Here is a 144,179-nt window from a genome sequence, read left to right on the forward strand (position 1 = left end):
TTTTGCATCATCTAATGTGCATGTGTGGCCATCACATCACATCAGGCACATGAGAATGCACAGAAGTATGCCCCCTCTTGGTCACCTGTGGTACTGGTGTCCAGCTCCTGCATGGGAAGCTGTTAGCGTATGCAGTGCAGGAATAGTACATGTGAGAGAAATTCCTGCCCTCACTCTTCCAGTGTTGATATGAACATCACCTGGTTAGATGCCTGTGAACCTTCTCACGAATCGTATTAGTCATTAAAACTACAAACTGAAGTCCTTCGAAAACAAAATTTAAAAATCCTAAATTCCTTTTTTTATGGTTGTTGATGTCACACAGCCTTCAGTCCCCTCACTAACCTCATACAGAGGAATAGCCTGAACCAACCCAGGTGCCACCTAGAAGGACAAATTTTTGTTGATTTGTGGAGACGAGCCGATTCTCATGTGCACGTCTGCATGGGCGTCTCCAGCCAACTCACTCCACATAGCTGGTAATTCTTGGCAAAATATCTGAAGATGAAGTTGTTCCATTTGCTGCTCAGCCATGCTTCCAGGGGGCAACGATACACAGATGTCTTCCAGTCTGGATCCCACACTATATGAAGGAGGTTTCCCTGCTCCCAACACACCTGCTTTAAGTACATGAAGTACTTGCTAATTAGCTGATGAGTTGTTCCAGGTGTGCTGGAAAAAGCATCAAATGTGTAGTACAGGGGTACTCCAGGGAGGGGGAACACCCCCAGAAACACCCTCAGCAAAATGCCTGTTGAAGCTACAAACTTAGGTGTGGCAAATATGTCAAATGTGATTGGGTCCCTCACGCAGTAGTAGCAGTGTGATTCTAATTTTTAAACATCACTGATGTATTACACATTCTCACTCTTTCAGTGATGCCAAATCTTTCTGATAAGAGCTTACATAAACGCATAACCCCCCCCCCCCCGTTTGTTTGCATTATGTTGTTTTAAGATCAGAAAAGGAGATTTGATGGAAGTGTGCAACAAAATCTGCTTCCTGTACGATCTCCTCCTTTAAGTCTTTAACTAAGTGTCAGGTGGAATGACACAGGAGCAATATAGCTCAATTAATAAGCAACTCAGTGATTACAAAAAACAAGTCACAGTTTTGGATTCAAGGGTCTTGGAACGCTGAATCAGGAATGCAGTATCAGACTTGGGCTCCCTAATGCCTCAAAGTTAATCGAACAGTTAATGTAAGTAGTTTATGCCATCACGCCTGATACTGTCCTAGGTGAGATACAGTAGGACTAGAGGAGCCAGACCTCAGGGAAAGTGATGTGAATACCTATGACACGACCTACCAGGGAGTGCATAATCCAAGACTGAATTTGCGTTTGCAGTCCAGAGTGGTTTCTGCCGTGGTTGGGAAATGCTTTGTGTGGATGACACAGACGTCGGAACAGAACTGGTTGCAGAGGTGAAGCAGGTGTGTGCGACGGAAGCTTCTACCCCCTCAGTCAGCAAGCGCAAGTCTAAAACCAGCCACTGATATGGTGTTCCAGCACGATGACAGACTTACCCAAACAATGAGCCACATAAAAGTGTTGTTTTTTTTTTCAGAATTAAATAAGAAACATTACAGTCTTTATGTTGTTCACAGGGAGACCATCAGCGTACGATGTCTGCCAATTGCAAGACACATAGGTGAGTGTTAAGATGAGCCCTATTTTTTAGCCAAGGGTCCTCCTATAGCCAAGGGAATATGAGACAGGAAATAACCTACCGCATACAACACAAGCTCAGGACATGTGTCATCGATTTAAACCTTAGCAGTGCACCTAACTCAAAAACATAACAAAATATGGGCTCCACCCACAACACATCTTGTCCCCCATCCATCTGACAGAAATCCAGCCATCAGAGAAAACTGCTAACTAACCAGATTTTAAAGTATCATTCCACATTTTTAATTAACAATTACCCTCACCCACCCCTATTGTACTGATAGCATTAATGAAAGAAATCTAAGCCACCATGTTGTCTGAGAGCTGGTGATGGTTTGCCCAGTCTTTAAAATTAAGAAATAGATTTAGTAGTTTTACAATTAATGAAACTTTATTTTTTTTGGGAAATTCACAGATCATTTGCTTGATATAATGGCATATAACATTTTAGCCTATTTGGACATCAATCAATGATAGAAAATTATAGACATTATAGGTGGTTAAATGGAGGGCAGTAGCTCAGGTTACCCCACAGCCACCGTGTTGTCTTGCAGTGCAGAGCTACACCTCTGCTAATTCAGTCATGTGTTTTAATACAGTGGTAGTTTATCAACACGTAGGATGTAACTGAGAGGAACTATGTTTGATGTGGAGTGTGATTATATCTAATACATATCGTGAAACATATTGCGAAAAATATGCCTTCCCTTTCATCCATATTTCATTCTTCTGCAGAAATACAGAAAGATGGAAATTAAGGATACAAACTAAATTTAGGGCCAAATGACCAAACAAATGTGAATGGATGCCGAGATACAGGTGGTGGCAGGGGCGCAGATGGCACTGGGGACGGGGGGGACATGTCCCCCCCAGATTTATATTGACCCCATCCGAAATCTAGCATCTAGATTTCGTGTCCCCCCCAGATTAATATTGGTCCCCCTCACTTCAGAATTTCCATCTGCGCCCATGGGTGGTGGGTCAGCTTACCCACTGCCTTATCGTACCCGGTGTTCTTTCCTACATCCAGCACTGTGTGCAACTTTAAACGTAGTGAAATTGCATGTCCCAGTTTATCCAAGATTACATCTTTAAAAATTCTATTTTTATAGCTGATAATTATAGTCTACCAGGTGTCTGAAGAATAGTAGTAGTTATCATATTTAAACATACGTTTAGAAGCTTTAATTGTTTGGGTTAATGGGGGTGCAGTGAGGAGCGATCACTTCTAGGGACGGAGGTCTATTTCTCTTTACTATCTCTTCTTGGGTTCCTAGGCTGCGCTATCTTTGTTCTCGGCCCTCTGAAATAAAAGCATTATCCGTTTCTCCCGCAGCAACTAAACTGTAATTAGCGTAATTCTTCTAATTAAAAGGCTTCCAGCATTTTCAGACGGTCTGCGGCGGCACGTGCATGCGTGGACCTAAAATGGTAGAGTCACTGACTTCTAACAAATCGGTGCAAAACATGCGAACTCAGTGTTAAAATGTCATTTTGTAGTATAATATTTGTACGTTTTAAATCGTGAGCTCACAGTGTTAAAATCTCACTGTAGTATGACATTTGTACGGTTTAATTTTCAATAGGTCCATTATACGTACATACTGAAATCCAGTAAAGTTGTAGAATTATGTAAAACCGTTCACATCTTGCTGTTTAATACATGTTAAATATCAGGATTATAATAGACACTGTGTGAACAACCACATAAATGCAATTCAACGTTCAGTTACGCCATTGCTACGTCACATGATGTAACCGTACAGGGTCTAACCGTAACGGCGAAATTGATGTCTACATTTTACATAAAAACGCCTTACAAAATTACGACTGTTTAATGCATCATCTAACCCACATATAGGTCATGGGGCACGCTTACAATCTGGCTAGTGAGAAAATATTACATATTTTATTGTTTTGGTAAAATATTAAACAGACGACGTGATAAGGAAAACTATTAAGTTAACGACACTAATATGCAATCGCGTCCTTTCATTGAAAGAATAACCACGGTACGCGTTCTTGCCGTAAGTCTTCCCTGTCTTTGCCGCGCCAACTTCTGGGTCGTGCGCACGTACGACAGCGCAAAAAGAGCGCGAGAACCAGTCAATCCGCACATCGCCCTGGGCCCGTATGCAGTAAAATCTTAAAATGTGCTATTGGCCTATTAGATGATTGCGGGCATATTTACGGGCATGGCTGTATAAAACGTGTCTAAAGGTAACACCTGACTGAGAGCGCTTGATTTAAATGGAGGTTACATGAGGTATGAAACTATCGTGTTTCTTCCCTGGCCTCATTCGGTGTCTATACTGTAATTACACGCCTCAGATTCCACCTTCCCTTCTATCTCTCAGAGCGTCTCCTCTCCTCTCACTGAATTCATGTATAATTACTTAGACAATTATAGTTCTCTCCATCCCACTATTACAGCGCGTTTGTCTGTGCCTTTCCAAAGATTTCTCTTTCACACACACTGTCGAACTCCATAGAACAGCGTGTGAGTCGACCTTTGACATCACTTATTGAAAGGTTCCCAATATTGTCTCTTTTCTATCGCGTGCAGTACACACGCGCCGGCGGATGAGGGCGAGTAGTGCCTGCTCACCTGCGTTTGTGTTCGCCTGAGACATGCGATGATGCCTTAACTTTTTCGCATGTATTTTTTATGGAGAAATTTGCAAATAACGTCCCAGCAGGTGCAATTAGTATGATCGCTTAGCAACAGAATGTCTCTTTAGCAGGAACAAAGGCGCCTGTAACGCTTAAACCGGAGCGCTGGGAAACATGGAGACTCTTGTGTTTTGCTGTCGCAAATGAATGCAGCATTAGATCCCCAAATCGCTGCACCTTATGTAGCCCTGAAACACACATTCTACTGCTGGTGCAAACGCTTAGCAAAGGCAGAGGATAGCGTTTCAAACACCTGCATTAGAAACGCTATTCACGTTCTGTAGTCGGCCATGTGCATAGGCCTATATGAATAATTTGAAGAATTTGAACTCTTTCGTATTTACGTTATGTCCGCGTCTTCACTTCTTACTTCTAAATGAGACACATATCTGGCCTGTATGTCACGATATGTAGCTAGTCTTCTTTATAAAACACAGCTGGACCTTTTCTAAATTTTCGTTACACACCACCCAGACAGAGTTTCAGACTGATTTCTGCGATTTCTCCTTCTGACCATGAACTCTTCGTTCACTCATAAACACTAGGGATCCAGTTATGCATCTTCATAACCTCTATATTACGACCTTTTATCAGCGTATACCTTATTTTGTTATGAACTTGCTCCCTCGGGTGGTCACTTTACATCACTGCGTGTAAAACTCCAGACAAAACAACATGAACTAGGAAAGAGTGTCAAACACCAATTTGTAATCTTGACAACAGTTTCTTTATAACGGTTAGCCTACATTTTTCGAGCTTTAAATTGGATGGCACATTTAAAAATATCTTTAAAGCCCTTCTTTGTTTATTTTGAGAACAAAGTCCTCGGGTCACTCGGTTTGTTTAGACCCATTCATTGAGACGCACATTCATTTCCACCAACTGAAGACACCGAAGCTCTCGCGCTCACCTGCGCAGGCTGCAGCCACGGAGCGCGCGCTGGTCTGTCCCAGTGGAGTCTATGCTGTGTTTGTTTTCCGGCCCTGCAAATTAGTCGTAATTCGTTTGCTCAGTAATGACGTGGGAGAGGGCTAATTAATACTGTGTTGATAGGTTCAATAATTAGTCTCTAGTGTGTTATGCTAATGAGAACCAGATTTTCTCCCTCACGCAGGCTTTCTCGTGCGTACAACCATCCATATAAGCTGACATATGTGTGTATAATATATTTTTGTTTACCTATCGACTTTTTTTAAACAATGACCTATATTTAGGTGACAAGCTGTACCGCGCATCAGCCAAGTTGAGCAGCGCTCACAACTTCTGCTATATACCCCGAAATAGCCTGAGTGCCAGAAAACTCGATTTTGCGATACGTTCATGAATTCATAGCAACGGCAAAGCTGTCCAACACCGAACACCACATAATAGACCAACAATAATGCACACATGGGTTAGAATTTTATGGATAATTCACACGTTAATTTGAATTTCGAGTGTTCTGACATGCAAGGAGCTCTCACAAAAAATTAAACATAGGCCTAAGCTATAGTAATATTGGAGAAAACTACAGTAATCTTCTGTTTTACTACAATACTCCATTAGTTTGTGTGCTGCAACAAACAACGGTCTCATACAGTGTGGATCACAATGATGGCTTAGAACAAAGTCTAAAATGAAGAAGAAAAACAGGTTTTTATTTCTGTTATTCCATCTGCTTTCTTCCGTCTTACTTCTTCCGCTACTGGTTATTTATTTCTTCCCTTCCCCCTTGTCAGTAAAGACTGAAACAAAGAAGATAAAGGACGGGAGAGTGTAAGAAGAAAAGACATGAAGAAGAAAAACACTGCCTCAAGGATACAGCCTAGCAACCCCTCTCCACTCAGTGCTCTACTATAAACACCTTAGTATGATGATGAGAGGGGTGGTGTGGGGGTGATGGGGATAATGGGAGGGGGTAATTGAAGGGTAATGGAGGGGGTGATGTGGGGTGAAGGGGGTGGTAGAGGGTTGATGGAGGGGATGATGGTGGGGTGATGGGGTTTGTAAGGGACTTTGTTGTCGTTTCTATGAATTGCTTGTTTGTTGGTTCTGCAGGAAGGGGAGCTTTACCTCGGACTTCCAGCTTGCACTCCACCTGGTCCTCCCCCAGGTCGTTGACGGCCTTGCAGGTGTACTTGCCCCCATCGAACAGGCTCGGCTTGCGGATGTTCAGAGTCAGGACCCCCTGGTTGTTCTGCATTATGTACTTGGGGTCTCCACTGATTATCATCTTATTCTTCATCCAGATGATTTTGGGCTGGCGGAGATCATGGGGATGGAGCAGGTGGATGAAGAGGAAAACAGACCATTACCTACTGTTTTGTGTTAGGACACACACGCACGCACACACACACACACACACACACACACACACTTACTTTTGGGAAGCCACGCACAGCACAGCTGAGGGCAGCACTATAGCCTGCTATGACGCATCTGTCCGTCAGGGCCAAGGTGAACTTGGGACAGCTATTCATGTCTTTCTCCTTATACGCCAGGCACTTAGACTGCAGACCTGTTGGGAAAGACGAGCCAGAGCAGCTCAGGAGAACAGCGGGAGGAGCAGAGGCAGACGAGCCAGAGCAGCTCAGGAGAACAGCGGGAGAAGCAGAGGCAGACGAGCCAGAGCAGCTCAGGAGAACAGCAGGAGGAGCAGAGGCAGACGAGCCAGAGCAGCTCATGAGAACAGCGGGAGAAGCAGAGGCAGACGAGCCAGAGCAGCTCAGGAGAACAGCGGGAGAAGCAGAGGCAGACGAGCCAGAGCAGCTCAGGAGAACAGCGGGTGGAGCAGAGGCACAACAACCTTCTTGCCTTTGCTAGCATGACATGCACCGTGCAGCTCACGAGCTGCGATGTCTTCCTCACAGTCCACAGTGTGGTGACATCACCACCATGAAATGGTCTGGTGACATCACCACCATAAAATGGTCTGGTGACATCACCACCATGAAATGGTCTGGTGACATCACCACCATGAAATGGTCTGGTGACATCACTATCATGAAATGGTCTGGTGACATCACCACCATGAAATGGTCTGGTGACATCACCACCATGAAATGGTCTGGTGACATCACCACCACGAAATGGTCTGGTGACATCCGGAGCGCTCGGGCATGTTGCAGACAATGTCGCCTATTTTCACTGCAAAGTGTGCAGTCAGTTGAGATGCATTTCAATAGTCTCTTGTCATGTAAAGATCCTCGCCAGTATCTCACAGAATGTTCGGTGATAGGTCGTTTCTGAGACCTCAGTGTTGTTCCCCTCACTGAAGGCCCATAGAGGGCGCTCACGAGCACCCGTTTGTTCATGAGAAATGGGAAATCCGGCAGCCTGGTCTTACCCGTGCACTGTGTATGCTTGCTGGCTGTGGATTGTGTATGCACGCTATCTGTGCGCTTTGCACAATGCATGCACTACCTGGGCAGGGTGTATGCACGCTACCTGCGTGCATGTGCATGGCCTGTGCACCGTGCATGTGCACTACCTGTCTTGCCGATGACCGCTGTGTTTTTGCTGGGTCCTGCTTCCTCACTCAGACCACATATGTTCTCACTGAACACACGGAACAAGAACTCGTTCCCCATCACAAGGTCGGAGACGGTGCAGTTGGGCCTGCGGTTGTGCTCAAATACTGTGAACCACTCCTACACAAGGGTCAAGGCAAAGGTCAAAGGTCACACAGCTCTGTCACAGGCGAAGAGGCGTGATGCCGGGTTGCAGAAGTTGGCCGTGAGATTTGTGTGTGTGCGCGCGCGTGTGTGTGAAGTCATGGATGTGTATATGTGCAGGCGTGCATGTGTGTGTGTGTTTTCTGTACTAACCTTTGTCTTCATGTCGGCCTTCTGGATGGTGTATCCAATGATGTCAGTGTTGCCATTATCTTTAGGAGGCTTCCACTCCAGGGCAGCATTAAACCCCCAAACATCAGTCACCTTGACAGCAATGGGGGGACCCGGCTTCTCTGTGTGTGTACGAGTGTGTGCATGTAAGTTAGGAAAAAGGGAGAGTTTGCAGGTAAGCATAGCTCATGAAAGTTCAGAACCCCCTCAAAAACATTCAGTTACTCTCCAGGGCAGACGTGCATACGCAGTGCGTGTGTGCATGCATGTATATGCACGTGTGCTTGTGTTTGTGATGCATTAAGGTGTGTGTTAGTGTGTTTGTCAATGCGTGTGTGTGTTAGGGTCTTTGTAGGGTCTTGTCTTTGTTGGTGCATTGAGGTGTTTTTATATGTAGGCATGTGTATGTCAGCGTTAAGATTTTTGTGCCCCTGTTTGAAAGAGTGTTTTCTGTGCACTCTTTAAGGGGTGTTTTATGGATTGTGTGTGTGTGTTAAGGTGGAGTGGGGCATTTGACATTAATTGTGTGCACTGTGGCTGTGTGTTAATCCCAGCCTAGCTGCAGGACACTGGCAGCTCCGTGGGGCTATATGGTTGTGCAGGTGCTAAAACCACCTCCCCCACTCTCATTAACTCTTCTTTCAGCAGCCTTACTGAGCCAGGGGGCCCTAATCCCTTCTAATCCCACCCTTCACTAGCAATAATCCCAGAGGCACCCTGTGGAGTAATCCTGGCAGCTGTGCTGACCTACCACACCCGCTGCTCAAGCTCACATTGGAGTCAATCTTAACCCTTTTCCACCAATGAGAAACCAGAGCCATTCTGGTTCATGCACTGTGCAGGTTGGCACTCCTAAGAACCTTGGAGCTGTCCTGAGAACCGGCCCATGTTGGAACAAAAATGTGGTACAGCGCACAGCAGAATTAAACGGTAGCAGCAAGATGGCGTAGATTAACACAGAGATTAACTGTGAGCATTTGTGCTGTTGTTACAGATGTTTATATCCAGAATGCAAGCGTGGCTCAACTACTGGTTACAAGACAGATAATAATAACAAATAATTGTGTAATAATAGAAAATAATTAATATAAGTTATAAGTTGGCGGCATGGTGGTGTGGTGGTTAGCACTGTCGCCTCGCAGCAAGGCGATCTGGGTTCGATTCTCGGTCTGGGCTGCTCTGTGTGGAGTTTGCATGTTCTCCCTGTGCCTGCGTGGGTTTCCTCCGGGTACTCCGGTTTCCTCCCACAGTCCAAAGACATGCGTGTTAGATTGATTGATCACTCTAAATTGCCCGTAGGTGTGAGTGCGTGCGTGTGTGTTGGCCATGTGGTGGACTGGCGACCTGCCCATGGTGTACCCTGCCTTCACCCGGAGATGCTGGGATTGGCTCCAGCCCCCCCGTGACCCCGACTAGCAGGATTAAGCGGTTCAGATAATGGATGGATGGAAGTTATAAGTTAATATAACTAATATAAAATACTAAAACTACATGTAGACCAAGTTTAACATAATCATCTTAAAAGCATTGACAGCATAGATGGAGTTTCCAGCATTGCTGTGGCTGAACTCGGCATTTGCAAATTAGCAAACTGTTCTGTCCATATTCACCATGTAATAACTCCCCTACAACTTGACACTTTCCTCTACAACAACTATTCTTTGGTTCCAAACTTTGTGTATGCATGAATGTAATCTTTGAGCATGTAAAGGCGTGTGCACATGCATATATGCACATATGTGCATATGCATGTGCGTATGTAAGGAGGCATGCGTGTGTGTGAGTGTGTGTTCATGCTTGTGATTGTGTATGCATGCGGATGTGAGTCTGTATGTGATGTGTTTGAGTATGTGTATCGGTGTGCAAGCTCGTGTGCAGCTGTGTCAAGGAGCAGCTCCACTAACCCACAATCTGGATCTCGATGGTGGCCTTGTCCTCCATATTCTCAATCTGGACAGAGAGGGTGTAGCTTCCCGAGTGCTCTCTGGTCGCCTGCCTGATGAAGAAAATGGTGTCCACCTCAGAAGTGCGAATGTTCACCAGCTTCAGGTCCAGTGGAGCTCCGTCCTTAAACCACGTCACCACGGGGCGAGGCTTGCCCTGGAAGGCGGAGGAAGAATGTGGAGGTGGAGGATGAAGGTGGAGGTGTCTTCAAATTGGACGTGTGTACAAAAGATGTAGGTGGCTGACCTGGAAGGGAATGACGAGATTGACCTTCTCGCCCACTCTCCGAATAAACTTAGTCCTCAGCTGGCGAGGAAGACGGATCCTTGGGTGCTCTGAGAGATGGAGAGAGATGGAGAGAGATGGAGAGAGATGGAGAGAGATGGAGAGATGCAGAGAGATCCCTGTGGGAAAAAATTGCTAAACTAAAAGTCAAGTCCTCTATATAAGTACTTATCAAAAGTAACAATAATAGGAGATATATAAAAAATATATTTTATATATTTTCTGTTAAGAACCAGTGTGGCGTCATACAATTTAAAAAATCTGATTATTTATGCAATCCAAATTTTCCCCTAATTTTGAGAAACTAGAATAGCTAAACATGTTATATTACTAAGAAATGTCACAGTGGATTAAAAAGTAAAAAGTCTCCAAAAAACTGTTTTGTTTGTGTGTGAGCAGTGTGTTGTGAAAGTGTGTGAGCAGTGTGTTGTGTTTGTGTGCGGTGTTTGTGTGTGAGCAGTGTGTTGTGCTTGTGTGTAAGTAGTGTGTTGTGAAAGTGTGCGGTGTTTGTGTGTGAGCAGTGTGTTGTGAAAGTGTGCGGTGTTTGTGTGTGAGCAGTGTGTTGTGAAAGTGTGCGGTGTTTGTGTGCAAGTAGTGTGCTGTGTTTGTGTGTAAGTAGTGTTGTGTTTGTGTGTAAGCTGTGCGGTGTTTGTGTGTAAGTAGAGTGTTGCATTTGTGTGTAAGCTGTGTGTTAGTAGTGTGTCGTGTTTGTGAGTAAGTAGTGTGTGCAGGCTTGTATGCATGTAGGACAGCATAGGGGAGAACTTTGTCCTGAGGGGTGAGAGAGAGAGAGAGAGAGCGAGAGAGAGAGAGAGAGATTCTCTCACCAGTGATCTCCCTGATGGTGACTCCTTGGTTAATCTCTGCTGGGGGACTGTACCCAGCTATGTTGACCGCTTTCACCCGGAACAAGTATTTCTCCCCTACCTGCAGACCACGCACCCGATAGATAGTGTTCTCTGTGGGGGACTCATTGGACTGTACCCAGTCAGTTCCTGACACACACACACACACAAATACACACACACACACACACACACACACACACACACACACACACACACACACACACACACAATTTTCCATGTCATTTTAAGGAAATTCAGTTGCTGCAGTAGTGAGTTAATATGTAGCCAGGTTACATATTAAAGCATACAGCAAACTCGGGAGGCATTTGGTCAGATGATTTAACCATGTCTCCTATTTGTTGAACAAAACTTCCTTATTCACCTCACCTCCTTCAATGCAGTACTCAATGATGTAACCGTCCACACCCCCCGCGCCGACCCGCTCCGGGGGACGCCACTTCAGAGCACAGGTCCCATCGGTGATGTCTTCCACAGTTAGCCTGGTTGGCTCGCTGGTTGGGGCTTTGAGTGACAGTGAGAGGGAGAGAGGGATGGAGAGAGAGAGAAAGAGAATAAGAGTGAGGATGGGACAAAGAGAGTGAGAGAGGAAGGAAGACATGAGATTAGAAATTCCATAGATTATCTTCCCATTACGAGAGGTTCCTGAGTAAATCTGAGAAGATCTAACAGTTAGTATGTCTGTGGGGCTAAATCATCACCTCTAAACGCCCGGAAGATATCTAGGCCACAGCAATAGAACACAGAGGAAGCTGAGGTAGCTCACATGGACACATTTGTTTTCTCCAGCACAGCAGACCCAGACGGGACTCTATGATGGCGTGCTGGGCTGGAGTGTTGGAGCAGGTGTTGGCCACCTGGCTGTCACGCCCACATCTCATCTCCGTACTCACCAATGGGCATGAAGGGTTTAGAGGTGGCGCTGGGCTGGGAGATGCCGATGCCGTTGACGGCGAACACGCGCATCTCGTACAGCACGCCCTCGATCATCTTCTTCGCCTCGTACGTGGTTGTCTCGTAGACGTCGAAGTTCAGCTTCGTCCACCGGGTTGATCCCTTCTTCTTCCTCTCCATCAAGTAACCTTGGAAACAGGATATGTGACCAAATCACCTACAGTTGGTTGTGATGGGCCAAGTTGCTGAATCTGCTGAGATTTAGTTCAGATATTTGCTCTTGAATGTTGACTCCTGAGGGAGTGAGTGGAAAGAGAACTATGTGAGCAAGTCCTACCTTTAACTGGAACCCCACCATCGAATTTGGGTGGGTCCCACAGGATGTTGGCTGTATCTTCTCCAACTCCAGTGCAACGAACATTCTCTGGTGGGTCAGGGACATCTGAGCGCAGGAATAAAGAGAAGAGAAGAGAAGAATTTAGGAAATTATGGATATACGTTTAAAAGACTCATGGGAAATACACACTGTCTGTCCAAAGCTATGTGGACACTCCTCATAATTGTGCTTAAACGTATAGCTACAGGCTCTATGTTCACTATGTTGTCTGGAGTGGTGTAAAGCATGCTGAAGGTCTCTGGAGCAGAGGAAGAGTGGTGTCTGAGATAATGAATCAGGCCCCACTATCTGAAAGTGTGATGGACAAATCTGGATTCAACCCTGGGTTCAGGTGAACCCTATCCAGCACAATGCACAGTGCCAGAAGTGAGGTTTGGTGGAGGAGAGATAAGGATCTGTTATCCAGTATATTCTGTAGTCATTTCAGAGGATTTGTGGGATATTTAACAAGCTCATTTAGGTGTGATTGGCCAAACTGGATATATCAAAACTGACTGGCACAGAGAGAGAGTGAGTGTTTTCTCATACAGTTCTGATGACAAACCAATAAACCAAACTAAGTTGAACCAAACTCAACCAATGAACCAAACTCAAATTTAAAGAGGGAGCAGTTCTCCACCCTCTTCATTAGCCTATCCGAAGTCCTGATCAATGCCACATAAAAAAAACCTGGGTGTCACATTTGTTAGCAATGTCTCAGCATTCATCAGATCAGCATTCTATCATCAGAATTCAGCCAAGGTCAGATGTGTCCTCAGAGGAACTCACAGCAAAAAACGTCTGCAAGCTTATGTATCCTTATGTCTGGACTACTGCGAGCAGGTCTGCCCAAGAAAGCAGAATGCAGCAGCCAGAGTACTATCAAAGATGAGAGATCCCATTACACCCATCTTGAAAGAGTTGCACCAGCTACCAGTGTCACTCAGAATCGACCTTTGAGCCCTGCTACTTACTTTTAAGTGTTTACATGGTCTTGCCCCTCTATATCTCAACAGTGTGATCACAAGGCATGTACCTTCAGATCAGCAGATAAAAGCAGACTGCTTGTGCCCAACACCTCACTAAACAGTTATGAGGCCCAAAGTCTGGAATTCTTCTCTAGACGACCTGACAGCCCTCATCGACAAACACTTTTATGGAGAAAGTTAAGATATGCCTTTTATGGAAGGCCTTTAATTATGCCTTGTATCAACTGTTTTTAACATACGTTTTTCACTTCGATACTATTTGATACACTTTTATTTGATTGTTATTTCCTTGAAATGTGAAAATGCGTTTTTAATATTATTTTATGTTCTCTTTTGTTTGTTGTTTTTTTAAAATAACTTCATTCTTAAATTAATAGTTAATTTTATTTCCTTTCTTTCTTAAGCCTGAGTTCTGTCTGAATTAAATGTGCAAAAGGAACCATGACTCAGCATCTGAGCCCACATCCTGAGAGAGAGAGTGAAACCTCTTTCCCCATACAGACAGTAACCGCTCCAATCACATTTCACGTTTGGCATTGAAAGCTTACAAAGTGTGCTCAGCACTTTTTCGCACTTTACCAAGCATTAAACCTGCATGAATCCACCAAAAATTGTAGGTGGCATTTGCTAATTGGCGATTGCTAATTTCTACACAAATGATGGTAAACCTCTTCTTGCCTTCTCTCTAGTTATCAGCACACATAAGAAACTTAAACAGTCCAATCAACTCTCAAATAAACTATTTTGTCAGACATGTCTAGCAACTGGAGTTGATACAACACATAAAACCATAAACAGTGTAATTGACATTTCCAAATATGACCTGACACGACTTGACACAACCAGATATGACCTGACATGACCTGACAAAACCTGACATGACACAACCTGACACGACACAACCTGACATTACCTGACAAACATAACCTGCCATGACCTACCAGATAGAGGGAGAGCTATGGAGAGAGAGAGGGCAGGGTGGAAGAGAGAGCACTGAATGCCACGACATCCTTACCAACAATCTTGATGTTCAGCTCAGCTTTGTCCTCGCCTGCTGGGTTGGTGACAGTGATGGAGTACGCCCCTTCATCTCCTCTCTCCGCCCCCTCAATCACGAAGCTGCTCAGGTCTTTCCTGCTCTCCACCCGCACACGGCCCTCAGTCCCGGAGATCTCCTACCCATGGAACACCACCATCAACCACACACCATCCACCAACCACGCACCAACCACACACATCACACACCAACCACACACATCACACACCAACCAAATACATTAAACATCAATCACACATCATCCACAAACCATAAACATCATACACCAACCACACACATCACACAATAACCACACACATTACCCACCAACCACACACATGACACACCAACCACATATCACACACCACCCAAATGCATTAAACACTAACCCAACAGGTTACCCAAACTATACAAACCAACACCCCCCTCCTCCGCTCAGGTTACACACAACACAACCAAATGCATTGCAGGCACTGTAATCACATAATGTACACCAAAATCATTTATCATTATATAAAATATAAGACAGTGTTTTAAAAATACTTGTTCAGTGTTGTCCGGTTCTAGGCCCACTCAAACACACCCCATGAGCTTTTCTCTATATTTCTGTGGTAATTTTGCAGGTGGGGTTCTCACATTCTCTCCTCTCTTCCAGGAGACAGTAGGTGCAGGCTCTCCTGAGATCTCCACGTCCAGACGCAGTTTGTTGCCAGCAACAACGATAATGGTGTTTTTGTTGGTTATGCTGCCCGTGGTGTCCAGGTGGATTTTGGGAGGCTCTGGAGAGGATAGTCTTATACACATGAGCAAACTACCATGGGCTCCAGTATATGTGAATATATTATAGTTTTTTTACGACTGCTAACATGCGTTTGTCCAATCTGTAGTCACATTTTCAAAACTCTAAACACAGTGAACACAACATCAGTCTTCAGTGGCAATACAATTATTACAAAATAATTATGCACAAAATGCTGTCATTTTACATGTTTCTATAATGGTTACATTTTCTATGAAAAAGGACAGGCTTGTAGTGTCTTTTGAGATTCTTAAATCATGCTTGCTTAGATTCCAGGAAACTGTTAGATCTGTAAAAGCAAATTATTTTTCAGAAATCATCTCAAAAAATCAGCATAAGCCAAAATTTCTGTTTAGCACAATAAATTCTTTATTAAGTCCAGTTTCATATCATGGTCCTGAGCCATCCCAGGAAAACTGTGAAGTTTTTCAGGATTTCTTTCTGACGAAGCTTGAAAATATTAGAGCTAATAAATCAATTTCCACAACTAGTCCTGTCTATGAGCTGGATATCCCAATATTTGAGAAATTCGAATTAGTTTCTCTATCCCAGCTATCTGGCATTGTTTCCCACATGAAGTGCTCTACCTCTTTGGCTGATATTCTTCCATCTTGGTTATTTAAGGAATCATTTGATACCATTGGCCCTGATGTTTTATCAATCATAAATACAAGCTTGGCCTCTGGCATAGTTCCTGAATATTTTAAGCATGCAGTAGTTCAGCCACTTTTAAAAAAGCATAATCTAGATACTGGGGTTCTAAATAACTATCGGCCCATATCAAAACTGCCCTTCATAGCAAAAGTTCTGGAAAAAGTTGTTTTTGGTCAGTTAGCGTCTTTTCTAGACAGCAACAACATTTATAAGATCTTTCAATCTGGTTTTAGGGCACTACATAGTATTGAGTCTACTCTTTTAAAAGTCACTAATGATCTTTTTATTAATGCCGATTCTGGTGATTGTTCAATCCTGGTCTTATTGGACCTGAGTGCAGCATTCGATACTGTGGATCATGATTTACTCATCGAACATCTGGAACATTGTGTTGGACTTAAAGGTGTAGTTCTTAATTGGTTCACTTCTTATATTAAACAAAGAACTTTTTCTGTTAATATTGGTAATTACTGCTCTGCCGCCACTACTCTGGCCTTCGGGGTTCCGATGCTCCCCCTTGGTCAAATAATTCGGGAACATAACATCTCATTTCACTGTTATGCAGATGATCTACAACTATACCTACCTTTAAGTTTAGGAAATTGTTCCTCCCTGGATAGACTTCATGAGTGTATCACTGACATTACAAATTGGATGACAAATAGCTTTCTCCAACTGAATGTCGCTAAAACAGAGGTCATATTAATTGGTTCCTCTATAGTAACCAAAAATTTAAAAACAAATTTGGGTTCTTTAGTCCCATTTTTAAGAACAAACGTTAAAAACCTTGGAGTAATTTTCGACTCAGAATTAAAATTTGACAAACAAATAAATGCAACGGTCAAGGCTAGTTTCTTCCAGCTTAGAACAATTGCCAAATTGAAATCTTTTCTTAATGTTTTAGATATGGAAAAAGTCATCCATGCTTTTATTACTTCTAGACTGGACTATTGTAATGCACTGTATATTGGAATGCACGAAGCGTCCCTTAAACGCTTACAGTTAGTTCAAAATGCCGCAGCCAGATTATTAACTGGAGCCAAGAAGAGGGATCACATTACTCCTATCTTGGCATCCTTACACTGGCTCCCAGTGCATTACAGAGTCCAGTATAAAGTAGCGCTGATGGTTTTTAAAGCTTTGAATGGACATGCCCCTGTTTATATAGAGAACATGCTTTGTATGTATACACCCTCGAGATCGTTAAGGTCTGTATCACAGTCACTTTTGGTGGATCCGCGAGCTCGCCTCAAGCAGAGTGGGGATCGTGCTTTTTCTGTTGCTGCACCTAAACTCTGGTCGTCCACATGACATTAGACTCACCAAATCTGTGACTGTTTTTAAATCAAAACTAAAAACATATTTTTACAAGCTAGCTTTCTGCAATTGTTAACTGTTTTAACTGCATTTGGAGGGATGTCTTATTCTGTTTTATGTAAGTTATATGTTTTATGTGAGCATATGTTTTTGTGTGTTTTATGTTATTCTGTTTTATGTAAGTTATATGTTTTGAGAGCAGAGGGTATGGTGTTTCTTTGACCTTGTAAAGCACTTTGGTTTTAAATTGTGCTCTATAAATAAAATTTACTTACTTACTTACTTACTATACACACAGGGTTATCCAATAACCAAATTCTGGATCATTTTTGTCTTATTTACAAATGCTTGCACACACAGCATGTCAAAAATGAAAACCTAAGGTTCAAAACCTTAAATATTGTATAAAATGCAAAGTTCTGCAAAAACAAAGGCAGCTGAAAAGCTATTAATGTAATACATAATTTTTGCACATATAGATCAATGAAATAAAATGAAGTACAATAATATACCAGCTCAGAGGGGAGGAAATATCACAATGTGTGCTGCAATGTCAAGTGTTGGTGTGGTCCTTCACAAATTCCAGATTGGTCCCTATAACAGTGACCTCCTTATTTTGTTTTTGAATGAACTCTACCAGCAACTGGTGCCAGAAACAAAGGGGAAATGTGGGAGGAAACATGAGGACATTTGCGATTACATGGGACAACATAGCATTCCAGCGTTCTCATGTCCCTTTTCCTTCCGCCCTACTCGCCTTTCCTCAACCCCATTGAAAAAATGTTTTTAGTCTGGAGGTGGAAGGTATATGATCATCGGCCACATGACCAAATGTACCTCCTGGAAGCAATGGATGCTGGCTGCAGAGACATTTCAGCTGAAGACTGCCAGGGGTGGATAACGCATGCTAAGCGGTTTTATTCCAGGTGCATGGCAAGGGACAACATCAGATGTGATGTAGATGAAAACGTGGCCAAATACTGAAGACTGTTTAGATCAGACGTAATTTTTTCCACCTTCTGCAGTTTTTTTTTGTATATGTGTATATTTACACATATGGGACCATGGGTAATTATGTTTATAAAATTATGGTAATTCTTTTTTTGAGTTAGGCTACAATTTCATGTCACTAATGAAATATAACCTTTACTGCAAAACTGTTACTGACTCCTTTTTTTGTCTAATCTACATTTCATATAGTACCTAACAGTAAATATTACTCATTGTTGCCAAAAATGCACACATTTGAAAAAAAAAAAGTCCAAATGAAGCGGATTACAGTAAAAATGAACTGACTAACAAAACAACAGATGTTACTGTAAAATGTCTGTTGTTTGCTGGGAGAGAGTAAAATATTACATGTAATACTGTTTCTGTATTGCCATCAAATGTTTTTTTTACAGTGGTTGTGCAGTGATTGACTATGTTCATCTCGAATAGAGAATCTGTGCTAGTGTTTGAAAGAATGATTGGATACTGAGCAAGGTTTGCTGTGTTTTAACAAAGTTGGTGTATAAAGAGCAACTTTGCGTTGTGAAATGCAGAGTTGGTATTTACTTAAGAAAATGTGCTTTTGAACAAGATATTACCTATTTGGCTATTTGTATGAGGTAAATGTGTTGCTGTGTTTAGAGTTTTGAAAATGTGACTACAGATTGGACAAGTATTGGGAAACGCAAGTTAGCAGTCATAAAAAACTGTAAATGAACAAGTAATGAAATAACCACAAAGGATAAAAACCTACCCTGCCGTGGAACATATTCAATCTTGATTTCTGTTGGGGGAAGAAATCAACCTCAGACAAAATAATGCAACATGGCAAAAATATATACATTATGGTGTGTGTGCATGAAGTGCATGTTATTGTGCGTGCATGTATGTATGTGTATATTCAAATACATGTGAAAGTGTATTTTTGTGTTTGTATATGTGGGCATGCATGGATGCATAGTTGTGTGTGCATGCGTGCGTGCGTGCGTGCGTGCATGCGCGTGTTGTACCTATGAAGTTCAGCTTGGCTGAGAGGCTGAGGGCGTAGCCATCAGGGACGAATGTGTAGTCTCCCGCATCCTCTGCCTTCACGTCGTCTATCGTCAGTTTGTGAATCCTGAGTGACCGTGACCCAGCGTTACCAAGACAACGATAACCTACATTACTTCATATTTACCCCAGAATACGCCAAAAGTCACTGTCTCCATGGTAACAATGAAGACTATTCTGTGACTTAATAACTTGCATTACATGTAGGAAAACCCCTGCATGTGACTGACTCTGCAGCTCTCTCCTGGAAACACCAACACCCCCACCCACTGCAGCGTAGAGGGCAGAAGGTGGAGGACTCGCTGGGGAGGGTGGATGTGTCTACCTACTGATGTATGACACTTGGATGCAGTCTTTTCCTGCCGATGTGTGTTATATTGATGTGTTTACCTGCCAACGTGTTCTATGGTGGTGCGTTTCCTGCCAGTGTGTTATGGTGATGTGTCTACCTGCTGAAGTGTGTTATGGTGATGTGTTTACCTTCCAGTGTGTTATGGTGATGTGTTTCCTGCTAGACTGTTATGATGATGCGTTTCCTGCCAGTGTGTTATATTGATGCGGTTACCTGCCAACGTGAGTCATTTTCATGCGTGGGTTGGCCACGACCTCCACCCCGTCCTTGTACCATTTGCCAGTAACTTTGTCATCAGAAACCTCACACTTAAAGACTGCCTGCTCCGCAGACCTGACTGTCAGGTCTGCTATGCTCTGGAGAACCTCCAACTCCTTATCTGAGACAGACAGACAGGGCATATATACATCAATGTGAATGTATGTTTGTGTGTGTGTGTATACATGTGCACTCTTGCATGCATATATGTGTGTTAAAGTTTCAGCAATGCAGTGAATTTGTTGTCTTAATTCCATCATTTTAAGTCAGAATGCATAATGTATTAATGTATAAATAAAAATAACTAATATATATATATATATATATATATATATATATATATATATATATATATATATATGTAATAGTATATATATATATATATATAGTATTACCTTCCACTTCCAGCTCTGCCTTTGACTCCCCCCCATTTGTAACCGCTTGGTATATTCCAATATCATCCTTTGTAGCCTCATTGATGATGAGCCAGTGTTTCTTCCCGTCTTTCTTAAAGCGATACTTCCCATCCCTACTCAACTCTACGCCATCCTTCATCCTGAAAAATTACATACTATGTCTTGACATTGTGCAAAAAAAACAACAACAAAACGAACAAAACTACTCGGTGAGCCTTGTTTTAACATAAATCCTCTCCACCTGAAAGGTTTGAAAATCTCTGAGGGTGCCACAGAATGTGGGTGCTTTCTGTGTTTAAATGCTGAGAATAGTTCTTCACTTCCTCTTTGCAGGCTGCTGCGTAGTGTCAAAATATGAGTTTCTTTGTACAGTAGTGGTTGGAGCCACTGCAAGCATTTACATGTAGAACATTTGACAAACCCTTGTCCACAGTGATTAGCAAAAGTGCTACATTCTCATGTAGGTCAGTATTAAGAATACCATCAGACTAAAGCATCAACTAGTAGAGAACCAAGACAGTAAAAAAATTTTAAATTAAAAAAATATTTTTTTTTTATAATTTACTATAGGTGCATCTTTAAGTAGAATCATCATTTGAAGCCAGTGACTGTACAGACAGACAATAAAAGTTCATTCCACCAATCCAAACTGTATTAAACAAGTGTCTGGAGAAGTATCCAAGTACCTGAGTAGCTTCCATGAAGAAGAATTGTCCAATTTTCCTGATATTTGTAACAATTAACCTTTGTGACAAAGTTGAATTAGCAATATGAGAGAATGATGGGTATAAAGTAGCACTCCAAGGTTGTGTGTGTTGGAGTAATCTATGAGTTTTCTAGTCAGACCACAAGGTCTGTGGAGGTATCTCCAGAGACAGTTCCTCAGTCTTTCTGAGCAGTATTTTCAAGGGATGAGCTTCCATCCATGAAGAGATGTCTACTAGGCATGAAGAATAATAAGCTTAATTTATTCAGCACTTTTCATAAACCCAAGGACACTTTATATTGAGGACAAGGTAGTAACCCACTACGAAGGATAAACAATGGTAAAGAGAAGGAAGACAGAGAAGAACAGTTGTAAAGAGATGTTGTAGATGTAAGAATTCTAGGTTCTGTGTTCTGTCAATTTAGCCAGAAGGACTTAAAGGCATGCTGAGATATGAGCAGAAACCAGAGGGTAGAAAGGAGAGAATCAATTGAGTATAATCAGTATTGAACTGGTATTAGGTACCATGTGAGGATACAACTCTCACTAAGAGAGTGGAAATAGAGGGAGAACAGAAGAAGACCATACAGTGAGCCTTGTGGGACACCAATGGGGATCCTGTATGGAGCAAATATGGATCATCTCCATGACACCTGAAATGATCAGCAAACCATATGAAGCAAATCATCACTGTGTTGTTGCCAGTATTCCTAAAACATGTGTGGATGGAGAACCTTCCATGTCAAAGGCTGGCTGGGAGATCAGGAACTCTCAGGACTGATGAAAACTTGGATGCTTGAATCTAACAGCATGCAGCTTCTCACTAACAGCTACATGTTCAATTTCTGAGGAGTGCACTGATTTGTACACTTGACCAGACGACAAGGAATCATTCACAGGAGGAAGGGGAACAGATGGACTAGGGTTAGAGTTACTGGCCAAGATAAGTTGTTGGATTTCTTCTGTGGAAAGTGGGGAGGGGGTGTTAAGACAGCAGAAGGGAATGGCGGACACTGTAATTTAGAAGTAGGAGGGGGAGGAGAGGCTTGGCAGATTTTGTTACCTGCCTTTGATGTTTTCATTCATGTTTTCATCAAAGAAGGTGGCAAAGTCATCATCAGTGAGATAGTACGGTGAAGGCAGTCAGAGAGAGGTTTAAGAAGAGAGGGAAAGACGTTAAGCAGACATTAAGAAGAGAGGGAAAGACGTTATGGAGCTTGCGTGAGTCAGACGCAGACGCTACCAGCTTTTACTTGTTGATCGATGTCATATCAGCAGTCACATAAAAGGAGAACTTTGCTGAAAGAGAATGACAAGAGAGAAGATCGGTGTGAACTGATTTATATCCATTTCTGCTTCTCTTCATTCTCTCCAGTTGGTACACAGGACATCTGATAACGATGGAACTGGGCGATAACTCTTTCTTGATCTGACAGATATATGGCAGAAGAGGTTAATAGATGAAAAAAGTGAACAGAGTAAATTAACAGAGGCAAATGAACCGTACTGGTGACAGACTCCAGGTCAAGAGGGTAAAATGGGAAAATGTCGTGGAGAGGGCGGTGAAAGTAAAGATGGAGAGCAGTACTGGGTGTGAGTGGGAGATGGGTATGAGTGTGGGATTATTGGTAGTGTGGGGAAGACAAGGGTGAAGGACAGTGGTCTGAGACGTGGGGTGTGGTTGTGCTGATGTCTAGACCAAGATCTCTCAAACACCTGGTCCAGGACATTGCCACCTTTGTGAGTGGAATTCCGTCAGAAGGGACGAGACTAATGTCCAGCTATGAAGGTACACAGAGGACCAGATGGGCAGTAGATAACAATATTGAGATCAATGTAAGAGCAGCACGGAATTCAAGTGATGAGAGCGAAAGAGGTGTGAGGTGCCATTTCTGTAACAGAAGTGAACCTGTCCCACTGCCAGGAAGTGGAACGAATGAAGGGAAGCAAACGCCACAATGAAATCAGTTTCCTTGACAGCAGACTGACAGCTCCAGACATTTTCATCCCACTACTGGTTTGGGCTGAGGAAGCAGTGGGGCCAGATAAGGCAGCTGGGAGTATAGTGTCTGTATTGTGGAGGATACCTTCAGGGTTCTGTGAGACGTGAGAACTGGTTTGGAAGGAAGACACATGACAGATGTGGACGGGATATGGAAGAAAAGTACGACTAGCTAGAGGTGGAGCTAGAATCAAGGTAGAGACTGAGAAAAGATGAGAGTAGCTACATGTTTTTAATACATAATATAACTAAGTGATGGTGTTTAGTGAAGAGAAGACTAGTGAATCCTCTTGGGTCAGTTAAGAGTAGTTTGTGCATCTTTATTTCCACTGCACATGTACACCTGTCGAACAGGTTTCACTCTTTATTTATCAGTGTTCTTCCCTCTGCAACAGTTCACACCTAAGGCTAATCCGAGCCGACCCCAGCAAAATGTGTACTAAAAAATAAGTAGAATACAATAAACAGTATTAAGAGCAGTAAACTAAAGACATGATGTGTAAGAGTCCAGGGCTGTCTGTACATCGCCCACCAAAGCCACGCTGGCACGACACTCACGACTAAGTCTGTGTTTCAGACGTCTGTGCTTTTTTTGCTGGTCACATGTACAGCACTGTGCTTTGTGTTTGTGTTTGCTTTTATAGTGGACAATAACAACACTGATTTATCTCACAAATGTCTCGCTCCCTCCCCACCACTGTCACACCTAATAAATATGCCTGTTGGTTTTCTAATGGCAAAAATCCATTTATCATCACTACACTAAAGTGCAGTATGCTAGTACAACAACGATTGATCCTCATTACCGTTAATGACATGAACAATATGAATGTCATCATAGACATCAGGAACGAGTCAGCAAATTAGGACAGAGCAATCTCCAAAAGCGTTAGCTAACATTAGTGAAAATGATTATTGGATGTAATCCAGTACAACTATGCACATAGCTAATTATGTGATTAATGGGAAAACATTGATAATATTTCATGAGAATGAAGATATCAAGGTGTTAATTGTGAACTTTACTGCTAACCACCAACCGCGACTTAGCTGGTGAGAGCCAATTTAGCTAGCGAGGGTTAACTTAGCACACCTCTGCAGTAACTAGCCAAGCTAACTGAGACCACTTGGACATGTATTTTTGAAAACATGGGCAATGAGCAAAAATGCTTCTTCTTGGAGAAGAATGAAGAGTGAAGGATAGAAGAGGGAGGTATGGTATGCCATTGCCCATTGTGACTGTAGAGCACACACCTTTGGAAACCAGCACTTCTAATGAAGCTCTATGTTTTGGAGAAGTCATGGGCTCTCCATCCACTACAGGTGCATGTCTGTCTGCTTGTCTCACACACCAGCATAACAGTTCTTGGAGGTAAAGCGCAAACTAATGTGGAGTCTCACCATTTGACATTGGCTCCTTCCTCAGACACCTCCACCTCAAACTCCACCTTCTCTCCCACCACAGTGTGGATGTCATCAAGCAGCTTAGTGATGGTCACCGGAGGCTCTACATGAACACATCACAACCTGTAGAGGGCGCCGTGCCAGGTAGCAATACTACCACAATCATACAAACAGAAACCTATGGAGTTTGTGTGCATAGACTGATATAGTCGATTAATATAGTATTTTAATCCACACTGACACAGACATGATGGAGTGAGGTGTTAGAAAAAACATTGTATTAAAGTCATACATTCACAGAAATACTTTTTTAAAGTACTTATTACAGGTCATGCAAAGGTCAAAGTGTTTGTTGCAATATATCTCACCAGTAAGTGGTTGCAAATTCCCTAATGTAACAAAATTTGTGACTGTTCTGCCTCAGTGGCAGTGACCTAAAAAGTCTAAAGTCCTAAGAACCTGACTAACACCCTGACTAAGGTCCTGACTAAGAGTCTGACTAACACTATGACTAAGCCATAGAATGAGCACAGGAGAACAGGTAAGAAAATGAGCAGCGAAATGATGAAGAATAGACCCTCAGGGACACAAATAAAAACACAGACACAGAGACACAGCCACAAGGAGAAACAGACCCAGGAGATGATCACTGCTCAGGACGTAAGAGACAGCATATGAAAGAACCAAAGAACATATGATGACGACGACGATGATGACGAAGGCAATGGTGAGGATGGGGATGACTCACCTTGAACAAAGACCTCGGTGAAACATTTTTCCTCTCCAATCACACACTCATACGCAGCGTCATCAGACAGTGTGGACTTGTTGATAGTGAGTTTACGGACATTCCCTATATTCTCAAAGACATATCTGGGAACGCAGAGTAAAAGCAGAACCATGTATGTTTATCACTAGAAACACACACACACACACACACACACACACACACACACACACACACACACACACACACACACACACACAAACAATAAACACACTTACTTTGCAGAGGGTTTGATCTCTTGCCCGTTCTTTAGCCACTTGACCTGGGCATTGGGGTCAGCGACCTCCACACTCATCTGGATCTTCTTGCCTTTCTCCACGGAGTAGGCAGGATCCAGCTTCCGCACAAAGGCTGAAGCAGGGAGAACACCCAGAAAGCTCAGCCACAGGCATGTATGCGTATACACACACACACACACACACACGCACACACACGCGTGTGTGTGAGATGGCGTGTGTTTGCGTGCGTGCTCTACCATCGCTCTTTTTTGGCTCCGCCCTCATCTTCTTGAGTCTCTTCAGCATGCCCCGCAGGTCGGTGATGCCATACTCAAAGGCGATCTTCTCATAGTCGCATGGCTTAGCTTTCTTCAAGATCTCCCACACATCCACATCCTCCTGGGGCTCCTCCTTCTGCTTTCGCTCCCTGATGATTTAACATATATATGATGAAATATTTTATATATATATATATATATATATATATATATATATATATATATATATATATATATATATTAGGGATGCACCGAAATGAAAATTCTTAGCCGAAACCGAAAACCGAAAATGAGGAAACCAAGGCCGAAAGCCGAAAACCGAAACACCGAAATACATTATGCCAATTATTAGTAACATTGGATTTTTGGCTAACCTCACTAAAATCAAGGCATTGCTTTTCAAAGAATAAATCAACTACAAAATTGGATTTGAAAATATTTATTTAGCACTGACATTACAGTAATGCATATTATAAAATAAAATTAGTGGTGGGCCGTTAACGGCGATAACGCTGACAAGGGCCGACCACTAATTAAATTTAACTCGCTTGCAGACCGTTTTTATCTGAGAGGATAAATATATGTATTTTATACGAGTTAAATTTAATTATAACTGACTGGCCTGAAAGATAAATATAAATTCTCTCATAAAAACGTGACGCGAGTTGCAACAACATTAAACAGCTCAGGTAAACACGCTTCTGAGAAATGTCGTCTGCCCTGCAAAACATAACGGGGCTCAATGTGCTCCATTAGCCTACGAAATCCCACATCCTCTACGACAGAGAACGGCTGATCGTCTAAGGCAACGAATTCCATAATTTTTGGTGTAATGTCCTTTGCCTTGGCGCCATCACTGGAAAACTTTTTTGCTAGCCTTTATCCAAATAAGCCATATATATAAGCGCGTGCAGGTGGCGATTTTTGTTTGCGTCATCACAACACATTTTTTCGGCCGTGTTGTTTCGGTGATGAAAGTATTTCGGCCGAAAACCGAAAATGCAAATTTAAGCCATTTCGGCCGAAAATTTTCGGTGGCCGAATTTTCGGTGCATCCCTAATATATATATATATATACATATATATATATATATATATATATATATATATATATATATATATATATATATATATATACAGAATGTGTGTGAGGCTCTCCTGACCTCTTTTTCAGGAGTCCACTGAAGTCCAGGTCACCAGCGTCCTCTCCTGCATCTCCCCTGCAGGTGTGAACGGAGGAGGGGTAGAGGGGTTACCAATCCACAGCAGAACATTTCCATGGTGATATTTACATGCCTCTGAATCAGCTTTGTAAACAAAGCGGTTTTGCAGCAATGTAGATATGGCCTCAACATATTTATATGTGCGTAAGCAATCATGTACATAAACGCATACAACAGCATAAAGTCATAAATGCACAAACACACTGGCACAGGTACACACATGCAGTAGTCTAATACACAACCATATATCCATATATAACTATATATCCATCCACTGTCATATACCCTAACCATTAATAAACAAAAAAATAACAAAAATAATATTCACTGTTCACACTATTTAGAAGCTGTGCATGAGTTACTTGAGACTTTTCTGTTTTCATAAAAATGGCTTCCATCAGTTTTTACTTGTGTACACTGTAAATCAGGCTATTATCTGAAGATGAGACTGCCTTTGACTCAGAGTGTACACACAATCACACAGTACAAGGCTTCAAACACTTCACCCTGATGAAGGAGCAACACGCACACACACACACACACGCACACGCACACAAACACACGTAGACTTACGATCGTTTGAAAGCTTCTAGAATGTTTGTTTGCTGTGCCTCTTCAGTAGCTGAAGGACAGAATGAATATGTGGAGATAAAAATCTGTAATAGACCCCTATCCCTCCATCCAACAATACCCCTCTAACACCTCCCCCTCTCACTAACACCTACATCCCTCAAACACCTCCACCTCTGACTAACACCCCACCCCCTTGAACACCTCTACTTCTGACCCACACTCCAGCCGATCTAATATCTATCAAACTTCACCTGCACACATCATATGCTCCTTTAGAGGAGAGACACTTCACGTTTGGTCAGTTCAGGGCAGCTGGAGATGATCAGACTGCCCCAGTGCTGGGCTGATCAGACTGCCCCAGTTCTGAGCAGATCAGCTGGCCCCTCCTACCTTGCACGGTGATGTCGAAGGTCCAGCTGTCACACTTGTCCTTGGCCGTGACCTCACAACGGTACCCACCAGCATCGCCGTCCACCACTTTCACAATGGTCATTTCATAGGTGTAGATCTGTGAGGGACAAGAGAGACTCTGAAACACACTCACACTCACACAATCATAAATGGTCTCTCTCTCTCACACACCCACACACATTCAAAATGGTCTCTTGCACACACGCACACACAGCACACAGTACACTCAAAAATAACCATATATGCATGGCTTCCACACACATCCTTGCAGACATGCTTGCTTTCACTTTCTCTCTTTCTCTCCCTCTCCCTCTCTCTCTCTCTCTCTCTCTCTCTCTCACACACACACACACACACACACACACACACACACACACACATACATACACACAGACACACACCTTGGTGTTCCTGTCATAGGTCTCTTTAAACTGAATGTGTTTCCCAGCTTTGCTGCTCAAGTCCAACCACTTCCCCTTCAGCCACTTCAGCACTGGTTTCCTCAGCAGGTTCGACGAGTCCACTTTAGCTACGAACGTGACGTCTTTCCCTGTCACCAGCAACAAGGGAGCTTAGACCTTCAAAAACTGATTTGTTCTACTTGAGCAGGTGCAGCACACCTCATCAAGCCCTTTGTGAGCTGCACGAGGACCAATGGTGGAATCTGCCCCACCACGGCACCCTCACTCTGACCTTTTGTTGCCGTGGTGCTCTGGGGCTTCTCCACAAAGAGGCTGCTTACTTCGGACGACTTTTGCTCCTCCCCTGGCACAGGATCTGAAGGGGAAGGTCACAGAGGTCATGTGAGAGTTATCTCAGCCAAAAACAGAGGTAGTTTTATTGGCACGCCAGACTATGGCCAACACTAGACTGAAGTGACAGTGTCCTCTCATCATTGTTTCCTGTACAAATATTTTCAATAGAAAGAAATCAATTAATGAAATGTGATTTCATATTACAGCCAATACTACAGGATCCTCATAAGAGCATGATCTATCATCTATCATCATTTCATTGTTTTCTTTCATTCTGCCCTCAGACGTAAAAGACATTTGGACTCTTTCCCAAGGAACACAATATTTTTCATGTAGGCTACATGTCCTGGAATACATACTAACAGAGTCACATGTGTCCTGGACAAGCATGTGCTAACAGAGTTGTGTGTCCTGAACAGGTACATACTAACAGAGTTGTGCGTCCTGAACAGGTACATACTAACAGAGTTGTGCGTCCTGAACAGGTACATACTAACAGAGTTGTGCGTCCTGAACAGGTACATACTAACAGAGTTGTGCGTCCTGAACAGGTACATACTAACAGAGTTGTGTGTCCTGAACAGGTACATACTAACAGAGTTGTGCATGTTTTGGACATATACATGTTAACAGAGTCATGTGTGTCTTGGACAAATACATTCTAACAGAGTCATGGGTGTCCTGAACAAATACATGGTAACATAGTCATGCGTCTTACCATCCTCAGGTAACTCTGTGGCATAGAGAAAGAGAGAGAGAGTCAGGGAACGCCAAAATAACTACTTAGTCAAAGATACTTGTGAGATACACACACACACACACACACACAGTATTTCTCTCACTCACACAATCTCAACCTCTCTCTCTCTCTCTCTAACACACACACACACACACACACACACACACACACACACACACATTCCCTCTCTCTGACATACACACACTACCACTATCACATTCAAGCACACCCCTTTAAAAGTCTTTGTCATGAATAAAGACCAAAACATATCAATTAATTATTTTTTTACATTCGACACATTGATCTACAAATGGGTCTGCTTGCCTTTCTCCACTGATTCAGTGGAGGCAAAAAAGCTCCATTTGTGATTCTATAATAGTTAATGCATGGTAATGGTAATAGCTTTGATTATGGTTCTGTTGGAGTTATGGGTTTAGATACTATAAGGTTACAGTGATTTTGATTTATGAGACTTTAATTTTGACTTTAATTTTTGCTTTTCTTTCCATACAAATATCAGCTTAAATTGGTATTTAATAAATAAATGCATATAAATATAAATAAATTAACAATTAAAAAATACGTATTAGAAATAAAGGCTCTCTCTTCCCACTTCTATGGGACTTCAATGTGATAAGACAACATGATATGGGACAGGTTAATCTGATATGTTAATATGGTATGGGATAAATTAATGTGATGTGTCAACATGCTATGAGGTAAGTTAATGTGATATGTCAGTATGGTATGGGGTAAGTTAATCTGATATGTCAGTATGGTATGGGGTAAGTTAATCTGATATGTCAGTATGGTATGGGCTAAATTAATCTGATATGTCAGTATGGTGTGGGGTAAATTAATCTGATATGTCAGTATGGTATGGGCTAAGTTAATCTGATATGTCAGTATGGTATTGGGTAAATTAATTTGATATGTCAGTATGGTATGGGCTAAATTAATCTGATATGTCAGTATGGTATGGGGTAAGTTAATCTGATATGTCAGTATGGTATGGGGTAAATTAATCTGATATGTCAGTATGGTATGGGCTAAGTTAATCTGATATGTCAGTATGGTATGGGGTAAGTTAATCTGATATGTCAGTATGGTATGGGGTAAGTTAATCTGATATGTCAGTATGGTATGGGCTAAGTTAATGTGATGTGTCAACATGATATGGGGTAAGTTAATGTCATGTGAGAAACAGAGAGCCTACATGGGCTATCAGCAACAATAAGACCCAACCAACCAAGAGGAACCATTTCACCAATGCTTGGACAGTGAGTTTAAAACATGGGTTCTGAGTGCCTAGTCACGGGGCCCCACTGGCCTGGCACTGCTGACAGTGGGACACGGAGACTGAAGCTGAAACCAACGTTTATACCAGGCCACCGTGAAGTTTACGTGTTTGTGAAAACAACACTCTTAGGGGGAAAACGTGTTTTCTAGAACCCATGGTCCACAGGGAAAAACCCCAAACAATACCTTTAGCACATATTAAAGGGTTGTTGATAGGAATGTTAAGGGGTTCTAGATAGGACCTTTTTCTAAGAGTGAAAGCCTTGAATGAGCCTACGTGACGCTGTTTCCAGTGGTCTCTCTTTCAAATGAGGAATTGTGAGTCCATACATGCTTACATATTCATACATGATTTTTAGACCAGTGGTCATTTGTCCTGGAGTCCCCAGCTCTTGCACATTTAAGTCCACAATGCTCTAACCTTGGTGCAGGAAGGCCTCTGTAATGACCAACTGAGTCCAGAGGTTATAAACCAGTGGCTTTAACATCATTTCAAACATTGATATAAAGCCTGATAAAAACTTAAGAAACATAGTTGGGGGTGGATGATGCTGCTTTACACTGAACACATACAATGTTAAAACATCAAAACATCTGTCCAAATACCGTAAGTTCTTGTGTTTGCTGATGACTAGCCAACTGCATTCAATAACATCCAGACAAATATGCTGAGAAATGAAGCCCTAATTAAATTAGTGGACTTCCCTACAGATACTGGACTTCCTCACATGTAGTGGACTTCCCTACAGATACTGGACTTCCTCACATGTAGTGGACTTCCCTACAGATACTGGACTTCCTCACATGTAGTGAACTTCCATACAGATACTGGACTTCCTCACATGTAGTGGACTTCCATACAGATACTGGACTTCCTCACATGTAGTAGACGTTCATACATAGCTGTTAAAACAGTACATTATAGAAAGACGATATTTCCATTCAGATACTGTAATTGAGGCCACTGACATTTAAACTGTAGATAGTTATAAATCCATGGCCAAGGTACAGCATAAAATATACTTTCTATAGAAAATGGGGGTGGGGGGTCTTGAAAGCAAAGTAATGTACAAAGTGAATGCTGCTTATTATAGAGGATGCACTGAATCAGCTGACTGACATCTTTAAGAAAACTGTGGTGAGGAAGGCAGATGGTTTCTCTACTGTTCTGCTCAGTGTCTGTGCTGGAGATTTGAGTTATTGCCTTCTGGTCAGTAATTAAGGGAAACAAATGAGAGGTTCAAAATATCTTTATCAAAATACTTTGTGGTGGTACAGGGACAGTTGTGTGAAATGTCACCCAAAGGCTGTTTCATTACTGCATATGTGAAACTTATTAATAATCATACATTTACCAAAGCATTGGTGGTAACTGTTTAATGTCATGTGCGCTGTCCTGTGACTTCAAAACATATTATATTACTGTATGAAAATAGCCCTTGAAGGTATTAAATAATTAGATTTGATTTAGATTTGAGCAGATTGCTGTAGAGCTGTTGTGCTGAACTGTTCTTAACTGTGCAGAACCTGGATGTGAAGGACTGGATGCATCCAATTCTATGGTCTTCCATGTGCCCAAGCAGGAACAGGGTCTTAGTTCATGCATAGAAACACGCAGACAGGGATATATACTCACTGGGGAGAGACCAAGTATATATCTATATGTGATAACAAGATGAAGTACGTTTGGGTTTTTGTGTTTGTTTAGACCACCAGCAATGCCTTTCTAGTTGAATGGTTTGGCGAATTCTAATTTGGTGAGTCAAAGAGAATGAAACCACAAAACATCATGGACAATAAAGAAATGAAGACTATATCAATGTCACTGCTGCGGATAAGGGAAATATTTGTTACTGTGGATGTCTGTTGCAATCAAAATCACTTTAAATAAAAACAAAAATTAAAATCCGCTACAAAAAATGTCGCCAGAGCAGTTTTGGATTTCATGAGTACCCGAGTTGTTGGCATAACATTTCGGTCTTGGTTTGGCCAGTCATGCCCACAGGTGCGACCGTGCGAATCCGTCGCCCGAGCGAGTGACTGACAGTGACGTGCACGCACGCACGCACGCGAGCAGCTAATCAGGCACGCGGAAGAAGAGAGCAGCACACGCACGTCGCGCGAGCCGTGCAGCTCTTTCGCTTTCCTTACCTTCTTGGCTCTCATCCCACTCTGCACGAAAAGAAACAGCGGACAAACGGGCATGTTAGTCAGCGGACAGGAAACAGTTAAATCAGCACCTCACATTTAAGGAATCCAGCATCTCCTCGATAACCATGGCTGGAAAGAGAGTATACAAAACACAACTGACCTGTCGGCTAATGTCAATATTGGCCAAAAGTATGGCTAACAACACTAACTTTAAAAATAAGCATATTATTTTAAAACTCACAGTTCCATGTTCACTTTCATAGACAACATGGACAACATGGCATAATCTACTTATTCTTAATTTGTTTTTACATCAATTTCACATAGATAAAAATATAGGTCTACTCTGTAAGACTCAAATGCCTAAAAAGGACCGGTCCCTGAGTGTCACCTGAGTGGTCACGTTAATTACACCCGGAAATCCAGCCCTTAAAATAGTCCACTTCATACTATACTGCATACTACAATCAGCTTACATTGTTTACTGGTCCCTGTAGTAAAATATAGTACACATGTGACAAATGCAAACCATACTATGATGTCAATGTGAATGTATGAAGGTTCTGCTCACTTGTGAATGATATTCCACCACTGTTGCATGATTGGATACAGTACACCATGAAGATGGCTCTGGTCGAGTACTGGAATTTGTGTACATGCAGCTATCTTTTGCATACTGAAATTTTTTTTGATCATATAGTGCATACTGATTTTGGGTCCAATCAGTATGCAGGTAGTATGTAGTAAGCCATTTCACACACAGCCCATAATTTGGATCAGCATTCTGTTGCAGTTCAATTCCGTACAAGTTGTTCCAGGTCCAGTGGAACCACTTCCTGCTTCCATGGTTCTGTAGCGCACATGAACATCCATAAAGGCTTCAGGGTACAAACATGATGGAGGTGTACACGGCGACTTGTGTGGATCTCTCACTCATGCAGATCTACATACATGGAAGCTTCAGTAACACACACATACACACATGTGCACACATACACACAGGGACAGAAACACATAACACATAGTGGAACAAACACACTTAGAGATAGACACACACACACACACACACACACACACACACACATCTTTCTTCACTGCAGGTGTTGGCACTGACTAGAGAAAGAAAAGATCCTGAGGGAATCAAAATAATCTAATGCACTAATAACCTCATTAGTGATTTAATGAGTGTAAGAAGACCCAGAGACTCACATGCAATCTGCATGTTCTTACAATTGACACAAATCACAAACACTACAGCACACTGAACATCACACCATTACACACTGAACATCACACCCGTTTACTTTGTACCATTACAGGCCTTTTATACAGAATATGTCAAACATATACACTCCTGGCCTGACAGACTGACTGTAGTCTCTTTCTCCTGTGCTGTATTCTGATAGCTCCACTGAACTCAGAGGGTAGAAACACAGAGCAAATGAAACACTGAGCACACTTTGCACCACCAACACAGTCATCAGATGCACTACTGTCAGGGCTTCTGTCATCACCAGGAATATGAATGCAAACAGAACAACACAGATAGATTACCTACGTTTTATATGTGAAGTTACCAACACACTGCAAAGTTAATATATGTGATCAGAATGAAACTCCCAAACACTTAATATGCTGTAGATAAAATGCAATTTTGCTTCATATAACAAAACTGCAGAGATAATGCATCCATGTTGAGTTTCACCTTAACATGTAGAAGCAAAGGACAAGATAACACAAACAGGCCAGACCAGGCCATGCGAACAACACAAAGCAATGTCCCTGTCAAGGAATGGTTTCTGTGATAGGGGGTTGCATGTGAGAACTTACCAGCAGGGGGAGCTGCCTCCTCTTTCTTGGAAGCTGAAAAACATAAATACAGTATTGACAATGTAGCCAGGGACATATTGTGTTATGGGCAAAGCATCCGTAAATATAATACACTTTAATAAATAATTAAAATGCATTTTCTACAAAAGAACACAAAACCATAGGCTTTAGGATTCCTCTTTGTCATTTAAAGAAATGAAAATTAAACAATATATACTGTATGTTGTTGAGTACAGTTAAAATAAAATATATACACGAAAGACAAAAGACTTGGAAGCATTATAATGTTTTAAAAAAAGAAAACAAAAAGCAAACAGATCCTTGATAGATCCAAGACAGATCCTTGTAGCTCAGTGCAGGATAGCAGTATTGTGTGTGTGTGTGTGTGTGTGTGTGTGTGTGTGTGTGTGTGTGTGTGTGTGAGAGAGAGAGAGAGAGAGAGAGAGAGAGAGTGTGTGTGTGTGTGTGTGTGTGTGTGTGATAGAGAGAGAGAGAGAGAGAGAATGAGCACCCATCCCTCTCAACAGTCTGCTGTGTTTTATTACTGTTTTATTACACACTATTAGGTGTTAACAGGCCTCTCTCAGCAATCAAACCCCTCCCCCATTCTGACCAGCCCTGCCCACCCCCATAGGTGGGCAGTGGACACATCTACCCAGAGTACCACAGGACTACAAGATGTTGCCCTTGGCCCTGGACCCTTGGGTCGGGTTGCACTGACCCGGCGGGCATAATCGGCACAGACATACTGAAGAGCAGACACCTCTATTTCGGATGGGGTTGTCTTTCAGGCCGCACAGAGCCAGTGGGAACTGAATGCTGCCGGGTCAGGTGTCCGTACGGCTTGTGTCTCGGGGGACGAGGGAGGATCAGAGGCGTAGCAAGCCGTGAATGCCTCATCCTTCCAGAGAACCAGTGCCTGGCATTGTTCCCCAGGCCTTAAAAGGCCTCCAGACTGCACCACGGCCGCGTGCGCGCGCGCGCACACACACACACACACACACACACACACACACACAGACACAGACACACCCACACATCTGCTCATTCATCTCTGTGGTCATTCTGGGACATTCTCAGTCGCTGTGGTTTACTTGCGAGAAGGTAACCATAAAACCATAACTCCATGGTATAGTTAAAATACACAGAATGCAATGAGACACTTGAAGATACCTGATTTGAAGCAGAATTTATGCAATTCAGAATGATGTTGCAAACAGGAACCTCTTGATCTCCTTTCCTCTTCACGCAAGCAGCAAGGACAGACCCTCCATCACATCCTCCATCACACCCTCCATCATACCCACCATCACACCCTCTCCTCCATCACAGCCTCCATCACTCCCTCCATCACACCCACCATCACACCCTCTCCTCTATCACACCCTCTCCTCCATCACACCCTCCATCACTCCCTCCATCACACCCACCATCACACCCTCTCCTCTATCACACCCTCTCCTCCATCACACCCTCCATCACTCCCTCCATCACACCCTCTCCTCTATCACCCCCTCTATCATCCCTCCATCACACTCTCTCCTCCATCACACCCGATCCTCCATCACACCCTCCATCACACCCTATCCTCCATCACACCCTCCATCACACCATCTCCTCCATTACACTCTCCATCGCATTCACTCCTCCATCACACCCTCCATCACACCCTATCCTCCATTACACCCTCCAACACATTCACTCCTCCATAACACCCTCTATCATACACACTCTTGAGGAGACCAGCACCAATCACCTGGGAAGTCATCAGTCCCCTTTATGTATCCTAATCGATCTGTTTTCATTAAAAAGTGGCTCGGGCTACTACGGCCTGTTCAGTACAGCGACGGTGTCACGAGACACATGTCTAAATTGGACTGCAGTACAGACAACACGACTGAGTTCCTGTTGGAAACGTCACTCCTCCACGGCCTGTGGCCTCTCTGGTTACCAGACGTCAGCACTCTCCTGATCAGGCAACTTATGGTCTGTGTCACAGTCTCTCCTCCCTGTCTCCTTTACCACACACACACACACACACAACACACACACCTCCACATATTGTAGGTCCACATATAATAGGGAGGAGAAAGTTAGGAGAAACAATTAAAAAAACATTTGTACAAAATAAATATTCATAAATCCTACCCTACACTATAGTGTAGTGGTGTGCTGTGTACAGTGTAATGGTTTTATATGGTGTGTTGTTTACCTTGTAGTGGTATGTTGTCTTGTGTACAGGGTAGTGGTGTTTATGTACAGGGCTGTAACATACAGTAGGTACTGTAGTAATGAGTTCTTACTGTCTCAAAGTCACATAGAGATCAAAGCACTAATTAACTGAAGACGGAGAGAGAGAGAGAGAGAGAGAGAGAGAGAGGGGGTTGGAGCGAGGGATCATGATGTCATTGAGCGAGACTGCTTTTAGCCCCGATATTTGGATGTCGAAGGTGAGAGAATCAGATACCTGGGGTTCATTTCATTAATATCACTGGAGAAAAGTGCAAACGAGTGGATCAGTTCCAGCAGCTAAATTCCAGTCCTAATAGTCATCTGCATCTATAAATATCCATCTATATCACTCCATCATCACATACCTCTATATATACCTACGTAAAATCATTTTATCCATAGCCTTCTACCACCCAAACATGGTAATGAATACACTGGTGAAAATTCATCACAATGACTGCATCAGGGACGCTATGCTAATGACACTCGGCAAAAAGAGCAGAGAGAAACACACTGCTGACGCGGTTGTACAGCACGATATCAGGAGCGTCCTGAAGCCTGTGGGAGAAACTCCCTCTTTAAAAGGCAAATGCTTTCTTTGGCTTTTTGTGATTATTAAAATAGTAAATAAAGTGTGAAATAAAAGGGGAAAGACATGTGAAATGAGGATGACTGTTGGGCCTCTCAGGTTTGGTGGTTCAGACAGTTCCAGGCCTGCTTCACACCTCAGAAGGGTCCACGAGACCACTCCAGAGCAACGCTAGCCCTCCTGCTAGTGCTAACGTCTGCTAACGTGACATCTCCCTGTTCCTCTCAGATCTGTTCAAGGGGCCTGTACTGGCACGGCTTTAGAGCTGAACTCTCCACGTATCTCTCCATATGTCTTCCTCCATATCACTCTTTCTCGTTCTTCCTCACTATATGCCTTTTTTATCACTCACTTGCTAACATATCGATTTATCTTCTTTTATTTTTCTCTCTCTGTCCATACACACCAAGTCCTCAGTGTCTCTTTCGTTTATGGTCCTAACTTCAAAGTCATCATTCACACACTCAAATCATCTGCATCCATGCATCACTCTGAAACCACAATTATGCAGCTGTTATTTCTAGAAGTTTTACAACACACCTCTGATGAATGAAGAAGGTGCAGTGTGCTAATGCTGTCAAGTGTGTGATAGCTACAGCTGTATAAATCACACACACACACACACACATGGCAAGGTCTGACAGCATGTTAAGAGACTGTGGCCCTTGTGTTGCGTAGAGCAGCACATGCTGTAAACACGAGCGTGTGGCTTTCATCCGTCTGTGAGGGTATTACGGCTCCATCAGCCAGTGCTCCACAGCCCTGAGGTCTGCGTGTGACGAACAGCTGGCTTCTGCTCACCGGTTAACTATTCCAGCCCTTAATTATAGCGCAGCATAAACGGAGAAACGTGCTGAGCTGTGGAGCCACGGGAACAGAAGGCACAGCAGACGTGAGAAATGTGGACAGTCGGTGGTAAAACTGGACCACAGAACTCACAAATGTTTGTGCCCCACTAATCTTAGGGAGTGATATGGGGGGGTTTAAGAGAGAGCTTGGGTTATGGGGGCATGGCGGTGTTCAGATGGAGGTGGGGGTGTTAGAGGGTGTTTGACTAAATCCATCAGTCCTATGCATGAGCGGTATAGTTCAGTTCACAGATTCCACTCTGGGAGACCACATTTCAGCTCAGTCACTGTCTCATTCCACCAAAAACTGCATCCAAACGAAATACAAACATACAAATATTACAAAAACATTTTCACAGAAAGATCCCATAAGGATCTTCCAGGAGTTGCTGGAGCTGCTGGATTAAGTCTTCTTCATTTATCACTAACTGGCTAACAGTTGTGAATTATTTTTAGAGAAGCGTCTCCAGAGAAGATTATGAGTGTCTATTCTGGTTATGCCTAGCAGAGTGGATATGCAAGATCCTTTAGGATTACGTTTGTTTTTATTGGACTTACTCAGCAGACACCTGACCAGTCAAATGAGGTGTTTTACTGCACAGAAACTATAAAAGTGTTTGGTACTATGTTTCACCAAAGCACCTCCGTTTCCCTCCATAGTTAATGAGAAGAGTCTGTAATGAAATCAGACACTGTGGAGAAAAGACATCTGATACCACACACCATGAGCAGGAGAGGTCTGGACACTCAGGAATCACACAGACCCAGCCGCACTAATGTGAACAGATCTGTGCCACCCTGCTCAGCATAAACAGATCAGTAAAGTCAACACAGCATTAAACCATTCACAAATACAGTCAACTGGGCAAAAATCTGCATATTTATAGTCTACTACTAGTATACTGTTACAAACATAGGAAAGAGTCAAAACTCCTCTTTGAAAAGCCCAGGGCCGTGTCAGGGGCCGGAGGGCTGGGGCCGCCCCCCGTAGAGCGAGGGGTCGCAGGGCGGGGGTCACAGGGTGGGGGCCAGCCCAACCTGACCAAGATGCTTTACAGCTTTATGGGAAAGCATGGACACTTAAGCCTGCTGCCTAGCCTTCACACCACCCTTCCCCTCTTCTGTCTATCACGCTATCCTTCCCCTCTTCTGTCTATCATGCTATCCTTCCCCTCTTCTGTCTATCACGCTATCCTTCCCCTCTTCTTCATATCACGCTATCCATCCCCTCTTTTCTCTGTTAGCTCCACTAATGCAGCATTGGTATATGTTTTGACAGGAACGGTAAACACACAAGTTTTACATAAGTACCTACTGGCATTTCTGTGGTTTAACCCTGCAGATATTTGTTGACAGTGTGTCGTTTCTATGGCAGTAGCTAGGGGCAACCTGGTGGATGACCGTATCGGTAGCACGGTTGTGTGTGTAACCAGGAGATCATTCTTTGTTAGTGACAGTGTTACAGGACGTTTGCTGAAACTGCAATGCTGAGGTCTATTTAGATGAAAGACATTATCAGTGAAGCACTTGGAACTTTCAGATTATGATTGAAAATAGTACAAGAAAGTGAAGCAGTTGTTCACCACTCGAATAGCTTAAAGTGGAGTAGTTGCTCACCACTCAAATAGCTTAAATAGGTTAATAGTGGAGCTTAACATTTTGTGCATAAACACCAGGCTACCAAAATTTAACTCACATAAAATCTGAACTTAGCAGGTGTCGTATAGCAGTCACAGGGTCCTGCATGTTTATTCATATGACCTCAGGAGTACATCTCAGTTATGTTAGTTATGTCAGTAATGTCTTTCTAATTCAATCATCTGAAAAGATTCAAAAAGAGAGAGTCAACAGGACAGCATGGAGAGTTTAACAACCCTGAGCACAGAGAACTACAACTACCTGATAAGCTCCACATTATCAGAACACACTGTGATGAATTATGGTAACATTACACACGTTTGATTAAATGTTGCAAGTAATTATGTGCCACTGACTATTCGTAACCTTTGTAAATGAGATTGCAATAATTGTATTATTATAATACTAATAAAAATGTGTTGAAAGAACTGTGAGCATAACCAATCAGAAACACAACCGGGGGAATCCTACAAATGAACGTTTACAGGATAAGCAAAAATGAAATGCTTTCTGAAGAGATATATGATGATGCAGGAGGGTGTGGAGACCCAGCTGGAGCTGGTGGATGGACTCCACTAAATCTAAGAAGCGTTCCATCTGTCCGCAATTCATCATTGGATCCACAGACGCTTGTCAAGCCATGGAGATAGCAGTGACATGAAGTAATGCTGCTCTGGAAAACAGATGACACCGACATACAGACCTAACAGCACGTGTGTGTGTGTGTGTGTGTGTGTGTGTGTGTGTGTGTAAGTGTAAGTGAGTGAGTGAGTGAGTGAGAGAGAGAGACGGGTGGGAAGCACAAAGGCAGAAATGGACAGACCATGAGAGAGTGCAGAAAAGAAGGGATGAAAAGGAAAGAGAACAGAGAAGGTAAAGAGAGAAAGGTCGAATGTGCAGTTTTGAAGGAGATAAAAAGTCAGAGCCTCTCCACTCCCGCTCTCGTCTCCCTCGGGAGGTGCGTGTGAATCCCTGCCTCCATACCAAGTCACATTTGACGTGCAGAGCTCCCAGGGTTAGCCCACCAGACGCAGCAGTTAAAGGGCTGGCCCTCACCTCCACCCTGACACCTCCACCCTGAAGAGGGAGGTCGCCGCCCAGACCCCTGTGTCCTGCACAGTCACAGAGAAGAGCCCTTGGCTGCTTTGGCCTGTCTGAACCCTGATGGTGTGGGAGGAGGGTGTTAGAGAGCTCACGCTGAACCTGTGTACAGGATGGAGGACTGGACCCATGGACGTGGTAGTAGTGGATATAGAAATGTGATTCTCAGGAGCCACCAGTTCATCCCAGTCCTGGCATTCACACACTTCCTAATGGCTGAGTTCAGGTCTGCTGAGTTCAGGTCAGCTGAGTTCAGGTCTGCTGAGTCCCCTGGCAACATTCTGACAAACACTCTTCTGAATGCCAGAGTAATGTTTTCGCAGTAAGATCAATTTACAGCTTGGCTTATTGACTTGAACTTTCTTGTCATTTCAGGAGTCTTGTTTTCAAGTCCTAAAAAGTCTTTAAAATGAAGAACTCTTTTAACTCTTTTAACTTAACATGTGTATATTTAGCAGATTTGTAATGAGTTTTAGTTCAAATTATTACCAAGCTTATTGGTCTTGTCTGACACTCTTGGTTTTCTAAGAAGCCATGTGTCCATGACCAGTCATCAATCATCTTTTCTAACCCATCTCTGAGTTGGTCAAGAAAATGTGTTAATATTCCTGCATTTGGTGAATGTCCTTTAGTAAGATATTTTAAACTTGCAGACAATATGTATCATTTAATGAATATAAAATATAACACGTCTGAAATGAGCTGCCATCTAGGATTATACCATGCAGAATTACCTTCTGCCTTCCAACTTGTCCTTACTGTTGCTTTTGCTATTTACTATTACTAATGTTTTCCAAATGCCCTCGTATGTTTGAAGAACCAAAGCAAAAAATATCTTCCCCCAGGACCACGACACTATTCTGGACGCTGTTCTGGACGCTGTTCTGGAAGCTGTTCTGGACGCTGCTCATTAGTCATGTGTGCTGTTGAGTTTTCCCCTGAGACCCAGGTGGTCTCCATCCATAGACACCACCGGTCTCCACCACTGCTGTGCCTCGTGGGCCGCTGAGCACTACCTGGAGCTCTCTGGACTAAAAGGTCACATAATAAGGTCAAGAGCTACAATGGAGGACCATTGCAATTAGTGAGGGAGAGGCATGGAAAAGAGGGAGGAGATAGAGGTAGAAGGTGGAGGAAGGGAGAGAGGCGGTGGGGTGTAGTTCAAGAGGAAAGGTGAGAGGTAGCAGCATGTGCTTCAAGCAATGCGGTGCGTCCGTGATCTGACACGTGAAGCATGCCATGGTATCAGGCTTGGCACCGTGACACTGTTATGGTTGAGTGCAAGGAAAAAGTGATGAAGACAGGATGAAGGAAATGGAGCCTTAAAAAAAATACGGCAGCTGGTGTCATGAGTGGCAGAAGGGGTTCCTGTCCATGTAAAGACAGCGCTCATGTGTGTTTCTGCAGCTCACGCTCAGGACAGGCCTGCACAAACATCCTGCTGGAGTCAATCTGTGTTAATCTAAACAACCCTTAAATCATGTGTGGCTCTGTCACACTCATGAAGGGTTATGAAGGGTTATGAAGGGTTTATATCTTTTCTAGAGTTGTCCATCCTCCGAGCAGGAGGCGTGTGGAGAAGGTGGGGAGAGGTGAGAAGTGTGCCTGGGGAATGTTTCCCCCGTGGATCCAGCCCGTTGGTCTGGTCCATCGCCTGGCTGATCTCAGCTTTCACGCTGCCGTGAAGCTTACAGAGACGTGCCTTCACCAGCACAGGGTAAGCAGGCCGTATTTCAGAGCCCTGCCTGGCCATAAATTAGTTTGACACTAACGACATAGGTTTGTAAACATTCAGAGTGCTGGTTCAATTACTCTGCAGTAAAGAAGAGGAAAGCGCATTATATCATTACCATATCTTCAGATCTATCCAATATCAATCTATACAAAATCACCATGACTACAGATCTATAAAATATCAATCTATACCAATATCACCATATCTACAGATATATCAAATGTATTGCAATATCTACTCCCAGTCAGTAATTAGCTGGTAATTCAAATCTTTGGTTTGGGAGCAGCTTACGTGTACCACTGAGATCCTATAGACATAAGACAACTGTCAATCATCTTTCCTCAGGATCTTAATGGAAGAACTTCCTGCTCATTGTGCAAAACCTTCTATACAAAACCTCAAACCAATCTAAATCTTTTAATAAGGAATGTATATTCAGTGTAAAAACATTTTTAATTAAGAATCTACAGTATTAAACTAATGGACCACTTCTATAAAAAAAACACACAATATGACTTTCCCCAGTTTGTTAAATACTAGGTGTGTCTTGCGTTCCCTTTGAATTGTTTAGTTCAGGAACAGCTTTCTGTGAGAGATGTAAAATGAATTAGCACTGCAAATAGACCATGGTCCTCCGACTTTCATGAGCAGGCCACAAAATCCATGAGCTCTGATTTAAAAACCTGACACAGCTGATCAGGGAATTAAACCAGTGAATTAGTGTGCCTATGGTGATAGAGACCAGGGACCAGGACCCCTGTGTCTGGGAAAACCTTCTCTAACCAGTACAGTTATGACGACTCATACCTGCCCTGCAATTGTAATGCCTGCTTAAAGGTGTATGGATGTGACATTAAGACAGTTTAGTCATCAATTTTCTGATTTGCCACCGCCTTGTTAGTCTCATGTTAGTGAATAAAACAGAAAGAAAATGATTTACCAAACCGATACTAGCATTGAAGTCTGGGGACTTTTATTTTAGAGTGCAACATCGCACAGTTGTCAGAGAAGGTGCATAAGCATTATTCACTGTATAATATAAAACCTCTAGTTTATATTCACATGTTATTAAGTGTACAAACGCACATAATCAGGGCTGTACGTGACAGCAGAGTGAGCAGCTCACCTGGCTTCGTCGGCTCAGGCATGTTGGCTTCACGCTGATTTCTGTCTTTTCTTTTCCTCTCTCACGTTCTCCTCAGTGGATCTGTCCACTTTTCCTTCCCTATATCCCTTTTTATTCACCCCTGCCCCAACCCTCACAGCCTCCCCCTCCTTAAGAAGGAGAGAAGGGCGAGGAGAGGAAAAATTGACACAGGGAGGGAGAGAGAGTGACAGAATGACTGTCACTTGAGACCTTGATAAAGTCCAAGTTGTCTAAGGAAAGAAGCAGTGAAGTGGGGGGCGTGGGGGGGGGGGGGGGGCAGATGTGAGGGAGGATGCATGACCCTCGAATGAACCTGTTAATTGATCTCATTAGGCCAGGAGCAAAGCCGTTAATTAATTGTCTGACATGTTGACTGATGTTTTGACAGGCTCGTTAAGTTATGTAGACAGCTTAGAACCAATTTCTGTTTGACTACCGACAGTGCCTGTCCATAACTTGGGGGCCATTAGGAACAGGTTTAAACCCAGTAACCCCAGTATAAATATATCCAGCACCCCAGTATAAATACCAGTAACCCCAGAACAAATGTAATCAGGTAAGGACTTTTACCAAATGCACTTGAATGTATATTTAACTTGTTATTTGAGTTAAGTGCAATCCTACTTGGGTCTACTCAAGTTTCTGTGAATAGCATATGGATAATAATAAAAATGCTATTACTGTTGTTGTTGTCATAGAAAATATAACAATTAAAGGACAAGAAATGCCATGGATTATGGTAATGGAGTATTTACAATAAATAAATAATAATAAAAACCACTTCCTGTTCACTCACCTGCTCCATCCTACTACATGAATACGAGAGTTCTTATTTCACAGTATGGAACCAGGGACAAGTTTGGTGTCAGTGTTCAAGATATGGCCACACTTCCTGTATGATGTGCTTACCATTGACTATGCTTGTATTGTTGTTTGTTAGTTTGAGTATTTTTGTTTTCTACATATGGAGAGCGTCCTTGGGCACCTTGAAAGGCACTATACAAATGGAACTTTTATGCTAGTGTTTTATGAGGCAAACATATCCTTTTGGCTATTGGCTAGTTTTGTCAGGCTCATTTGATTTTTTAAATCTTATACTGTGGGAACAGAAGCTTGAAGAACATTTTTAATATCAGTTTTAAAATATTTACTTAAAAAAGATTTTAAGCCATGGTGAACAGTGACAACACCAATGCCTGCTGAAACAAGCATGACTGAAGGACTCGTAGGAATCATAGCAATGATGCTTCTCAACCACTGGTCCCAAAGTTACCAGCAGGAACGTAGGTTCACATTTGGACTGGTGGTTGCACTAGATGGTTTAACATTTGGGCCCAAAATTGGCACAGGTTTTTTTAAGACCATCTTTAAGACTGTGGCGAAGTTTATGGCATGAGTTGCACGTGTAGGGTCAAACATGTATGTGCAGATTGATTTCCCAGTGTCAAAATGGAAAGCATATAAAGAGAGAAAGACAAAGTTTTACAAAGCAAGGAAGAGTCGCACAGGACACTATGTTCTGAGTTCTGAAATCAGAGCATACGTTTACATCATAAGATCCCAGAAATATAGGATGACATACTACATACTGTATAGCCCAAGTACCAGGCAAACGGGATCTCATTCAAAGCTACAGTATAAGCACCAATGGAGACCTGAGTGACATGAGAGAACAGCTGCAGATTCTTTGCACAGAGGTCAGTCATGCAACACATCACAAAGAAATCAATGCTTTCCTGATACAACGTCCTCTTATTTGCTAATTATAGGCATGAAGGAGCAGGAAGCCCATTAGTATCATGTGTTGTCTGTACTATTGCCAGTAGGGGGCGATAGTTGAAGGAGTCAAACACTGTGCTGCAGTATTTCTCAACTGTGGTGCAAAATCAGGTTCTCGGTCAGAAAAAGTGGTGACCTTCTGGCCCCAAAATCGTCTAGAACCAACAAACCAGTAAAGCAAGCAGCAGAATGGCAGGACCTAGCGTCACCTGGTAAAGCTGTTTACCCGCCTTACTGCAATTTACAACAAAAAGCAGGAAAAATGCAGCAAATCCAGCAGAGATGAGTCATCCATGGTCCACAGAAGAAGCAAACGCATTACTTGCGACATGGCCGTGTAGTTTATATGAAGTCTGATAAATTATGATTCCAGATGATGGAACGCCCACAAACGCCCACATCTGAAACCAATGGAAACATAGGTCCTTTCTTAAAAAAGTTCGCTAATTTGCAGTAACCGGCACCAATTCTGACAGGAGGACCAGCACTGTGTTGGGGGAAAGTGGCATAAGAATACCGAGTACCTTGTCCAGCTGGACTGGGAACGGCACAGAGCCAAAATATGGACAATCTCATGTAGTCCAGAGCCTGGCTTGAGAAACACTGACCCCCTGATTTGCCCCCTGTGTACTATGTGCAAGAGAAGAAGGTAAGAAAATTCTCATAAAAAACACAACTTACAAACACTGAATAACCTTATTTAGAGTAAAATATCCTTGAGCCAGTTATGGCCCAATATCCACCATCTGGCAATGGATAATAGAACAGAATTATTTGGAGTGATTATGTTGAATTGCAGTAGCTTACTGGGGCTACATGCATCAAACTATGTGCATGTAAATATTCAGAAGCAACCTGCATATTCTACTACAGTACCATCCTGAATGTCTAAAAGCCTGAGGCCCTGGGTGCTATTTGAGAAGCTTACTTTGGTGAAAACACTGTGATCACCAGCCTGGGACTAGGATGTGCTCCATCCAGCATTGGGAGATCTAATGACACAAAACTCCTGGACAGACTGCTTCAGGCTCCCAGCTGAAGGATCTACAGCACCCTCTCTGCCTCAGCTGGCTCTGTAGCACCCCCTTCAGGCCAACATGATGCATGACCCTGGGCAAAAAAAATCCCCTACATCGCCCTCCACAACACAGCAGTGTTCTTCACGGTTGACAAACCTCAAGCTGGCTACAACACCGACTGTAATTAGATTTTTTGCAGAGACCAAACTGATGTTAGAGGTCATGTTAATGAATTTAGTCTGGAGAAAAACTGTTAACTGTTTTAGCTGGTGAACAAAGACAGCTAAAATATGCATAAAGTATCTTAAAAACAAGTCACAGACATTTCCCAAAATATACTGGGGATGTCAAAACAGTCTCAGAATATAAAACGTTGGCAGAAATTGGACACATCCATCACGTCTTCTAAGATTACCACCAATTCCAACCAGACAAACTAGCTGCACATTATGCTCAACGGCTGACTTGACTTTCTTTCTTTAAAACAGATACAGTGTATTTGGTTTTCATGTCAGGTGTACTTCACAACCTGCCAAATGAGGTTAGCATGTTTGTCTCTCACCACTGGGCTCTTGGGTTTTAACCCCTGTTCTCACTGTTTGTGTGGGTTTCCTTCCACAGTCCAAAACATGGATAAGAAAATTTTACTAGTGTGTATGAATAAACAGTAAAGTAATGAACGATTGTAGCCATGAGTGGGGGATGTTGCTCTATCCTATGTGTTGTCCTCTCTACCCTCCCCCAGGGGCAGATTCAGTCCCCCAGGGGGCTGTGCACAATTCACTGCTGCTTCTCCTTGGCATGTGACCTGATTTAAAAGGTTGCGTTTGAGCTAATTGGGTTGTGTTTGTGTTAATTGAGTAAATTTAAAAGGTGATGTATAAATATAACTTCATTCGTTCATTCATATGTCCTGTTTACAAATGTCCAGACTCAAGGGTTTTCTGGAGATAGAGTGAACTTTGACTCTCCTACTCTAACAACACATTTTCCAAACAGCCACAGGTATTATCAGTGGAGGTGTTGCAGTCTAGAACACCTAAAGAAAGTAACTTTAACCTGTTAATTGAATGTCTATGGTTTTCATTCCAAAAGGCACTTTAGGCCTTTTCATTCATTTTCTGAATTTGTATGGGATTGGGCTTTATACATGCAAGTAATTTCAATGCTATATTATTATTAATACTACCTTTATCAGAGAAATAAAAATGTCTTCCATGGTTATATTTTTTCACAAATGTATTCTATCCCAAGTAGTTATAAAGCAGCATTTTGAACTGAAATGGAATATATGTATATATGTAGGCTACACAGGACACACCGACATGTACAATGGTAGAGAACATCAAGGACTCTAGGATTTATGACTAAATCAAAATCGCTTGCACTGTCAGTGACAACGCGTTTAATATGGCAGGAAGCATACAGAAGCCCAATTAACCTGCTGTGACTTGCTTTGCACACACACACTGAACCTAGTTAAACAGGCCCTCGAAGCAAGCCAGGGGCATGCTGAGATTAATCGAACAAGCAATAAAAATTGTTTCCTTTTTTCAAAAGTAGTTTGAATGCTACTGAAAACCTAAAGATTACACAACAAAGGGTGTGTAGAGAGCCAGTGAAGCTTGTACAGGATGTGGAACCCTGCTGGAATAACACATTTGATATGTTGCCCTAACTGTATAGGTTTTTGATATATCCGTATATTCTCTCCATAGATACAGGCCTATCTGAGAAGAGAAGGGCATGATCTTCAAAGAGAACACCTATAATAAGAATGATCAGGCACAACACTGCAGAGAAGCCTGCTCAGATGACTCACCCAACTAAGCTCTGCATTACATCACCATTTAACGAGGCGTAAAGGAGCAGAGAATGTCCAGGTCCTCACAGTGGCAACATTGCTGCACCCAAGCTGTAAGGTCCTTGAGTCATGCAACATGCAAGAGAGGCAGAGAGAACCGTCTGATTGCTGAATGTGCAGGACTGAACAGAAGCCTCAGTCAGATTAGCCATCCACCTCTAGTGCCTCAATCAGATTAGCCATCCACCTCTAGAGCCTCAGTCAGATTACCCATTCACCTCTAGAGCCTCAGTCAGATTACCCATCCACCTCTAGAGCCTCAGTCAGATTAGCCATCCACCTCTAGAGCCTCAGTCAGATTGGCCATCCACCTTCAGCTCAACCATCTGAACCTTTGTGGGAGCTGTTGACTCACCTGGGTCAGCTAGACCCATAAATTCCAAAGAACAACTGTGGAAATAACCAAATATATGGCTCAGGCCTGCTTTCCAAGAACAGAGGACTTCATTGAGTACTGGGAAGCACAATCTGCATTATTACTCCAAAACATACACTCTGGTGAGTATTACACCAAAACATACACTCTGGTGAGTATTACCCCAAAACATACTCTGGCCTGCAAATATTTTCCCTTTACTGCCTCTGTGAACAGAAGCTGATATCATGAGTTTAAAAGGAGCAGATTCGGTACCAGTATGCCAGAACAACATGATCTTCTTGAACAAAAACATTTAACTCTATTTCTGCTGTTTCTTTGTGTTCAACAGTAGGCTACTTTTCAACGTTACTATTTTCAAATATACTATTTTCATATGCAAATATTTTGAATATGAATATGAGGAAAATAAGCACAGTGCAATACTCTGATGAAACACATACATTCAACTATGAAAGTAAACGCATGCCAACTTCACTGCATCGTGCACTGGTGCAGGGTTGCCAACACACGCATTTGACTGTCTTCACACGCTCTCACACCAGACATCCGATTTCTTACGCCGAAAAAAAAAATCTAGTTTATTTACCTCTGATCCATATCTATGATTCAACAACTTACGTTCGCCACCCCACCCCCGTCAACAATTTACACTCGCCACACCCTCCAGGTTCAAATCTCACTCCAAGTGATCTTGAAAAGTTGGCAACCCTGCTGGTGTTGGGGTAAAGCGTGTTATCGACACAGACGCGAATTAAAATTGCCAGTGTAGTGTTTGCACAATAGATGGCGTAGTAGAGCCGGTTTTCAAATGCTTCGAAGCAGATTGAAATGCTTTACCACTTCAAAAGACTCGTTCTGCTCTTCCTTGGGATACAGGGTTTGAACAGTAGCGTGAACAGTGTAAATTTCCCAAACATTTCCCAAAATTAGTGTACTTTACTGCTTATTTCACAATGTATTCTAACGCTAATTCTATACTAAATCTGTTTTTAAGAGATTTAGTTTTATTTATTAATTTTTATGTTATTAAACAGATAACTAGTGTAATAGATACTTTTATAGTTTATGGGTGTGAATATTGAATAAAAGAAGCTGGTTGTAATCTAGAAGGCCTTGGGCTCGTGTCTCTAACGACGTCTTCTGCCGTGGTCATTACGTACTTCCTGTGCACCACAGCTGCGCCGACAAGATGGCCGCCAGTAGACCTTTATCGTTTATAGGAGTCATTCTAACCATCATTATTGCGTTTTGCACAGAGTTTGGAAACTGTAATAATGGTCGAAGGGTGAGTCATACGTCAGTGTGAGATCCCATGGACTAATCGATAGATTCCGCCCTGCTTAATCCAAAATGTATCCCATGTTTTGCCGGCGACTTTTTCCCCCTGACAGGCTATCAGTGTTCGCTAGCAACGTTACGTAGAACTAGTAGTTAGTCGATGTACATCAGACTGTATCGGGTCATTATTGTAATAATACCAGAATTAATTATTGTACTCAATTCATATTCCATTTGCACTATAGATATTCCTGTGGTTAAAATGGCACTCTTTGGCAGCACAATCCCGCATGAGTAGTGATGGGCCGCTTTGGTGTCTAATCTCTGCAGGTGGGAGACGTGGAGTCGGATCTAAGTGGCGTTTCTGTGCCGCTCGAACACTCTTTTGAAGTGGGTGAGTCTTGTAGGTTATCAGACCAAAGACAAGCAGATAGACACTTAACGAACCTTCAAACTATGGCTGCGTCCGAAATGCGGTACTCCCCTCCTATACAGTACGCCAAAGCAGTACGCGATAAAGGGTGGTGTGTCCGAATACATAGTATGCATTAAACAGGAAGGGGAAAGTACCTTGATTGCTTACTGAATTGTGTGCCATTTTGAAGTATGCAATTGGCATACTTGACGTGGGTGAAATGGCGGACGTAGTATGTCCAAGGTTGCATGCATGCTGCCCAGTCGCCTACTGAAAGAACGTAGCTACTGCTTTAATGGTTGAGCAGAATGTACTGCATTGAAATCTAGTGCGCAATGCTTAAATATGGCATTTCGGACGTGTCATTTTGAGTGACACGAGATGCTTGATGGGGTTTTCTGTCCCTCTTAGATGACGTGCCGAGGTTCCGCTTGCGTGGGACTATACAGGTGAAGGCGGGACGAGACCTCAGTGTGTCCCTCTCACAGCTGTCCCTTTCCGAGGAGGACAGGAATGCACTCAAGGTAACTGTTCTCCCTCAGTGCATGAAAACCTTGTGCACACACTAAATCCTACATCTGTGGTATGATCCCATTTTAGTGCTGTTAGTGCATGAGCAAATATCATATTGTCATATTGTGGATACTATGCCGAATCAATGTCATATGTGAGCTCTAATCTTTGTAAAGATTAATTATTTCCTAATATTTGAATATCAAGTTGCCTTGGCACACTGTGGTATGGTAGTGTGCAGTCTTGACATACTGTGGTATGGTATTATACTTGTATGTGGTTTTGACATACTGTTGTATGGTAGTATAGTTTTATGCAGTTTTCACATTTGTGTGTGGTAGTATGCAGTGTTAACACATTGGTTTGATAGTATGTGGATTTGAAACACCATGTTATGGTGTTATGCAGTTATGAGGATTCGTAGTATGTGGTTTTTACTTCAGACATTTACATTTCCCTCAGTCACAAGGGCATCCTAACTCATGAATGTTAACATTCATGTTAACATCCTTCCCGTGGTTAACTATAACCGACAGGCAGCTGCCACTTTTGAAGATGGTCAAAAACACACCCAACTCAACCTAATGTACCAAACGTTTTAGCATTTCATAGACAGCAGTGTGACTTGAAAGAAGTAAACTACAGAGCTTACATCATCAGTGCTAATGAAGGCCTTTATGTGGCCATGGCATGCTCAGGTTTGGTGCTTTTGTACACAGATGGACTAATGTTGAAGGCCTAGGACTGTAATCATTTGAACATGCTTTTTTGGGAGAACCAGAGTAACTTCAGTAGCTGCTTGAAAGTCTTTGTACTGTTCACATGCATTAGATATTTCAAGTCTAGGTTTGCTTCTTAATGTCTCATACAGCTTTTTACATAACTACAAAATTGGCTGTGATCTCTATCAACTGTTTGAACATAATCTAGTTTAACATTTTGCTTTATAAGGGAAAGGGATCAGAGCATATTTCACGTCTGTGAAAAGTGAACAAAAGCCTGCAATAAAGAAACTAGTAATATCCATTTCATGGTTATATTGAATATCACAGGTTTTTCTGTTTCTATTGAAACGAGGTAGTTCTAATAAATGGAAGAACACTTTTAATAATGCCAAATGGCAGCAGTGGAGGTGCTGCTGTGTTTGGACAGCTTGCTGCATGAGCTCATCACATGTCCTGTGGTCAGGACGTAGCAGCAGTGGACGGCCTGTACCGGGTCCGTGTGCCCCGCCTTTCCCTGCAGACAGACAGGGAGACGGACAGACAGCCGGAGGGTCACCTGTCTGCCTTCGTCAGAGCGGTGGGTCTCCTCTACTCCTGTTACTGTACTGCAATGTGTCTTTCGTAGGGTCACGGCCACTGAACTTTTCCGCGGTTACAGAACCAGTGTTTTCTCTGCAGTGCTCTCTTGTGGAGTCCCGCCTTAGTGATGTCATCACGCTGCACACCGATGTCAGCGGACACATTATAGGGGTCTCCATAGTTACTGTGCCAGGATCATGCCGGGGAGCAGAGGATGAGGAAGAGTTAAACCTGGAAGTGTTTAACACGACGGTCAGCGTCATGGCACCAGTCAGCGCACCATCGTGAGTGACCACACACGCAAAATCTGGACTCTCTTCAGCACACTATTAGGTTTCTCCCTCTCTCACTCTCATTCTCCCTCTCTCCCTCCCTCTCTCTCTTTCTCTTCCTCTCTCTCTTCAAGTTCAAATTGCTTCATTGGCATGAATTGTAATTAACAACTGTGTTGCCAAAATGATGAACAGAATTCTTAACATTAAAAGTCATGAATGAATTAATTAATCTCTGTATCGAATGTGTGTCCCTGCAGAGAGGTGGAGGGACACCAGTATGTGTGTCCCTGCAGAGAGGTGGAGGGACACCAGTATGTGTGTCCCTGCAGAGACACTGTCTGTTGCTCGGGTTGTTCCAACTCTCTTGTGTCATGCTCCTCTAGCCCTGAAACTGCCCTCTTCATCGAGAGAATGGAACAAGAAATGGACAAGAAAGGAAAACCTCAGGAGCAAAAATCCTTCTTTGCCAAATATGTAAGTAAACATATTGACAGTGGAAAACTGGGAAGTGTTATAAGTAATGTGTGTGGCATAAATAACCTCCTATACATCCTGACCCATTCTGAACTCAGAACAGAGTCAGACTTGTTTGTCCATTTTAGATGCTGTTGTCTGACTGTAAGAACCTGGGACTGGCTGTGAGACCTGCTGTTCCCTGTCATTTCACTACTCGTTTCTTCTTTTACCTTTATGTGCACTGTCATTACCTGTGTGTATGTGTGTTCTCATTTTGCCCTCGGTTTTGTTGCTTGGATACGGATGGTCATGTGACCATGGCACTAAGCATGCTCAGAGATCCCTTCCTGTTGCTTTGCTGGCAAATGCCTGATAAAGTCTGGAGCACAACAACCCGATGTTCACCCACACCAGCAAACCCAGCGCTCCTCAACACCAGTGCACCCAGCAAACATAACGGGCAGTCTGGTGTTGGGTCTGGTGTTGGGTCTGGTGTTGGGAGGTCTCTCCAGTGTGTCCTTCATTCAGATCTGCAACATGCAACCTGCCTGTTGGTGCTTGTTGGGGAATGTTTGGTTGGTGTCCACTCCCCAAACGAACTCTCAACGTCCGCGCCATAGTTCTGATAGACATTGTGTCGTGTTATCTTCCTGGCCTTTTTGTGTGTGTGTGTGTGTGTGTGTGTGTGTGTGTGTGTGTGTGTATGTGTGTGAGAAAGAAAGAGAGAATGCAGGCATGTTATGCTGTGTGTTGACTCTGTGCTGGTCTGTGTTCCAGTGGTATTTGATTCTGGGAGGAGCAGTGTTCCTCATGATCAGCAGTTCAGCACAGCCCCCACCAGGGGGTGCCAGAGAGCAGAGCTGATTCCCATGCATTTCAAGTACTGAATTCTTACTTTGCTCACCTGATCATGGTCACACTCCCTCAGTTTTCTTCACTGTGTGTGCGTGCGTGCGCGAGTGTGTAGATGTGTGTGAAGATGTGTGTGCATGTGTAGATGTGTGCGCGTGCGTATGTGTGTGGTGCGTGTAGATGTGTGTATGTGTGTGTATGCGTGTGTTGTGTAGATGTGTGTGCGTGCGTGTTGTGTGGTGTGTGCGTGCGTGTTGTGTGGTGCGTGTCTTCTCACTCCCCATCCACCCATCACACTCTTAGACTTGTTGAGCTTACATCTCACTCTGCTTGCCTGGATTTCTTGCGCTCTCTTTCCTGTCCTGCTGGCTCATGATCAAATGAACAGTGACACCCAAATGAAGGGAATTCGATGTAGAAATCACTGAATTCTGAAATCACGGAAGTCATGTGATCAAACATACTCTGGGACTGTTTCCATGAGGCAAGATGATTCTGGTGGTCTTCTGTCGCTTACAGTAATCCTTCCCAATCAGTCTCATCATTCCTGCTTTCTCTCTTCCAGAGGTGCGACTAGTGCGGCTTTCTGGAGAAGCCAGAGAGGCATAGGAAGGATGAAACTAAGAGGGGGTGAATTCCTCCCTGGGTTAATCAAATCTCTTGCTTAAGCACTGCAACTAATCTGTGATAACCTTGAGGTGCTGTAGGCACCGCCCACCTCCCATGCAGTAAGACGTCAGTTAACAGAACGACCTGCTTTGTTCATTCTCCATCTTTCTCCTTAGTGGATGTACATCGTACCCCTCGTTCTCTTCCTGATGATGTCGGGAGCTCAAGATCAGTCTGGAGGCGGAGCTGGTGGAGGCGCAGCCAATGGCGGTGGGCGATGATTCCTGGGGCAACAGGAAGCCCTTGCTGGCAGTCCAGTTGTACATAATAACTTAACATGCTCATTCATGCGACGACACCTGTGTTGTAAGTAATGATTCAGAGAAAGACTAATGTGATATCACACTGCTAGTTTGTTTTTACTACTGATTTATTGAATAAAATATGTTGTAAATGATTTCTGACTCGACTTATTGATTTTCCAAAAGTCTTGCGCTGTTGTTTGAGTAGGTGAAGGTCAGGACCCTTGGAGAGGACTGATTACATCCTGCATGTTCACCAGTTCTGATCTAGTGCAGAAACGCCAAACTACTTTCTAGCATAAGATTGTACGTGATTGATTTCCAAGAACAAAAGCTTTGATGCATTTCTCTATGTTTAGAAAAGAACAAGAAACCTTGTTTAGCTGTAAGACGTAGAAAGACACCTACTGCTCCATCCCCACCTGCCCTGAAGCGTTTCAACACGAGTGTGATTACATGTTTACTGTTGTCCTTAAGTGCCGAGGACTGTATTGAAACGGCTGTCATATTGGTCACACAGGCTGCGGATACTCCAGGGAGGTCATTTAATAAACTGAGACACTCGGCGTCTTTAGCACGCAGGCTATCCAGGACAACACCTGAAGTGAAGACTTTTCTACAAATGTAACTGGAAATGTTAAACATCCCAACATGACTAGAATCGTAAAACCGTTTGGCTTTGTCTTCTGGATTCATTCTCAGCTGGTACCGAGGAGACGGCTGTCTTACCTGCGGCCCCTATGAAGCTCTGAATCACCATTGCTAACAGGTGCGCCTGATAATTTGTCTTTTACATCACCAACAATCCATAAAGAGTGCGCTCATGCCGTCAGCATCTATACCGCACACGTTTCAGGTCAGTGACGGAATGTTCTAGACCCACTTATTGAACGCCATCCATGCCAGCTCAGGGTGACTGTGGCCTTCAGCTGTCAGTCATGGGGGTCGTCTGGGTGTGTTTGAGGTCGTTGAAGTGGTGGAGGCTTTGGCGATGTGTATAAGCCAGGGTTTTACTGAATACATGCTATGGGTCGGCCTGCTGCTCTAACACCCTCACACACATTTCTCAGAAAGGTCTGTGGGTGGCCGGCAACTGTGGCTTAAATGACTTATTCTCTGTCATTTAATCTGTTGGTTACACATGTCTTTACCTACATCCTACCTTCTTTTCTCTTTATTCTGTTCTATCTTTATATCATGCACAATCAGATTTGCCCCATGCCCCCCCCCCCAAAAAGAAAGAAAGAATGGACAGTGAAAATTAGGTGAAGTGTGTGTGTGTGTGTGTGTGTGTCAGTGTAGGGCCAGCTCGGAGTTGTTGTCTGTAAGCTGGTCTTTAGTGGATTAGCTGCTCCGAGTGCTACTGTTACTCTGATCCCCTGTCATTCATCTCCGCTTCCTGTGCAGGATTAAACTACTGCAGCTAAAGAAGCTAAACTTTTACTAACAAACACAGCGTTTATCCAGCTGTTATCTGTCTGCTCAGCCTCTGGCCGAAAAGGCATTTTTATTATCATCACTGTTATTCTTGTTCTTGTTTTCATGATTAATTATTGTTATGGTTGCTATTTATCATTATCCACAGAGCTGTAGAGTTCCTGTCTCTCACAGATCATGACTGAAACCTTTAAGGGACACAGAGTAAAAGTGTTAAAAGATGAAGGTGTCCGAGATGAGGCAGGCTCATAGCTGGCATAGCGGCTTGGTAAAGGAGCGTCGCAGAGAGAAAGAGGAATGCATGATGGGAATGTTCCGCTGTGACACGATCTCCACCTCCACAATCTCCACCTTCATGCGCCCATTAATCTCCTAGCCTGTCAGTAAGGAACCAGCTGTCGTCATGGCTACAGATTCCACACAGGGGCTTCCTTGCTCTAGATGTGGCAGCCATTTTGGATGACCCAGTGCTTGCCATCTTAGATTAGAAGTTGAGCTTTAGAGAAGAGAATAGTCTTTAAATGTCTGAACACTCTGTAGACCTTGGGTATTTGAAATGACAGTTCTCTGAACTAACAGTCCGTCGATCCCGAGATCTTTAAATAACTGCTCTGACCAGAAAGTAAAACCTTTTATAGGCTATATGAATACTGGAATTTCACAAAGGCAAAAACATGTCATAATGTAATGCTTATCTAGAAAACAATTACAAATTAGTTTACACATGAGATCAGTTCACAATTTTAAATATGTGTAATAAAATGTTTAATTAACATAGAACATTAACATGTGTTGTGATTTGTCAATAGCAAAAGAAGTGTGGCTCACTTTCAGTGTGAATCCACATTAGAATAACCAGATTGAGCAGTTGGAGTCATCAGTGCCAGACTAGCAAGAGGCAGGATTTCTAAGCCTGCTAGTCTTATGGGGTTTTCTCATGCAACGGTGTGGAGAGTTTACTGAGAATGGTGTGACAGAGACAAAACATCCAGTGAAAGGGGATCCTGTGGATGTAAAGAACTCCACGATGGAAGGAGTCGGGGGAGGATGTCCAGAATCGTTCGGGGACAAACAGGTGGTGCCCAGTCACGCAAATGCGGCATGTACAGCAACGCACAGCTCATCAATCGTGAACACGGATGAAGGGCGTCATCAGACCAGCACTCCAAGTGGCACTGCTGACAAACGGGAAGACAACACTTCTGTGGGCAGAAGAGTGCAAACAGATCGCTGAGCAGTGACAAAACTTCGCCTGGTCAGACTAATCCAGAGTTGTGCTTCACTGGGCTGATGGGAGGGACAGAATTTGATGCAGGCAGCATGAATCGATGAACACTCCCTGTCAGGCGTCGTGTTTTCTTGACACACCCTGGGTCCTCAGATACCTGGGGATGGATGTTTGGACATTAGGGCTCACCTAAACATTGTGGTTGACCAAGATCAGTCCCCAGATCTTAATCCTGTAGGGCATCGCAGGGACGAGGTAGAACAGGCTGTTCAGAGCGTGTCAGTACCTCCAACAAAATCAAACGCTTCCTTATCTAGGGCAGAAGTTCCTGCAGGAATGATTTTGACACCTAGTGGAATCTGTGCCAGGACAACCTGCTCAGGTTCTGAAGGCCAGAGGAGGTCCAACGTGCTTGCAGACGAGTGTGTCCTTTTTAAGATGCGTGGGCAGGCTGGCTGTTGGGAAAGTCTTAATACCTCTACCCCGTGCTTGCGCTCCACAAACACACGAACCCTGTGAGAGAGCTGGTGAAAGGAGAGTCCTCCAGGCACGAACGACCAATTCGGTTTCTTTCCCCACAACATCAGGGCTTACCACGGAAGAGGGCTTAACGAGTCACATGACAGAGCAGCTGAAGAGAGCAGAGCAGACATTATTAATGGGTCTCACGGGACACATCTCTTAGTGCCTCCAGTGGGCCAAATCTTTAAAACAGGCAAATAGCTTATCGCAGCACTGCAGATGACACACAGGTACATTGTATTTAAATTGTATTTGTGTATTTGTGCGGGCAGTCATGGCCTGGTGGTTAGGGAACTGGTCTTGTGACCCAAGGGTCGTGGGTTCAATCCCCAGATCTAAGGCCATGACTGAGGTGCCCCTGAGCAAGGCCCTTAACCCTCAATTGCTCACTTGTATAAAAATGTAAGTCGCTCTGGATAAGGGCATCTGCCAAATGCCATAAATGTAAATGTATAAATCACATGTACATCACTCAATGGCCTAGGATCGATATATATATCTGATCTATTTGAAGAGTACCCACCAACAGGCCTCTCACACAGGTAGGAGCTGATCAGTTAGTAGTGAGTTAGAATCACAAAAGGCATCTTGAAGTCATTCTGCTGTCCAGAGCTGGGATGACCTTTCTGAGGATGTTACAAATGTAGCCATTTTATGTCCAAATTTTAAAAATGTCTTGTTGTCTTGTCTTGCATTTCATTTTAGCATCTAATATTGGACTTTTCTTCAGCACAACATACTGTTTATTCAGACTTAATATAGGCACGTTATATTATTTATTACTTTTAATTTGTAATATTTTGCATTTCTTTTAGTTTCAAGTTTACGTAGATCTTTCATTTTGATGTTTGAAATGCCATTAGATATTTGAATTTTCATTACATATTAGAATTTTCATTAGATATTATTTAAGTGGTTTTCATTTTATTATTTTTGTCCATTTATCTGTGTAACCTTTCTCCTTTTGTTTTGTAAACACCTTCCTGCGGTGATGAAGCAGTTTGTGGCATCCTGCAGACGCTTGGCTGAGCTGGGCTGAACGAGCATTTGTTGCTTTCTAGAGCGTATTAGCGAGGTGTGTATCTAGCTAAGCCTGGTGAGGTCTTCACATTGGGGAGGTCAGCTAACACACACTTACCCTCAGCTACAGTACCATTCCCAGGACACCTCCTCTCTGGTAGGAATAGCAATAGCATGATAAACAGAGGAGTGAAGTAATAGGGAGGATTTTAGAGGTGTGTGTGTGTGTGTGTGTGTGTGTGTGTGGTTTAAGAGGATATCACAGAGGAGCGTGGCCAAGGCGGCCAGTGTTTACTGGGTTTCACAACCACTGACCCTGTTGGCTCTGGTTGTTTTATGTCCTCTAGCTGCTGGTTACCCGTCTGATCTGTTAGTCATTCATCTGATATTTCAATACACCTGTGAACACCACTGCTGTGGCCAACATCAACATCAGCTGGAATGTCAGTAAATCAGAGCTTGTGCCTCCAGCCAAACGCATCCTTCAGGGTAGAAGGAGGGATGATGGACACAGGATTATCCAGAACTGGGATTATCCTGGCCTAAAGGGCATGTGATGGCTGTTGCTGTCACCTAACGGCATAATCTGACCCCAAGACTCCACTGACAGGCAGGTGAAAATGATACACCACAGTTAGCAGATGCTGGCCTTGTTGAAGTTGCTTTGGTTGTCGGACTTGGCACACAATCTGAAGCGCCTGGGCTATTCACGTATTTACAACATGGTGGGGAGGTAGGATCACCATCACACCCACCTCAGGATTCACAGGCTGGAAGGAAATTGTCTTGCCTTCCTGCGACATGTAGCTAGCGGAAGAGTTTTTACTAGTAATTATTTTATACTGTTTTCATTATTCTTATTCTTATTTTCAGATATTTTGAAAGAGGAAACAATTGTTCTAACAACATGAAATATTTGAGAACTTGTGGGCACAAATTGCTATTCAACAATCATGGAAACCAGTTGAAACCAGTCATACCAGTTGAAACTGCAACTTGAATAAACAAATGTTTTCACATCGTATTATTCAATATGTTCAGAAAAATATTTAATTATGCATGCGTGTGTGTGTATCTGTGTGTCTATGTACATGCGTGTGTGTGTGTGCATTTATGTTTGTGTCTATGTGCGTGCGTGTGTGTGTGCATATATGCAGCATTTCTGGCCTGTGCTGAACATTGATTGAATTTTCCAGAGATACACAAGTTACAAGCTGTACAGTTGCCAAACTAACCCTCTGGGTGCCACTGTATCCAATGATCCCTCCACCCTACTCCACCCCCACCCCTGGGGCCCCCACCCCCTTTCCTGGGGGAATAAGAGTGTAGTCTGGAGGAGACGACGGCACTCAGCCCAGCCTCACCACTAGGACTGCTATGCCCAGTCAGACATCCGCCAGCACCCGAGTCATGCCTGAACAGAGGAAAGCAGGTAGGAGCCTCTCTCACCCCTCACCTGCCCCGTGGGGGGCCCGCTGCATGGGCAGGACACCCACCAGCTTGGTCCCCACGCGGCCACACGCATGCACACTGCTGCCTGCTTCACTCTCGACCACACGACAGAGAACCGAACACGCTGCTGTAACCTCGCTGCACAGACGTGCGCTTATGTGATTTCACGCACTTTCACGACAACTTAATCATTTTTTTATGATTTCATTAGTGGTTCTACTTTTACTATATATATATATATATATATTTATAAATACACTGTATGTATACATATATATCATGTATCATGTATTAATGATTATTATTATTTCTACAGTAAGTATATATATATAAATGATTAATGATTATTAATGCTTATTTTATTATTTCTACAGTAAGTTAGATTTTTTTAGAAATCAGTTCAGTGTGTCAGGGCTTGAACGTGTTAAAGCAGCGGTCCCAAACCTTTTTTGTGCCACAGACCTGTTACGTCAGACAATATTTTCATGGACCGGCCTTTAAAGTGTGTGTGTGTGTGTGTGTGTGGGGGGTGGGGTGGGGGGGGGTGGGGGGGGGGGTAAATTCAACGAATAAAATGATACGACTGGCATAAAAACAAATATAAAGCGCATAAAAAGAACTCACCAGATGCACCAATGGATGTAATAGGAAAGAAATGTAATCCCAATTTTCTTTTATTTTTCAAAATAATACATCACTCAGACACTGATCGTCGATAAAATATATTTTACTATGCGGCCCTGTACCAAATGACCCACGGACTGGTACGGGTCCACGGCCCGGTGGTTGGTGACTGCTGTGTTAAAGAGACGCGAGGACGTCTAGAGGACCAGCATGAGGTCCATCATGAAGAGCAGTGGTTAAACCGCTGCCCGTCTTCTGCTATGTGCAATTCTAAATGCAGAGAAGGAACAGGCCTGGATCAAAAAACATCATACTTATCCATTATGATTTTCTATCATGTTACTTATGTTGTTATGAGCTGAGTGGTATTTCGCCCTTTGCGTGTGTACAAGCTGGAGTGCTGTCAACCCTCGGCAGGCTGAAACCCAATCATGATGGAATACATTCGTGTCCCTTTTCTCAAACATGGCATCGATTAATCTCAAACTCTTGAAATGTAGATGGTGAAGCAACTTAAAACTGTCCCCTCGGGGAACAGTACACCTCTCTAACTGAGAATACTGCACATGCCTCCGTGATGGGGTGGCACCTATAACTATCGTCATAACGATGCCCTTTTGGCCATATAAAGGGAGCGCCAGCCCCCTGCGAGGCATTTGCGGAGAGTGATGACATTTGGGATGAGAAGAGGGCACCTTGCGCATTGCGGGCATTGCGGGGTGCCACCCGACCGCTGTGTGCCACCATGGCTGTCAGGGCAACGTAATAATAGGCTTTTTGAGAGCATGACCAAGTTTAACAGCTGCTGTGTTCAGCAAATGATGATAAATCAGAGGTGCGGCCCCTTCGCTTTTCTGGGATACACCCCTCCCATACCAAAAAGTCCATCCTGCTCCAAACAGTTGCAGTCTCAGGGCATTCGTGGAGAACGCTCACTTTCTTTCTCTCTGCGCTGCATGCAGTGAAGACACCGGAGCTGCTATACATAGCAGTCCTGAACTGCAGAGTTACATATCCTGGAAACGCTAGAGCTCCCGTAGGTGTTTACTGCTCTTGTTACATACTGCTGTGAAATGCAAGTGTCAGGAGAAGCACGCAGGTGTCTTTACATCCCACACTCATTTAGACACCGTGTGCTCTGATGGAGCATAACAACCCAGCACCTCCCTGCTCTCCCATAAATACACCTTCAGCGTTCTGTCATCATGTAGACACAGAGGGTGACCGAACAATTCACACATGGACATAAATCACATATTCAGAGAGTTAAATGAACACACAAACTGATAAATGAACAGATAAATTGAATGACATACAGGCAGAGGAACAGATAGATAGAGACATGATGGTGATTAGAGGTAATGACTATCTATCAGCATTCATCAGTGTTGTTGATTTTACGATGTGTTTAGATACACAGATTGGCAAGGGGGGTGTACACCTGCACGGCTCCGATCATGTTCCCATTTGGGTTTCCCTTTGCCAGCAACATCGCTCCTTCTGCCAACACTTCCCGCTCATTCGTCATTTCAGCGAAACCCCCCCAGCCGAGACCCCCTACTGCTCCTTCCTCTCATCCTCCGTCTCAAGTCCCAAACTTCCAATTTTAAACCCTCATTTTGTTTTTACTCTCTAAACGAGTTTCACACTTTACCTCTCTACACCCCCTCCCATTCCCAGGTTTCGTGATGTGAACACAACACAGACATGTTTATTCATGCTCCTTTTTGTAAAACTTTTTTTTGTAAAAATCTTTTGCTGTTTCCCTTTCAACTCTTGAAAGAGAAAGACTCTCTCTCTCTGATGCATCTATTTGCCCAGTTAGTTCCAGGTTCAGGAAGTTAAACTAGTAACCAGGATTGTGTTCCAACCACCAGGAGCTGCCAGATTTATTACCTCATGCCCGCAGGTCAGATGGATCACTGGAATAAACTAGGGAAGGTCAAATCATGGCAGGACTGTTGCCGCTGGGTCTTGAACCTGTAAACCTCTGGCTACATGCCTGTCAGCGCCTGTCAGCTTCAGAGGGAACTCCCTGATTGGACAAAGAGCAGCAAGATGACTCAGTAACTCAGTTTTGTTTTTGGTCTTTTGGTTCAGCCATCTTATGTCCCTTGTGCTGCCTATCCTAGGACTGGTTCTCTGCTCTTTCAAAATTTGTTGCAAATCTCTTCAACCTCAGCAGGGCTCCAAGGAGTTCTCTCAGCCTGTGTGGAGATACCTTCACTGCGTAATATGAAGACATGAAGAAGATACATTTTCAAGTGAGGTTCGCCAGCGTGTGGAATACGCAGTAGGGCTCCATTTGATTTAGTGAGTCCTTCACACACTCCAGAAGCCTACTGAAGAGCCTGAACTTTTGATCATCACACATGCTCAACACCTCAAAGCTGCTTCAAACACACCATACCTTACTAGAACTTTATCAGCACTCTTTAGATATTATCACCATCTCATATCTCCACTACCATGTGTGTTGCATTTTCATTTGCTTGTCACCCAGTGCTGTTCCACACCGATGCTTCCCTTAGGCAGTGTTGCGAATAACGCCGTTAAAAATAACGGCGTTAGGTAACGGCATTTTGTCAGTAACGGGATAATATAATTAATTACTTTTCCTGTCATTACAACGCCGTTGACGTTACTGGTCATTAAAAGCGGTGCGTTACTATATATTGATATAGTAACAGTAATGCGAGCGGACCGCTGCCCAGGCTAGTGAGGAGTAACAGATCTCGATAGATCACGGTTCTCGGTGTAACACCTGTTTAACTTAACAAGTCAGTAAACGATTGGCTACGGCAGCGTTATGGTAGCCAATCAGAGCCAGTGTTTTTACACGCGGTGGCGATATAAGGTATATAAACATTATTTAAGAAAATACTTGAAGTTCCTGAATACCAGACTGGGTATTTGATTTATTTAATTAAGAATAGAGGTTTAATTGTTAAGTTTACTTCTGTTGTGAACAAACCAGTTGTCTCAGGTTGAGAGAATTTAATTTAATTTGATAGATGTAAATGCACTTTATATAGTGTAACTGTTTACTTTTGCTTCTTTATTTCAAAGATTTGGGATTTTATCCTGCACTGGTCTGCTGATGTGCAATAAATGTCAAAAGTTAAACACCTTTATGATCTACTCATTTCAACTGACTGTGAAAACTGCTTTTTCAAAAAATCCTTATTCATTGGCATATAACTTTTTTTTACTATAATGCAAATAGTTACTTTCCCTGGTAATGAGTTACTTATATTATAGAGTAATTCAGTTACTAACTCAGTTACTTTTTTGAACAAGTAGTGAGTAACTATAACTAATTGCTTTTTTAAAGTAACATCCCAACACTGCCCTTAGGTGATCAGTTATTGGAAAAGGTCTAAGAGCACTGGGATTAAAAATGACTTTATTAGTTTACTTAATGCATGTATCCATACTGCACTTCATCTGTAGGTGACTGGGTTCAAGTGTTTGTTAAATGCCAATAAAGTTCTTCCTTTGCTTTGGGAGATGGTCACTGGGGTGACCCACAAACCCTCCAACGCATGTGGCTGTAGCTGTGTGGAATACCAGCAGCAGGTTTTCAGAAGCTCTCTGTGCCTTGTGCGAACGGGTCCGCTGGGTCTCAGAAACCGTTGCCTTGTTTGTGCATCTGTCCCATCGCTCTTTTTTTTACGACCTCTGTCAGATGAATGCCTGACATCTCCACCCGCGTCTCATTTCAGTAACGTCGTGTCTGCGCCGCTATCACTTCCACAGCAGTAACACAGGGGCAGAACACGATCTTCTTTGGTCTGTCCTGATCTACCCACTGCACTAGGTGATGGCAGGGCCTGGCACTGGCCCTTGACTACTACATCCAAAACAAACAGCCGGTATGGCTTGGATCTAGAGGACTATGGGATTGATTTTGATCTCCTTGCCTTGGCTAGAGGCTAAATCGAGCTTAATCTCCAAATGTAGGCTGGAGGAGCCATGTTATAGCTAAGTAGTGCCTATTTATACTGGTGTTTACCATTCCAGACCACTGGGGAACCCCAGACAACCCAAATGTTGCTCTATCCTAGTACTGGACACAGATTTCCCTGATGGCTTAACCAACGGGTGTTATACCCAGGCTTATTGATTGGTAATGTTAAGGTTCTAGGTGCAGAATCGTATCTTCAATAAGATTTCTCTACTAGATGAATTTCCAGTAGCAAAACACCATTGGCATAAAGCTGTAACACTCCTCTGAGAAGCCAGTCCTTTAAGTGCTAAGATGCGTGTGATGTTGTTAACATTACATTAACTGGACTTTGAAGAACAGGTGAGAGAAGGATGATATGGCATGAAACACAGGAGGATATAACTAGATATAACTAGATATAATTTACTGTGGGATATCACTAGAGTGAATATGAACTGCAAAACATGCTGTTGATCTGAGGACCTACGTAGGAATCTGAAGGGGCGTTGGGTTAAGCGTCTGGGCGGCCAGCCGCAGTGGCGGGTGTGGGGTGGCACCTCTACGTGCTCAATCCAGGTCAGCAGCTCAGCGTGAAGGGACCAGGTGTGTGAGGGCAGGGGAAGACGTGAGGATCTGGAGAGCCGCCATCTACCGGCCCCGCCTCACCACTCGTTTAACACTCTCTGCTCTCGGTGGACTTCTGAGTGTGTGTGTGTGTGTGTGTGTGGGTGGGTGGGTGGATTTCTAAATAGGCCCACAGTAAATGCTGCCATGAAGACATTACAGAAAGCTGTAGGGCTAGTTTCCATCTTGACCCATCACTGCCTCAGACACACACACACACACACACACTTCTCTGTTTGGGATACTTTTCGGAACATGAACCTAGCCACAGGCTTGCCAACTCTCACGCATTGAGCGTGAGACACACGCATTTGACCGCTCTCACGCCACACTTCCGATATCTCACGCCGAAAAAAAATATCCAGTTTATTTACCTCAGATCCACATATATGATTCAATACGTTACTAGTTCGCTAGCTCTGGCGCCATCCACCGGCGATATAACACTGAATATATGGCCCCCCCCGCTCAACAAAATACACTGGCCACCGGCTCCAGGTTAAAATCTCCCTCCAAGCGAACGTCAAAAGTTGGCAACCCTGTAGCCAAGCTTTGGAAAGCTGAAAATTTGACTCTGTGATTGTCCCATCAGAGGAAACAATCACTCAAACTGCTGTTTCTACTGTACAGTTTACTTCTTTAAGAATCAGCTATGTTCTTAATCACTAGTGATTCTCACACCTGATCATGGGCCTGATCAAGTCCGTTAGCTTTATGTACTGTTTGATCATGTAAGGCTGTGATAAACAGCTGTGTAAAGACCACAGGTCCTTCAATTGCTGGTATTTTGTAATCCTGTATTTGTGGGTGAGAGACGTGGCATTTGATCCTTGGGCCACTGGCTTTTATTTTGACATGACACAAAGATTTTGTCCCTGTTATTTTTGAAGGCTGGTTGGTGAATGCATATGTGTAGGAGAGAGGGGAGACAGGGGAGAGAGAAACAGAATGTGGAGAGAGAAGCAACTACAGCAGGACAGGTGTGAGGACAGGTGCGTGAGGAGGTGTGAGGACAGGTGCGTGAGGACAGGAACACCCGTCCCCACGAGCATTAGATCAGGTGTAAGGTCAGTGTGTTCACCTTGCCAGGAACTTGACAGAGGTGTGAGACTCTGTGTTCTCAGCACTGTGTGTATCACCACACAGATTATGACTCTCATACCACAAATGATACAAGTGATCCGTTTGCGTATTCTTACCTTGATAGTTTATTTGATCCCAACACTGCTGTGTTCCTAGTCAGGAGGGTGTGGCAGAGTGTGTTGGGGTGGGAGGGCAGAATGCAGAGAGAGAGGGAGGGAGTGAGAGAGAGTGAGGGGGGGCAGATTGCAGAGGGGGGGAGAAAGAGAGACAGAGAAAGGTAGAGAGAGGGGGCAGCTTGCAGAGAGAGAGAGAGGCAGAGAGGAGGGGGGCAAAGTGCAGACAGAGGTGGATCAGTAAAGACAAATGAGGTCTGTAAAAGAAGCCATACTTGTGTGTGGTCAGTGCAGTGCTGATGCAGCTGGAGACTCACACTGACACTTTTCCAAGAAGCTCTCTGCCCAAAACACCTCGCAGGCGTGAAACTGAGAATAACGCAACCGGAGCAGACATGCCGCCACCTTGCTCCAAAATAACAGCGGCGGAGACCAAAATGTTTTCTTAGAAGCGCCTGTCAGTGCCTTTGATGTGTGTGATGAGTGTGTACGCTAAACATTAAGTTTAGGCTCAACGTGCCTATAGGAGGCGATCTGCTGAAGTCTATGACCTCGGGCATGACCCCGAGGTACATGAATCAACGCTAACGGCTACCGTGCGCCATAGCAGGCATAGCTGCGTTCCATTTAGCAGGCAGGGAGGAGAGGTTATGTCCCAGCAGGGGTCATGGGGTAGGGAGGTGTCCCAAACAGCCGTGAACTTGACCTGCACACTTCACCTAGACACTCGGGGCCTCTGGTGGGTGCTGCACTCTCCTGCCCCAATTTGTGTAGTCCATAGATTCTTATATAATCTATTTGTTTTATAGAATCTGTAGGTCCTTATATAATCTAGAGGTGTGGGCTACATGAATGTCTTCCAGGTGATTTAACGTCCAATGGAGGACGGGTTCCCTTTTGAGTCTTGGTCCTCCCAAGGTTTCTTCCTATTCCCCACCATCTAGGGAGTTTTTCCTTGCCACTGTCGCCTTTGGCTTGCTCATTAGGGATTTGGACCCATAGTATTGTTAACCTTGTAAATCCTGTAAAGCGCTTTGTGACAACATGTGTTGTGAAAAGCGCTATACAAATTTATTTGATTTGATTTGATCTAACTCCTTTGTATTAGACAAGGCAGTTGTAGTCAGCACCCTCGATCCTGCTTCTACAATCCCAGTGAGACACCCCATTCTGTAATGCTTGTGAGGGACCAAACCTTTACGGTGTGTGTAAAGACCGGGTGCTTCGGCAGCTGGTATCTTGTAATCCCGTTAGCGTTTGTGGGTGAGACACAGAGAGCTGGGGGATTTCCCTCTGTCCTACCCGCCGTTTCTGCCTCCAGCTGCTGCAGCTGCCTCAGTGTTGAGACGTCATCTTAAAGTGTCAGGACGACTTGGCGCGGTTTCTGTCTGTGGGTTGCTTCCTGACTGACACACATCTGTTGTTCTTTCTCATTCATTTCTGTCCAACACCCCCCCCCCACAGGAAGGAAAGGATCTCAAGTAGCAGTTCCTACAGGTAAGCGCCCCAACTCTTCCGTGAACCGTGTAACACGATTGGATGTGGCGGGCCTCCGTCGCGCTGCATGCAGTCTTACAGTGGAGCTATTTTCTGACTGGGCAACACATTTTACACAGACACCCGACACCTGTGGGTTTGGGAGGCCCTGCACCCTTAAACACCGCAGCCTGCTTGCATGTGTGATAAATGCAGCCAGTGCCTTCTGAAAGAGAAATCCACAGCTTTCAGTGCAAGAGCTTCAGTCTCCTCACCCACTGTCTCACCCACTGTCTCTCCCACTGTCTCTCCCACCGTCTCTCCCACCGTCTCTCCCACCGTCTCTCCCACCGTCTCTCCCACCGTCTCTCCCACCGTCTCTCCCACCGTCTCACCCACCGTCTCTCCCACCGTCTCTCCCACCGTCTCTCCCACCGTCTCACCCACCGTCTCACCCACCGTCTCTCCCACCGTCTCTCCCACCGTCTCTCCCACCGTCTCTCCCACCGTCTCTCCCACCGTCTCACCCACCGTCTCTCCCACCGTCTCACCCACCGTCTCACCCACCGTCTCACCCACCGTCTCTCCCACCGTCTCTCCCACCGTCTCTCCCACCGTCTCTCCCACCGTCTCACCCACCGTCTCACCCACCGTCTCACCCACCGTCTCTCCCACCGTCTCACCCACCGTCTCTCCCACCGTCTCTCCCACCGTCTCTCCCACCGTCTCACCCACCGTCTCACCCACCGTCTCACCCACCGTCTCACCCACCGTCTCTCCCACCGTCTCTCCCACCGTCTCACCCACCGTCTCACCCACCGTCTCTCCCACCGTCTCTCCCACCGTCTCTCCCACCGTCTCTCCCACCGTCTCTCCCACCGTCTCACCCACCGTCTCACCCACCGTCTCTCCCACCGTCTCTCCCACCGTCTCACCCACCGTCTCACCCACCGTCTCTCCCACTGTCTCACCCACTGTTTCTCTGTGGCCTGCAGGTTTACTCTCTGTGTCTGTGGAGGTGTTCCCCACAGTGTCACATGACCTCTGCATCTGTGTTTGTAGAGTTGGAGTAATTTACACTGGATTATCTTATTACATTTCACAACAGAATGATCACCCCCTCCCCCCTTTGCTTATGCTTCCGTCCTGTCTCCATCACAGGGGAAACGCCCCACTATGAGCCTGGCATTCCCGAGCCCACCACCAGGGAGGAGCTGGTGAAGTGTACGTGTCAGACCTGAGCTGATCTCGCAGTAGAGGATGAGGGACCCAGCTGCCCTTTGACCCTTACACACAGTGACTCAAACCCTCTATTGCCACTGGGGCTTTGAAATGTGGCTGCGCGTCCACATCTAATCACCTCTGCCTGTTTCCTTCCTCTGTGTGTCAGACTGGATGTCTGTGTCCCTGGACGACAGGACGTCTCAGAAGTTGCTCTGGCTTTCTGAGGGTGGATCCAAAGTTTCAAGGATGACAGAAGCAGTGTGTCCTGTCCTGGACAGACCTGAAAGATATGAACATTCCCCACAGGTGCGTTTCTCCACCACACCGCATTCACATCCTGACGGCTGTTACTTTACTGTTAACTGTTCAGAGCAAAAAATGTGTGTGTGACTATCAGAGACTCAGTACTCAACAACTATATACTCAGACTTAAGATGAATGAATGAAAATGAATTTCAGAATACCCAAGGCGCTTTACAATTTTAAGTACACGTCTCAGACAACCAATCACACACACACCGGCGAGAAGCGGCAACCAATTGCGCACAGCGTACTCTCTACCAGGATCCACAGCCCCCTGGGGGACTGAATGGGGTGCAGGAAGGGGAGAGAGGACAGACCCTAGTGGCAGAGCACCATCCACCACTGGGCACACAAGCACACACACATTCAGACAATACTTTTTATTGAACAGAGAGACACAGACACACACTCAGGCAGAATTTGTCTGGGACTGTCAATTTACCTAACCTCCATGTTTTTGGACTGTGGATGGAAACTGGAGATCCCGGAGGAAACCCACGCAAACACGGGGAGAACATGGAAACTCCACTCAGATAGAGACTAGAACCCAAGACCCCAGTGCTGAGAGGCAAACGTGCTAACCACCAAGCCACCGTGTTGTCGAAGATGTACATAGAGGACATTACGTCAGTGGGCCGAGACCCCTAGAGCACACAGAGTCAGTGGGTCGAGACCCCTAGAGCACACAGAGTCAGTGGGTCGAGACCCCTAGAGCGGGTTACTCTTGGTTCATTTCCAAATGAACTCTGGTGTGGCTCCTTTGAAGTGTGAGCACAATACGCACCAAAATTCAGCTCCTCTTGAACTGGTAAAAATTTGAGCAGATACACAGACAAGCATGTTTATCTCAGCGTAATGCATTGTTTTCTTTAAGGTTCAGGTGGAGCTATTGAAGTTACTGTCATAAAATCTACTTTTAAAAGGTTTTACGTTGATACAGAATTTAGCAAGAACTGTATCAACGATTACTGCAGTGTAAAATATACTCTTTTAAATGTGAATATATATATATATATATATATATATATATATATATATATATATATATATATATATATATATATATATATATATATCTGTCTCTCTGCTTACCTGTCTTTCTGCTTGTCTGTCTCTTTAATCACCTGCAGGTGCTGGGTAAGGAGGGTGTGCTTGGTATCCGAGGGTACTGGGAGGTGGAGTATGAGGGCTGGGTGGTGATCGGGGTGGTGTACGAGAATTCTGCACGCAAGCTTAAAGACGGCCCCTGCGGCCTGGGAGAGAACGCAGTGTCGTGGGCCGTGGGCTGGGCAGGCTCCTGTTACCAAGCCTGGCACAACGGCGAGAATGTGGATATACCAGGAGCCGCGTGCAATACCATAGGGGTGTACGTGGATCAGCCAGCTGGAATCATCAACTTCTACACGGTGCAGGGAGGCCAGGGCGAGAACAAGGAGGTGCGTCTGATGCACAGATTCAAAACCACCTTAACCGACAAGCTCCTGCCAGGTTTCTGGGTGGGGAATAAGTCCTACTGCTGCATCCTGAAGAAAGATCAGTGACGGGCAGGTGGAGCGAATGGTGGGAGACAGGTGGGATGTGATGGGTGGAGAAGATGGAGAAATGGATGGAGAGGATGAAAATATGGGTGTCGTTTGCTCAGCTGATCCACTTTAAGGCGTTTAAGGAGAACGGGGTTATGGTGATGCCTGGCAGAAAGGGTGTGAGACTCTGGCAGTGAATCAGCTGCCTGCTGAGATCACTAGAACTGGTGTTCATCTTAAAGTAGATCGGGTCATTGTGACTTGTGCAGCACAGAGTGGAGAAGAAGGAAGCAGATTAACATCATCTCCATTAAGGAAGTGGAATGGAGCAGAAACTTGGAATTTCTTTTTTTAATCTATGTCGAATTCATCTTATTCCACACAGCATGACTCACCTGCATGTTGTAGTTACGGATATGAGAACAACACCATATTATATTCAATTTAATATCAGATGAAAAACAGGTTGTGTGTCCCCAAATCTGGCATGTAGAGGCATTAAAATATTTTACTTCTGTAAAGTATTTCTGTTGATAATTGTGAATTACAGTTGTTATTTCTTTTTGGGGAGGCCTTAATCATTTTATATCCCATGTGTTGTACTATTTAATCAGTGAAAATATAACTGTGATTAAATAAAGTGGTTAATCTGAACCTGTGTGTCCTCTGGTTCACAAAATCATTCAGGATTTTCCTAAATCATAGTGCCCAGAGATAAGTATAAATATTTTCCTGCATTGACCATTATAGGAAAGAATCATAAATGGATCCCAGGGCAGTACACAAGACCTAGGCCGACACAAATCACTGACCATGCTCCAGAATGCTGCTGTCGATTGAGAGAGAAGCCTCTCGCTGCAGCCTGCAGGAAGGCGGAGTTGGACATCCAACCCCGCCCACATCCAACTCCACCCTCTTCTCAAGTCCGAAGCCACGCCCATGTTACGTTCGAAACTCGGACTGTTTTTGCTCCCAGTAAACAGAACACTTAAAGTGTTTTAAGTGCAGAAGTGCATTTTAAGTGCATTTTCAAGTACTTTAGCCTAAATTCCAGCACTTTTCAAATCTGAAACACAATACAACATTAAAATTGGTCAGGTAAATGTTCCTTCCCCTGTGTTTGAGGGGTGTTTCTTTATAACTACCACATATCGTTTCAGGAGGACACTGCAAAGAATGTGACGCGCGCGAGGTGTGCGGAGTCGCGCTACGGTCACTCACGAAAGTATAACTAGCTTTATAGGGGAGACACGGAAAGGCATCGCTAAAAAGGAGAGCTCTTATGTGATTTAGGAATGTGGATCTTGTGTTTAAAAATGTCTTTTATAGAATTATTTGTTCAATTAATTGGTTCAACGCAGACAGATTTCTTCATAACTTATAATTAGTAGGCTTGAAAGTTACCGGATCGAGGCAGACAGTTCCCGGAGCGCACCCTTCAAAATGAAAGAGTTCCCGGACAGTGATGGCTAAGTTACCTTGAAAAAGTAATCCGATTACTGATTACTGATTACTCCTTTTAAAAGTAACTTAGTTACGTTACTGATTACTTGATTTTAAAAGTAACTACGTTAGATTACAAGTTACTTTAATAGTTACATTCAGCAGCAAAATAAATTTTTCCAATACTCACTTTATTGGAAGTGCATTTTTAACAGTAACAATGTATTGAAGCAGGTAACCGAGGCAGAAACTGTTTAATCCAATAATCCTGAGGAGGGAAACTTTATTGATAACGCAACCCTGGCGCGCGCGTCGCCGCCCCCCAGTGTCACTTAAAGGGCAAGACTCGCCGTGAGGAGTAGTAGTCGCTACAGTATCTCCTGACATTACGTTTGTGTAGCTGCGCGGTATTATTTGTACATTTATTTGTAAACGTAATACAAGCTAACTGTTCAGTCAGACAGCTTGTGAAACGAAATACCATTACAATTTCAAGCATTTTAAAGTAGGCGACGTTAGTCAAAATTCCAGCACTTTTCAAACGTGGAACACAAAGCAACATTAAAATTCTTCAGGTAAATGTTCCTTCCCCTGTTTTTGAGGGGTGTTTCTTTATACTACCACATATCGTTACGGGAGGACACTGCAAAAAATGACTTGTAAAACGTGCTCGCGCTTTCACAGGGTCGCGCGCAGCGTGGGGAGTCGAGCGCTACGGTCAGACGCAAAAGTAGAACTGAGCCAAGAAGAAAGCAAAAATATATATTTTTACTAGGGAAAATAAAAATAGTAACGCACAGTTATTTGGATAAGTAACTTTAATCTGATTACTGGACTGGAAATAGTAGCGCGTTATATTACTCGTTACCGAAAAAAGTGGTAAGATTAGAGTAACGCGTTACTAAGTAACGCGTTACTGACATCACTGTTCCCGGATCCTGTTCCGGCAGGATACGGCTCAAATTAAGCCCTGATTACACCCCTTCTCCATTATCAACATTACCAACATACCCCTTCTCTATCACCAACATTATCAGTAAACATTACCATTTTAATTGTGTACTTATAGTAGCAAAGTTGCCAACTCTCACGCATTGAGCGTGAGACACGCATTTGACCGTCTTCACACGCTCTCACGCCACACTTCCGATTTCACACGCCGAAAAAAATCTAGTTTATTTACCTCTGATCTACATCTATGATTCAATGAGTTACTAGTTCGCTCTGGCGCCAACCACCGGCGATCGATCTATTGCGATATAATACTTAATTTGTGTCCATTTACATCCCCCCGTCAACATTTTACGTTCGCCATTCAATAAATAAAAATAATGAATAACATACGTGGAACGATGCACAAAGTAAACGAGGTATGTGTAAATTAAGCGCAACAACGTGTCTCTTGAACACTTGTGAGTTATTATGCATATTTTCAAGTACCACACAGTTATTCTCGAATGAAGAAGTAGTGGGTTGGCGCACGAGAGCGCATTAGAGGGTGGAGTTGGATGTGGGCGGGGTTGGATGTCCAACTCCGCCTTCCTGCAGGCTGCAGCGAGACATACTTGGAGATTGAGACGCCGGAGACGCAGCACTGCCCTCTAGTGGTTACTGGAATTACAACTGCAGCATTTTGACTACAACAAACCGAAATAATATTAAGTAAGTTTATCCGCAATGAGGGATTCCAAATGTGATTAACAATATCCATATTTAGTTTGTGATATAAACGCACAGTTGCCACATCTTTGAAGGTGTGGTAATCACTTAAATAAGCAGCACACAGTACTTTGTCAAACCAGGGAACGAGGATGCAGTGAATGCAGCAGAGGAGACGTGGTCATTTCACACAGTTAAACATCACTGCACAAGTTCATTGTTGAAAAAGACCCTCCCCGATTCAGACACAGCCAAAATGTTTAGTTGTGGCTGAACTAAGACCGGGGCTTGTTGACGGAGTTCTGGCACCTCGTTCTGTAGAAGTGGCGCACGAAGCGCTCAGAAACATGCTGTGGTGTAACTGATGGAGTAATAACGGTGCGGTGAAAATCTTCCCCATAATTATTCATCATAATTATTCAGTATTTAGGGTGGTGTGCAGAGTAAACTAATTCAAGTACAAGATACACCAAACGAGACTGCAACCACCATCGCATTACCTAGTGGAAACATTGGCAAAAAAACAATTTGGCTTCCAAATGCGTCGCATTTAGCGGCGACAATTGCAACACAAATTTTGGTGGAACCCGTGGTGACAACGTGGGAAGTATGGAGCCTGTTAGCACATTTGAAGAGAATGCTTCAAAACAAAACATTCATTGTCGTCGGTTGCCCAGCGCATATTTTTAAAAACTGCGTCCATCACGGGGCAGACAGACTTGATGTGGACATTGAGAATATAATTTTTATAATCTACCAGTACTTCCACATTTACACTGCGAGTCCTTCAAAGAGTACTGCGATCTTGTGGATGTTGAATATGAGGATGCTGTCACACAGCAAGACCAGGTGGCGCTCTCTGCAGATGTTCCCTGCTTTAAAAGCATTCTTCTCGTCTGAGGAAGAGCCACCCATGATGATCAAGGGATTTTTTGAAAACCCAATTAGTGAGATATACTTGTGGCACATGCACTCACTCATGTCTGAGTGCATGCATCCACAATATTCTTATTGAATGGAAGAACAACAATTTCATGTCGCTCAAAGTTAAGGGACTGCTGGCCGAAAATCGCAGAGAAGAAGAGGGCTGTGACAAGTTCATAGCTGATGTGCTCGGCATGTAGGGGAGACTGGGGTAAGTTGAGCCAAAGGGTAAGTTGAGCCACCCCTTGTTGCTAGGAAACGGTAAAAACAATTGATCACGTGACCAAATATTTAGGAGGAAACCACAATTTCATGAATTCTGTGAAGGTAAAAACCACATAGATAAACTGGTTAGACTTTTTTTTCCTAAAAAAAACAATTTTCCACTTGAAAGTGAATTTAGTCTATCATACGTTTCCTGAGAATTGGGTTTAGACTAAAATAGATCATTTTAAATTTGTTTGACCTACAACATGAGGCCATGAACCTAGCCTAAAAGTGCACCATTTTAGCTGTGGGGACTAATAAAATCAAAATGGTAGCTCTGGGGTAAGTTGAGCCATACACTTAATAAGTGTATTTTGGCTCTATATCTTATTTATTAAATCAAGATTCTGCATTTTGTATGATTACAGAGTAGACATCATGCCTCGAGAATATAAGCGCAACACAAGCAAGGGAACCACCACTGATGTTCTTGAAAGAGCCACCAGTGAAGCTCCGCTGTTGAGGAACATGAAGAGGTGTCTATGGAAGCTGAAGCAGAGGAAGATGAAGATTATTTGGTGGTGAGTAAGTCCTACACTGATTAGTCACAAGCAGAAAACTTACTAAACCAAGGAAAATAACTTTTCTTATTTTTCCCCATACACAAAAGCTACATTTGCTTTAGTGAAAACTACAAACTTAAAAGACCATGTTTATTGTAAGGCCTTTTTTAAAACATGCACCAACATTACTGTATGCACTAAGCAAAACAATTACATACACCAAATCAAATAAACATCTTTTTTGGGCTACACATTATATCGGTTTAGCATCAATAATGTAATGTTTTTTCGGTGTACCAGGAGCAGTGGAGACAGTTTAATAATAGCCTGACCCTGCACATTGGCCAGAAAAGTTGACAGACTTTTTGTTCAAAAAAGCGTTGTTCAATTGTACACAAAAACACTGGACATGGACTCAGTGATCACAAGATTTGCAGAAGCCAAAGCTCGCAGGGTCAGACTGTAGAATGTACACAAGGCCTCTCAGCTATACACAGCTGATGTCAGATGATTCAACTTCAAATGAGAGAGAATGAGACTTGAAAAGAAAGTTTTAAAAGTTCAAAATTCAGAAAGTTCAAAAACAATAGAAACTTGGAAAAGACAAGAACAAGAAGAACAGACTAGTAAGACAGGCAAAAGGAGAGAATGAAACCTTATAATGGGGAAGGAAAAACAGGGATACAGACAGTGAAAAGAAAGAGAGGGACAAAGAGAAGGTAATTGTAAAAAAACATTGACTTGGATATTTATTTATAATGCTCCATGATTCACCTGGTGTTGATTTTTGTCGTAGTGAGAAGACAACAAGGGAAAAGACGGATGAAACACTGTGTTGAGGCTTTTGAGAAGACGACAATGGTAGGACTTTGTGTGTTTATAACTGCTTTCTGTCTCGCTCACACACACACACATATACATATTCAGCTTTGCCACTCACTCACTCACACACTCACACACTGCGATGACTGTCTCTCACTCACACACACACACACACACACACACACACACACACACACATATACATATTCAGCTTTGCCACTCACTCACTCACTCACACACTACATTTCACATGTAGGGGAGACCGGGGTAAGTTGAGCCACGGGGTAAGTTGAGCCACCCACTGTTTCTAAAAAACGGTACACAAATGTGACCATGTAACCCCATTCAAAGGTGGGTGGGGCCATTTCCTTACACATGTGAAGAGGAGAACCACATGTCAAACAAGGTGAGGAAGATATTTATAAAAATGTGTTTTTAAGCTCTTTTTGTAAATTCCATGTGTGCCCATAATGAAGATGATTTAGAGAAGAAAAACATAGAACAACATGTAGACACATTAGGTTTCAATTCTTGGCTTTCTAAGCTATGATATGAATGCTAATCAAAATATTTTTGATTAGCATAATCCACTTTATTAGCACTTTTCTACACAATGGTGGCCACGGGGTAAGTTGAGCCATTAGATATGGGGTAAGTTGAGCCACTGGCTGTAATATTGTAGGGTCTATATCTAGCTGTCTACCTATCCCCCTCTCTATCAATCTATCTATCCCAACAACCCATGATATATTGAATGGTTAATGGATATAATAGGCCTACTGATTTTTAGCCAGGTAAATTAATGAATTGTTTTTCTTGTTGTAGGCCTACTGTTTTTAAGTCCCCTATCACATCTAACACCCCATGATATATTGAATAGTTAATGGATATGTAATAGGCCACTGATTTTTAGCCAAGTAAATTAATGAATAAGTTGTTCTTGTTGTAGGCTTACTGTTTTTAAGTCCCCTATCCCATCCAAGACCCCATGACCATGATATTGGATGGTTGATGTATATAATAGGCCTACTGATTTTTAGCCAGGTAAATTAATGAATAAGTTGTTCTTGTTGTAGGCCTAGGCCTACTGTTGTTATATCTAACATTGAATAGCTGCCATTCCCTCTGTACATCTACCCATCCCTCTGTATTCCATCTACCCATCCCTCTGTACATCTACCCATCCCTCTATATTTCATCTACCCATCCCTCTGTACATCTACCCATCCCTCTGTATTCCATCTACCCATCCCTCTGTACATCTACCCATCCCTCTGTATTCCATCTACCCATCTCGATCCCCTCTCTGTTCTTCCCTTCACTACAACAACCACAATAGACACCCCCACTTGATTTATATTCACTTGATTCGAGGTAAAAATTTGAGGAGGAGAATTTGAGGTCAATTTCACTTGAACTGATTGTTGTTTTTCTAATAAAGTTTTTCACCTTGTTAACCTGACATTCTTTTGTGCTGGCTCAATTTACCCCGCATAGTGGCTCAACTTACCCCGTGCACGGGGTAAGTTGAGCCGCTTGAAAAATTTTTTTTAAGAGGCAATATCTCTCTAAGCATTAAAGCTTATCAATTGGTTTTTGCTCAGATAGTAGCAGTACACTTTGAACTTTGGTATGGTGTGTTAACTGGATGCGAAAATGGCTTCAACATGTAGCTATGATGAAAAATGTAAAAAGTGGCTCAACTTACCCCGGTCTCCCCTACTTGTTTCATTAAAACATGGCTCTGAATAATAAACATATCATTTTTGCAAATGCTGGAGCAATCAGAAACTGATTTTACTGTGAAGAGTTAAGACCATTGTTAGTGGCAGTGCATTATTGGTTTATTGCCATTCTTTAATCTCAGTTTAAAGCAAGGGTATTGGGATGGTTATTTGGTTTATATGTGTGTGTTTCAAGAATGAGGGCCCCTTGTTTATATTTTGCCTAGGGCCCCAAAATGGCTAGATCCGCCACTGGTGACGAGATATCGCGAGACGTAACTCAGCGAGATTTCTAATCGCGTTAAAAATCTGTCTCGCGAGATTTGTGATCCAGCAAGCAGCCAGAATGACGTCGGAAAATACAGGTATTACTATTGAAGATGCCTCCGCCACTTTCAAATCATTTTGGGTACCCGGCGGAAATGATAAATGGCGAGAGTGACTGATAAGACGCGGACCATATACAAACACTGTATGAAAATAATGCCGTACACCGCGACTAATACGAGCACGATGCAGAGACATTTACATTATTTCGCGCGGTGCGCGGAGGAGCAGTGGCAGCATAGTGGAGTGTAGTGGAGTGTTGTGTACGATAAGCTGAGGCAGCGCGATCGCTCTTCAGATGGTGTGTGTTTCAAGAATGAGGGCCCCTTGTTTATATTTTGCCTAGGGCCCCAAAATGGCTACATTTGAGTTGGGATACCACGGGAGTTACAAGTCAACACTAAGAATCGATCGCGATATAATACTCAATTTGTCTCCATTTAACACTCGCCACCGCCCCCCCCCCCCCCCCCCCCCCCCGACAGCTTACAATCGCCAACGCCACCCCCCCCCCCCCCTTTGGGCAACAACTTTGGGCTAGTTTAGGCTTCTGAAGGGCGGGTTTTAGACTGACTTTGTGCGGGACATTTTTGTAGGACCTGGCAACCCTGCCCCGCTTATCGACGGGGTTAGAGACAGTATAGAAAAAAACGAACAATGTTCTCATGCGTAGAGCGTGAGAAAGAGCGATCGCGCTGCCTCAGCTTATCGTACACAACACTCCACAGTGCTGCCACTGCTCCTCCGCGCACCGCGCGAAATAAAAGAAAAGTAACTCTGATCCGTCGTTAACCGGACCCGTCGTTAAGAGGGAACTCACTGTATTATGTGCAAAACAAAAAGTTCTTCTCTGTCAATACAGAGTTCAAATGGTGCAAACAGAGCCTGCCCAAGTATGTCACTGAATTTGCTGCAACTACACTGCCATGTTCATTTTTAAGAATATTAGCGTCCCCACACTGCTCCCGATATCCTTCGCTGTCTCAACTTGCCAAAGCGCCGTTCTGTCCCAGCTACCTCTGTTCAAGTGAGATATGTTGATTTGAGTACTGAGCTGTGGTGCTGCTGTAAATGTGTCTGCATCGTGCTCGTATTAGTCGCGGTGTACGGCATTATTTTCATACAGTGTTTGTATATGGTCCGCGTCTTATCAGTCACTCTCTTGCCATTTATCATTTCCGCCGGGTACCCAAAACAATGTGAAAGTGGCGGAGGCATCTTCGATAGTAATACCTGTATTTTCCGACGTCATTCTGGCTGCTTGCTGGATCACAAATCCCGCGAGACAGATTTTTAACGCGACGAGAAATCTCGCTAAGTTACGTCTCGCGACACCCCTAATGACCGCGGTATGTTTTTTGTGAATCAAAGTCTTTGATGTTATGAATTGAATAATCTAAATGACGTCACAATACATGACGTTGTTAAATAGTAGAATTCCCTTTCTATAGTAACGACATAACACAACATAACCGAACGTATATAAGGCCGCACGGCAAGGCAGTCCACACCAGTAAGATATTTGTTGAGAAAGAGGAAACATTGTACCAATTAATACAGTTGGACTGCAGTATACAGACTGAGATGGAAAGTGAAAATCTGAGAAGTGGACAGGAACAAACAATGGATGACATACAGACGCTGAGTGAACGGGAGGAGATGTTCAATATGAGAATTGAGAATATAATATCTATGATGAAGAAAGCCACAGATCAAATAAAAACAGAGAAAATAAAAAACAGAGAGATGGTCAGTGAACACAAGAAGATAGAAAAGGAGTGGGCAAGAGAGAGAGAAGAAATGAAGAACAGACTTAAGGAACTGGAGGATGAAAAGAAGGTGAAGCAGCAAGAGTGGGAGAGGGAGAGAAAAACACTGACGGAATGTCAGAAAGACTTGGAGAAGATGAAGGCGCATGTAGAACGTCTTCTAAATCTTCTAGTAGAGCAAGAAATGAAGAGGATGAGGGGTGAAAGGAAGATAGATCAGAAAGAGTTGAGAAGGGATTCATGGCGCCTGAAGATGGAGCAAATGGTGGCTAGAGCGTTTGTGAAAAAACATGGAAAACCTGAGGGCTCTGAGAAGAGAACGCTGGGACGATGGTGGAAGAGTTGGAAGAACCCTGAGCACTGCAGGAGCCAGGAGAGCAGCGTCCAAGAGGACCAAGACAAAAGCTCAGCCAAACTCTCGTCCTGTCCCGGCAGAAGCAACCCAGAGAGTCAGAGCTCTGCAGACCGAGGGAAGGAGACGAGAAAGAAGAGCAGATGGCAAAAATGGTTCAAGCGCTGAAATGGAAGGTTAGTAAACGAACGTGTGCCCTAGAGAGATTATAAATAATATTATGGCATTTCATAATAATAATAATAATAATAATAATAATAATCAACATTTTATGAACTTATTCATTTTTGTTTTATTCACTGAAATTCAATGACAATACACCATGTACACACCATGACTAGCTTGCCGGAGCCTCATGCTAATCGCTGGCACGTGAGCTATGTATGTTTAAATAAACGGTTGTTTAAATTGATGTTCACGTACTCAACTAGTATTTTATATCTTTTCTTGCATGCTTCTACCCAAGACGATTCCATACAAGCGCCTAGGAGATGGTCTGGGTTGCCAGTGGATGTGCTGATACCCGGGTTGGATGTGCCATTGCCTCAGAGGACGTGCTGATACCAACTCCTACCAGAGTTTCACCATCTGCACTGAAGGGACTGTGACTACTTGGCCTGGAATGAGAACCATGAGCACTGCAGGAGCCATGAGAACATCGTCCAAGAGTTCACCTGCCGCTCATCACGCCTCCCCTTCGCATCTATTTAAGCTTCCCCCTCACTCTTCCGGGTTGTGAAGTATTGGTGCCATGCCACGTACCAAGCGTTCTCTCAGTGTTACTGCCTCCCGGTGTACCGACCTCTGCTCTCCTCCTAGACCTCGTCCCCCGCCTAGTCCCTCTGTACCGCCTGGCTTCTGTCTCACCGGCGTGACCCTGGAATGTCCTGACCACGATTACAACACTCCTGCACAACACACCTTGAACGGAGTAACTGACCAGTTTGATAGCTCTGTGATCATTGTTTCAATAAAGATGGCTATTATCCGCACTTGGATCCTTGGCTGCCTGATTAGTACATTACAGAAGGATTAGTAAACAAAGCTGCTTCTTTTAATGCCAAATCCATACCTGTCAAGTCTCCCGTTTTGGCCCGGAAACTACCGTAATTTACCCCTCTATTCCGTCGTCCTCCCGTATTAATATTTTCCCGTAAAATTCCCATATTGTAATAGAATATATATCTTAAAAGCATTCAAGTGCCTCTCCAAAATGAATTATGTCGCTAGCCTCGCGAGAATGTCAACCTGCAGAAGCCCGAGTGTCAGTTCTTGCGAGATTAGCGCTGACAGCGAGAACAACCAACCCGAAATACTAATCAGAGATGGATGAATGTAACGTGAGAGAAGGTGTTCCTACCAAAAATGAAGACTTCGTGTAAAATATAAGGGGTCCTGGACCTTGATTGGGCTGGTGGGAATGCTCGCAGCAACCAGCGGAAAATTTCCCTTATTTTTAAATCAAAAACTTGACAAGTATCTACTTTGCTGCCAGGGTACTCCTTTTCTAATGTAATTCATTCAATTCCATCTCATTACTCCTTTATTTAAATGTACGGAAGCCCTAAGAGGACGTACACTGCAACTTATTTTTAATTCGCTTTCCTCATTTTTTATTTTTTTAATAATCGTTTTCCCGAATTCCCGAGATAATTTTAACTCGTTATAACGAGAAAACAACAATAGTTTTCCAGAGATATTTTATTTGTTATTGTATGAAATTCCGATTCCCACTGCTGGTCTCACTCACATGGTAACTGTCGCGCTTTGATCCTCTTTCACCTTAGCGCAGCGTGTTCGTTGATTGCAAGAGAAAACACTACCAGTCTTGTCTTTTAACCTTTTATTAAAAGTAAATAAGAAAACAGCGATCTCTGGAGAGAATACACACAATCCTAACAACTCTACCCTGTAGCTCTGTGTGCAGGCCTCTACCTGAGACACTTTTCCTCCTGCACTATATAGTGTGTGCAGGTCTCTACCTGAGACACTTTTCCTCCTGCACTATATAGTGTGTGCAGGTCTCTACCTGAGACACTTTTCCTCCTGCACTATATAGTGTGTGCAGGTCTCTACCTGAGACACTTTTCCTCCTGCACTATATAGTGTGTGCAGGTCTCTACCTGAGACACTTTTCCTCCTGTACTATATAGTGTGTGCAGGTCTCTACCTGAGACACTTTTCCTCCTGTACTATATAGTGTGTGCAGGTCTCTACCTGAGACACTTTTCCTCCTGCACTATATAGTGTGTGCAGGTCTCTACCTGAGACACTTTTCCTCCTGCACTATATAGTGTGTGCAGGTCTCTACCTGAGACTCTTTTCCTCCTGCACTATATAGTGTGTGCAGGTCTCTACCTGAGACACTTTTCCTCCTGTACTATATAGTGTGTGCAGGTCTCTACCTGAGACACTTTTCCTCCTGCACTATATAGTGCAGGGGTGGCCAACTCGCGAGCCACATGCGGCTCTTTGCCTGGTTTCGTGCGGCTCCCCAGCCGGTCCGCGGGCTCACATGCACTTTTCCTCCTGTACTATATAGTGTGGCCTGGGTATGAGCCCCCCTCATAGGAGTTGCACGTACATTCCATATGTTAAACCTACAGCTTTTTCTCTCTTATTTTAGAAGCGAGGTCTTCGCTTGCTGAGCTTGTCAGATTGAGGCCACACGAACAGAGCCATCTTTGTGGTGTATAGTATCCTGTTTTAAACTGCTTTAACACTGCTTTAAAAATGAGAACATCCACTAAACATAGCTAGACAATAATCTTTGAACCTTTATTTGGCAAGTTAAATTGTGTTTTCTTAGCAGACTCTAACTGTATTTCCTACCAGAGGCTATTGTCTGGATAATTATCAGTATTAATTATCAATAGCATATTTCTTTGTTTCTTTGATTGGGTATTATTATTACAGGTTTAGGCATACACTGGTGTTTTAAAAGTCTTTGGAAAAGATGTACACACAGGTTAATTGATCCTGAATCATGTCTCCAGCATTTGTGTTCTAACTGAATTACTCAAATTCCCATATAAGATGTTGGAAAAAGACTTTAAACATTAAAAGAAAAAAAAACATCAAACATTAAGAGACTTACGGTTGGTTAAGCTTGAAGAGAGACAACAGAACATATCCAAGTATATACCCCAACAGTGGCATCAGCGCTGCTGTGATCAGAAGCTGAGGTGTCGTCACTGTCCAGACGGCCTCTCCTACCGTGACGCCGACCAGGATGCCAAGGATAATCAATGTAAGCAGCGCTACACTCATCCCCACCTGAAGGGGAAGACACCGATCGGTCCGGACTCATCGCTCACATCTTCCCTATGCTTTTGTTCGTGTCTTTCAGCCTTCTCCTTACCCTGCTGAAGAGCCTTGCGTGTTGGGGTGCGTAGTGTCTGATGCAGACGCCAGCGGCGCAGGGCAGCGTGGTCATGGCAAGAGCCGTGGCTATACCAGCGTAGGGTATGGCCACGGCCACGCCGGAGAAGCCCTGGTTGTAGACGTAGAGCAGCAGAGGCATCGTGCCCAGCGCCAGCAACGTGGAGAAGGTGGTCATCACGACGCTGTAACAGAAGGACACGGCCCAGAGATACAGCAGAACCACGAACACTCTGGGCGTATCAAGCGCTGGGATTTAACGCTCGCCGCTGGTTTCATTAGTAGGCTACATTAGTAACATGCCCGTTTTACAGTGTTTGGCAGATGCACCTGTCCTGTCCAGTGTGACCTATATACGGTGCAGAGGCGGTCTTTGCATTGAGGCGTGGCTAGGCAACTGCCTTGGGCCCCTCCCACTGCAGCCCACTGTAGGGCCCCCCTGACTAGCTGACTTTCTCGCATATTAATGTTGATGGGCCCCCTAGCTAAATTCGCCTTGAGCCCCCAAATTGCTAAGTCCGCTACTGAACTTACCCCATACACGGGGTAAGTTGTGCCACGAGACATCTTTTTTTTTGGACATGCTATATTATCGAAACAGTTATGTTTACACTCATTCTGTTTGTTTGGAGGGATGCACAACATCCTGAAATATTTGCAGATATGTTAGTTCACAACAAAACTATGACTGCCTTGATGTAGTGATCCTAAATATGAAAAATGGCTCATCTTACCCCAGTCTCCCCTACAGCTCATGTATCTGGAGAAGTGGATTTCCCAAATGAAAATATAGACACCCTACTAATTATATGACGTCCATTAGCACAGCTGCTTTCCCTGCTGTCTCACGACTGCAATAGACAAACACCTCATCAATCGAGTTAGTGGCTTTGGGGGAATAGATTAGGTTAATAATAAACGGACGAGTCGAATCTTGTGAAACTAAGGTCACAGCGCTAAGACAGTTAAACGGTGCAATAAGCTTAGTGAGTGGGATTTAGTTTTAAGTACCAGTTGATATCTGACTTCGGACTTTAACAAGGCTGTTAAAAGTTTGTTTATAAAACGGGCCCCGAGTCCTGAAGTTCATAACTTTGTCTAGCCTAAAAAACTGGGACCAACACAAGGTCCAGGAATGCCACGATCCACCGCCAGGGAGAAGCACCTGCACATAAAACACAAAATGCACACACACCCACACACACCAACACAAAACACAGACGCGCACTGCCCTGATCCCCCTTACAATGGGGGAGGGGTCTCCGCCTTAGCAGGGGAGTTCCACCTGCTCAGGAGAACTAGGGGTGGGCAATACTCTGAATTTTGGTATCGATACGATACCGATACGATACTGGTCAGTATCGCCGATATCGATACCGATACTTCCAAACCGTTGGGGGGGGGGGGGGGGGGGCGATACTTTTTACTTTAAATTATAATCCATTAATATAATAATTTATATAGTTTTGCTGATGCTGGTCCAGCGTGTCGCGTGCCAGTGATTATGCCTCGTGCCAATGGTGGCACGCGTGCCATAGGTTGCCGACCCCTGCTGTAGACGGTCAACCAGTTTCAGCTGTGGAAAATTCAATTAAAACAGACGAATACACCACAATTAAGCCAACTACAGGAAAGTCTGATGTATGGAAGTCATATTCCATTGTAATTAATGGAGAGGGAAATTGGCTTGTTGTGATTGATATCAGAAAGTGTTGGTGTACGTCACCTGACTGCATGTGTTTGGACTGTGGTAAGAAATGGGACAGCGCGATCCATCGCTATATTGCTGTTTTAATAAATACATAAGAAAATTTCAAGTACTAAATCTAATTAATTCAATTCATATTAGGATTGCGGGCGGGGGCGACAGAAATGTGTATGTGGCGGGCGGATGCGGGATTAAAACAAGCGATTTTTTGGCCGGTGCGGGCAGGAGCGGGCGGGAGCGGGACTAAAACAAGCAGGTGTGGGTGGGAGCGGGATTAAAACAAGCGATTTTTTGGCGGGAGCGGGATTAAAACAAGCGGGAGCGGGATTAAAAAAGCAGTCCCGCGCAGACTTCTAAACTGCAGCAGAAGAATCGATATTTTCGCCGTGGTATCGATCCGATACCGATCCTCACCTTTGTATCGATACTATCGATATAAATATCGATCCGCCCACCCCTAAGGAGAACCCCCCACGTTCCTGGTCAGGGTCTCCCTTAGGAGCGACGCCCTCCGTGCCACTCCCCGTGGCACAGGACCATCACTGGTCCACCCCCACACACACACTCAAGGGGGAGGAGCATGTGTGGAATTACACACAACAGTTCACAAGCACGCTAAAACAAAACACACAAAGACTAGACAAAAGCACGGTGCAAAACGGCAAACGGACAGGACCCACACATACGCGCTCTACACAAATAGTGGTGACGCGCCGCTCAAGTTCGCAATCGCTCCCCACATAAAACACTAGACACACGGGGGAGCGAGGCGACCGTGACGAGCGGCGACACCGTCACACACAACACATTCAACAAGTAACACAAGCGAGCGACGCACAACGTTCCATACTTCCGTTCACTCACACACACACGCATGCACATACCTGTGACCACATACGAAGAGCCCGACCGGGGTCGACTGCCCTGGTCACCGCCGTGCTGCACACACACACTTTTCAGCACGGCGGGGCTCTTCAACAACAAACAAAACACCACGCAGACAAACACTTACCACGAGACATGACCACGAACGAAGGAGAAAGCAAAGGAGACTGGCGGCTTCCGAAGGTGGCTGGTTATTCTGTGACGGGTAGGGTGAGCGAAAATAAATGGAAGCGATCACGCCAAGTCTCAGGGAAATAGGATGGTTTAATATGTAAAGTGCGCAAACCAAAACCCGTGAACTGATCCGAATTAAGGATATAATAACCAGCAGTCAACTGGTACAAAGACAAGACATATATAGACGAACAAACGACCCTCAGGTGAGACGGATCGCGGGCTCCGCCCACCTGAGGGACGAACACAACGCCACACCCACAGGACAAGCTGCTGCTGTAGACGGGGGCGACCAGTAGGGGGCCACCGTACCGTGACAATATCTTTTTTGGGCTACACATTATATCGGTTTAGCATCAATAATGTAATGTTTTTTCGGTGTACCAGGAGCAGTGGAGACAATTTAATAATAGCCTGACACTGCACATTGGCCAGAAAAGTTGACAGACTTTTTGTTCAAAAAAGCGATGTTCAATTGTACACAAAAACACTGGACATGGACTCAGTGATTACAAGATTTGCAGAAGCCAAAGCTCGCAGGGTCAGACTGTAGAATGTACACAAGGCCTCTCAGCTATACACAGCTGATGTCAGATGATTCAACTTCAAATGAGAGAGAATGAGACTTGAAAAGAAAGTTTTAAAAGTTCAAAATTCAGAAAGTTCAAAAACAATAGAAACTTGGAAAAGACAAGAACAAGAAGAACAGACTAGTAAGACAGGCAAAAGGAGAGAATGAGACCTTATAATGGGGAAGGAAAAACAGGGATACAGACAGTGAAAAGAAAGAGAGGGACAAAGAGAAGGTAATTGTAAAAAAAACATTGACTTGGATATTTATTTATAATGCTCCATGATTCACCTGGTGTTGATTTTTGTCGTAGTGAGAAGACAACAAGGGAAAAGACGGATGAAACACTGTGTTGAGGCTTTTGAGAAGACGACAATGGTAGGACTTTGTGTTTACAAATGCTTTCTGTCTCGCTCACACACACACACATATACATATTCAGCTTTGCCACTCACTCACTCACACACTCACACACTGCGATGACTGTCTCTCACTCACACACACACACACACACACACACACATATACATATTCAGCTTTGCCACTCACTCACTCACTCACACACTGCGATGACTGTCTCTCACTCACTCACACTGCGATGCCTGTCTCACTCACACATATACATATTCAGCTTTGCCACTCACTCACTCACTCACACACTGCGATGCCTGTCTCTCACTCACACACACACACACATATACTGTAGTGAGATAAGAGCTCTGCGATACCTGTCTTTCACTCACACACACACACACACACACACACACACACACACACACACACACAAGTGGTATTCCAAAATCTTTTTATCAGTCCTGTTTAAATGTAAATGGTGGATTTCATAGACTTGTATCCATTTTGTATTCTAGTTCTGTTAAGCGTAACATTTTGTATCCCTGGCAGTGGATATATAATAATAATAATAATAATAATCTTTATTTGTATAGCACCTTTCATACATACATGTAACTCAAAGTGCTTTACAGTATAAATAAAAGAAACATTAAAAGGAGATAAGACAAAGACAAAAAGAAAATGTTAAAAGAAATTAAAGATAAAAATATTAAAATAACATAAAAAGTAAAAAGTGAAGTAAGATAATAAAAAGTAAAGTAAATAAGATAAAACTATTAAGATAGAGTTTCTTAACTAAAAGCGGATCTAAACAGGAATGTTTTGAGACTGCTCTTAAAACTATGCAAGGATGAAATGCCTCTGAGCTCTTCAGGAAGAGAATTCCAGAGCTTTGGGCCATAGTGGCTAAAAGCACCCTCGCCAATCTTTAATCGGCTTTTAGGAATCACCAGTAGATTACTGTTTGAAGACCTGAGAGACCTGACTGGAACATATCTAACCATCATTTCACTTAGGTAAAGAGGGGCAAGACCATGAAGACATTTAAAAACCATGACTAGAACCTTAAAATCTATTCTAAAGCTGACAGGTAACCAGTGCAGTGAGTGGAGTGCAGGTGTAATATGATCTCTCTTTCTCCTGCGGGTCAGAACCCTTGCAGCCGCGTTCTGAACTCGCTGTAGGTGTGAAATAGAGCTCTTTGGAAGAGCAGATAGAACAGCGTTACAATAATCTAGCCTTGATGTGATAAATGCATGGACAAGTTTTTCACTGTCAGCAGGAGAGAGCATATCTCGGACCTTAGCGATGTTTCGAAGATGAAAGTAAGCTGTCTTGCATGTAGTCATGATGTGTGATTTGAAGCTGAGCTCATTATCAAAGGTGACGCCCAGGTTCCTAACACATTGTCTGGCTTTCAGATTGATTTGATTTAAATAAGTCTGGACATCATTCCTTTGTGAATCACTGCCAAGAACAAGAACCTCTGTCTTCTGTTTATTTAACTGCAGAAAATTGTCAGACATCCATGTCTGTATATCATCTATGCAGTCAAACAGTGAGCAAATTGATTTTAGGGCTTTAGGTTCTAGCGAAATATAAAGTTGAGTATATTATTTGATTTCACATGTAGGGGAGACCGGGGTAAGTTGAGCCACGGGGTAAGTTGAGCCACCCACTGTTTCTAAAAAACGGTACACAAATGTGACCATGTAACCCCATTCAAAGGTGGGTGGGGCCATTTCCTTACACATGTGAAGAGGAGAACCACATGTCAAACAAGGTGAGGAAGATATTTATAAAAATGTGTTTTTAAGCTCTTTTTGTAAATTCCATGTGTGCCCATAATGAAGATGATTTAGAGAAGAAAAACATAGAACAACATGTAGACACATTAGGTTTCAATTCTTGGCTTTCTAAGCTATGATATGAATGCTAATCAAAATATTTTTGATTAGCATAATCCACTTTATTAGCACTTTTCTACACAATGGTGGCCACGGGGTAAGTTGAGCCATTAGATATGGGGTAAGTTGAGCCACTGGCTGTAATATTGTAGGGTCTATATCTAGCTGTCTACCTATCCCCCTCTCTATCAATCTATCTATCCCATCCAACAACCCATGATATATTGAATGGTTAATGGATATAATAGGCCTACTGATTTTTAGCCAGGTAAATTAATGAATTGTTTTTCTTGTTGTAGGCCTACTGTTTTTAAGTCCCCTATCACATCTAACACCCCATGATATATTGAATAGTTAATGGATATGTAATAGGCCACTGATTTTTAGCCAAGTAAATTAATGAATAAGTTGTTCTTGTTGTAGGCTTACTGTTTTTAAGTCCCCTATCCCATCCAAGACCCCATGACCATGATATTGGATGGTTGATGTATATAATAGGCCTACTGATTTTTAGCCAGGTAAATTAATGAATAAGTTGTTCTTGTTGTAGGCCTAGGCCTACTGTTGTTATATCTAACATTGAATAGCTGCCATTCCCTCTGTACATCTACCCATCCCTCTGTATTCCATCTACCCATCCCTCTGTACATCTACCCATCCCTCTATATTCCATCTACCCATCCCTCTGTACATCTACCCATCCCTCTGTATTCCATCTACCCATCTCGATCCCCTCTCTGTTCTTCCCTTCACTACAACAACCACAATAGACACCCCCACTTGATTTATATTCACTTGATTCGAGGTAAAAATTTGAGGAGGAGAATTTGAGGTCAATTTCACTTGAACTGATTGTTGTTTTTCTAATAAAGTTTTTCACCTTGTTAACCTGACATTCTTTTGTGCTGGCTCAATTTACCCCGCATAGTGGCTCAACTTACCCCGTGCACGGGGTAAGTTGAGCCGCTTGAAAAAAATTTTTTAAGAGGCAATATCTCTCTAAGCATTAAAGCTTATCAATTGGTTTTTGCTCAGATAGTAGCAGTACACTTTGAACTTTGGTATGGTGTGTTAACTGGATGCGAAAATGGCTTCAACATGTAGCTATGATGAAAAATGTAAAAAGTGGCTCAACTTACCCCGGTCTCCCCTACTTGTTTCATTAAAACATGGCTCTGAATAATAAACATATCATTTTTGCAAATGCTGGAGCAATCAGAAACTGATTTTACTGTGAAGAGTTAAGACCATTGTTAGTGGCAGTGCATTATTGGTTTATTGCCATTCTTTAATCTCAGTTTAAAGCAAGGGTATTGGGATGGTTATTTGGTTTATATGTGTGTGTTTCAAGAATGAGGGCCCCTTGTTTATATTTTGCCTAGGGCCCCAAAATGGCTAGATCCGCCACTGGTGACGAGATATCGCGAGACGTAACTCAGCGAGATTTCTAATCGCGTTAAAAATCTGTCTCGCGAGATTTGTGATCCAGCAAGCAGCCAGAATGACGTCGGAAAATACAGGTATTACTATTGAAGATGCCTCCGCCACTTTCAAATCATTTTGGGTACCCGGCGGAAATGATAAATGGCGAGAGTGACTGATAAGACGCGGACCATATACAAACACTGTATGAAAATAATGCCGTACACCGCGACTAATACGAGCACGATGCAGAGACATTTACATTATTTCGCGCGGTGCGCGGAGGAGCAGTGGCAGCATAGTGGAGTGTAGTGGAGTGTTGTGTACGATAAGCTGAGGCAGCGCGATCGCTCTTCAGATGGTGTGTGTTTCAAGAATGAGGGCCCCTTGTTTATATTTTGCCTAGGGCCCCAAAATGGCTACATTTGAGTTGGGATACCACGGGAGTTACAAGTCAACACTAAGAATCGATCGCGATATAATACTCAATTTGTCTCCATTTAACACTCGCCACCGCCCCCCCCCCCCCCCCCCCCCCCCCCGACAGCTTACAATCGCCGCCCCCCCCCCCCCCCCCCTTGGGGCAACAACTTTGGGCTAGTTTAGGCTTCTGAAGGGCGGGTTTTAGACTGACTTTGTGCGGGACATTTTTGTAGGACCTGGCAACCCTGCCCCGCTTATCGACGGGGTTAGAGACAGTATAGAAAAAAACGAACAATGTTCTCATGCGTAGAGCGTGAGAAAGAGCGATCGCGCTGCCTCAGCTTATCGTACACAACACTCCACAGTGCTGCCACTGCTCCTCCGCGCACCGCGCGAAATAAAAGAAAAGTAAGTGATCCGTCGTTAACCGGACCCGTCGTTAAGAGGGAACTCACTGTATTATGTGCAAAACAAAAAGTTATTCTCTGTCAATACAGAGTTCAAATGGTGCAAACAGAGCCTGCCCAAGTATGTCACTGAATTTGCTGCAACTACACTGCCATGTTCATTTTTAAGAATATTAGCGTCCCCACACTGCTCCCGATATCCTTCGCTGTCTCAACTTGCCAAAGCGCCGTTCTGTCCCTGCTACCTCTGTTCAAGTGAGATATGTTGATTTGAGTACTGAGCTGTGGTGCTGCTGTAAATGTGTCTGCATCGTGCTCGTATTAGTCGCGGTGTACGGCATTATTTTCATACAGTGTTTGTATATGGTCCGCGTCTTATCAGTCACTCTCTTGCCATTTATCATTTCCGCCGGGTACCCAAAACGATGTGAAAGTGGCGGAGGCATCTTCAATAGTAATGCCTGTATTTTCCGACGTCATTCTGGCTGCTTGCTGGATCACAAATCCCGCGAGACAGATTTTTAACGCGACGAGAAATCTCGCTAAGTTACGTCTCGCGACACCCCTAATGACCGCGGTATGTTTTTTGTGAATCAAAGTCTTTGATGTTATGAATTGAATAATCTAAATGACGTCACAATACATGACGTTGTTAAATAGTAGAATTCCCTTTCTATAGTAACGACATAACACAACATAACCGAACGTATATAAGGCCGCACGGCAAGGCAGTCCACACCAGTAAGATATTTGTTGAGAAAGAGGAAACATTGTACCAATTAATACAGTTGGACTGCAGTATACAGACTGAGATGGAAAGTGAAAATCTGAGAAGTGGACAGGAACAAACAATGGATGACATACAGACGCTGAGTGAACGGGAGGAGATGTTCAATATGAGAATTGAGAATATAATATCTATGATGAAGAAAGCCACAGATCAAATAAAAACAGAGAAAATAAAAAACAGAGAGATGGTCAGTGAACACAAGAAGATAGAAAAGGAGTGGGCAAGAGAGAGAGAAGAAATGAAGAACAGACTTAAGGAACTGGAGGATGAAAAGAAGGTGAAGCAGCAAGAGTGGGAGAGGGAGAGAAAAACACTGACGGAATGTCAGAAAGACTTGGAGAAGATGAAGGCGCATGTAGAACGTCTTCTAAATCTTCTAGTAGAGCAAGAAATGAAGAGGATGAGGGGTGAAAGGAAGATAGATCAGAAAGAGTTGAGAAGGGATTCATGGCGCCTGAAGATGGAGCAAATGGTGGCTAGAGCGTTTGTGAAAAAACATGGAAAACCTGAGGGCTCTGAGAAGAGAACGCTGGGACGATGGTGGAAGAGTTGGAAGAACCCTGAGCACTGCAGGAGCCAGGAGAGCAGCGTCCAAGAGGACCAAGACAAAAGCTCAGCCAAACTCTCGTCCTGTCCCGGCAGAAGCAACCCAGAGAGTCAGAGCTCTGCAGACCGAGGGAAGGAGACGAGAAAGAAGAGCAGATGGCAAAAATGGTTCAAGCGCTGAAATGGAAGGTTAGTAAACGAACGTGTGCCCTAGAGAGATTATAAATAATATTATGGCATTTCATAATAATAATAATAATAATAATAATAATCAACATTTTATGAACTTATTCATTTTTGTTTTATTCACTGAAATTCAATGACAATACACCATGTACACACCATGACTAGCTTGCCGGAGCCTCATGCTAATCGCTGGCACGTGAGCTATGTATGTTTAAATAAACGGTTGTTTAAATTGATGTTCACGTACTCAACTAGTATTTTATATCTTTTCTTGCATGCTTCTACCCAAGACGATTCCATACAAGCGCCTAGGAGATGGTCTGGGTTGCCAGTGGATGTGCTGATACCCGGGTTGGATGTGCCATTGCCTCAGAGGACGTGCTGATACCAACTCCTACCAGAGTTTCACCATCTGCACTGAAGGGACTGTGACTACTTGGCCTGGAATGAGAACCATGAGCACTGCAGGAGCCATGAGAACATCGTCCAAGAGTTCACCTGCCGCTCATCACGCCTCCCCTTCGCATCTATTTAAGCTTCCCCCTCACTCTTCCGGGTTGTGAAGTATTGGTGCCATGCCACGTACCAAGCGTTCTCTCAGTGTTACTGCCTCCCGGTGTACCGACCTCTGCTCTCCTCCTAGACCTCGTCCCCCGCCTAGTCCCTCTGTACCGCCTGGCTTCTGTCTCACCGGCGTGACCCTGGAATGTCCTGACCACGATTACAACACTCCTGCACAACACACCTTGAACGGAGTAACTGACCAGTTTGATAGCTCTGTGATCATTGTTTCAATAAAGATGGCTATTATCCGCACTTGGATCCTTGGCTGCCTGATTAGTACATTACAGAAGGATTAGTAAACAAAGCTGCTTCTTTTAATGCCAAATCCATACCTGTCAAGTCTCCCGTTTTGGCCCGGAAACTACCGTAATTTACCCCTCTATTCCGTCGTCCTCCCGTATTAATATTTTCCCGTAAAATTCCCATATTGTAATAGAATATATATCTTAAAAGCATTCAAGTGCCTCTCCAAAATGAATTATGTCGCTAGCCTCGCGAGAATGTCAACCTGCAGAAGCCCGAGTGTCAGTTCTTGCGAGATTAGCGCTGACAGCGAGAACAACCAACCCGAAATACTAATCAGAGATGGATGAATGTAACGTGAGAGAAGGTGTTCCTACCAAAAATGAAGACTTCGTGTAAAATATAAGGGGTCCTGGACCTTGATTGGGCTGGTGGGAATGCTCGCAGCAACCAGCGGAAAATTTCCCTTATTTTTAAATCAAAAACTTGACAAGTATCTACTTTGCTGCCAGGGTACTCCTTTTCTAATGTAATTCATTCAATTCCATCTCATTACTCCTTTATTTAAATGTACGGAAGCCCTAAGAGGACGTACACTGCAACTTATTTTTAATTCGCTTTCCTCATTTTTTATTTTTTTAATAATCGTTTTCCCGAATTCCCGAGATAATTTTTACTCGTTATAACGAGAAAACAACAATAGTTTTCCAGAGATATTTTATTTGTTATTGTATGAAATTCCGATTCCCACTGCTGGTCTCACTCACATGGTAACTGTCGCGCTTTGATCCTCTTTCACCTTAGCGCAGCGTGTTCGTTGATTGCAAGAGAAAACACTACCAGTCTTGTCTTTTAACCTTTTATTAAAAGTAAATAAGAAAACAGCGATCTCTGGAGAGAATACACACAATCCTAACAACTCTACCCTGTAGCTCTGTGTGCAGGCCTCTACCTGAGACACTTTTCCTCCTGCACTATATAGTGTGTGCAGGTCTCTACCTGAGACACTTTTCCTCCTGCACTATATAGTGTGTGCAGGTCTCTACCTGAGACACTTTTCCTCCTGCACTATATAGTGTGTGCAGGTCTCTACCTGAGACACTTTTCCTCCTGCACTATATAGTGTGTGCAGGTCTCTACCTGAGACACTTTTCCTCCTGTACTATATAGTGTGTGCAGGTCTCTACCTGAGACACTTTTCCTCCTGTACTATATAGTGTGTGCAGGTCTCTACCTGAGACACTTTTCCTCCTGCACTATATAGTGTGTGCAGGTCTCTACCTGAGACACTTTTCCTCCTGCACTATATAGTGTGTGCAGGTCTCTACCTGAGACTCTTTTCCTCCTGCACTATATAGTGTGTGCAGGTCTCTACCTGAGACACTTTTCCTCCTGTACTATATAGTGTGTGCAGGTCTCTACCTGAGACACTTTTCCTCCTGCACTATATAGTGCAGGGGTGGCCAACTCGCGAGCCGCATGCGGCTCTTTGCCTGGTTTCGTGCGGCTCCCCAGCCGGTCCGCGGGCTCACCTGCACTAACGGGGCGACACACTGCTACATTTTCGTGGTGCGCGGTTTGTTTACAAGCCTAGCGAGCCGCTAATACTTTTAAAATCGCCGTAGTGGAAAACACGCATTTGACTGTCTTCACTCGCCCCCCCCCCCCCCCCCCCCCCGCTCAACAACTTACACTCGCGAATGCATGATGTGGCTCTTTGCCGTTACACAGTACAAAAAATGGCTCTGGCGGGTTGGCCACCCCTGATATAGTGTGTGCAGGTCTCTACCTGAGACACTTTTCCTCCTGTACTATATAGTGTGGCCTGGGTATGAGCCCCCCTCATAGGAGTTGCACGTACATTCCATATGTTAAACCTACAGCTTTTTCTCTCTTATTTTAGAAGCGAGGTCTTCGCTTGCTGAGCTTGTCAGATTGAGGCCACACGAACAGAGCCATCTTTGTGGTGTATAGTATCCTGTTTTAAACTGCTTTAACACTGCTTTAAAAATGAGAACATCCACTAAACATAGCTAGACAATAATCTTTGAACCTTTATTTGGCAAGTTAAATTGTGTTTTCTTAGCAGACTCTAACTGTATTTCCTACCAGAGGCTATTGTCTGGATAATTATCAGTATTAATTATCAATAGCATATTTCTTTGTTTCTTTGATTGGGTATTATTATTACAGGTTTAGGCATACACTGGTGTTTTAAAAGTCTTTGGAAAAGATGTACACACAGGTTAATTGATCCTGAATCATGTCTCCAGCATTTGTGTTCTAACTGAATTACTCAAATTCCCATATAAGATGTTGGAAAAAGACTTTAAACATTAAAAGAAAAAAAAACATCAAACATTAAGAGACTTACGGTTGGTTAAGCTTGAAGAGAGACAACAGAACATATCCAAGTATATACCCCAACAGTGGCATCAGCGCTGCTGTGATCAGAAGCTGAGGTGTCGTCACTGTCCAGACGGCCTCTCCTACCGTGACGCCGACCAGGATGCCAAGGATAATCAATGTAAGCAGCGCTACACTCATCCCCACCTGAAGGGGAAGACACCGATCGGTCCGGACTCATCGCTCACATCTTCCCTATGCTTTTGTTCGTGTCTTTCAGCCTTCTCCTTACCCTGCTGAAGAGCCTTGCGTGTTGGGGTGCGTAGTGTCTGATGCAGACGCCAGCGGCGCAGGGCAGCGTGGTCATGGCCAGAGCCGTGGCTATACCAGCGTAGGGTATGGCCACGGCCACGCCGGAGAAGCCCTGGTTGTAGACGTAGAGCAGCAGAGGCATCGTGCCCAGCGCCAGCAACGTGGAGAAGGTGGTCATCACGACGCTGTAACAGAAGGACACGGCCCAGAGATACAGCAGAACCACGAACACTCTGGGCGTATCAAGCGCTGGGATTTAACGCTCGCCGCTGGTTTCATTAGTAGGCTACATTAGTAACATGCCCGTTTTACAGTGTTTGGCAGATGCACCTGTCCTGTCCAGTGTGACCTATATACGGTGCAGAGGCGGTCTTTGCATTGAGGCGTGGCTAGGCAACTGCCTTGGGCCCCTCCCACTGCAGCCCACTGTAGGGCCCCCCTGACTAGCTGACTTTCTCGCATATTAATGTTGATGGGCCCCCTAGCTAAATTCGCCTTGAGCCCCCAAATTGCTAAGTCCGCTACTGAACTTACCCCATACACGGGGTAAGTTGTGCCACGAGACATCTTTTTTTTTGGACATGCTATATTATCGAAACAGTTATGTTTACACTCATTCTGTTTGTTTGGAGGGATGCACAACATCCTGAAATATTTGCAGATATGTTAGTTCACAACAAAACTATGACTGCCTTGATGTAGTGATCCTAAATATGAAAAATGGCTCATCTTACCCCAGTCTCCCCTACAGCTCATGTATCTGGAGAAGTGGATTTCCCAAATGAAAATATAGACACCCTACTAATTATATGACGTCCATTAGCACAGCTGCTTTCCCTGCTGTCTCACGACTGCAATAGACAAACACCTCATCAATCGAGTTAGTGGCTTTGGGGGAATAGATTAGGTTAATAATAAACGGACGAGTCGAATCTTCTGAAACTAAGGTCACAGCGCTAAGACAGTTAAACGGTGCAATAAGCTTAGTGAGTGGGATTTAGTTTTAAGTACCAGTTGATATCTGACTTCGGACTTTAACAAGGCTGTTAAAAGTTTGTTTATAAAACGGGCCCCGAGTCCTGAAGTTCATAACTTTGTCTAGCCTAAAAAACTGGGACCAACACAAGGTCCAGGAATGCCACGATCCACCGCCAGGGAGAAGCACCTGCACATAAAACACAAAATGCACACACACCCACACACACCAACACAAAACACAGACGCGCACTGCCCTGATCCCCCTTACAATGGGGGAGGGGTCTCCACCTTAGCAGGGGAGTTCCACCTGCTCAGGAGAACTAGGGGTGGGCAATACTCTGAATTTTGGTATCGATACGATACCGATACGATACTGGTCAGTATCGCCGATATCGATACCGATACTTCCAAACCGTTGGGGGGGGGGGGGGGGGGGGGGGGGGGGGGGTCCATACTTTTTACTTTAAATTATAATCCATTAATATAATAATTTATATAGTTTTGCTGATGCTGGTCCAGCGTGTCGCGTGCCAGTGATTATGCCTCGTGCCAATGGTGGCACGCGTGCCATAGGTTGCCGACCCCTGCTGTAGACGGTCAACCAGTTTCAGCTGTGGAAAATTCAATTAAAACAGACGAATACACCACAATTAAGCCAACTACAGGAAAGTCTGATGTATGGAAGTCATATTCCATTGTAATTAATGGAGAGGGAAATTGGCTTGTTGTGATTGATATCAGAAAGTGTTGGTGTACGTCACCTGACTGCATGTGTTTGGACTGTGGTAAGAAATGGGACAGCGCGATCCATCGCTATATTGCTGTTTTAATAAATACATAAGAAAATTTCAAGTACTAAATCTAATTAATTCAATTCATATTAGGATTGCGGGCGGGGGCGACAGAAATGTGTATGTGGCGGGCGGATGCGGGATTAAAACAAGCGATTTTTTGGCCGGTGCGGGCAGGAGCGGGCGGGAGCGGGACTAAAACAAGCAGGTGTGGGTGGGAGCGGGATTAAAACAAGCGATTTTTTGGCGGGAGCGGGATTAAAACAAGCGGGAGCGGGATTAAAAAAGCAGTCCCGCGCAGACTTCTAAACTGCAGCAGAAGAATCGATATTTTCGCCGTGGTATCGATCCGATACCGATCCTCACCTTTGTATCGATACTATCGATATAAATATCGATCCGCCCACCCCTAAGGAGAACCCCCCACGTTCCTGGTCAGGGTCTCCCTTAGGAGCGACGCCCTCCGTGCCACTCCCCGTGGCACAGGACCATCACTGGTCCACCCCCACACACACACTCAAGGGGGAGGAGCATGTGTGGAATTACACACAACAGTTCACAAGCACGCTAAAACAAAACACACAAAGACTAGACAAAAGCACGGTGCAAAACGGCAAACGGACAGGACCCACACATACGCGCTCTACACAAATAGTGGTGACGCGCCGCTCAAGTTCGCAATCGCTCCCCACATAAAACACTAGACACACGGGGGAGCGAGGCGACCGTGACGAGCGGCGACACCGTCACACACAACACATTCAACAAGTAACACAAGCGAGCGACGCACAACGTTCCATACTTCCGTTCACTCACACACACACGGATGCACATACCTGTGACCACATACGAAGAGCCCGACCGGGGTCGACTGCCCTGGTCACCGCCGTGCTGCACACACACACTTTTCAGCACGGCGGGGCTCTTCAACAACAAACAAAACACCACGCAGACAAACACTTACCACGAGACATGACCACGAACGAAGGAGAAAGCAAAGGAGACTGGCGGCTTCCGAAGGTGGCTGGTTATTCTGTGACGGGTAGGGTGAGCGAAAATAAATGGAAGCGATCACGCCAAGTCTCAGGGAAATAGGATGGTTTAATATGTAAAGTGCGCAAACCAAAACCCGTGAACTGATCCGAATTAAGGATATAATAACCAGCAGTCAACTGGTACAAAGACAAGACATATATAGACGAACAAACGACCCTCAGGTGAGACGGATCGCGGGCTCCGCCCACCTGAGGGACGAACACAACGCCACACCCACAGGACAAGCTGCTGCTGTAGACGGGGGCGACCAGTAGGGGGCCACCGTACCGTGACAATATCTTTTTTGGGCTACACATTATATCGGTTTAGCATCAATAATGTAATGTTTTTTCGGTGTACCAGGAGCAGTGGAGACAATTTAATAATAGCCTGACACTGCACATTGGCCAGAAAAGTTGACAGACTTTTTGTTCAAAAAAGCGATGTTCAATTGTACACAAAAACACTGGACATGGACTCAGTGATTACAAGATTTGCAGAAGCCAAAGCTCGCAGGGTCAGACTGTAGAATGTACACAAGGCCTCTCAGCTATACACAGCTGATGTCAGATGATTCAACTTCAAATGAGAGAGAATGAGACTTGAAAAGAAAGTTTTAAAAGTTCAAAATTCAGAAAGTTCAAAAACAATAGAAACTTGGAAAAGACAAGAACAAGAAGAACAGACTAGTAAGACAGGCAAAAGGAGAGAATGAGACCTTATAACGGGGAAGGAAAAACAGGGATACAGACAGTGAAAAGAAAGAGAGGGACAAAGAGAAGGTAATTGTAAAAAAAACATTGACTTGGATATTTATTTATAATGCTCCATGATTCACCTGGTGTTGATTTTTGTCGTAGTGAGAAGACAACAAGGGAAAAGACGGATGAAACACTGTGTTGAGGCTTTTGAGAAGACGACAATGGTAGGACTTTGTGTTTACAAATGCTTTCTGTCTCGCTCACACACACACACATATACATATTCAGCTTTGCCACTCACTCACTCACACACTGCGATGACTGTCTCTCACTCACACACACACACACACACACACACACACACACACACACACACATATACATATTCAGCTTTGCCACTCACTCACTCACTCACACACTGCGATGACTGTCTCTCACTCACTCACTCACACTGCGATGCCTGTCTCACTCACACATATACATATTCAGCTTTGCCACTCACTCACTCACACACTGCGATGCCTGTCTCTCACTCACACCCACACACACATATACTGTAGTGAGATAAGAGCTCTGCGATACCTGTCTTTCACTCACACACACACACACACACACACACACACACACACACACACACACACACACACACACACAAAGTGGTATTCCAAAATCTTTTTATCAGTCCTGTTTAAATGTAAATGGTGGATTTCATAGACTTGTATCCATTTTGTATTCTAGTTCTGTTAAGCGTAACATTTTGTATCCCTGGCAGTGGATATATAATAATAATAATAATAATAATCTTTATTTGTATAGCACCTTTCATACATACATGTAACTCAAAGTGCTTTACAGTATAAATAAAAGAAACATTAAAAGGAGATAAGACAAAGACAAAAAGAAAATGTTAAAAGAAATTAAAGATAAAAATATTAAAATAACATAAAAAGTAAAAAGTGAAGTAAGATAATAAAAAGTAAAGTAAATAAGATAAAACTATTAAGATAGAGTTTCTTAACTAAAAGCGGATCTAAACAGGAATGTTTTGAGACTGCTCTTAAAACTATGCAAGGATGAAATGCCTCTGAGCTCTTCAGGAAGAGAATTCCAGAGCTTTGGGCCATAGTGGCTAAAAGCACCCTCGCCAATCTTTAATCGGCTTTTAGGAATCACCAGTAGATTACTGTTTGAAGACCTGAGAGACCTGACTGGAACATATCTAACCATCATTTCACTTAGGTAAAGAGGGGCAAGACCATGAAGACATTTAAAAACCATGACTAGAACCTTAAAATCTATTCTAAAGCTGACAGGTAACCAGTGCAGTGAGTGGAGTGCAGGTGTAATATGATCTCTCTTTCTCCTGCGGGTCAGAACCCTTGCAGCCGCGTTCTGAACTCGCTGTAGGTGTGAAATAGAGCTCTTTGGAAGAGCAGATAGAACAGCGTTACAATAATCTAGCCTTGATGTGATAAATGCATGGACAAGTTTTTCACTGTCAGCAGGAGAGAGCATATCTCGGACCTTAGCGATGTTTCGAAGATGAAAGTAAGCTGTCTTGCATGTAGTCATGATGTGTGATTTGAAGCTGAGCTCATTATCAAAGGTGACGCCCAGGTTCCTAACACATTGTCTGGCTTTCAGATTGATTTGATTTAAATAAGTCTGGACATCATTCCTTTGTGAATCACTGCCAAGAACAAGAACCTCTGTCTTCTGTTTATTTAACTGCAGAAAATTGTCAGACATCCATGTCTGTATATCATCTATGCAGTCAAACAGTGAGCAAATTGATTTTAGGGCTTTAGGTTCTAGCGAAATATAAAGTTGAGTATATTATTTGATTTCACATGTAGGGGAGACCGGGGTAAGTTGAGCCACGGGGTAAGTTGAGCCACCCACTGTTTCTAAAAAACGGTACACAAATGTGACCATGTAACCCCATTCAAAGGTGGGTGGGGCCATTTCCTTACACATGTGAAGAGGAGAACCACATGTCAAACAAGGTGAGGAAGATATTTATAAAAATGTGTTTTTAAGCTCTTTTTGTAAATTCCATGTGTGCCCATAATGAAGATGATTTAGAGAAGAAAAACATAGAACAACATGTAGACACATTAGGTTTCAATTCTTGGCTTTCTAAGCTATGATATGAATGCTAATCAAAATATTTTTGATTAGCATAATCCACTTTATTAGCACTTTTCTACACAATGGTGGCCACGGGGTAAGTTGAGCCATTAGATATGGGGTAAGTTGAGCCACTGGCTGTAATATTGTAGGGTCTATATCTAGCTGTCTACCTATCCCCCTCTCTATCAATCTATCTATCCCATCCAACAACCCATGATATATTGAATGGTTAATGGATATAATAGGCCTACTGATTTTTAGCCAGGTAAATTAATGAATTGTTTTTCTTGTTGTAGGCCTACTGTTTTTAAGTCCCCTATCACATCTAACACCCCATGATATATTGAATAGTTAATGGATATGTAATAGGCCACTGATTTTTAGCCAAGTAAATTAATGAATAAGTTGTTCTTGTTGTAGGCTTACTGTTTTTAAGTCCCCTATCCCATCCAAGACCCCATGACCATGATATTGGATGGTTGATGTATATAATAGGCATACTGATTTTTAGCCAGGTAAATTAATGAATAAGTTGTTCTTGTTGTAGGCCTAGGCCTACTGTTGTTATATCTAACATTGAATAGCTGCCATTCCCTCTGTACATCTACCCATCCCTCTGTATTCCATCTACCCATCTCGATCCCCTCTCTGTTCTTCCCTTCACTACAACAACCACAATAGACACCCCCACTTGATTTATATTCACTTGATTCGAGGTAAAAATTTGAGGAGGAGAATTTGAGGTCAATTTCACTTGAACTGATTGTTGTTTTTCTAATAAAGTTTTTCACCTTGTTAACCTGACATTCTTTTGTGCTGGCTCAATTTACCCCGCATAGTGGCTCAACTTACCCCGTGCACGGGGTAAGTTGAGCCGCTTGAAAAATTTTTTTTAAGAGGCAATATCTCTCTAAGCATTAAAGCTTATCAATTGGTTTTTGCTCAGATAGTAGCAGTACACTTTGAACTTTGGTATGGTGTGTTAACTGGATGCAAAAATGGCTTCAACATGTAGCTATGATGAAAAATGTAAAAAGTGGCTCAACTTACCCCGGTCTCCCCTACTTGTTTCATTAAAACATGGCTCTGAATAATAAACATATCATTTTTGCAAATGCTGGAGCAATCAGAAACTGATTTTACTGTGAAGAGTTAAGACCATTGTTAGTGGCAGTGCATTATTGGTTTATTGCCATTCTTTAATCTCAGTTTAAAGCAAGGGTATTGGGATGGTTATTTGGTTTATATGTGTGTGTTTCAAGAATGAGGGCCCCTTGTTTATATTTTGCCTAGGGCCCCAAAATGGCTAGATCCGCCACTGGTGACGAGATATCGCGAGACGTAACTCAGCGAGATTTCTAATCGCGTTAAAAATCTGTCTCGCGAGATTTGTGATCCAGCAAGCAGCCAGAATGACGTCGGAAAATACAGGTATTACTATTGAAGATGCCTCCGCCACTTTCAAATCATTTTGGGTACCCGGCGGAAATGATAAATGGCGAGAGTGACTGATAAGACGCGGACCATATACAAACACTGTATGAAAATAATGCCGTACACCGCGACTAATACGAGCACGATGCAGAGACATTTACATTATTTCGCGCGGTGCGCGGAGGAGCAGTGGCAGCATAGTGGAGTGTAGTGGAGTGTTGTGTACGATAAGCTGAGGCAGCGCGATCGCTCTTCAGATGGTGTGTGTTTCAAGAATGAGGGCCCCTTGTTTATATTTTGCCTAGGGCCCCAAAATGGCTACATTTGAGTTGGGATACCACGGGAGTTACAAGTCAACACTAAGAATCGATCGCGATATAATACTCAATTTGTCTCCATTTAACACTCGCCACCGCCCCCCCCCCCCCCCCCCCCCCCCCCGACAGCTTACAATCGCCGCCCCCCCCCCCCCCCCCCCCCCCCTTGGGGCAACAACTTTGGGCTAGTTTAGGCTTCTGAAGGGCGGGTTTTAGACTGACTTTGTGCGGGACATTTTTGTAGGACCTGGCAACCCTGCCCCGCTTATCGACGGGGTTAGAGACAGTATAGAAAAAAACGAACAATGTTCTCATGCGTAGAGCGTGAGAAAGAGCGATCGCGCTGCCTCAGCTTATCGTACACAACACTCCACAGTGCTGCCACTGCTCCTCCGCGCACCGCGCGAAATAAAAGAAAAGTAAGTCTGATCCGTCGTTAACCGGACCCGTCGTTAAGAGGGAACTCACTGTATTATGTGCAAAACAAAAAGTTCTTCTCTGTCAATACAGAGTTCAAATGGTGCAAACAGAGCCTGCCCAAGTATGTCACTGAATTTGCTGCAACTACACTGCCATGTTCATTTTTAAGAATATTAGCGTCCCCACACTGCTCCCGATATCCTTCGCTGTCTCAACTTGCCAAAGCGCCGTTCTGTCCCTGCTACCTCTGTTCAAGTGAGATATGTTGATTTGAGTACTGAGCTGTGGTGCTGCTGTAAATGTGTCTGCATCGTGCTCGTATTAGTCGCGGTGTACGGCATTATTTTCATACAGTGTTTGTATATGGTCCGCGTCTTATCAGTCACTCTCTTGCCATTTATCATTTCCGCCGGGTACCCAAAACGATGTGAAAGTGGCGGAGGCATCTTCAATAGTAATGCCTGTATTTTCCGACGTCATTCTGGCTGCTTGCTGGATCACAAATCCCGCGAGACAGATTTTTAACGCGACGAGAAATCTCGCTAAGTTACGTCTCGCGACACCCCTAATGACCGCGGTATGTTTTTTGTGAATCAAAGTCTTTGATGTTATGAATTGAATAATCTAAATGACGTCACAATACATGACGTTGTTAAATAGTAGAATTCCCTTTCTATAGTAACGACATAACACAACATAACCGAACGTATATAAGGCCGCACGGCAAGGCAGTCCACACCAGTAAGATATTTGTTGAGAAAGAGGAAACATTGTACCAATTAATACAGTTGGACTGCAGTATACAGACTGAGATGGAAAGTGAAAATCTGAGAAGTGGACAGGAACAAACAATGGATGACATACAGACGCTGAGTGAACGGGAGGAGATGTTCAATATGAGAATTGAGAATATAATATCTATGATGAAGAAAGCCACAGATCAAATAAAAACAGAGAAAATAAAAAACAGAGAGATGGTCAGTGAACACAAGAAGATAGAAAAGGAGTGGGCAAGAGAGAGAGAAGAAATGAAGAACAGACTTAAGGAACTGGAGGATGAAAAGAAGGTGAAGCAGCAAGAGTGGGAGAGGGAGAGAAAAACACTGACGGAATGTCAGAAAGACTTGGAGAAGATGAAGGCGCATGTAGAACGTCTTCTAAATCTTCTAGTAGAGCAAGAAATGAAGAGGATGAGGGGTGAAAGGAAGATAGATCAGAAAGAGTTGAGAAGGGATTCATGGCGCCTGAAGATGGAGCAAATGGTGGCTAGAGCGTTTGTGAAAAAACATGGAAAACCTGAGGGCTCTGAGAAGAGAACGCTGGGACGATGGTGGAAGAGTTGGAAGAACCCTGAGCACTGCAGGAGCCAGGAGAGCAGCGTCCAAGAGGACCAAGACAAAAGCTCAGCCAAACTCTCGTCCTGTCCCGGCAGAAGCAACCCAGAGAGTCAGAGCTCTGCAGACCGAGGGAAGGAGACGAGAAAGAAGAGCAGATGGCAAAAATGGTTCAAGCGCTGAAATGGAAGGTTAGTAAACGAACGTGTGCCCTAGAGAGATTATAAATAATATTATGGCATTTCATAATAATAATAATAATAATAATAATAATAATAATAATAATAATCAACATTTTATGAACTTATTCATTTTTGTTTTATTCACTGAAATTCAATGACAATACACCATGTACACACCATGACTAGCTTGCCGGAGCCTCATGCTAATCGCTGGCACGTGAGCTATGTATGTTTAAATAAACGGTTGTTTAAATTGATGTTCACGTACTCAACTAGTATTTTATATCTTTTCTTGCATGCTTCTACCCAAGACGATTCCATACAAGCGCCTAGGAGATGGTCTGGGTTGCCAGTGGATGTGCTGATACCCGGGTTGGATGTGCCATTGCCTCAGAGGACGTGCTGATACCAACTCCTACCAGAGTTTCACCATCTGCACTGAAGGGACTGTGACTACTTGGCCTGGAATGAGAACCATGAGCACTGCAGGAGCCATGAGAACATCGTCCAAGAGTTCACCTGCCGCTCATCACGCCTCCCCTTCGCATCTATTTAAGCTTCCCCCTCACTCTTCCGGGTTGTGAAGTATTGGTGCCATGCCACGTACCAAGCGTTCTCTCAGTGTTACTGCCTCCCGGTGTACCGACCTCTGCTCTCCTCCTAGACCTCGTCCCCCGCCTAGTCCCTCTGTACCGCCTGGCTTCTGTCTCACCGGCGTGACCCTGGAATGTCCTGACCACGATTACAACACTCCTGCACAACACACCTTGAACGGAGTAACTGACCAGTTTGATAGCTCTGTGATCATTGTTTCAATAAAGATGGCTATTATCCGCACTTGGATCCTTGGCTGCCTGATTAGTACATTACAGAAGGATTAGTAAACAAAGCTGCTTCTTTTAATGCCAAATCCATACCTGTCAAGTCTCCCGTTTTGGCCCGGAAACTACCGTAATTTACCCCTCTATTCCGTCGTCCTCCCGTATTAATATTTTCCCGTAAAATTCCCATATTGTAATAGAATATATATCTTAAAAGCATTCAAGTGCCTCTCCAAAATGAATTATGTCGCTAGCCTCGCGAGAATGTCAACCTGCAGAAGCCCGAGTGTCAGTTCTTGCGAGATTAGCGCTGACAGCGAGAACAACCAACCCGAAATACTAATCAGAGATGGATGAATGTAACGTGAGAGAAGGTGTTCCTACCAAAAATGAAGACTTCGTGTAAAATATAAGGGGTCCTGGACCTTGATTGGGCTGGTGGGAATGCTCGCAGCAACCAGCGGAAAATTTCCCTTATTTTTAAATCAAAAACTTGACAAGTATCTACTTTGCTGCCAGGGTACTCCTTTTCTAATGTAATTCATTCAATTCCATCTCATTACTCCTTTATTTAAATGTACGGAAGCCCTAAGAGGACGTACACTGCAACTTATTTTTAATTCGCTTTCCTCATTTTTTATTTTTTTAATAATCGTTTTCCCGAATTCCCGAGATAATTTTAACTCGTTATAACGAGAAAACAACAATAGTTTTCCAGAGATATTTTATTTGTTATTGTATGAAATTCCGATTCCCACTGCTGGTCTCACTCACATGGTAACTGTCGCGCTTTGATCCTCTTTCACCTTAGCGCAGCGTGTTCGTTGATTGCAAGAGAAAACACTACCAGTCTTGTCTTTTAACCTTTTATTAAAAGTAAATAAGAAAACAGCGATCTCTGGAGAGAATACACACAATCCTAACAACTCTACCCTGTAGCTCTGTGTGCAGGCCTCTACCTGAGACACTTTTCCTCCTGCACTATATAGTGTGTGCAGGTCTCTACCTGAGACACTTTTCCTCCTGCACTATATAGTGTGTGCAGGTCTCTACCTGAGACACTTTTCCTCCTGCACTATATAGTGTGTGCAGGTCTCTACCTGAGACACTTTTCCTCCTGCACTATATAGTGTGTGCAGGTCTCTACCTGAGACACTTTTCCTCCTGTACTATATAGTGTGTGCAGGTCTCTACCTGAGACACTTTTCCTCCTGTACTATATAGTGTGTGCAGGTCTCTACCTGAGACACTTTTCCTCCTGCACTATATAGTGTGTGCAGGTCTCTACCTGAGACACTTTTCCTCCTGCACTATATAGTGTGTGCAGGTCTCTACCTGAGACTCTTTTCCTCCTGCACTATATAGTGTGTGCAGGTCTCTACCTGAGACACTTTTCCTCCTGTACTATATAGTGTGTGCAGGTCTCTACCTGAGACACTTTTCCTCCTGCACTATATAGTGCAGGGGTGGCCAACTCGCGAGCCACATGCGGCTCTTTGCCTGGTTTCGTGCGGCTCCCCAGCCGGTCCGCGGGCTCACATGCACTAACGGGGCGACACACCGCTACATTTTCGTGGTGCGCGGTTTGTTTACAAGCCTAGCGAGCCGCTAATACTTTTAAAATCGCCGTAGTGGAAAACACGCATTTGACTGTCTTCACTCGCCACCCCCCCCCCCCCCCCCCCCCCCCCCCCGCTCAACAACTTACACTCGCGATTGCATGATGTGGCTCTTTGCCGTTACACAGTACAAAAAATGGCTCTAGGTCTCTGGCGGGTTGGCCACCCCTGATATAGTGTGTGCAGGTCTCTACCTGAGACACTTTTCCTCCTGTACTATATAGTGTGGCCTGGGTATGAGCCCCCCTCATAGGAGTTGCACGTACATTCCATATGTTAAACCTACAGCTTTTTCTCTCTTATTTTAGAAGCGAGGTCTTCGCTTGCTGAGCTTGTCAGATTGAGGCCACACGAACAGAGCCATCTTTGTGGTGTATAGTATCCTGTTTTAAACTGCTTTAACACTGCTTTAAAAATGAGAACATCCACTAAACATAGCTAGACAATAATCTTTGAACCTTTATTTGGCAAGTTAAATTGTGTTTTCTTAGCAGACTCTAACTGTATTTCCTACCAGAGGCTATTGTCTGGATAATTATCAGTATTAATTATCAATAGCATATTTCTTTGTTTCTTTGATTGGGTATTATTATTACAGGTTTAGGCATACACTGGTGTTTTAAAAGTCTTTGGAAAAGATGTACACACAGGTTAATTGATCCTGAATCATGTCTCCAGCATTTGTGTTCTAACTGAATTACTCAAATTCCCATATAAGATGTTGGAAAAAGACTTTAAACATTAAAAGAAAAAAAAACATCAAACATTAAGAGACTTACGGTTGGTTAAGCTTGAAGAGAGACAACAGAACATATCCAAGTATATACCCCAACAGTGGCATCAGCGCTGCTGTGATCAGAAGCTGAGGTGTCGTCACTGTCCAGACGGCCTCTCCTACCGTGACGCCGACCAGGATGCCAAGGATAATCAATGTAAGCAGCGCTACACTCATCCCCACCTGAAGGGGAAGACACCGATCGGTCCGGACTCATCGCTCACATCTTCCCTATGCTTTTGTTCGTGTCTTTCAGCCTTCTCCTTACCCTGCTGAAGAGCCTTGCGTGTTGGGGTGCGTAGTGTCTGATGCAGACGCCAGCGGCGCAGGGCAGCGTGGTCATGGCCAGAGCCGTGGCTATACCAGCGTAGGGTATGGCCACGGCCACGCCGGAGAAGCCCTGGTTGTAGACGTAGAGCAGCAGAGGCATCGTGCCCAGCGCCAGCAACGTGGAGAAGGTGGTCATCACGACGCTGTAACAGAAGGACACGGCCCAGAGATACAGCAGAACCACGAACACTCTGGGCGTATCAAGCGCTGGGATTTAACGCTCGCCGCTGGTTTCATTAGTAGGCTACATTAGTAACATGCCCGTTTTACAGTGTTTGGCAGATGCACCTGTCCTGTCCAGTGTGACCTATATACGGTGCAGAGGCGGTCTTTGCATTGAGGCGTGGCTAGGCAACTGCCTTGGGCCCCTCCCACTGCAGCCCACTGTAGGGCCCCCCTGACTAGCTGACTTTCTCGCATATTAATGTTGATGGGCCCCCTAGCTAAATTCGCCTTGAGCCCCCAAATTGCTAAGTCCGCTACTGAACTTACCCCATACACGGGGTAAGTTGTGCCACGAGACATCTTTTTTTTTGGACATGCTATATTATCGAAACAGTTATGTTTACACTCATTCTGTTTGTTTGGAGGGATGCACAACATCCTGAAATATTTGCAGATATGTTAGTTCACAACAAAACTATGACTGCCTTGATGTAGTGATCCTAAATATGAAAAATGGCTCATCTTACCCCAGTCTCCCCTACAGCTCATGTATCTGGAGAAGTGGATTTCCCAAATGAAAATATAGACACCCTACTAATTATATGACGTCCATTAGCACAGCTGCTTTCCCTGCTGTCTCACGACTGCAATAGACAAACACCTCATCAATCGAGTTAGTGGCTTTGGGGGAATAGATTAGGTTAATAATAAACGGACGAGTCGAATCTTCTGAAACTAAGGTCACAGCGCTAAGACAGTTAAACGGTGCAATAAGCTTAGTGAGTGGGATTTAGTTTTAAGTACCAGTTGATATCTGACTTCGGACTTTAACAAGGCTGTTAAAAGTTTGTTTATAAAACGGGCCCCGAGTCCTGAAGTTCATAACTTTGTCTAGCCTAAAAAACTGGGACCAACACAAGGTCCAGGAATGCCACGATCCACCGCCAGGGAGAAGCACCTGCACATAAAACACAAAATGCACACACACCCACACACACCAACACAAAACACAGACGCGCACTGCCCTGATCCCCCTTACAATGGGGGAGGGGTCTCCACCTTAGCAGGGGAGTTCCACCTGCTCAGGAGAACTAGGGGTGGGCAATACTCTGAATTTTGGTATCGATACGATACCGATACGATACTGGTCAGTATCGCCGATATCGATACCGATACTTCCAAACCGTTGGGGGGGGGGGGGGGGGGGGGGGGGGGGGGGGTCCATACTTTTTACTTTAAATTATAATCCATTAATATAATAATTTATATAGTTTTGCTGATGCTGGTCCAGCGTGTCGCGTGCCAGTGATTATGCCTCGTGCCAATGGTGGCACGCGTGCCATAGGTTGCCGACCCCTGCTGTAGACGGTCAACCAGTTTCAGCTGTGGAAAATTCAATTAAAACAGACGAATACACCACAATTAAGCCAACTACAGGAAAGTCTGATGTATGGAAGTCATATTCCATTGTAATTAATGGAGAGGGAAATTGGCTTGTTGTGATTGATATCAGAAAGTGTTGGTGTACGTCACCTGACTGCATGTGTTTGGACTGTGGTAAGAAATGGGACAGCGCGATCCATCGCTATATTGCTGTTTTAATAAATACATAAGAAAATTTCAAGTACTAAATCTAATTAATTCAATTCATATTAGGATTGCGGGCGGGGGCGACAGAAATGTGTATGTGGCGGGCGGATGCGGGATTAAAACAAGCGATTTTTTGGCCGGTGCGGGCAGGAGCGGGCGGGAGTGGGACTAAAACAAGCAGGTGTGGGTGGGAGCGGGATTAAAACAAGCGATTTTTTGGCGGGAGCGGGATTAAAACAAGCGGGAGCGGGATTAAAAAAGCAGTCCCGCGCAGACTTCTAAACTGCAGCAGAAGAATCGATATTTTCGCCGTGGTATCGATCCGATACCGATCCTCACCTTTGTATCGATACTATCGATATAAATATCGATCCGCCCACCCCTAAGGAGAACCCCCCACGTTCCTGGTCAGGGTCTCCCTTAGGAGCGACGCCCTCCGTGCCACTCCCCGTGGCACAGGACCATCACTGGTCCACCCCCACACACACACTCAAGGGGGAGGAGCATGTGTGGAATTACACACAACAGTTCACAAGCACGCTAAAACAAAACACACAAAGACTAGACAAAAGCACGGTGCAAAACGGCAAACGGACAGGACCCACACATACGCGCTCTACACAAATAGTGGTGACGCGCCGCTCAAGTTCGCAATCGCTCCCCACATAAAACACTAGACACACGGGGGAGCGAGGCGACCGTGACGAGCGGCGACACCGTCACACACAACACATTCAACAAGTAACACAAGCGAGCGACGCACAACGTTCCATACTTCCGTTCACTCACACACACACGGATGCACATACCTGTGACCACATACGAAGAGCCCGACCGGGGTCAACTGCCCTGGTCACCGCCGTGCTGCACACACACACTTTTCAGCACGGCGGGGCTCTTCAACAACAAACAAAACACCACGCAGACAAACACTTACCACGAGACATGACCACGAACGAAGGAGAAAGCAAAGGAGACTGGCGGCTTCCGAAGGTGGCTGGTTATTCTGTGACGGGTAGGGTGAGCGAAAATAAATGGAAGCGATCACGCCAAGTCTCAGGGAAATAGGATGGTTTAATATGTAAAGTGCGCAAACCAAAACCCGTGAACTGATCCGAATTAAGGATATAATAACCAGCAGTCAACTGGTACAAAGACAAGACATATATAGACGAACAAACGACCCTCAGGTGAGACAGATCGCGGGCTCCGCCCACCTGAGGGACGAACACAACGCCACACCCACAGGACAAGCTGCTGCTGTAGACGGGGGCGACCAGTAGGGGGCCACCGTACCGTGACAATATCTTTTTTGGGCTACACATTATATCGGTTTAGCATCAATAATGTAATGTTTTTTCGGTGTACCAGGAGCAGTGGAGACAATTTAATAATAGCCTGACACTGCACATTGGCCAGAAAAGTTGACAGACTTTTTGTTCAAAAAAGCGATGTTCAATTGTACACAAAAACACTGGACATGGACTCAGTGATTACAAGATTTGCAGAAGCCAAAGCTCGCAGGGTCAGACTGTAGAATGTATACAAGGCCTCTCAGCTATACACAGCTGATGTCAGATGATTCAACTTCAAATGAGAGAGAATGAGACTTGAAAAGAAAGTTTTAAAAGTTCAAAATTCAGAAAGTTCAAAAACAATAGAAACTTGGAAAAGACAAGAACAAGAAGAACAGACTAGTAAGACAGGCAAAAGGAGAGAATGAGACCTTATAACGGGGAAGGAAAAACAGGGATACAGACAGTGAAAAGAAAGAGAGGGACAAAGAGAAGGTAATTGTAAAAAAAACATTGACTTGGATATTTATTTATAATGCTCCATGATTCACCTGGTGTTGATTTTTGTCGTAGTGAGAAGACAACAAGGGAAAAGACGGATGAAACACTGTGTTGAGGCTTTTGAGAAGACGACAATGGTAGGACTTTGTGTTTACAAATGCTTTCTGTCTCGCTCACACACACACACATATACATATTCAGCTTTGCCACTCACTCACTCACACACTGCGATGACTGTCTCTCACTCACACACACACACACACACACACACACACACACACACACATATACATATTCAGCTTTGCCACTCACTCACTCACACACTGCGATGACTGTCTCTCACTCACTCACACTGCGATGCCTGTCTCACTCACACATATACATATTCAGCTTTGCCACTCACTCACTCACTCACACACTGCGATGCCTGTCTCTCACTCACACACACACACACATATACTGTAGTGAGATAAGAGCTCTGCGATACCTGTCTTTCACTCACACACACACACACACACACACACACACACACACACACACACACACACACAAAGTGGTATTCCAAAATCTTTTTATCAGTCCTGTTTAAATGTAAATGGTGGATTTCATAGACTTGTATCCATTTTGTATTCTAGTTCTGTTAAGCGTAACATTTTGTATCCCTGGCAGTGGATATATAATAATAATAATAATAATAATCTTTATTTGTATAGCACCTTTCATACATACATGTAACTCAAAGTGCTTTACAGTATAAATAAAAGAAACATTAAAAGGAGATAAGACAAAGACAAAAAGACAAAAAGAAAATGTTAAAAGAAATTAAAGATAAAAATATTAAAATAACATAAAAAGTAAAAAGTGAAGTAAGATAATAAAAAGTAAAGTAAATAAGATAAAACTATTAAGATAGAGTTTCTTAACTAAAAGCGGATCTAAACAGGAATGTTTTGAGACTGCTCTTAAAACTATGCAAGGATGAAATGCCTCTGAGCTCTTCAGGAAGAGAATTCCAGAGCTTTGGGCCATAGTGGCTAAAAGCACCCTCGCCAATCTTTAATCGGCTTTTAGGAATCACCAGTAGATTACTGTTTGAAGACCTGAGAGACCTGACTGGAACATATCTAACCATCATTTCACTTAGGTAAAGAGGGGCAAGACCATGAAGACATTTAAAAACCATGACTAGAACCTTAAAATCTATTCTAAAGCTGACAGGTAACCAGTGCAGTGAGTGGAGTGCAGGTGTAATATGATCTCTCTTTCTCCTGCGGGTCAGAACCCTTGCAGCCGCGTTCTGAACTCGCTGTAGGTGTGAAATAGAGCTCTTTGGAAGAGCAGATAGAACAGCGTTACAATAATCTAGCCTTGATGTGATAAATGCATGGACAAGTTTTTCACTGTCAGCAGGAGAGAGCATATCTCGGACCTTAGCGATGTTTCGAAGATGAAAGTAAGCTGTCTTGCATGTAGTCATGATGTGTGATTTGAAGCTGAGCTCATTATCAAAGGTGACGCCCAGGTTCCTAACACATTGTCTGGCTTTCAGATTGATTTGATTTAAATAAGTCTGGACATCATTCCTTTGTGAATCACTGCCAAGAACAAGAACCTCTGTCTTCTGTTTATTTAACTGCAGAAAATTGTCAGACATCCATGTCTGTATATCATCTATGCAGTCAAACAGTGAGCAAATTGATTTTAGGGCTTTAGGTTCTAGCGAAATATAAAGTTGAGTATATTATTTGATTTCACATGTAGGGGAGACCGGGGTAAGTTGAGCCACGGGGTAAGTTGAGCCACCCACTGTTTCTAAAAAACGGTACACAAATGTGACCATGTAACCCCATTCAAAGGTGGGTGGGGCCATTTCCTTACACATGTGAAGAGGAGAACCACATGTCAAACAAGGTGAGGAAGATATTTATAAAAATGTGTTTTTAAGCTCTTTTTGTAAATTCCATGTGTGCCCATAATGAAGATGATTTAGAGAAGAAAAACATAGAACAACATGTAGACACATTAGGTTTCAATTCTTGGCTTTCTAAGCTATGATATGAATGCTAATCAAAATATTTTTGATTAGCATAATCCACTTTATTAGCACTTTTCTACACAATGGTGGCCACGGGGTAAGTTGAGCCATTAGATATGGGGTAAGTTGAGCCACTGGCTGTAATATTGTAGGGTCTATATCTAGCTGTCTACCTATCCCCCTCTCTATCAATCTATCTATCCCATCCAACAACCCATGATATATTGAATGGTTAATGGATATAATAGGCCTACTGATTTTTAGCCAGGTAAATTAATGAATTGTTTTTCTTGTTGTAGGCCTACTGTTTTTAAGTCCCCTATCACATCTAACACCCCATGATATATTGAATAGTTAATGGATATGTAATAGGCCACTGATTTTTAGCCAAGTAAATTAATGAATAAGTTGTTCTTGTTGTAGGCTTACTGTTTTTAAGTCCCCTATCCCATCCAAGACCCCATGACCATGATATTGGATGGTTGATGTATATAATAGGCCTACTGATTTTTAGCCAGGTAAATTAATGAATAAGTTGTTCTTGTTGTAGGCCTAGGCCTACTGTTGTTATATCTAACATTGAATAGCTGCCATTCCCTCTGTACATCTACCCATCCCTCTGTACATCTACCCATCCCTCTGTATTCCATCTACCCATCTCGATCCCCTCTCTGTTCTTCCCTTCACTACAACAACCACAATAGACACCCCCACTTGATTTATATTCACTTGATTCGAGGTAAAAATTTGAGGAGGAGAATTTGAGGTCAATTTCACTTGAACTGATTGTTGTTTTTCTAATAAAGTTTTTCACCTTGTTAACCTGACATTCTTTTGTGCTGGCTCAATTTACCCCGCATAGTGGCTCAACTTACCCCGTGCACGGGGTAAGTTGAGCCGCTTGAAAAAATTTTTTTAAGAGGCAATATCTCTCTAAGCATTAAAGCTTATCAATTGGTTTTTGCTCAGATAGTAGCAGTACACTTTGAACTTTGGTATGGTGTGTTAACTGGATGCGAAAATGGCTTCAACATGTAGCTATGATGAAAAATGTAAAAAGTGGCTCAACTTACCCCGGTCTCCCCTACTTGTTTCATTAAAACATGGCTCTGAATAATAAACATATCATTTTTGCAAATGCTGGAGCAATCAGAAACTGATTTTACTGTGAAGAGTTAAGACCATTGTTAGTGGCAGTGCATTATTGGTTTATTGCCATTCTTTAATCTCAGTTTAAAGCAAGGGTATTGGGAGGGTTATTTGGTTTATGTGTGTGTTTCAAGAATGAGGGCCCCTTGTTTATATTTTGCCTAGGGCCCCAAAATGGCTAGATCCGCCACTGGTGACGAGATATCGCGAGACGTAACTCAGCGAGATTTCTAATCGCGTTAAAAATCTGTCTCGCGAGATTTGTGATCCAGCAAGCAGCCAGAATGACGTCGGAAAATACAGGTATTACTATTGAAGATGCCTCCGCCACTTTCAAATCATTTTGGGTACCCGGCGGAAATGATAAATGACGAGAGTGACTGATAAGACGCGGACCATATACAAACACTGTATGAAAATAATGCCGTACACCGCGACTAATACGAGCACGATGCAGAGACATTTACATTATTTTGCACGGTGCGCGGAGGAGCAGTGGCAGCATAGTGGAGTGTAGTGGAGTGTTGTGTACGATAAGCTGAGGCAGCGCGATCGCTCTTCAGATGGTGTGTGTTTCAAGAATGAGGGCCCCTTGTTTATATTTTGCCTAGGGCCCCAAAATGGCTACATTTGAGTTGGGATACCACGGGAGTTACAAGTCAACACTAAGAATCGATCGCGATATAATACTCAATTTGTCTCCATTTAACACTCGCCACCCCCCCCCCCCCCCCCCCCCCCCCCCCGACAGCTTACAATCGCCAACGCCACCCCCCCCCCCCCCCCTTTGGGCAACAACTTTGGGCTAGTTTAGGCTTCTGAAGGGCGGGTTTTAGACTGACTTTGTGCGGGACATTTTTGTAGGACCTGGCAACCCTGCCCCGCTTATCGACGGGGTTAGAGACAGTATAGAAAAAAACGAACAATGTTCTCATGCGTAGAGCGTGAGAAAGAGCGATCGCGCTGCCTCAGCTTATCGTACACAACACTCCACAGTGCTGCCACTGCTCCTCCGCGCACCGCGCGAAATAAAAGAAAAGTAACTCTGATCCGTCGTTAACCGGACCCGTCGTTAAGAGGGAACTCACTGTATTATGTGCAAAACAAAAAGTTCTTCTCTGTCAATACAGAGTTCAAATGGTGCAAACAGAGCCTGCCCAAGTATGTCACTGAATTTGCTGCAACTACACTGCCATGTTCATTTTTAAGAATATTAGCGTCCCCACACTGCTCCCGCCCAGATAGCAAATTTTTGTCGGGCCAGATATGGCCCACATACGCCACATTCTTCTGGCCCGGTTGCGGTTTGGAATGACGGGCCAATTCTGGCCCAACTAACATCCGCCATTATCTAGCCAAAGGTCACCCAGAATATGGCCAAAATAAGCCCTAAATTCAGCCAACATTACCAGAACTCAGCCGGATTAGAACCATTTGGCTCATTAATGGCCCAGATGAAAAATATTTGCATTAGTATAATAAATACACTTAAATAACATTTAAGCTGTAACTTAATTTAAGTGCAGTTCATTTTAAGTACTTCACTGTGTAAATAACAGATGTACTGAATCATTAAAAATAACTGAAAAACAAGAATTTTTATTTCATATTTTTATTCTAATGTGTACACATTTAAATGCAAATGAAGAACTGTCAAATATTAAATAAGACTTATAATATAAAATGATAATGAAAATAAAAATAAATGCAATTGTTTTATTCCTATATTGCATCTGTATTCAGTTAAACTTGCTAATGTTAAAAACTAGATTGATAAGAGTATATTAATTTCTTAGGCTAGTGCTTATTTGTTCATTAAACTATATACAAATCATAAGTATGTGTTGATTTATAGTGTATTTTTAAAACATTTTAAACATTCATAAACAACAACATAACTCCTAACTAGTGGGTTTGCCGGTGTTGCTCATGTCCTCTCACTGGTTCTTTCACTGGATCTAAAAACAAACAAAAATGAAAAATTTATTCAACAAAGAAGCATAGAACATGGTTCATTAGACACACCTAAGAAGAAAATAACAATTTCGGGGGTCCTTATCCATAATATGCAACCTAACAACACTTAACTTTACAGTCACATTGAGTATGATGTGATAGTAATCAATTTAAATTGTAACTTCTGTTTCATGGACTTTTGTTCTTGCCTGACAAGATACACTGGAAGTAATGCACAACTGAAATCCGTGTACCTCATTCGAGCTCGTCTTCCTCCTTCACGGTCCCCTGCAAGTTGAAGCCACCGCTTCATACACCGTTCAACATCCATATCAGTTGCTTTGGCTGTGATAGGATTCCTCCGTACAGCATCTAAAAAATTCAATATCACAAATCAAACAAAGACCACGTTAAATTAAAAAATACAAATTTTTAATGTTCACTGCTTTGCCCTCAGACACAAATCTCATTCTCCCTTTTCAGACTAAGGCATATTAAAATGTACAAACACAAATCCAAAAAAATGCAAATAAAACTAAAATGCAGTTTACTTACATTTACTTTATTTTATGTAAGTAAAATAATTTGTGGCAGATGCCGATATTTTATGATGATGATTATAAACATTAATTCAGCACTGTCTTTGGCTGCAGAGTGATCACACTAATCAATCAAACAAACTGGACATTGATAATCAAAAATGCTCGATCATGGTACAGATTGCCTAGTGTGAGTACACGCTTAAAAATTCAGAAATTAACTCTTACCAATCAGTACTGATTTCAGATGCAGTCTCTGAAGTGCCATTTTCCCATTTACTCCTCGCCAGTTGATCCTTTTGGCCACACTGTTTGAAAATGTTCGCTTCATTACAGCCCAAACAGTCTCCCTGATGTCACCTCCACCAGCAAGACCCAAGGTGCAAATCTGAAAGTACAATGTATAATATACATTTTCATAGTTTTCATTTTCAAAATACCTACCAGACAAATTGTCAGTGCACATCTTGCTGGTGCATCAGTGACCAAAACAGCAAGTCTTTGTGATGTATCACAAGCCACTTTGGGGTGTTTTGGAAGAGCGAGTCAGGAAATGTTTTCCATGTAGTGATCTGGCCACTATCATGCAAGAATGGCTTAAAATCCCTCTGACCACTGTGCAGGACTTCTATATGTCACTCCCAAGACAAATTGACAGTGTATTGGCCGCAAAAGGAGGCCCTACACCAGGTATCACCAAATGGCGGACCGCGGTCCGGATCCGGACCCGAACGCCGTCCTGTCCGGACCCAATTACATTCCTGATTAACTGGATACGGACCCAAATGCCAAAAAAAATTTAACGGGAGACTATATTTTAAACCGGAGACGAGTGTTACGTTCACCACCCATTTGAGTGTTACGTTCAGCCACCCCCCCCCCCCCCCCCCCGCTCAACAACTTTCGTTCGCCATCGCGGACCCGGACCTAAGGACTGCGCAATCTGCCAAAAATGGACCGCGGAAAGATTTAATTGATTACCCCTGCCCTACACCATACTAATAAATTTAATTATTACCCTAAAACCAAGTGTTTGTTTCATTGTCCAACCCCTGTGTGTGTGTGTTTTTTACAGGACTTACAATTTTGCTTTTGATGTCTGGAACAGACACTAGTTTTCTTTCCAAACTCTGAAGCGCTTCAAGGTCTTGAACAGGAAGTAATCCCTCCTCTATATCTGCTGTTGTGGATTCTGGGTTCAGATGCTGAATAATCCTGATGATGTTCTTCTGTTGCTCTATTATAATTTGTTGCTTTGTAAGCAATTCATGCAACAATGCTAGAAAGAAATAAAATAATAAAATTTAAAAATATATAGGACATCTGTAACACATATCCACAATTTAAAAATTAGTCTTCAACTACAATCAGTAAAATACAAAGAAAATCCTATGTAGCCACCTTTTTGACAGTTTTGCATGATTTTGATGCAACCTCAGAAACTTGAGTATTTAAAGTGTATTTAAACAGCTGTTATTAGAGCTCACAGAGAGATTGAATTTTTCCACAGTCTAGAGCTCATTCAGAGTCCTGTTAGACTGACGTGAAAGTGAATTTATAATTTCAAATCTTATGAAAGTGGCCAAAATCCAACAAAAAATGTCAGATTCAATTTGTTTTTTTCCCCATCCACATAGACAACACGTGTCACAAACAATAAAAAATATTGAATTTGGGTCCCACTTACCAGCTGTGTGAACATAGCCTAAACATAATGTTGAACAAATCATTTAAAACCAGTTTCCAAAACAGCTTAACACTAGAATTTACAATGTTAAGATACTTACGTCCATGAACACTTTCACATCTACAAGAACCAGTGCATGAGGTACTGGGGGCTGAAAAGCTATGTGGCCTTTCAATAAGAGACGCCTGTGACCATGAGGGGACTGAAGAGTTGTTAAATCCATTATCTGCCTGGAATGATGTGGAGGGCCTCTGAGGAGCGTTGCTCCAAGTACGAGCTCCCTGACTGCATGAAATGTCCAGCAAATTATTAAACTCTAAATTAGAAGTTTGCTTCCAAGAAGGATGAATATTTTGTTGCCCATAAGGCCCAGCACTGGGTTGTTTCCACATGTACTCCTCAGTAGTTTTATTCGCTGGTGTCTCTTCTAAGCCTCTGCACAGTGGAGGCTGTATGCGGGGGGGAATGGGTAAATCTATGCTCCTCTGCCCAGGATCTTCATCAGCGCTCTCATTCAAATAGAGCTTCCTGGTTGGTCTATAAAGACAGAAAAAAAACAAATATAATATTACCAAATAATATATACACTTTGCATAGTGCACGTAGCTTAGAGGGAAAGATCATTGATCCTCTTTTTGACTTCAATGCTCGAGACCATGACATAATTTCGATCGAATATACACACACTGGTTGGACAATGAAACTGAAACACCTGGTTTTAGACCACATTACTGTGACCACATTACTGCAGTAATAACTGTCCCGACGGAGAGTACTGGTGGAAACAGGAGAGTTGAGGTGCACATTTATTTCTGACGTGATTTGGGCAGCCGTGGTTTTAGGTTTTTTGGATACAATACGGGTTAGTACCCGGACATCCCTTTCAGCCAGCTTCCTCTTGAGTCCACAGTTAATCCTGTTGGATGTGATTCGTCCTTCTTGGTGGTATGCGGACATTACCCTGGATACTGTGGCTCTTGATACATCACAAAGACTTGTTGTCTTGGTCACAGATGCACCAGCAAGAAATTCACCGACAATTTGTCCTCTTTTGAACTCTGGTATGTCACCCATAATGTTGTGTGCATTGCAATATATTGAACAAATCTGTGCTCTTACCCTGCTAATTGAACCTTCACACTCTGTTCTTATTGGTGCAATGTGCAATTAATGAAGATTGGCCACCAGGCTGCTCCAATTTAGCCAAGAAACCTCCCACACTAAAATGACAGTTTCATTTCATTTACCCCTGTATATATACCCCCTTCAATTTGAATGTAAGACAATGGAACCCTTCTTTTTTCCAATCTATTTTTGACCACTTCTATTGGTCCATTCATCATGAAATTGTACAAACATGACTATCACATGATGCAAAAAAGTCAAAATCCCCAAAAGTGGAGATACACATTTTGATGCTGGTCACCTCTTGAAACCAACCACGGGTCACTTACCTTCTCCTTCTTTTGGGTCTAGGTTGGTCTTCTTCCTCAGATTGTATATCTGTGTGCTCCACAGCTTCAGGTAGTTTTCTTCTAGCAGCACTGTAATCACCTAATAATTAAAAGACAACTTCAGCCACTATAAACTGTGAGGCTGTATTGTTCTGTAAAGCAGGCTTGCACTTAATGTCTAAGGCACTATCCACATGTACCCAGACATTTTAAAATATATAGGAATTCCTTTAACTATGAAACACTTGCATGAGCACTCCAGCATAGCATAGCTTAAGTGAAGTTTAATCATAAATGTTTCAATAAATATATTGATACTGGATTAATAACATATGACAAATGTTATGTTGCACCATTGTTACTTAAAATCATGAGGACACGATTAATCAAAACACGCTGTATACTTACTTGCTGTGTAGATAACACGAATGCTGTATGGGATCCATGAGTCTTGTGGTTGCTCTTGAGATTTGACTGCTCTCAGTATCATTTCTTTTTTATAAGGAGGCCAGTAGCAAATGCCATCTTTCACCCAAGCAGCTGGAACAACTTCTACCTCATCTGTGTCTTTGAACCCAACTATGTTGTACATTTTGTTTCTGCTGTAGACGTGGTACTAGACAAGTAAAAAAAAGAACAGACTTTACAAGAAACATTTGAACTCAAAACAACCAAGCTCTTACAGGGAAAAGGCCACTACAATTTATTTCAAATGCAAAAGTGGCACAACCACAAACTTGTCCTGAAATGGCATTCTAAAGTATTTTTTAATATTTCCATCTACTTTAATACTTTTGAGTGTGTGTGAAATGTTAGAAACGACAAAAATACCCAGGCTTGTGGAATCTAGTGGATAGTCAAAAAATATTTCTTTGTATTTAAATTCTTTATAGACAATGTACTCACTGTTTTCAAACAAAAAGATATTCTGAACTAAAGCAATATTGTTGTTGATAGACACACAACTGTCTTTTTGTGTACTACTGATAACTGTGCCATTCTCAATCAGTTCTTTAAACTGAGAGACTGGTTCGTTACACCACTGAGGTAAAGGTCCATCATTGTGTTCTGTTTTCAAAGTCCTCTTTGCATGCACTTCGGATTCAATATTGCAACTAGAATTATTTATTTCTGAGAGACGGCGGATCACTTGTGCAAGAGGATTGAAGGGCTTTCTAACCATCTTCTTTAATTTTCTCATGAAATTTTCAAATGGAAACCCAGAAATGTTTTCTAAACTACCATGCCGTTTAACATCATCACAAAGGTGAGTAAGACCGTGAGTGTTGTACACCACAAACTCTGGGCCATACAACTGACTGAAATGTTCAACAAATGATATTAGTAAATTCTTAGCAAAGTCATTCATATAAAAACACAATGCTGGACTTGCTAGAATATGTACAGATACAGATAAAAGCATAAAGTTCTGATACACTTGGGAGCACAGCACATCTCTGAGGACCACAGGACCAGTATAAAGCAGAAATTGTCTAAACTCAGTTGCTTTCCATCTATGCCTTTCAGCCAGAGTCCGTGGTTTCCTTGCAAACTCAACTGGTACATAATCTTTTAAGGAAATTAGCCTGGCTGTTACAAAATTACTTTGAGTAGCAGAAATGCGGCTTCTCAAGGGACCGTCACTACCCAACCAAAGATCCAACAGACGTCGTGTTACACCTAAACATATCAAATGCATGTAATCATGAGGGAAGTCTGCAACCATGTCAATATTTAGATCCATTAGTGGTGAATGCCCTATGTTATGCTCCTCATCAGTTCTCTTCCTAAAGGACTCATTAGTTCTGCATGGTGCATTGCATTGTGGAAAAGTCATTCTGTGTTTAATGTAGACACCTGTTTGAATGCATTTATCACACCCATGATAGCCAGTATGTGATTTAACAGCTTTGATAAAGCTTCTTGCTGGGGCATCACATACAACAGAGCACACAGTGAGGAAATATGTTTTATTACGAATCACAAACCCATTGGCTAATCTATGTAATTCATCAACTAGTTTACCTAAATATTCAGTCAGTGAGCTTGGTTTGGAAGTTCCAGAAAAAAGTGCAATAACAACTGGATCTCTGATGGCAGTCCCCTTTAGCAGCCCAAGTACAGGCCAGAACTGTATAGCAGAACTCTTAAAAAGAGGAAGTCCATCAAAATTTAACTGCAGCCTAAATGTATGTCTGTCTGGAAAATAAGAACACAATTTCTCCAGAGTTCTGCCAAATCCATTTAAAATTCCAAAATAGTAGAATGATCCCCCTGCAATTCTTTCAATATTATATTGAGTATTAGTTTTAAGAAGTGATCTTGCATCTTTTGGAAGGAAAGGAAAGTGGATTCTAAGAATCGAAAGCAATGTTGTGATTGCCAGCAATGAGACTCCATAGTGTACTGCCCAATTTGACAAGGAATTCATTAAATTGTCAGCTGAAGAGTGCTCTTCATCACTGCAAGAATCTTCATCACTACTATCATGCTCACTTTCTGAAGTCCCAGGCTGGTATTCAGCAACATCACCTGAAACAGGTTCCTCTAGATTTGTTTGTGGGATAATATCATCACTAGTTTGAGAGGCGGTTGTCCTTTTCATTTGTTTAACCGCCTTCTTTCGAAGATTTGACTGAGCGCTATATGGCCATTTATATTTATCCATTTCAACAAGTACTTTTAAAGTATATTCTAAATGCCTGTAAACTAAAAGCTTCAGAATTGATTAAGGCCTTTAGTAAATCGCTTGGCTGAAATGAGTAAAAGTGTTAAATGTGCAGTTCAAGTAGTCAAGGACAACTGGCAACCATCCACCTACAGGAAAACACAATCACAATGGCATTTTATTAATATTTCTTAGAAATAATTATTCTAGTTACTGTTTAACATTCATCAGTTAAAAGAAAATGGTGCAAAGATAGCTGGCAACAGAGATCATGCTCTCCCTGACCAAGTTATATTGTAAATTAGATGATCAAATAAGTGAGGAATATTTTATCAATTTTATCATAGTTCAGAGATTATGTGGCTTAATGGCTACTGCTCACATTTAGCCCAAATACTTTTTTTCTGAGCTAATTACCATACAAATACGTAACTTGCAATAATAATAATAATAAGTTTAATTTATATAGCGTCTTTCACAAACTCAAGGTCGCTTTACAATGTTAAAAACAATATCTCCATAGTATATTGTAATACGCACACGAGCCGCATCTTGTAAAAAAAATCTGCCAAGCACAGCAATAGCCAGCTAGCCATTCAAATGTTCCTTTCCTATGTAAATTATATGGTGCCTTGTTAGAAGAAAAAATTACATTACGCGTTGTTCATCGGACAGGGAAAATATAAAAGTGGAAAATATCGGATAACTTTGCTAATGTTAGCTAGTTCTGAATACGCTAACGTTAGCTAGCACCTTCTGACGCTTTTTACCAACTATTAGTCACATCAACTCAAAGGCACATACAAATATATTTAACCTAAACAAAAAAAAAGAAGCACATATGTTTTTATAAGAAAAAAAACTTTACTTACCATATGAGGTTGGCTTGACTTGGTTTTCCCGCGTTGATGCCTGCTCTCCTCAGGGTGAAACAGGTTCAGACCGGTTCACTCCGTCCCGCTCCACCCCTCCCCCACCCCATATATGCCACGCCCCCATGTTGCTTCTTTGAGAACCACAAGACAGCTTCACTACTGTATTACTATAATACAGAGTAAAAATGGGCAACTTTCGGAAACATAAATTATACATATATAAATTATGCATCTTACAATGTGATTACATACCTATTATTTATTTACTATTGCAGTAATAATATCTAATGAGTGTCAGAGTGACATTAATGAGCAGGGAGGACTAAATAGTTGTAATTAGGAACTGGACTGGAATATTTAATTTAATATTTGATTCAGTACAATATTTAATTCAGTATTTAATTCAGAATATTTAATTCAGTACATTAATAAACTAACATTAACAAAATGTGAACATTTCTGAGCTGGTACATGGAGATCAATGTCTAAATAGTTCCACAAGGATTTAACCTAGTCCCTATTTATGTGTTTGATTCCCACAGGAATAATTTTAGCTTTTTGACAAACTAGTGGATGTAAATAGCAACCATTTGGTTCATAACAATGAATTAAAACACTGAAAATACACTTTCTCTATAAACAGTAACACTTAATGAACAGTACCCAAGACAACACAAGGTAAATTATTATATTAGGGAACCGTTAAGCAATTTTGCCATTCATTATTTGTCTTAATGTAAGATATTTACATAAATGTACCTAATTTGGTCATAGATACAGATGGGTCTTGCCAATAAATTTATATATATATATATACAAGTAAGTGTCTACTGCAAGCAACAGATTCATTTATGCAGATCTGCTTGCTTAATGTCAGACTGAAACAGCACAACTGAAAAATTCCGGTAGACCGGCAGTGGGCCAGAAGTAGCCCAACTGTGGTGCAGTTGCTGACGTTTATGCAGATCTGCCAGCTTAATGCCGTAACTGGGCCAAAATAAAACTGCACTTCTGAAAAATTCCGGTAGACCAGCAGTGGGCCACAAATGGCCCAATACCGTGTTGCCTTTGCTGACATTCAGCCAGATCTGCCGGCATACTGCCACATTTGGCCCAGAATCGTATGCTATCTGGGCGATATCCTTCGCTGTCTCAACTTGCCAAAGCGCCGTTCTGTCCCAGCTACCTCTGTTCAAGTGAGATATGTTGATTTGAGTACTGAGCTGTGGTGCTGCTGTAAATGTGTCTGCATCGTGCTCGTATTAGTCGCGGTGTACGGCATTATTTTCATACAGTGTTTGTATATGGTCCGCGTCTTATCAGTCACTCTCTTGCCATTTATCATTTCCGCCGGGTACCCAAAACAATGTGAAAGTGGCGGAGGCATCTTCAATAGTAATGCCTGTATTTTCCGACGTCATTCTGGCTGCTTGCTGGATCACAAATCCCGCGAGACAGATTTTTAACGCGACGAGAAATCTCGCTAAGTTACGTCTCGCGACACCCCTAATGACCGCGGTATGTTTTTTGTGAATCAAAGTCTTTGATGTTATGAATTGAATAATCTAAATGACGTCACAATACATGACGTTGTTAAATAGTAGAATTCCCTTTCTATAGTAACGACATAACACAACATAACCGAACGTATATAAGGCCGCACGGCAAGGCAGTCCACACCAGTAAGATATTTGTTGAGAAAGAGGAAACATTGTACCAATTAATACAGTTGGACTGCAGTATACAGACTGAGATGGAAAGTGAAAATCTGAGAAGTGGACAGGAACAAACAATGGATGACATACAGACGCTGAGTGAACGGGAGGAGATGTTCAATATGAGAATTGAGAATATAATATCTATGATGAAGAAAGCCACAGATCAAATAAAAACAGAGAAAATAAAAAACAGAGAGATGGTCAGTGAACACAAGAAGATAGAAAAGGAGTGGGCAAGAGAGAGAGAAGAAATGAAGAACAGACTTAAGGAACTGGAGGATGAAAAGAAGGTGAAGCAGCAAGAGTGGGAGAGGGAGAGAAAAACACTGACGGAATGTCAGAAAGACTTGGAGAAGATGAAGGCGCATGTAGAACGTCTTCTAAATCTTCTAGTAGAGCAAGAAATGAAGAGGATGAGGGGTGAAAGGAAGAGAGATCAGAAAGAGTTGAGAAGGGATTCATGGCGCCTGAAGATGGAGCAAATGGTGGCTAGAGCGTTTGTGAAAAAACATGGAAAACCTGAGGGCTCTGAGAAGAGAACGCTGGGACGATGGTGGAAGAGTTGGAAGAACCCTGAGCACTGCAGGAGCCAGGAGAGCAGCGTCCAAGAGGACCAAGACAAAAGCTCAGCCAAACTCTCGTCCTGTCCCGGCAGAAGCAACCCAGAGAGTCAGAGCTCTGCAGACCGAGGGAAGGAGACGAGAAAGAAGAGCAGATGGCAAAAATGGTTCAAGCGCTGAAATGGAAGGTTAGTAAACGAACGTGTGCCCTAGAGAGATTATAAATAATATTATGGCATTTCATAATAATAATCAACATTTTATGAACTTATTCATTTTTGTTTTATTCACTGAAATTCAATGACAATACACCATGTACACACCATGACTAGCTTGCCGGAGCCTCATGCTAATCGCTGGCACGTGAGCTATGTATGTTTAAATAAACGGTTGTTTAAATTGATGTTCACGTACTCAACTAGTATTTTATATCTTTTCTTGCATGCTTCTACCCAAGACGATTCCATACAAGCGCCTAGGAGATGGTCTGGGTTGCCAGTGGATGTGCTGATACCCGGGTTGGATGTGCCATTGCCTCAGAGGACGTGCTGATACCAACTCCTACCAGAGTTTCACCATCTGCACTGAAGGGACTGTGACTACTTGGCCTGGAATGAGAACCATGAGCACTGCAGGAGCCATGAGAACATCGTCCAAGAGTTCACCTGCCGCTCATCACGCCTCCCCTTCGCATCTATTTAAGCTTCCCCCTCACTCTTCCGGGTTGTGAAGTATTGGTGCCATGCCACGTACCAAGCGTTCTCTCAGTGTTACTGCCTCCCGGTGTACCGACCTCTGCTCTCCTCCTAGACCTCGTCCCCCGCCTAGTCCCTCTGTACCGCCTGGCTTCTGTCTCACCGGCGTGACCCTGGAATGTCCTGACCACGATTACAACACTCCTGCACAACACACCTTGAACGGAGTAACTGACCAGTTTGATAGCTCTGTGATCATTGTTTCAATAAAGATGGCTATTATCCGCACTTGGATCCTTGGCTGCCTGATTAGTACATTACAGAAGGATTAGTAAACAAAGCTGCTTCTTTTAATGCCAAATCCATACCTGTCAAGTCTCCCGTTTTGGCCCGGAAACTACCGTAATTTACCCCTCTATTCCGTCGTCCTCCCGTATTAATATTTTCCCGTAAAATTCCCATATTGTAATAGAATATATATCTTAAAAGCATTCAAGTGCCTCTCCAAAATGAATTATGTCGCTAGCCTCGCGAGAATGTCAACCTGCAGAAGCCCGAGTGTCAGTTCTTGCGAGATTAGCGCTGACAGCGAGAACAACCAACCCGAAATACTAATCAGAGATGGATGAATGTAACGTGAGAGAAGGTGTTCCTACCAAAAATGAAGACTTCGTGTAAAATATAAGGGGTCCTGGACCTTGATTGGGCTGGTGGGAATGCTCGCAGCAACCAGCGGAAAATTTCCCTTATTTTTAAATCAAAAACTTGACAAGTATCTACTTTGCTGCCAGGGTACTCCTTTTCTAATGTAATTCATTCAATTCCATCTCATTACTCCTTTATTTAAATGTACGGAAGCCCTAAGAGGACGTACACTGCAACTTATTTTTAATTCGCTTTCCTCATTTTTTATTTTTTTAATAATCGTTTTCCCGAATTCCCGAGATAATTTTAACTCGTTATAACGAGAAAACAACAATAGTTTTCCAGAGATATTTTATTTGTTATTGTATGAAATTCCGATTCCCACTGCTGGTCTCACTCACATGGTAACTGTCGCGCTTTGATCCTCTTTCACCTTAGCGCAGCGTGTTCGTTGATTGCAAGAGAAAACACTACCAGTCTTGTCTTTTAACCTTTTATTAAAAGTAAATAAGAAAACAGCGATCTCTGGAGAGAATACACACAATCCTAACAACTCTACCCTGTAGCTCTGTGTGCAGGCCTCTACCTGAGACACTTTTCCTCCTGCACTATATAGTGTGTGCAGGTCTCTACCTGAGACACTTTTCCTCCTGCACTATATAGTGTGTGCAGGTCTCTACCTGAGACACTTTTCCTCCTGCACTATATAGTGTGTGCAGGTCTCTACCTGAGACACTTTTCCTCCTGCACTATATAGTGTGTGCAGGTCTCTACCTGAGACACTTTTCCTCCTGTACTATATAGTGTGTGCAGGTCTCTACCTGAGACACTTTTCCTCCTGTACTATATAGTGTGTGCAGGTCTCTACCTGAGACACTTTTCCTCCTGCACTATATAGTGTGTGCAGGTCTCTACCTGAGACACTTTTCCTCCTGCACTATATAGTGTGTGCAGGTCTCTACCTGAGACTCTTTTCCTCCTGCACTATATAGTGTGTGCAGGTCTCTACCTGAGACACTTTTCCTCCTGTACTATATAGTGTGTGCAGGTCTCTACCTGAGACACTTTTCCTCCTGCACTATATAGTGCAGGGGTGGCCAACTCGCGAGCCACATGCGGCTCTTTGCCTGGTTTCGTGCGGCTCCCCAGCCGGTCCGCGGGCTCACATGCACTAACGGGGCGACACACCGCTACATTTTCGTGGTGCGCGGTTTGTTTACAAGCCTAGCGAGCCGCTAATACTTTTAAAATCGCCGTAGTGGAAAACACGCATTTGACTGTCTTCACTCGCCACCCCCCCCCCCCCCCCCCCCCCCCGCTCAACAACTTACACTCGCGATTGCATGATGTGGCTCTTTGCCGTTACACAGTACAAAAAATGGCTCTAGGTCTCTGGCGGGTTGGCCACCCCTGATATAGTGTGTGCAGGTCTCTACCTGAGACACTTTTCCTCCTGTACTATATAGTGTGGCCTGGGTATGAGCCCCCCTCATAGGAGTTGCACGTACATTCCATATGTTAAACCTACAGCTTTTTCTCTCTTATTTTAGAAGCGAGGTCTTCGCTTGCTGAGCTTGTCAGATTGAGGCCACACGAACAGAGCCATCTTTGTGGTGTATAGTATCCTGTTTTAAACTGCTTTAACACTGCTTTAAAAATGAGAACATCCACTAAACATAGCTAGACAATAATCTTTGAACCTTTATTTGGCAAGTTAAATTGTGTTTTCTTAGCAGACTCTAACTGTATTTCCTACCAGAGGCTATTGTCTGGATAATTATCAGTATTAATTATCAATAGCATATTTCTTTGTTTCTTTGATTGGGTATTATTATTACAGGTTTAGGCATACACTGGTGTTTTAAAAGTCTTTGGAAAAGATGTACACACAGGTTAATTGATCCTGAATCATGTCTCCAGCATTTGTGTTCTAACTGAATTACTCAAATTCCCATATAAGATGTTGGAAAAAGACTTTAAACATTAAAAGAAAAAAAAACATCAAACATTAAGAGACTTACGGTTGGTTAAGCTTGAAGAGAGACAACAGAACATATCCAAGTATATACCCCAACAGTGGCATCAGCGCTGCTGTGATCAGAAGCTGAGGTGTCGTCACTGTCCAGACGGCCTCTCCTACCGTGACGCCGACCAGGATGCCAAGGATAATCAATGTAAGCAGCGCTACACTCATCCCCACCTGAAGGGGAAGACACCGATCGGTCCGGACTCATCGCTCACATCTTCCCTATGCTTTTGTTCGTGTCTTTCAGCCTTCTCCTTACCCTGCTGAAGAGCCTTGCGTGTTGGGGTGCGTAGTGTCTGATGCAGACGCCAGCGGCGCAGGGCAGCGTGGTCATGGCCAGAGCCGTGGCTATACCAGCGTAGGGTATGGCCACGGCCACGCCGGAGAAGCCCTGGTTGTAGACGTAGAGCAGCAGAGGCATCGTGCCCAGCGCCAGCAACGTGGAGAAGGTGGTCATCACGACGCTGTAACAGAAGGACACGGCCCAGAGATACAGCAGAACCACGAACACTCTGGGCGTATCAAGCGCTGGGATTTAACGCTCGCCGCTGGTTTCATTAGTAGGCTACATTAGTAACATGCCCGTTTTACAGTGTTTGGCAGATGCACCTGTCCTGTCCAGTGTGACCTATATACGGTGCAGAGGCGGTCTTTGCATTGAGGCGTGGCTAGGCAACTGCCTTGGGCCCCTCCCACTGCAGCCCACTGTAGGGCCCCCCTGACTAGCTGACTTTCTCGCATATTAATGTTGATGGGCCCCCTAGCTAAATTCGCCTTGAGCCCCCAAATTGCTAAGTCCGCTACTGAACTTACCCCATACACGGGGTAAGTTGTGCCACGAGACATCTTTTTTTTTGGACATGCTATATTATCGAAACAGTTATGTTTACACTCATTCTGTTTGTTTGGAGGGATGCACAACATCCTGAAATATTTGCAGATATGTTAGTTCACAACAAAACTATGACTGCCTTGATGTAGTGATCCTAAATATGAAAAATGGCTCATCTTACCCCAGTCTCCCCTACAGCTCATGTATCTGGAGAAGTGGATTTCCCAAATGAAAATATAGACACCCTACTAATTATATGACGTCCATTAGCACAGCTGCTTTCCCTGCTGTCTCACGACTGCAATAGACAAACACCTCATCAATCGAGTTAGTGGCTTTGGGGGAATAGATTAGGTTAATAATAAACGGACGAGTCGAATCTTCTGAAACTAAGGTCACAGCGCTAAGACAGTTAAACGGTGCAATAAGCTTAGTGAGTGGGATTTAGTTTTAAGTACCAGTTGATATCTGACTTCGGACTTTAACAAGGCTGTTAAAAGTTTGTTTATAAAACGGGCCCCGAGTCCTGAAGTTCATAACTTTGTCTAGCCTAAAAAACTGGGACCAACACAAGGTCCAGGAATGCCACGATCCACCGCCAGGGAGAAGCACCTGCACATAAAACACAAAATGCACACACACCCACACACACCAACACAAAACACAGACGCGCACTGCCCTGATCCCCCTTACAATGGGGGAGGGGTCTCCACCTTAGCAGGGGAGTTCCACCTGCTCAGGAGAACTAGGGGTGGGCAATACTCTGAATTTTGGTATCGATACGATACCGATACGATACTGGTCAGTATCGCCGATATCGATACCGATACTTCCAAACCGTTGGGGGGGGGGGGGGGGGGGGGGGGGGGTCCATACTTTTTACTTTAAATTATAATCCATTAATATAATAATTTATATAGTTTTGCTGATGCTGGTCCAGCGTGTCGCGTGCCAGTGATTATGCCTCGTGCCAATGGTGGCACGCGTGCCATAGGTTGCCGACCCCTGCTGTAGACGGTCAACCAGTTTCAGCTGTGGAAAATTCAATTAAAACAGACGAATACACCACAATTAAGCCAACTACAGGAAAGTCTGATGTATGGAAGTCATATTCCATTGTAATTAATGGAGAGGGAAATTGGCTTGTTGTGATTGATATCAGAAAGTGTTGGTGTACGTCACCTGACTGCATGTGTTTGGACTGTGGTAAGAAATGGGACAGCGCGATCCATCGCTATATTGCTGTTTTAATAAATACATAAGAAAATTTCAAGTACTAAATCTAATTAATTCAATTCATATTAGGATTGCGGGCGGGGGGCGACAGAAATGTGTATGTGGCGGGCGGATGCGGGATTAAAACAAGCGATTTTTTGGCCGGTGCGGGCAGGAGCGGGCGGGAGTGGGACTAAAACAAGCAGGTGTGGGTGGGAGCGGGATTAAAACAAGCGATTTTTTGGCGGGAGCGGGATTAAAACAAGCGGGAGCGGGATTAAAAAAGCAGTCCCGCGCAGACTTCTAAACTGCAGCAGAAGAATCGATATTTTCGCCGTGGTATCGATCCGATACCGATCCTCACCTTTGTATCGATACTATCGATATAAATATCGATCCGCCCACCCCTAAGGAGAACCCCCCACGTTCCTGGTCAGGGTCTCCCTTAGGAGCGACGCCCTCCGTGCCACTCCCCGTGGCACAGGACCATCACTGGTCCACCCCCACACACACACTCAAGGGGGAGGAGCATGTGTGGAATTACACACAACAGTTCACAAGCACGCTAAAACAAAACACACAAAGACTAGACAAAAGCACGGTGCAAAACGGCAAACGGACAGGACCCACACATACGCGCTCTACACAAATAGTGGTGACGCGCCGCTCAAGTTCGCAATCGCTCCCCACATAAAACACTAGACACACGGGGGAGCGAGGCGACCGTGACGAGCGGCGACACCGTCACACACAACACATTCAACAAGTAACACAAGCGAGCGACGCACAACGTTCCATACTTCCGTTCACTCACACACACACGGATGCACATACCTGTGACCACATACGAAGAGCCCGACCGGGGTCAACTGCCCTGGTCACCGCCGTGCTGCACACACACACTTTTCAGCACGGCGGGGCTCTTCAACAACAAACAAAACACCACGCAGACAAACACTTACCACGAGACATGACCACGAACGAAGGAGAAAGCAAAGGAGACTGGCGGCTTCCGAAGGTGGCTGGTTATTCTGTGACGGGTAGGGTGAGCGAAAATAAATGGAAGCGATCACGCCAAGTCTCAGGGAAATAGGATGGTTTAATATGTAAAGTGCGCAAACCAAAACCCGTGAACTGATCCGAATTAAGGATATAATAACCAGCAGTCAACTGGTACAAAGACAAGACATATATAGACGAACAAACGACCCTCAGGTGAGACAGATCGCGGGCTCCGCCCACCTGAGGGACGAACACAACGCCACACCCACAGGACAAGCTGCTGCTGTAGACGGGGGCGACCAGTAGGGGGCCACCGTACCGTGACAATATCTTTTTTGGGCTACACATTATATCGGTTTAGCATCAATAATGTAATGTTTTTTCGGTGTACCAGGAGCAGTGGAGACAATTTAATAATAGCCTGACACTGCACATTGGCCAGAAAAGTTGACAGACTTTTTGTTCAAAAAAGCGATGTTCAATTGTACACAAAAACACTGGACATGGACTCAGTGATTACAAGATTTGCAGAAGCCAAAGCTCGCAGGGTCAGACTGTAGAATGTATACAAGGCCTCTCAGCTATACACAGCTGATGTCAGATGATTCAACTTCAAATGAGAGAGAATGAGACTTGAAAAGAAAGTGTTAAAAGTTCAAAATTCAGAAAGTTCAAAAACAATAGAAACTTGGAAAAGACAAGAACAAGAAGAACAGACTAGTAAGACAGGCAAAAGGAGAGAATGAGACCTTATAACGGGGAAGGAAAAACAGGGATACAGACAGTGAAAAGAAAGAGAGGGACAAAGAGAAGGTAATTGTAAAAAAAACATTGACTTGGATATTTATTTATAATGCTCCATGATTCACCTGGTGTTGATTTTTGTCGTAGTGAGAAGACAACAAGGGAAAAGACGGATGAAACACTGTGTTGAGGCTTTTGAGAAGACGACAATGGTAGGACTTTGTGTTTACAAATGCTTTCTGTCTCGCTCACACACACACACATATACATATTCAGCTTTGCCACTCACTCACTCACACACTGCGATGACTGTCTCTCACTCACACACACACACACACACACACACACACACACACACACATATACATATTCAGCTTTGCCACTCACTCACTCACACACTGCGATGACTGTCTCTCACTCACTCACACTGCGATGCCTGTCTCACTCACACATATACATATTCAGCTTTGCCACTCACTCACTCACTCACACACTGCGATGCCTGTCTCTCACTCACACACACACACACATATACTGTAGTGAGATAAGAGCTCTGCGATACCTGTCTTTCACTCACACACACACACACACACACACACACACACACACACACACACACACACACAAAGTGGTATTCCAAAATCTTTTTATCAGTCCTGTTTAAATGTAAATGGTGGATTTCATAGACTTGTATCCATTTTGTATTCTAGTTCTGTTAAGCGTAACATTTTGTATCCCTGGCAGTGGATATATAATAATAATAATAATAATAATCTTTATTTGTATAGCACCTTTCATACATACATGTAACTCAAAGTGCTTTACAGTATAAATAAAAGAAACATTAAAAGGAGATAAGACAAAGACAAAAAGACAAAAAGAAAATGTTAAAAGAAATTAAAGATAAAAATATTAAAATAACATAAAAAGTAAAAAGTGAAGTAAGATAATAAAAAGTAAAGTAAATAAGATAAAACTATTAAGATAGAGTTTCTTAACTAAAAGCGGATCTAAACAGGAATGTTTTGAGACTGCTCTTAAAACTATGCAAGGATGAAATGCCTCTGAGCTCTTCAGGAAGAGAATTCCAGAGCTTTGGGCCATAGTGGCTAAAAGCACCCTCGCCAATCTTTAATCGGCTTTTAGGAATCACCAGTAGATTACTGTTTGAAGACCTGAGAGACCTGACTGGAACATATCTAACCATCATTTCACTTAGGTAAAGAGGGGCAAGACCATGAAGACATTTAAAAACCATGACTAGAACCTTAAAATCTATTCTAAAGCTGACAGGTAACCAGTGCAGTGAGTGGAGTGCAGGTGTAATATGATCTCTCTTTCTCCTGCGGGTCAGAACCCTTGCAGCCGCGTTCTGAACTCGCTGTAGGTGTGAAATAGAGCTCTTTGGAAGAGCAGATAGAACAGCGTTACAATAATCTAGCCTTGATGTGATAAATGCATGGACAAGTTTTTCACTGTCAGCAGGAGAGAGCATATCTCGGACCTTAGCGATGTTTCGAAGATGAAAGTAAGCTGTCTTGCATGTAGTCATGATGTGTGATTTGAAGCTGAGCTCATTATCAAAGGTGACGCCCAGGTTCCTAACACATTGTCTGGCTTTCAGATTGATTTGATTTAAATAAGTCTGGACATCATTCCTTTGTGAATCACTGCCAAGAACAAGAACCTCTGTCTTCTGTTTATTTAACTGCAGAAAATTGTCAGACATCCATGTCTGTATATCATCTATGCAGTCAAACAGTGAGCAAATTGATTTTAGGGCTTTAGGTTCTAGCGAAATATAAAGTTGAGTATATTATTTGATTTCACATGTAGGGGAGACCGGGGTAAGTTGAGCCACGGGGTAAGTTGAGCCACCCACTGTTTCTAAAAAACGGTACACAAATGTGACCATGTAACCCCATTCAAAGGTGGGTGGGGCCATTTCCTTACACATGTGAAGAGGAGAACCACATGTCAAACAAGGTGAGGAAGATATTTATAAAAATGTGTTTTTAAGCTCTTTTTGTAAATTCCATGTGTGCCCATAATGAAGATGATTTAGAGAAGAAAAACATAGAACAACATGTAGACACATTAGGTTTCAATTCTTGGCTTTCTAAGCTATGATATGAATGCTAATCAAAATATTTTTGATTAGCATAATCCACTTTATTAGCACTTTTCTACACAATGGTGGCCACGGGGTAAGTTGAGCCATTAGATATGGGGTAAGTTGAGCCACTGGCTGTAATATTGTAGGGTCTATATCTAGCTGTCTACCTATCCCCCTCTCTATCAATCTATCTATCCCATCCAACAACCCATGATATATTGAATGGTTAATGGATATAATAGGCCTACTGATTTTTAGCCAGGTAAATTAATGAATTGTTTTTCTTGTTGTAGGCCTACTGTTTTTAAGTCCCCTATCACATCTAACACCCCATGATATATTGAATAGTTAATGGATATGTAATAGGCCACTGATTTTTAGCCAAGTAAATTAATGAATAAGTTGTTCTTGTTGTAGGCTTACTGTTTTTAAGTCCCCTATCCCATCCAAGACCCCATGACCATGATATTGGATGGTTGATGTATATAATAGGCCTACTGATTTTTAGCCAGGTAAATTAATGAATAAGTTGTTCTTGTTGTAGGCCTAGGCCTACTGTTGTTATATCTAACATTGAATAGCTGCCATTCCCTCTGTACATCTACCCATCCCTCTGTACATCTACCCATCCCTCTGTATTCCATCTACCCATCTCGATCCCCTCTCTGTTCTTCCCTTCACTACAACAACCACAATAGACACCCCCACTTGATTTATATTCACTTGATTCGAGGTAAAAATTTGAGGAGGAGAATTTGAGGTCAATTTCACTTGAACTGATTGTTGTTTTTCTAATAAAGTTTTTCACCTTGTTAACCTGACATTCTTTTGTGCTGGCTCAATTTACCCCGCATAGTGGCTCAACTTACCCCGTGCACGGGGTAAGTTGAGCCGCTTGAAAAAATTTTTTTAAGAGGCAATATCTCTCTAAGCATTAAAGCTTATCAATTGGTTTTTGCTCAGATAGTAGCAGTACACTTTGAACTTTGGTATGGTGTGTTAACTGGATGCGAAAATGGCTTCAACATGTAGCTATGATGAAAAATGTAAAAAGTGGCTCAACTTACCCCGGTCTCCCCTACTTGTTTCATTAAAACATGGCTCTGAATAATAAACATATCATTTTTGCAAATGCTGGAGCAATCAGAAACTGATTTTACTGTGAAGAGTTAAGACCATTGTTAGTGGCAGTGCATTATTGGTTTATTGCCATTCTTTAATCTCAGTTTAAAGCAAGGGTATTGGGAGGGTTATTTGGTTTATGTGTGTGTTTCAAGAATGAGGGCCCCTTGTTTATATTTTGCCTAGGGCCCCAAAATGGCTAGATCCGCCACTGGTGACGAGATATCGCGAGACGTAACTCAGCGAGATTTCTAATCGCGTTAAAAATCTGTCTCGCGAGATTTGTGATCCAGCAAGCAGCCAGAATGACGTCGGAAAATACAGGTATTACTATTGAAGATGCCTCCGCCACTTTCAAATCATTTTGGGTACCCGGCGGAAATGATAAATGACGAGAGTGACTGATAAGACGCGGACCATATACAAACACTGTATGAAAATAATGCCGTACACCGCGACTAATACGAGCACGATGCAGAGACATTTACATTATTTTGCACGGTGCGCGGAGGAGCAGTGGCAGCATAGTGGAGTGTAGTGGAGTGTTGTGTACGATAAGCTGAGGCAGCGCGATCGCTCTTCAGATGGTGTGTGTTTCAAGAATGAGGGCCCCTTGTTTATATTTTGCCTAGGGCCCCAAAATGGCTACATTTGAGTTGGGATACCACGGGAGTTACAAGTCAACACTAAGAATCGATCGCGATATAATACTCAATTTGTCTCCATTTAACACTCGCCACCCCCCCCCCCCCCCCCCCGACAGCTTACAATCGCCAACGCCACCCCCCCCCCCCCCCCCCTTTGGGCAACAACTTTGGGCTAGTTTAGGCTTCTGAAGGGCGGGTTTTAGACTGACTTTGTGCGGGACATTTTTGTAGGACCTGGCAACCCTGCCCCGCTTATCGACGGGGTTAGAGACAGTATAGAAAAAAACGAACAATGTTCTCATGCGTAGAGCGTGAGAAAGAGCGATCGCGCTGCCTCAGCTTATCGTACACAACACTCCACAGTGCTGCCACTGCTCCTCCGCGCACCGCGCGAAATAAAAGAAAAGTAACTCTGATCCGTCGTTAACCGGACCCGTCGTTAAGAGGGAACTCACTGTATTATGTGCAAAACAAAAAGTTCTTCTCTGTCAATACAGAGTTCAAATGGTGCAAACAGAGCCTGCCCAAGTATGTCACTGAATTTGCTGCAACTACACTGCCATGTTCATTTTTAAGAATATTAGCGTCCCCACACTGCTCCCGATATCCTTCGCTGTCTCAACTTGCCAAAGCGCCGTTCTGTCCCAGCTACCTCTGTTCAAGTGAGATATGTTGATTTGAGTACTGAGCTGTGGTGCTGCTGTAAATGTGTCTGCATCGTGCTCGTATTAGTCGCGGTGTACGGCATTATTTTCATACAGTGTTTGTATATGGTCCGCGTCTTATCAGTCACTCTCTTGCCATTTATCATTTCCGCCGGGTACCCAAAACAATGTGAAAGTGGCGGAGGCATCTTCAATAGTAATGCCTGTATTTTCCGACGTCATTCTGGCTGCTTGCTGGATCACAAATCCCGCGAGACAGATTTTTAACGCGACGAGAAATCTCGCTAAGTTACGTCTCGCGACACCCCTAATGACCGCGGTATGTTTTTTGTGAATCAAAGTCTTTGATGTTATGAATTGAATAATCTAAATGACGTCACAATACATGACGTTGTTAAATAGTAGAATTCCCTTTCTATAGTAACGACATAACACAACATAACCGAACGTATATAAGGCCGCACGGCAAGGCAGTCCACACCAGTAAGATATTTGTTGAGAAAGAGGAAACATTGTACCAATTAATACAGTTGGACTGCAGTATACAGACTGAGATGGAAAGTGAAAATCTGAGAAGTGGACAGGAACAAACAATGGATGACATACAGACGCTGAGTGAACGGGAGGAGATGTTCAATATGAGAATTGAGAATATAATATCTATGATGAAGAAAGCCACAGATCAAATAAAAACAGAGAAAATAAAAAACAGAGAGATGGTCAGTGAACACAAGAAGATAGAAAAGGAGTGGGCAAGAGAGAGAGAAGAAATGAAGAACAGACTTAAGGAACTGGAGGATGAAAAGAAGGTGAAGCAGCAAGAGTGGGAGAGGGAGAGAAAAACACTGACGGAATGTCAGAAAGACTTGGAGAAGATGAAGGCGCATGTAGAACGTCTTCTAAATCTTCTAGTAGAGCAAGAAATGAAGAGGATGAGGGGTGAAAGGAAGAGAGATCAGAAAGAGTTGAGAAGGGATTCATGGCGCCTGAAGATGGAGCAAATGGTGGCTAGAGCGTTTGTGAAAAAACATGGAAAACCTGAGGGCTCTGAGAAGAGAACGCTGGGACGATGGTGGAAGAGTTGGAAGAACCCTGAGCACTGCAGGAGCCAGGAGAGCAGCGTCCAAGAGGACCAAGACAAAAGCTCAGCCAAACTCTCGTCCTGTCCCGGCAGAAGCAACCCAGAGAGTCAGAGCTCTGCAGACCGAGGGAAGGAGACGAGAAAGAAGAGCAGATGGCAAAAATGGTTCAAGCGCTGAAATGGAAGGTTAGTAAACGAACGTGTGCCCTAGAGAGATTATAAATAATATTATGGCATTTCATAATAATAATCAACATTTTATGAACTTATTCATTTTTGTTTTATTCACTGAAATTCAATGACAATACACCATGTACACACCATGACTAGCTTGCCGGAGCCTCATGCTAATCGCTGGCACGTGAGCTATGTATGTTTAAATAAACGGTTGTTTAAATTGATGTTCACGTACTCAACTAGTATTTTATATCTTTTCTTGCATGCTTCTACCCAAGTCGATTCCATACAAGCGCCTAGGAGATGGTCTGGGTTGCCAGTGGATGTGCTGATACCCGGGTTGGATGTGCCATTGCCTCAGAGGACGTGCTGATACCAACTCCTACCAGAGTTTCACCATCTGCACTGAAGGGACTGTGACTACTTGGCCTGGAATGAGAACCATGAGCACTGCAGGAGCCATGAGAGCATCGTCCAAGAGTTCACCTGCCGCTCATCACGCCTCCCCTTCGCATCTATTTAAGCTTCCCCCTCACTCTTCCGGGTTGTGAAGTATTGGTGCCATGCCACGTACCAAGCGTTCTCTCAGTGTTACTGCCTCCCGGTGTACCGACCTCTGCTCTCCTCCTAGACCTCGTCCCCCGCCTAGTCCCTCTGTACCGCCTGGCTTCTGTCTCACCGGCGTGACCCTGGAATGTCCTGACCACGATTACAACACTCCTGCACAACACACCTTGAACGGAGTAACTGACCAGTTTGATAGCTCTGTGATCATTGTTTCAATAAAGATGGCTATTATCCGCACTTGGATCCTTGGCTGCCTGATTAGTACATTACAGAAGGATTAGTAAACAAAGCTGCTTCTTTTAATGCCAAATCCATACCTGTCAAGTCTCCCGTTTTGGCCCGGAAACTACCGTAATTTACCCCTCTATCCCGTCGTCCTCCCGTATTAATATTTTCCCGTAAAATTCCCATATTGTAATAGAATATATATCTTAAAAGCATTCAAGTGCCTCTCCAAAATGAATTATGTCGCTAGCCTCGCGAGAATGTCAACCTGCAGAAGCCCGAGTGTCAGTTCTTGCGAGATTAGCGCTGACAGCGAGAACAACCAACCCGAAATACTAATCAGAGATGGATGAATGTAACGTGAGAGAAGGTGTTCCTACCAAAAATGAAGACTTCGTGTAAAATATAAGGGGTCCTGGACCTTGATTGGGCTGGTGGGAATGCTCGCAGCAACCAGTGGAAAATTTCCCTTATTTTTAAATCAAAAACTTGACAAGTATCTACTTTGCTGCCAGGGTACTCCTTTTCTAATGTAATTCATTCAATTCCATCTCATTACTCCTTTATTTAAATGTACGGAAGCCCTAAGAGGACGTACACTGCAACTTATTTTTAATTCGCTTTCCTCATTTTTTATTTTTTTAATAATCGTTTTCCCGAATTCCCGAGATAATTTTAACTCGTTATAACGAGAAAACAACAATAGTTTTCCAGAGATATTTTATTTGTTATTGTATGAAATTCCGATTCCCACTGCTGGTCTCACTCACATGGTAACTGTCGCGCTTTGATCCTCTTTCACCTTAGCGCAGCGTGTTCGTTGATTGCAAGAGAAAACACTACCAGTCTTGTCTTTTAACCTTTTATTAAAAGTAAATAAGAAAACAGCGATCTCTGGAGAGAATACACACAATCCTAACAACTCTACCCTGTAGCTCTGTGTGCAGGCCTCTACCTGAGACACTTTTCCTCCTGCACTATATAGTGTGTGCAGGTCTCTACCTGAGACACTTTTCCTCCTGCACTATATAGTGTGTGCAGGTCTCTACCTGAGACACTTTTCCTCCTGTACTATATAGTGTGTGCAGGTCTCTACCTGAGACACTTTTCCTCCTGCACTATATAGTGCAGGGGTGGTCAACTCGCGAGCCGCATGCGGCTCTTTGCCTGGTTTCGTGCGGCTCCCCAGCCGGTCCGCGGGCTCACCTGCACTAACGGGGCGACACACTGCTACATTTTCGTGGTGCGCGGTTTGTTTACAAGCCTAGCGAGCCACTAATACTTTTAAAATCGCCGTAGTGGAAAACACGCATTTGACTGTCTTCACTCGCCGCCACCCCCCCCCCCCCCCCCCCCCCCCCCGCTCAACAACTTACACTCGCGATTGCATGATGTGGCTCTTTGCCGTTACACAGTACAAAAAATGGCTCTAGGTCTCTGGCGGGTTGGCCACCCCTGATATAGTGTGTGCAGGTCTCTACCTGAGACACTTTTCCTCCTGTACTATATAGTGTGGCCTGGGTATGAGCCCCCCTCATAGGAGTTGCACGTACATTCCATATGTTAAACCTACAGCTTTTTCTCTCTTATTTTAGAAGCGAGGTCTTCGCTTGCTGAGCTTGTCAGATTGAGGCCACACGAACAGAGCCATCTTTGTGGTGTATA

The 144,179-nt window shown here is 43.4% G+C and overlaps 5 protein-coding genes and 3 long non-coding RNA genes across 13 annotated transcripts in view; 5 read left to right on the plus strand and 3 right to left on the minus strand.

The window, feature by feature from the left end:
• Positions 1–5,724: 5,724 nt before the first annotated feature.
• mybpc2a (myosin binding protein Ca) lies at positions 5,725–44,167 on the minus strand. 3 transcript variants are annotated; one of them, XM_076996608.1, is made up of 30 exons: positions 44,041–44,154; positions 34,772–34,804; positions 32,942–32,962; positions 29,471–29,485; positions 28,691–28,774; positions 28,399–28,547; positions 27,977–28,094; positions 27,587–27,635; positions 26,954–27,010; positions 25,770–25,939; positions 25,513–25,645; positions 25,256–25,380; positions 24,505–24,610; positions 20,375–20,535; positions 19,935–20,100; positions 19,330–19,436; positions 19,074–19,103; positions 15,196–15,338; positions 14,539–14,698; positions 12,496–12,600; positions 12,158–12,346; positions 11,634–11,768; positions 11,226–11,393; positions 10,360–10,448; positions 10,074–10,269; positions 8,152–8,291; positions 7,815–7,974; positions 6,706–6,842; positions 6,398–6,584; positions 5,725–6,069 (listed from the first exon to the last, which is right to left on the minus strand). In XM_076996608.1, the coding sequence occupies exons 1-30, from the start codon at positions 44,060–44,062 to the stop codon at positions 6,038–6,040; spliced, it is 3,387 nt and encodes a 1,128-aa protein (XP_076852723.1). In that variant the 5' UTR covers positions 44,063–44,154; the 3' UTR covers positions 5,725–6,037. The 3 variants fall into 3 exon arrangements, with proteins under 3 accessions (XP_076852723.1, XP_076852726.1, XP_076852727.1); XM_076996611.1 differs by lacking the exon at positions 32,942–32,962; XM_076996612.1 differs by lacking the exons at positions 29,471–29,485; positions 32,942–32,962 and having other exon boundaries at positions 44,041–44,167.
• Positions 44,168–50,233: 6,066 nt separating this feature from the next.
• Positions 50,234–55,261, plus strand: emc10 (ER membrane protein complex subunit 10). Of its 2 annotated transcripts, XM_076996614.1 has the most exons (8): positions 50,234–50,387; positions 50,711–50,774; positions 51,207–51,319; positions 52,497–52,610; positions 52,712–52,896; positions 53,271–53,361; positions 54,121–54,223; positions 54,981–55,261. In XM_076996614.1, exons 1-7 carry the CDS (start codon positions 50,292–50,294, stop codon positions 54,205–54,207), a joined length of 750 nt encoding a protein of 249 aa, XP_076852729.1. In that variant the 5' UTR covers positions 50,234–50,291; the 3' UTR covers positions 54,208–54,223; positions 54,981–55,261. The 2 variants fall into 2 exon arrangements, with proteins under 2 accessions (XP_076852729.1, XP_076852728.1); XM_076996613.1 differs by lacking the exon at positions 54,121–54,223.
• A 5,363-nt stretch (positions 55,262–60,624) lies between these two features.
• Positions 60,625–72,338, plus strand: LOC143507867 (tripartite motif-containing protein 16). The gene is made up of 5 exons (XM_076996615.1): positions 60,625–60,745; positions 68,623–68,655; positions 69,796–69,858; positions 70,025–70,164; positions 71,292–72,338. Exons 1-5 carry the CDS (start codon positions 60,691–60,693, stop codon positions 71,700–71,702), a joined length of 702 nt encoding a protein of 233 aa, XP_076852730.1. The 5' UTR covers positions 60,625–60,690; the 3' UTR covers positions 71,703–72,338.
• Positions 72,339–77,243: 4,905 nt separating this feature from the next.
• Positions 77,244–84,913, plus strand: LOC143508906 (uncharacterized). The gene is made up of 3 exons (XR_013129531.1): positions 77,244–77,341; positions 84,628–84,724; positions 84,824–84,913. It is a non-coding gene; the product is annotated as an uncharacterized LOC143508906 (long non-coding RNA).
• Positions 84,914–88,407: 3,494 nt separating this feature from the next.
• LOC143508907 (uncharacterized) lies at positions 88,408–98,674 on the plus strand. The gene is made up of 3 exons (XR_013129532.1): positions 88,408–88,571; positions 97,466–97,562; positions 97,662–98,674. It is a non-coding gene; the product is annotated as an uncharacterized LOC143508907 (long non-coding RNA).
• Positions 98,675–101,152: 2,478 nt separating this feature from the next.
• On the plus strand, positions 101,153–111,502 carry LOC143508908 (uncharacterized). Its single transcript, XR_013129533.1, has 3 exons — positions 101,153–101,422; positions 110,294–110,390; positions 110,490–111,502. It is a non-coding gene; the product is annotated as an uncharacterized LOC143508908 (long non-coding RNA).
• A 7,454-nt stretch (positions 111,503–118,956) lies between these two features.
• LOC143507883 (uncharacterized) lies at positions 118,957–126,563 on the minus strand. 2 transcript variants are annotated; one of them, XM_076996617.1, is made up of 9 exons: positions 126,475–126,537; positions 124,960–125,751; positions 123,343–123,550; positions 122,935–123,034; positions 121,581–122,017; positions 120,876–121,072; positions 120,022–120,181; positions 119,509–119,626; positions 118,957–119,256 (listed from the first exon to the last, which is right to left on the minus strand). In XM_076996617.1, exons 3-9 carry the CDS (start codon positions 123,524–123,526, stop codon positions 119,226–119,228), a joined length of 1,227 nt encoding a protein of 408 aa, XP_076852732.1. In that variant the 5' UTR covers positions 123,527–123,550; positions 124,960–125,751; positions 126,475–126,537; the 3' UTR covers positions 118,957–119,225. The 2 variants fall into 2 exon arrangements, with proteins under 2 accessions (XP_076852732.1, XP_076852731.1); XM_076996616.1 differs by lacking the exon at positions 124,960–125,751 and having other exon boundaries at positions 118,959–119,256; positions 126,475–126,563.
• A 4,875-nt stretch (positions 126,564–131,438) lies between these two features.
• The window catches only part of LOC143507945 (hepatic sodium/bile acid cotransporter-like), a 14,123-nt gene continuing 1,382 nt past the window's right edge, over positions 131,439–144,179 (minus strand). For both annotated transcript variants that reach the window (XM_076996629.1, XM_076996630.1), the window contains 2 exons: positions 132,381–132,585; positions 131,439–132,295 (listed from right to left, as the gene is read on the minus strand). In XM_076996629.1, coding sequence (XP_076852744.1) covers positions 132,113–132,295; positions 132,381–132,585 — 388 coding nt within the window. In that variant the 3' untranslated portion in view covers positions 131,439–132,112. The remainder of the gene's footprint in view (positions 132,296–132,380; positions 132,586–144,179) is intronic.

This window comes from Brachyhypopomus gauderio, chromosome 2 (genome assembly GCF_052324685.1).
Source record: "Brachyhypopomus gauderio isolate BG-103 chromosome 2, BGAUD_0.2, whole genome shotgun sequence".
NCBI classification, from domain to species: domain Eukaryota; kingdom Metazoa; phylum Chordata; class Actinopteri; order Gymnotiformes; family Hypopomidae; genus Brachyhypopomus; species Brachyhypopomus gauderio.

Coding starts and splice junctions, on each gene's coding strand:
- mybpc2a (XM_076996608.1), bottom strand. CDS start 44,062: ATGCCTGAGCCGACGAAGCCAG. Junction 25,940..26,953: donor AGTGGACTCCTGAAAAAGAG/GTCAGGAGAGCC, acceptor TTAAATCATCAG/GGAGCGAAAGCAGAAGGAGG. Junction 6,070..6,397: donor GTGCAAGCTGGAAGTCCGAG/GTAAAGCTCCCC, acceptor TCTTTGTTTCAG/TCTTTACTGACAAGGGGGAA.
- emc10 (XM_076996613.1), top strand. CDS start 50,292: ATGGCCGCCAGTAGACCTTTATCGTTTATAGGAGTCATTCTAACCATC. Junction 50,388..50,710: donor ACTGTAATAATGGTCGAAGG/GTGAGTCATACG, acceptor TAATCTCTGCAG/GTGGGAGACGTGGAGTCGGA. Junction 52,897..53,270: donor GCACCAGTCAGCGCACCATC/GTGAGTGACCAC, acceptor ATGCTCCTCTAG/CCCTGAAACTGCCCTCTTCA.
- LOC143507867 (XM_076996615.1), top strand. CDS start 60,691: ATGCCCAGTCAGACATCCGCCAGCACCCGAGTCATGCCTGAACAGAGG. Junction 60,746..68,622: donor GCCTGAACAGAGGAAAGCAG/GTAGGAGCCTCT, acceptor CCCCCCCCACAG/GAAGGAAAGGATCTCAAGTA. Junction 68,656..69,795: donor TCAAGTAGCAGTTCCTACAG/GTAAGCGCCCCA, acceptor TCTCCATCACAG/GGGAAACGCCCCACTATGAG.
- LOC143507883 (XM_076996616.1), bottom strand. Junction 122,018..122,934: donor AGACCCAAAAGAAGGAGAAG/GTAAGTGACCCG, acceptor CTGTCTTTATAG/ACCAACCAGGAAGCTCTATT. Junction 119,257..119,508: donor GGAAGACGAGCTCGAATGAG/GTACACGGATTT, acceptor GTTTGTTTTTAG/ATCCAGTGAAAGAACCAGTG.